Source organism: Schistocerca cancellata, chromosome 1 (genome assembly GCF_023864275.1).
Source record: "Schistocerca cancellata isolate TAMUIC-IGC-003103 chromosome 1, iqSchCanc2.1, whole genome shotgun sequence".
NCBI classification, from domain to species: Eukaryota; Metazoa; Arthropoda; class Insecta; order Orthoptera; family Acrididae; genus Schistocerca; species Schistocerca cancellata.
The window spans coordinates 592,214,025-592,358,203 of NC_064626.1; the positions used below are offsets into that span (position 1 = coordinate 592,214,025).

At 43.0% G+C, this 144,179-nt stretch overlaps 1 protein-coding gene across 3 annotated transcripts; it reads right to left on the bottom strand.

The window, feature by feature from the left end:
- Nucleotides 1-16,096: 16,096 nt before the first annotated feature.
- Nucleotides 16,097-120,323, bottom strand: LOC126181958 (uncharacterized). 3 transcript variants are annotated; one of them, XM_049924812.1, is made up of 3 exons: nt 119,965-120,323; nt 119,611-119,884; nt 16,097-17,033 (listed from the first exon to the last, which is right to left on the bottom strand). In XM_049924812.1, the coding sequence occupies exons 2-3, from the start codon at nt 119,763-119,765 to the stop codon at nt 16,610-16,612; spliced, it is 579 nt and encodes a 192-aa protein (XP_049780769.1). In that variant the 5' UTR covers nt 119,766-119,884; nt 119,965-120,323; the 3' UTR covers nt 16,097-16,609. The 3 variants fall into 3 exon arrangements, with proteins under 3 accessions (XP_049780769.1, XP_049780771.1, XP_049780770.1); XM_049924814.1 differs by lacking the exons at nt 119,611-119,884; nt 119,965-120,323 and adding an exon at nt 66,969-67,410; XM_049924813.1 differs by lacking the exons at nt 119,611-119,884; nt 119,965-120,323 and adding an exon at nt 67,296-67,397.
- Nucleotides 120,324-144,179: the final 23,856 nt, after the last annotated feature.

The following is a 144,179-nucleotide window of genomic DNA, read 5'->3' on the forward strand; positions in this document are numbered from 1 at the left end:
CCTGTAATACTGCAGTCGACTGTTATGTAGGTATAAGCAAAAGACATCACCTGCGTGTATAACCCGTGAAAGTGGTTAAGGAGTACGTCCGGATGCGTAAGAGAGGTGTTTTACAATTACGAAAACTCATCTAGGGAAAAGGCCACAACGTCAGCCTCCAGTACTTCAGCTTATCGCGCTATTTACGTTGGTGAGATGACAAGAGTAGTACACAAGACACTTTTGTTCGTCGTTGAAGACTTTCCTTTGGTACCCTCTGATGACTGATAGAAAAGTTTCTCTTATCACACTGTCTACATCTATATCTACATGCTTACTCTACAAATCGCAATTAAGTATCTGGCAGAGGGTTCATCGAAACGTCTTCAAACTGTTTCTTTATCGTTCCACTCTCGAACGGTGCACAGGAAAAACGAATAATTAAATCTTTCCGTGCGTGCTCTGATTTCTCTTATTTTATTACGATGATCATTTGTCCCTATTTAAGTGGGCGCCAACAAAATAGTTTTGGTTTCGGTTGGTCATTGAAGTGAGAAGATCCTGCTGCAACGAAAAACACTCTTGTTTTAACGATTGCCACTGCAATTCGTGTATCATATCTGCAGCACTCTCTCTCCCATTTCGCGATATTAAAAAAAAAAATCAAGCTGCTCTTCATTGGACATCCACGACGTCCTCCGTCAATCCTATCTGATGCGGATCGCACACCGCACAGCTATAGGCTAACCCCAAAGGAGGGGAGATAAGCATAGTGTAATCAGTTTTTATCAGTTTAGGTGAATCCACAAGTGGCCTATCGATTGTTCTGAGAATAAATTGCAATCTTTTGTTCGCTTTCCCACAACATTATCTATTTGATAGTTCCAATTTAAGTTATTCGTGATTGGAATCACTAAGTATTTAGTTGAACTTGCAGCCTTTAGATTTGTGTGATTTATCGTGTAACCAAAATGTATCTGATACCTTTTAGTACTCATCTGGATGACTTCACACTTTTCTCTATTTAGAGTCAATTGCCGCATTTCGCACCATACAGATATCTTATCTAAATCATTTTGCAATTGATTTTGATAATCTAATGACTTAAAGAGACGGCAAAAGAAAGAATCGTCTGAAAAATATCGAAGAGGGCTGTCTCCTAAATCGTTTATAAAGATCAAGCTTTGTACAACTTTCATGTGTGAAGAAATTATCTGGTCGCCTTGCAAGGGTCGAGACATAATTTGGCTCAGTCGCGCAGATACGTGCGAGCCAAAAACCTTTCTTCGTCGCTTTTTCCTACTTCTCGCTTTACGTAATTGATTTGGGTGTTAAATACCGTAATTCGTTCCGATTAATTATCCACAAGACCTTTAGTGACTCGAAACAGCCGGCGATGATTTCAGCTGAATACCCCTTCTGTATTCAGAACCCTTCATGTGGCTCATTTGCCATATTTCACTGCTGTATCATCTGGCAAGCACAACCGTAAAATGAGAGCGAAATATCCGGAAAGATACATAAAGGAAAAGAAAGAGGAAGACCAAAAACAACACAAACACATAAACACAAATTCTGTGTTGCTATGAAACCCCCTTTCCCAACTAAACCGTTAAACCGCTACCTACATCATGCATTTAGGAATGAGGTAGTTCAAATACATGTTTGACCGTTCGCATTTAGTTTGTCCATGACTTTTTTTTTAAAAAAAACGTAAAGGTATAGTTTCCTTGAAGCAGACACGGCCTTTCATCCAAATTGAGCACGAGCTCCATTTCTAATTACTTCATCGTCGAGTGTACGTCAAACTGCAGTTTTCCTGCGTTCGCATAGCTATGGAATGAATACCACCAAATGCACTTTGCTTCCCCCCCCCCCCCTCCTCCCTCTCCTCTTGTTTCTCTTTCACGCTTTTGACTTCATGGAGTGAAAGAATCTGTGTACTCTTCATGTTTTTTACATTCTCTCATGATCACAAGCTTTCATTTGGTTATTTTGGCCGGCAGGGATGGCCGAGCCGTTCTAGGCGCTACAGTCTGGAACCGCGCGACCGCTACGGTCGCAGGTTCGAATCCTGCCTCGGGCATGGACGTGTGTGATATCCTTAAGTTAGAGTGGTTTAAGTAGTTCTAAGTTCTAGGGGACTGATGACCTCCGAAGTCAAGTCCCATAGTGCTCAGAGCCATTTGAACCTTTTTTTTTGGTTACTTTGTTTTAACTTTGTAACCGAATCGTCTTCCTTTCGCCTTAGTCGGCAGCTGATTCCACTGAGGGAGATCGCATCATCTTCCTATGAATCGTGTAAATTGTGACGTCCTGTCAAAAGCCCGAATAACCACCATTTGGCCGGCCGGAGTGGTCGAGCGGTTCTAGGCGCTACAGTCTGGAACCGCGCGATCGCTACGGTCGCAGGTTCGAATCCTACCTTGGGCATGGATGTGTGTGATGTCCCTTAGGTTAGTTAGGTTTAAGTAGTTCTTAGTTCTAGGGGACTGATGACCACAGATGTTAAGTCCCATAGTGCTCAGAGCCATTTGAACAATTTTGAACATACGCAGCAACGTTCGCTGAACGGTCGTTGAGGAGACAGTGTTGGTAGCCCCTTGGTTAACCTGGGTGGACAGTTGCTCAAGAGCTGCACGTCTCTTCTCCCGCACACATCTCGGCAGCCGTCGTTCACCCCTGTCATCTACCGGCCATGGCGCCCCAAAGCTGCCTCGGCGCAGATTTTGGGTGATACCAATTTCCCATGTACGGTATACTTTAACCACGGCAGGCGGCACTCGAACAATTTACAAACTTAGCCGTTTCGGAAATGCTTCCACCCATGGGCCGAAAGCCAATCATAACGCCCATTTGGACGTCAGTTAAACATCTCCATTTCCGTGCTACTGCAAGGACTGCACTGTTTTCCGCGTCCCTCCGACATGCTTTATGTACCCTCCACTTCTAGTGCTGCCACCTGCCATCTATGGGTGGTTATTGCACGTTCACGTCTAACATAGGCATCAGCCACATTAATGTGACTGAACTGTGCGTTTTAATTGTGTTGTGTGTGTGTGTGTGTGTGTGTGTGTAGTGTATTCTGAGGCGGAGATTTGGGATTATTGGCCAAACAAGAGTGGGGAAACCGCCTAGAGAACACATTCAGGCTGGTCGTCAGTTTTGAGCACAGTTCGACCCGGGTCCACATCGCTTTCCCGTCTCGTTGGGTAGCGCACTGTGTGTGTGAAGCTCGAGCGGGTCGTCCCTTAAGAGACGAATATCATCAGCGTAAGAAAAGCGATACGGGGACCGTTAAACTTGTCAAATAAGGGCGGTTATTCTTAAGTGAGAACAGTTTTTCTTGTGGGAAACACAGTTACCTCATTTTTGACATTAATCCTATGCTTCTAGTGGGTATCTCTCACTCATAAGTTCCCAGGTGACTCAATATGTTTCTAAACTATCGACCAGTTGGGCAGTAGCCTGACGATTGACAGCTGCTTCGTTCTACGGATACGGTGTCATGGACGGTACCAATTCTTCTAAGAGTATCTCTTGAGTTATTCTTTGTAAACATTGGCCTAGTTTCCTCATCAAGTGAAGTTCTAAAACCACACATGGTTCACACGTTTCACATGCTGAAATGGAAATAGTATTTCTTTGAGAACCTGTTGATTCCGACGTATACTTTGTGTTTACATTATTTTTAAATTTTCTGCCTTGCAATGTTACTTCTAATTGTTGCTACCTACTCAGAAGACAGAGAGAGTGCAGTATTATCAGAGAGGTACGAGGTTCCAATTCACATCCTACAATTCTGACGTAGGGACCCTAAGGTTCTATTAAATCACACGCACCGAAAGCTGGTTGATTACTGACAGAATGGTACAAATCATTTCATTTGCTGTTTTTGTTCAACTACGGAATGAAAGTATGCACACGTCATGTTCATTATTTCCAAGTAACTCTTGAAGACTTTTCATCTTTAACAGTAGTTTTGGGATTGACGATCAGATATCTGTATCGCTCTAGAGAGTAGAAAAAGCATTTGGATACTAACTGTTTCTTTGCAAACTAGTTCCGTGGCACATTTCTTCTCATTCATTATCAGAGAACACACATGAATTTATTAGCACCCGACTCTTGATCTTAAGCTCTTGTTAAGCCCCAGTCTGAGTTGTTCAAGACACGACGCTTTCAACGGTTTTCTTCATATCATCAATCGATTCAGTTATGTAACATTTTCAGTAACCGCGTTTCAGCGAAGTTTCTTACAAAAATCTGTTCTTTTGCAGAATCTCCCTTTCCGATATTTTCCCCTAATAAGTACCTTAGAATATATATTTGCAGATTATTATTACAAAATTTCTTCTGTTATTTTATTGGATATCCATTTGGCAGCTGACTCCGCCTGGAAGACTCAGACCATGTTCAGGAGGGTCAAGACACTCCTCAATCGGGTCTCCTGATCAGGTTTTTAGTAACTTTTGCGTTCGAGATGGCAGTGATGCTTCTGATAACATTATAAAATGAAAATTGCGACAATTTTTCTCCGCAGTTTCGTCATCTCATTTCTGTCGTGAGTATTGTCACTCGCAACATCCAGATATTGGTATGCTTAAGTGTATTACGGTAATAACCATGCCGGAAAGCTTTCTGGACGTAACGCCTCCAGTATAACAGAAACTTCCGATCGCAAAAGAACCTGCGCAGTATTTGGCGAACTCTTCTCAATAGAATACCACGCGAAGTCTCATCCACACACGTTACTTGGTAGTGTGATCACACCACGTTTCTCACTCATTTCAAAAACATGTTCTTCATATCGAATACAAAAGTAAAATCTGGTAAAGAAATTGTCAGTATCCAATAGCTCTTTATACTCTCTCGAGCCATACTGACCTCAAATTGTCAGTCTTAAAATTGTGAAAAAACAACAGCGGAAAATAACGTTTCACCACTTTAGACAAGAAGTCTTCGAGGGGATCTGCGACCATATTGGCACTATATAAACATGTCTTGGTCGTAAAATTTTTATTATTTAGCTTCTCAGAGCGCGTTTCGATTTACCCCATAGGATTTGTGACATAAGAATGCATTGTAAGACAAAACTAAGAAATACAGATTGCAATAAATCGGTAGAGCCGAGTAACATACTTGTAACATAATACTTAGCAACTTGTCAATTCTATTAAATCGGCTACGTAACATCAGTACCCAGACTGGTTCAGGCAATACACCATACTATAAGATAAATAACTTCCTCCTAGTGACAGCATTAAAGTGTCTATGAAAACAAACATATCTATGATATGTCGGGGCTTATCAAAAGTACATGTATTATTTAACTTTCAGTTATTCAAAATTTAACAACTTGAACCACATTATATTAATAAGGTGGTAACTGTTACATTTCAAAGCTATTCGGATTTGAATTTAGGAAGTGGCCTTCACAGAGGATCGGTACTATTTTTAAGAACTAATATTAAAAACAAAAATATTCCACAGTCGCATACGTAATTCAGCATTCAAAAACATGCTAAGAAAACCCTAAAACATGTCCGAGAGCAGGTCTTAGATACTGCTCAAGTTAGTGCGATAACATTCTACTAAACACATACAGAGTTTCTCCCCGGACAAAAAATAAGTCACCCCAGCTGCAATCACTGCAAGCGTCATTTAATACCGCCCCCTGGACTTGATAACCAGAATGTGCAGGTTCGTCGCTTGCAGGTTAATCGATTTGATAGCCCAGTTCCACGAAACTGAAGGAATACTTATGTCTGTGCTTTACCCCGCTATTCCATCACGCGCCACAGATTTTCTGTAGGACTCAAGTCAGGTGATTTTGCAGGCCAGTCGAGATGTGTTCTTCCAACCCGATGAAATTTGCTGTTTTCGTTTTTATGTGCCTGTGTGAGCAATGGCATGGCGCGAGGCGACCGACTCCATATGTACATGGCATACAGTTCTCGTCTCAATGTTCTCTCGCTAACAGGTTTGGAAGGACCTTGATTCACTGCCTGCAGCAATTGCTGTCGGGTTTAGAAGCGATTTTGATTCACAAGCCGTGTAGTGCGTCCCCTGTCCCTCACAGCCGGAATCTTTTTTCGGTCACAGTTCTGACGTTGTGTTTCGTAGTAACGTGTGTTACATCTCTGCTTTGAACAATCTGCCGCGAAACACCATCAAATCCAGCAGTATCACACATCGTATGGCCATGGGCACGACCAAACACTATTGCCCCTTTTTGCCACTCTGTCACGTTCTTATATTTACCCCTCACATCATGGACCTAATAGCATTCAGAACATTTTACTCGATGTTGGTGTGAAAGCGGAAATCTAGGTTGTACAGAAAAAAATACAATAATCTACAGTGAAACGGCGGTGAAGTCTTTCAAAAAATTATAAAAATTTCGGTGGATATTATTGTCAGACAAATTGCGCTAAGTTGCAATGTTAGTGGCACACTGCTTAGAACCTAAATCTCCGAAGAAATAGTTCTCGAAATTGACTGGAAATAATTAATAACAAGCGCGAGTAGAGGGCAAGTGTAGAACCAGCAGACGAACGATATGCCGAATGACATCAGCTGTTTTATCTGCTACGCAGCTGGCCTACTCAGACCCACTCAGAGCGTGACGAGTTGCAAAATTGTCTACACGCTTCATGATAACTCGTAGCTAAGAAATGCTGAAGCTGTATTACACGTAAATCTCAAGACTTTCATAACATGTTCCACATGCCGTTTGTGCAAATCATGAAGATCCTCTTCAGGAAGGAGCAGGTGACTGGTTCCATTACGTTTTTTCGTTAATACATGTACTCGCGTTCGGGAACAATGCATTTTAAACCCACACCCAGCCATCTAAATATAGATTTTCCGTTAGCTTTTATTAAGGCAAACGCCGGTTTGGTTCAGTTGGAAAGGCCATACCCGATTTCCTAGTCCATGTTCAGGCATAGCTACTGTTCCGTCTCCAATAATCTAGCCGACAGGTTATTAAACGAATGATCTTTTCTAATTTTTCAAGTCACCTTCGTATCAATCTTTTAAAAATTTCGTCGTTTTGTTTAATTTAGCGGCCATTATTACTAGAAGCTATTACTGAAAGTAAACAGCACGATTTTAGAGACTGATCATTTACAGCAGCTGTTCTCTCCAACCTGTTTTGTGCAATAATCCGATTCCTGCTGCTAAAGAGGCTACTTTTTAAAGATACTTCCAGTTTCTTAAAACGCATCCATTTTTTCTTACTATTTAAATTTATCGTTACTAAATTTATAAACAGGACACTGGCACAAACGTATTGTTCCATAGTTGACTAATTAAAATTGTGACACCGACTATTTTTCCCAGCAGTATAGTTGTATAAAATTCTCTTGTTATTCAGGCCGCTTGACGTTTGAAAAGAAACTTGGGCCATGAAAGATGAATGATACTCATCATATTCATCGATACGAGATAACTAACTGCCGGAATCGACGTATGCCTCTTTCGCAGGGCGTTTGCTAGGCTGACAGAGCATTACTGCCGAATTCCGCCGAAAACTAAAGAAATACTGAATGAAGACGACCTTATATTGAGAGTACCTGAGGTACGCAATTTTCTGTAATTACATTGGAAGGCATCGGTTCAGTTTCATTTCAACAGAGAGAGATATGAAAACAGGAATTACTGTATAAATGTGTGCACCGCATTTCACCTATTTCAAACCAAACTGACCACACATCACTACAGGAAATCATCCAAATAAGAAACATAAAACTACCCTAGGAACTAAAATCTTGTTCCGGGAACCATTTAAACATAATGAAGTGTACCTAAACTTACAATGCTGCAAATGTAGCAAAATTTCCAAATAAGTTTTGATATACTATTTCTCCACGCATATTAAATTCAGTTACGGCAGAAATCCTTATTAACTATTCTCCAATTAATAAGTTCTATAATTAATCGTCCCCTATTTCTACTTCATATAAATCCACATACTGGCGCATAATTCGATGTGAGAAATCTGTTTTACTTCGTACACGTGACCTCTCGTCATTCCACTTTAAGTTTATTGCGTCAACATGCAGTTTAATGCAAATAATAACTGATGGCTTGGAACGTATCTTCTGTGTCATCGTTCGGGTTAATGCCATTTTATGAGATAATATTTTATGGCCCTTGCCCCCTAAAATAAAACAGCCTACCAAAGTTGAAGGTCAAAGTAATAACAGTCAGCCTTTTGGCAAAGGGGCTGACGTGCAATCACACCAGAGCTGTTGCCAGCACGATGTCTTGCACTACTCTCGTGTTTCATCAAACCCTTATAAGGCCAAAAGTTAGATACTACTCACTTTATTTTCAAACAGCTTTTCGACTGATTAACTTGCTTCTCCATGTCCTCCTGTTCCCGCTATCTCTTCTGCACACCACATGTACCACTCATGAAATACTCAATAATATGTGTTATTTCCCACAATTTCAATCTAATGCTAATTCTTCTGATGCCACACTATCCACACTGGCACTACACAGCCCTTTATCTGCCACCGAGCACTGCCTACTATTTTCTGAGCTCCATTATTCGGTCTAACACTTGGTTATGTGACGGATTTTTTTTGTTTCAAAGCTATTATTTACCATAATTAAATTCCAATAAATTAACAAATACAGCAAATCTAAATTAACTTAAAGTTATAAACAAAAGTACAAGTATGATTAAAGTTAATGGGAGTGACTGCCACAGCTGATTACTGTTTTCTATATGAAATTCTTTTTCTGGAAGTCTGTTTGAACATAGTTGGGAATCATATTGAGTGCCAGTCGGGCAGAGCCCAGTCAAGCGGGGGAGATAGCCAGCGTCCGGCCATTAAGAGGGACCACAGGCCTTTTCAAAGGACAAACTTCGCCATGAGAAGGAGGAGAGTAGACAGAAAGTTTGGAACAGTATGTTGTGTGTGGGCTCAACTCTGCCTCAGAGTCAGCATTTGATTTGTATCCTAAATGACGGAAAACCGTTGTATCATGTCTCTAATGTGGGCACCCCGCTGGCACGGAAAAGAGACACCGCGAGCATACAGTGAGATGAGATGATAGTATGGCATTGTTGGCCGGGAGGCCCCATGCGGGGAAGTTCGGCCGCCGTATTGCAAGTCCTTTCCAGTTGACGCCACTTCGGCGACTTGCGAGTCAATTATGATGAAAGACACACAAGACCCGTCATCGCGAGGCAGAGAGAATTCCTGACCCCGCCGGGATTCGAACCCGGGACCCCGCGCGCGAGCAGCGAGAACGCTACCGCAAGACTACGAGCTGCGGACGAGCATACGGCAAACGCAAGACATGAAGCAATACAAAGAAGAAAACCTATTAAGTAGAGTGAGATGGGAGGCCATCTGGCACTTTTGTGTCTAAGGACACTTGACGCACAGTCATCAGGCTGGCGCCTAGTTAATTGCCTTGTTGTTGACACTGTTAAGAAATTGTAAGAGCAGTTTTCATTCTACAATACGAATAAAGTTCAGGTCAGGAGGAAGGAACTGCTGTGTGTACGTGGAGAGGATCTGGTAGGCTAAGACGCGACATAGAACAGATACTGGGAGTCAGGAACTGTTACTTTCCAGAACTTAAAGTAACACGACTGGTTAGTTATATTTAAATTGAGCATGGAAAGGGAATCGTTGCATAATTAGAATGGAAGTGATTGGTCGGCACTAAGAAGAATCAGTGCCATTGCTGCTAAAAATCACACACAAAGCTCACATGCAAAAAGATGGAGTAAAAATTTTGCTTCTTGCTGGGAGCACTTTGTGAAGCTTACTTCCATCCTAGACTCACAAGGGGACGCTTGAGCCAAGATAGGAACTGGCCACTGAGTCCTCACAAGAAAGTTACAATTTACTAAGCAAGTCATTACAATTTAGTCTCGAAATTCAAAGAACTAATCCAGGAGAGGAGCATATTTAATTGCACAACACGCTGTCTGACATTACTGTGTTCACCCTGCTGTACAACTAACTTGAGTCTGACCATTTTCCACATACACTCCTGGAAATGGAAAAAAGAACACATTGACACCGGTGTGTCAGACCCACCATACTTGCTCCGGACACTGCGAGAGGGCTGTACAAGCAATGATCACACGCACGGCACAGCGGACACACCAGGAACCGCGGTGTTGGCCGTCGAATGGCGCTAGCTGCGCAGCATTTGTGCACCGCCGCCGTCAGTGTCAGCCAGTTTGCCGTGGCATACGGAGCTCCATCGCAGTCTTTAACACTGGTAGCATGCCGCGACAGCGTGGACGTGAACCGTATGTGCAGTTGACGGACTTTGAGCGAGGGCGTATAGTGGGCATGCGGGAGGCCGGGTGGACGTACCGCCGAATTGCTCAACACGTGGGGCGTGAGGTCTCCACAGTACATCGATGTTGTCGCCAGTGGTCGGCGGAAGGTGCACGTGCCCGTCGACCTGGGACCGGATCGCAGCGACGCACGGATGCACGCCAAGACCATATGATCCTACGCAGTGCCGTAGGGGACCGCACCGCCACTTCCCAGCAAATTAGGGACACTGTTGCTCCTGGGGTATCGGCGAGGACCATTCGCAACCGTCTCCATGAAGCTGGGCTACGGTCCCGCACACCGTTAGGCCGTCTTCCGCTCACGCCCCAACATCGTGCAGCCCGCCTCCAGTGGTGTCGCGACAGGCGTGAATGGAGGGACGGATGTAGACGTGTCGTCTTCAGCGATGAGAGTCGCTTCTGCCTTGGTGCCAATGATGGTCGTATGCGTGTTTGGCGCCGTGCAGGTGGGCGCCACAATCAGGACTGCATACGACCGAGGCACACAGGGCCAACACCCGGCATCATGGTGTGGGGAGCGATCTCCTACACTGGCCGTAAACCACTGGTGATCGTCGAGGGGACACTGAATAGTGCACGGTACATCCAAACCGTCATCGAACCCATCGTTCTACCATTCCTAGACCGGCAAGGGAACTTGCTGTTCCAACAGGAGAATGCACGTCCGCATGTATCCCGTGCCACCCAACGTGCTCTAGAAGGTGTAAGTCAACTACCCTGGCCAGCAAGATCTCCGGATCTGTCCCCCATTGAGCATGTTTGGGACTGGATGAAGCGTCGTCTCACGCGGTCTGCACGTCCAGCATGAACGCTGGTCCAACTGAGGCGCCAGGTGGAAATGGCATGGCAAGCCGTTCCACAGGACTACATCCAGCATCTCTACGATCGTCTCCAAGGGAGAATAGCAGCCTGCATTGCTGCGAAAGGTGGATATACACTGTACTAGTGCCGACATTGTGCATGCTCTGTTGCCTGTGTCTATGTGCCTGTGGTTCTGTCAGTGTGATCATGTGATGTATCTGACCCCAGGAATGTGTCAATAAAGTTTCCCCTTCCTGGGACAATGAATTCACGGTGTTCTTATTTCAATTTCCAGGAGTGTATAAGATTTCGTAAATCTTTAATTTTTTTATAGCCCTCCAAAATTAATCATTGGTGGGAGCCAAGGAGTGGATATTCTGGACAGATATGTTGTGTCTACGAATTCTGCATACTCGGCTCACTATACAAACAATCAAACAACTCATATTAATGAGTTTTATTATAACTAATAAAATACAATACTTAACTTTGGCAATTACACAGATGTGTCGCAAGCAAAGGGCGAATTACGAAATCATCAGTCTTTGCAGTGATTCCTGATCTCGAACTGACAAAAGTCTGTCCTGAACTGTTATCGAGGTGGCTAACATTGACGCTACTATCAAAGTGGGTTCCCACTAGTCGGCGCGGAACTTATGTCCTCTTCAGCTAGGGGCCGCTGCTGTTGCGTTGTCGTCCTGGAAGGGAGGTTGATCACCTTGCGATTGGCTGACTTCTTCTCACAGCCTTCTCTTCTCTTTTGTTGCCGACTGGCGCTTGACTTTATACCGTAACAAAATAAGTGCTGTGAGTACCAGAATAATTGTTGAATTTATTCAGTTCAGCAGAGACAAATTAATTACATTGCTGTTAAAAGTATTCTGTAAGTGGTAAGAAGGGAACAGTTGAAATCTACACAGTAAACTTGAAAATAGTTTCTGTGATGGCTAGCATCCTCCCTATCCAGACGTACTGCACGAAATTCTATTTGTATCTGTAGCCTATCGGAATAAATTACGTAAAGTGGCGATCACGAAAGATGCGAACTGCTAATCAAATTTCGCGATCTCTTTCGCTCTAGAAAGACGGAGCGAGGCGCCAGACGGAAAATTCAAGGCTGATCAGAGTACGCCGGTGCTGCGTATATATACCTTCAATAATTGCAGCTGTACCCCGTGTTGTCATCGACGGCGTGCCTTGCTCGATGGGTTGCTATGTAGATGACCCACGGAGCTGCAACTGCGATGATGCGCGATAGCAGTAAACAACGCGTTACTGTGCAGGCCACCGGATAGCTAAAACTACTACCTCCATACTTCGTAACGGATAATACAGAGTAACACGACTGCTGGCTGAAGCAATCAGGACACGAATCACCTTTTTCTCAGATCGAGCACAGCGCCAGTTTATCCTATTCTGCACCAGTGGCTGCCCAATTATCATCTCGCAAGAAAATTTCCCCCAGTCCCTTGTCTTCCCTGCAAACATTGTGTGAGCGGCAATCATCACCCGCGTCACACAATTTCAGCCAATGGCTGGCTTCTGGGAGATGTTTTAAGCCGAAACGTTCTCGAGACCTCCCCTCGCCAACGGCCCTGAGTGGCCGCAGAAAGCTGAGTCTGGCACAGCTTTCCATGTAGTGGAAAATCGCAGCTTCGAGTTTTACGGTGCGGCCCGACGACGCCACCCCCCCCCCCCCAATCCTATACAAAGCCTGCCGCCCGCCAGGGGCGTCCTGTCCCGACTCGGCCCTTCCCTTGTTTCAAAAAATGGTTCAAATGGCTCTGAGCACTATGGGACTTAACATCTATGGTCATCAGTCCCCTAGAACTTAGAACTACTTAAACCTAACTAACCTAAGGACATCACACAACACCCAGTCATCACGAGGCAGAGAAAATCCCTGACCCCGCCGGGAATCGAACCCGGGAACCCGGGCGCGGGAAGCAAGAACGCTACCGCACGACCACGAGCTGCGGACTTCCCTCGTTTCATCTCGCAGGGCGCGTTATGGCTCGCGCATAGAAACCGAATGTTGTGTTGGCTGAAGAGCCAACTAGAGGATGCCGAAATGCACGCGTTTTAGCTCACGCAGGCTGGCGTGAGGAGGGAAGAACTATACTGACGTGAGGTCTGGAACATGACGAGGAATTAGAATTCAGAAAGCGGACGTAATTAGTTTCATACTTAACTTTAATCCATTAGTGACGAACGTCGCTCTTGACGGTACATGATTCACAATATTGTCTGTTCAAAATTCATTCTAATTACTTAATATGACGTCTTGCTAGGTCGTAGCAAATGACGTAGCTGGAGGCTTTGCTAAACTGTCGTCTCGGCAAATGAGAGCGTATGTAGACAGTGAACCGTCGCTAGCAAAGTCGGTTGTCCAACTGGGGCGAGTGCTAGGGAGTCTCTCTAGACTAGACCTGCCGTGTGGCGGCGCTCGGTCTGCAATCACTGATAGTGGCGACACGCGGGTCCGACGTATGCTAACGGACCGCGGCCGATTTAAAGGCTACCACCTAGCAAGTGTGGTGTCTGGCAGTGTCACCACACGGAAGCTAGATGAATTACTTTCATCTGTTACAAAATTTGCTATCTGAGGGCGGAATCATGTGCGATGGACGCGGCCGCGCCTTGGCGGTCGCTGTTCGGCAGTTGTTTTGACGTACCGGAGAGCGGCGAAAGGGGGCCAGTGAGGTGCCTGTGTTCGGCTGGGAGTGAACCACGAGTGTTTGAGTTGTTACTGTGTTCGACTTCGCTCCACCAAATTTCAGAAGAGGAAAAAAAGTGGAACAGGATCAGATAACAACGCTAATGGGGCGCAAGTGATTGACCGTATGTTAGGAAGCCCTATTCAGTGGAGTGAACAACGTACTAGCACCGATAATGGCGTAAGGATAAGCAAAGCAAAGACGAAGATGATGAATAGTAGAAAACAGAATGACGACATCCTTAACATGCAAACTGGGAACGACGTAGCAGTGGAAGAAGCGTTAAAAAAACTCTTGTCTAAAAAAGAGGTTGCCAAAGCAAGGAAGATACGAGAGGTTGACTGATAGAAGCAAATAAAGCATTCTCCAGTAAAAGAGGTACCGGCGTCTGCTATTGATACAAAAATGAGGAAAGAGTCGCTGAAAGTCTACGGCTAGAGCGGATCATTGGAAGGAAGTTAAATATGGGCCATCGCAAATCCGCAGAACAAACTCGAAGCATTTGAAATTTGGTGAAAATAGTAACTCTTAATTTTTCCGGTGTAAAGAGTACTCCATGAAGTTGCGGGATTGCTGCCGGATGACGTTGACTTCTTGCCACGATGTTTCGGCTAACAACAATTCCGCTATCTTCAGGTGAGTGTTTAGCACTGGAGACTGCCAGTTCACGTCGCTAAATTTATACTAAAAATTGGCGCGCAGACTTATGTGCAAAGGCAGCCGCTGCATGAGCGGCATCTATCGAATCGAATCGACTTAGCCGAGCATTTTATCTCCATAGGACACTCCGCGAATTATTCTGCCACGAAAATCTTGGCATCGACGAGGTCCTTCTGGCATTCAATAATTAAGAATAATGTAACACGTATCCTAACCTAAAAAAAATGGCTCTGAGCACTATGGGACTCAACATCGTAGGTCATAAGTCCCCTAGAACTTAGAACTACTTAAACCTAACTAACCTAAGGACATCACACACACCCATGCCCGAGGCAGGATTCGAACCTGCGACCGTAGCAGTCCCGCGGTATCCTAACCTAAACCCATGACGCAGATAATAGCTTTAATACATTGGACCATAACCTAGACCTCGAGCTACTCAGCACACATCAGATGATCATTGAAGACACATTATTATACGAGACTCCCCACTCGCATGTAGTAAAGTTACACAACACCGTTTTCATACTTTTAATCTATATATATCAAGAACATATGACTGAAACGCTAATAGTTGCGTAAACTATGTGTCTGGTAACAATGACAATACCATTCATATAAGATATAACAAAAATATTTTTGTAATAATTTCTTTGACGTATACATTTGGAAAACCACATATATTATGCTGTTAAGGTGAGATACGTAGGCTTTCTGGGTGTGGGCTGGGTTCTCTGTCGAAGATGAGGGATCTTGGACACAAGCAAAGACGGACCCTTGTAAAGACTGTAAGAAGTCCATGACTGAGGAATATTTTGCTAGCGCACTCGGGCAGATGTAATTTCGATGGATTGCTCACGCGCTGCCTGCGATATGTAAGCTATAAGAGAATCTCAGACCAGAGAGCAGTGTTGTATGCAGTAAGATCTGTGTCAGTAGGAGTAAGTAGTAGCTAGCAGTCGTGTGTATCGAGTTGGCTGGACCGGTCGTGGGGAGCGATGGCGGTGGCGGTGCCTGAGCGATGTAGTATAAGGTAAAAGCAGCCTCGCGCATATGTACCATTGCTATATCAAGTCCCATGTAAATTTTTTTTAAAAAAAATCTCTTAATAATAATCTTTCTTATAAAAATTAACTTTTGACAATCATTCATCTCAATTTAAAGAATTTACTAATTTCTCCAATTCATGGCCATACCGATTATTGTAAAGAAAAGTCAGTTGTTTCTTTTTATACATGACAAATCTATCGGCCAGCATTGCACTGGGCTGAGCCAGAAAAATTTCTTATAGGAGCAGATACATACGCGTTATCTGGCGACCTTATTGAGGTAAGATTTTTCAATTTATTCAGTATGATCTTTCAGGGCCATGACGCAGCACTGCTGACGTCCAAATCTACCAGTTTATATTCACAGTCAGTTAATTATTGAAAGGTTATATAAGTGAACCACAATTTTATTGAGAGATTAGTCACATTATTGTGAGGTGCCGGCCGGTGTGGCCGCGCGGTTCTAGGCACTTCAGTCCGGAACCGCGTGACCGCTACGGTCGCAGGTTTGAATCCCGCCTCGGGCATGGATGTGTGTGATGTCCTTAGGTTAGTTAGGTTTAAGTAGTTCTAAGTTATAGGGGACTGATGACCTCAGAAGTTAAGTCCCATAGTCCTCAGAGCCATTTGAACCATATTGTGAGGTTACGGAATAATAAACTGTTGGGAGATTACGCTAAATGTGAATGTTATACGTATTTTTGCGGTTGGGAGGTTACACTGAATGTGAATTATATATTTTTTACTGTTGGTAGGTTATACTAAATGTAAATTATATACTTACATTTTTTCCTGTTGGGAGGTTAAAAAAATGGTTCAAATGGCTCTGAGCTCTATGGGACGTCTTAGGTCATCAGTCCCCTAGAACTTAGAACTACTTAAACCTAACTAACCTAAGGACATCACACACATCCACGCCCGAGGCAGGATTCGAACCTGCGACCGTAGCAGTCCTGCGGTTCCGGACTGCAGCGCCTAGAACCGCACGGCCACCGCGGCCGGCTGTTGGGAGGTTACAAGACACTACAAGTCTTTATTAGTTCTTTACTAAATCATACAGTTCAGACATTCTTCTGATTTTGCTCCATTCTCTGGCGCAGTCCGGAGTTCCCTCGTGATATTCCGGCGTCGTAGCTGCAGACGTTGCGACGGCGGGCGGTGTCCTCGCTCTGCTCGGGAGACAGAGGGCTGCGCTCGCGGTTCCGGTATCCGAGGCGAGCTGAGGGGGCAGGATGCGGCCGCGCTGCCGTCACGGGCGGCCACCAGGTCTTCTCTAATGCGGAAGGTCGCGTCGTTCGATGGCGGTGCCCGGAGTCAAAGTCTGGACCGACGCTGAGGAGCTGGGGCGGGAGGATGGCGCGGTGTTGCCTGCCCGGGCTGGGCAGACAGGCAGAGGTCCCTCCTTCGCGGTCCGGTGGCGGCTGAGTTAACAGCGAGGATTCCCAACTGACACATGGCAGGCGTTTGTGGGCCACTGCAAACCGTCTGGAACAGGGAAAACACAGGTGTCTGGCGTAATCGTCGAAGACGTGGAAGTCAATCGAGCGGGAGTGGCTTCTAGAAGGATGGCCCCAGGGCACTGACAACTGGGACGCAGTCACTGAAGTCTTGCTGCTGCTGAGGGGTGCCGATCAAGCAGGAGCGGCGGCCGGCTGTGACCGTTGTCTCGGCTTGTGGCCTGACTTCGTCGCTCGTAGTCCGACGGCACGGGAGCCGCTCACGCCGTTCGTTGACCACCATCTGCTGTGTGGCTGCGGCCTCGTTGCATTTCTGGGCTCTGACTTTCGTCCCATAACAGTGCTTTTTGTTTTATGGATTTTTATATTTGTAAAGGATATGAAAACATCAATGTGTTTGCATTCTATTTCGGAGATATAATCGTATGTTGTAAAAGACTGCTGCCATCTAGTGGCACCTCAAACCACAATGTATTCCGTTTATTTCCTCACAACTTTCCTATCAGACGTCAACACGGAAACAACATGAAGGGGCTTTATATACGTGTTATGTATTTTATTTTTGACTATTGTGCACTGTTCGCACAGCTTTTCTCTTGTCGTATGACGGTGCTTTCGAATATCTTCTCTATAAGGTACAGTTACTTTAAATTAGTATGCGTTTTATGTTGGTTTGTCGTTAGAATTTTCCATAATTGTTCCTTATGTACATTACAGTTGTGTCCAGTTAATGTGAAGAGCCGACGAAATCGATTGTCGCTGTAAAAATTTTGTTTATGTAAATGATCCGAAGGTGGCGATTTAAATTCGTTGAAACTAGTGAGCATTGTGTATTTTTATGCAGTAAATTTCTGTAATAAGAATGACAACCGAGTAGAACATTGTAGAAGGGAACAGTTTTACGATCCAGCGTAACCGTGTTCCTCCGATGACGCTGTATTTCAACCTCCCACAAAAAAGAAGCAGTCTCCAGTACTAAACAGTCATCTGAAGATGGCTGAATGGCTGACAGCCGAAATATCGTAGCAAGAAGTTGACGTCATCCTGTTGCAATCACGGAACTTCTTGGAATTGGCGAAAATTACTAGAAAATAAATGGACAGCTCAAGCGTGAAATGAAGAAATATTAGAAGCAATCAGCAAACTCCCGATTCTTTAAAGAATGGAACTCCCATGTATAAAACAGCTTCTGACGTCTGATTACTTTTCAGACGCGTTAATGCGTTAAGTATTTGACGTTGTGGATGCCGGGGCATCATCCCTATTGGAGCGAGTGAATTGGGCTGCTGGCAAGTCAGGGTATAATGCCGTTCTCCTGCCTGGATGTGGGTGCAGTGGTGATAGGCAGATGGAGTTGGACAGCAAACCGTCGGCAAAACTTCCGTGACAATTACAGAGATGGAGTCGCAGCTGGCGAGGAAGTCGGTGCCTTCTGCGACATAATCGCCCAAGGTTGCTGGCTAGTGCCGGTGTAAGCAGCAGTCGGACGACATTCATTCCATCAAAATCACGTGTGAAGTCATTATGATGTACACGCTGTTTCGAAGACGATAGTGGCCGCGTATAGACTTTTGTGATCGTTCGAGATTTTGTTCTGCGGTGAACTTTTCCTATAAATCACATTATATGCTACATTGGACAGATGGCCATGGGCGTGTAAGGCGTGAAGCGCCTGAAAGCAAACAGCCTGCAGCCAGAAGGGAGCGTTATGATCTGAATACGTTCCCAAGGCACTCAGTGCACGTCTAGTTGCAGCACTGGCGTGCAAATTCCAGCCCTCGTCGCCGTTGAACAGCAGTCAGAATGGGTGCATAAAGTAGACGCTTGCTGCGAAGGATTATACGCAGCAACGTTCGCCGAACGGTCATTGAGGAGACACTGTTGGCATCCCTTATTTTATCTGGGAGGTCAGCTGCTCAACAGCTGCTGGTCTACTCGCCCGTACACATCACCGCAGCCGTCGTTCACCCCTGTCAAATATGGAACGTAGTGCAGCACAGTTGCCCCTGCGCCGGTTTTGGATACTGCCATTTTAGCACGCACGGTATACTGTAACCACTGCGGTACGCGAACAAAAAAATGGTTCAAATGGCTCTGAGCACTATGGAACTTAAAATCTAAGGTCATCAGTCCCCTAGAACTTAGAACTACTTAAACATAACTAACCTAAGGACATCACAGACATCCATGCCCGAGGCAGGATTCGAACCTGCGACCGTAGGAGTCGCGCGGTTCCAGACTGAAGCTCCTAGAACCGCTCGGCCACACCGGCCGACGGTACGCGAACAGTTTACAAACTTAGCCGTTTCGTAAATATTTCCAACTTTGGCCCGAAAGCCAACATTTGTGCCTTTTAGACGTCGCATAAATCGCTCCTTTCTCGTATTACTCCCACGACTGTACTCGTTACCGCGTCCCCTGACACGCTTTATACACTTTATACACCCTCCACTTCTAGTGCTGCCACCTCCTGTCTGTGAGGGGGTTTTGCACCTTGACGTCGGTCACAGTAATGTGACTGGACCATATAGAAAGAACTGCTACAGTGTGATACAGAATGAAACAATGAAACAAGCAGAAATGACACTTTTATTCAAAGAGGTACACCCGTATGGCGGGAGATGGGAGCACGTAATGCACCCAGGATCACTGTCAGTCATCGTCGTTTTGGTGATCCAGGCATTATGGCGTGAGGGGTACATTGTTACAAGGACTTACTGGTCTAGGGGTAGCGTCTTTGACTCATAATCAAAACGTCTTCGGTCCCGGGTTCGATTCTCGCCACTGCCTAAATTTTGATAAATAACCAGCATTGGCGGCCGAAGACTTCCGGCATAAGAAGTCAGCCTCATTCTGCCAACGGCATTGTCAAAGATGGCGGAGGAGCGGATAGAGGTTCAGGGCACTCTTTTGTCCTAGGGGTGGGAAATAGCCCCTAAAGGCGGAAGAATCAGCAATGATCAACGACATGAGGATGCAGAAGGCAGTGGAAACCACTACATTAAAGACACGTAACGTGTATCCACAGGACATGTGGCCTGTATTTGAAGAAGTGTCATGATGATTTCTCCATTGGCAAAAGATTCCGGAATAGTCCCCCATTCGGATCTCCGGGAGGGGACTGCCAAGGGGGAGGTTACCATGAGAAAAGGATTGAATAATCAACGAAAGGATAACGTTCCACGAGTCGGGGCGTTGAATGTCAGAAGCTTGAACGTGGTAGGGAAACTAGAAAATCTGAAAAGGGAAATGCAAAGGCTCAATCTATATATAGTAGGGGTCAGTGAAGTGAAGTGGAAGGAAGACAAGGATTTCTGGTCAGATGAGTATCGGATAATATCAACAGCAGCAGAAAATGGTAAAACAGGTGTAGGATTCATTATGAATGGGAAGGTAGGGCAGAGGGTGTTTTACTGTGAACAGTTCAGTGACTGGGTTGTTCTAATCAGAATCGACAGCAGACCAACACCGACAACGATAGTTCAGGTATACATGCCGACGTCGCAAGCTGAAGATGAACAGATAGAGCAAGTGTATGAGGATATTGAAAGGGTAATGCAATATGTAAAGGGGGACGAAAATCTAATAGTCATGGGCGACTGGAATGCAGTTGTAGGGGAAGGAATAGAAGAAAAGGTTACAGGAGAATATGGGCTTGGGACAAGGAATGAAAGAGGAGAAAGACTAATTGAGTTCTGTAACAAGTTTCAGCTAGTAATAGCGAATACCCTGTTCAAGAATCACAAGAGGAGGAGGTATACTTGGAAAAGACCGGGAGATACGGGAAGATTTCAATTAGATTACATCATGATCAGACAGAGATTCCGAAATCAGATACTGGATTGTAAGGCGTACCCAGGAGCAGATATAGACTCAAATCACAATATAGTAGTGATGAAGAGTAGGCTGAAGTTAAAGACATTAGTCATGAAGAATCAATACGCAAAGAAGTGGGATACGGAATACTAAGGAATGACGAAATACGTTTGAAGTTCTCTAACGCTATGGATACAGCAATAAGGAATCGCGCAGTAGGCAGTACAGTTGAAGAGGAATGGACATCTCTAAAAAGGGCCATCACAGAAGTTGGCAAGGAAAACATAGGTACAAAGAAGGTAGCTGCGAAGAAACCATGGGTAACAGAAGAAATACTTCAGTTGATTGATGAAAGGAGGAAGTACAAACATGTTCCGGGAAAAATCAGGAATACAGAAATACAAGTCGCTGAGGAATCAAATAAATAGGAAGTACAGGGAAGCTAAGACGAAATGGCTGCAGGAAAAATGTGAAGACATCGAAAAAGATATGATTGTCGGAAGCACAGACTCAGCATACAGGAAAGTCAAAACAACCTTTGGTGACATTAAAAGCAACGGTGGTAACATTAAGAGTGCAACGGGAATTCCACTGTTAAATGCAGAGGAGAGAGCAGATAGGTGGAAAGAATACATTGAAAGCCTCTATGAGGGTGAAGATTTGTCTGATGTGATAGAAGAAGAAACAGGAGTCGATTTAGAAGAGATAGGGGATCCAGTATTAGAAGCGGAATTTAAAAGAGCTTTGGAGGACTTACGGTCAAATAAGGCAGAAAGGATAGATAAAATTCCATCAGAATTTCTAAAATCATTGGGGGAAGTGGCAACAAAACGACTATTCACGTTAGTGTGTAGAATATATGAGTCTGGCGATATACCATCTGACTTTCTTAAAAGCATCATCCACACAATTCCGAAGACGGCAAGAGCTGACAAGTGCGAGAATTATCGTACAATCAGCTTAACAGCTCATGCATCGAAGCTGCTTACAAGAATAATATACAGAAGAATGGAAAAGAAAATTGAGAATGCGCTAGGTGACGATCAGTTTGGCTTTAGGACAAGTAAAGGGACGAGAGAGGCAATTCTGACGTTACGGCTAGTAATGGAAGCAAGGCTAAAGAAAAATCAAGACACTTTCATAGGATTTGTCGACCTGGAAAAAGCGTTCGACAATATAAAATGGTGCAAGCTGTTCGAGATTCTGAAAAAAGTAGGGATAAGCTATAGGGAGAGACGGGTCATATACAATATGTACAACAACCAAGAGGGAATAATAAGAGTCGACGATCAAGAACGAAGTGCTCGTATTAAGAAGGGTGTAAGACAAGGCTGTAGCCTTTCGCCCCTACTCTTCAATCTGTACATCGAGGAAGCAATGATGGAAATAAAAGAAAGGGTCAGGAGTGGAATTAAAATACAAGGTGAAAGGATATCAATGATACGATTCGCTGATGACATTGCTATCCTGAGTGAAAGTGAAGAAGAATTAAATGACGTGCTGAACGGAATGAACAGTCTAAGGAGTACACAGTATGGTTTGAGAGTAAATCGGAGAAAGACGAAGGTAATGAGAAGTAGTTGAAATGAGAACAGCGAGAACCTTAACATCAGGATTGATGGTGACGAAGTCAATGAAGTTAAGGAATTCTGCTACCTAGGCAGTAAAATAACCAATGACGGACGGAGCAAGGAGGACATCAAAAGCAGACTCGCTATGGCAAAAAAGGCATTTCTGGCCAAGAGAAGTCTACTAATATCAAATACCGGCCTTAATTTGAGGAAGAAATTTCTGAGGATGTACGTCTGGAGTACAGCATTGTATGGTAGTGAAACATGGACTGTGGGAAAACCGGAACAGAAGAGAATCGAAGCATTTGAGATGTGGTGCTATAGACGAATGTTGAAAATTAGGTGGACTGATAAGGTAAGGAATGAGGAGGTTCTACGCAGAATCGGAGAGGAAAGGAATATGTGGAAAACACTGATAAGGAGAAGGGACAGGATGATAGGACATCTGCTAAGACATGAGGGAATGACTTCCATGGTACTGGAGGGAGCTGTGGAGGGCGAAAACTGTAGAGGAAGACAGAGATTGGAATACGTCAAGCAAATAATTGAGGACGTGGGTTGCAAGTGCTACTCTGAGATGAAGAGGTTAGCACAGGAAAGGAATTGATCTCCATATCTTTGAACACTGTACACTGGGAATGCGGGCAGGGCAAATGCCCAGTGAGCAGGACATTTCTAAATGGGCATTTGTCCGGGAATTTACCCAAAGCAATTATTATTTATTTATTGTTCAGCTAATTCAATCTATACAAGATGTAGCCTCTTTAAGTTATTAAATACATTTTTAAGAGGTTTTTCCTTGCATCTCTGTCCGTTGCTGTTTTCTGCCAGTTGAAGCCCGCAACTTTCCTGAGTTCCTTATCCCAGCGATCAGGTGGTCTCCCTGGTGGTCTTCGTTTTTCTCTGGGACTCCACTCTAAAACTGATTTTGTCCATCTTCCATCCTTCGTTCGTGCAATATGTCCTGCCCACTGCCATTTTAGAGTCTTAACCCGTTCTATAATATCTTTTACACCGGTTATTGCTCGAATGTCTCTAGTTTCCTGTCGTTCTTTCTTAGCGAGACGTAACAGCAGTTTTAAATACTCATACTCCAATTAATACACGGGTTGGGACGATATTCCGGATATGAAAAGTTAATAAATGTTTGCACTGGAACCTACGTTTACCTTTCATTGCCGTTATTACAAAGAACGAAGGAAATGAAGAGAAAAGCACGCTTTTTTTCTCTTTTTATTAGCATTCCATCTTGCTGTACCAAGGAAGGGCATGTGGTGCTGACAGCTGCTTATAATTTCGTTTATGATGTCCTTTTTGTTTTTAATAAATGTTTGCACTGGAACCTACGTTTACCTTTCATTGCCGTTATTACAAAGAACGAAGGAAATGAAGAGAAAAGCACGCTTTTTTTCTCTTTTTATTAGCATTCCATCTTGCTGTACCAAGGAAGGGCATGTGGTGCTGACAGCTACTTATAATTTCGTTTATGATGTCCTTTTTGTTTTTAATAAATGTTTGCACTGGAACCTACGTTTACCTTTCATTGCCGTTATTACAAAGAACGAAGGAAATGAAGAGAAAAGCACGCTTTTTTTCTCTTTTTATTAGCATTCCATCTTGCTGTACCAAGGAAGGGCATGTGGTGCTGACAGCTGCTTATAATTTCGTTTATGATGTCCTTTTTGTTTTTATCACTTTTATTCTTCAGCTGTGTAGCGATAAGCCAGTCATACCTGCAGCTTGAAATAAATAAGAGAGTTATGGATGACGATGTTTTCTGGGTGAGAGTTGAGAAAATAATAGAGCTCATGAACCAAATCGTTCATTTGATCACCACTTTAGAATTAAACGAGACTCAAGTTCACAAAGTAGCCACAAAGTTCAATAAGTTGGAACAGGTTCTGTTTGAGAAACTGTCACCTTCTCCTCTTCAAACCTGCAGAAGTAAAATCAGTCTTATATAAATTCCAAGCGAGGAAAGAATTCGGTGTGTCTTCTACCCGCCTTCTAGCTGATCTTCTTGACCCAGCAGTACAAGGTAGTTACCTGAAGCCTATCAAGATGCTTGATGCAACAATCTTTGTTTGTGGCAGAGCATAGAACACTAGACTAAACGTTATTCAGGTAAGAGAAAACTTTGCTCATTATAGGGACAAACAAGGAATATAGTCCAGACAGTTTGTGTGGGCAGGAGTGGGTCCTCGCCCTTAAGAAAAAAAAATATCCCTGTAAATCCTTTATTGTGATGACAAGGATTCAAAAATTACTTTTAAACTTAGGTGGTGTTTTCTTTTTTTATTATTAGCTACTCCAAAAAATGACCTCATTTATTATGTAAAAATTACGTTTTAATTCCAATTAATTTCCCCTTATAACTCTCCTATGCCTACGAGTCTGTGAGTTGCCCGATGTTGCCATAAACATTCTGGACGCACCAGTTACATCTGCGGCTAAAGAGAGTTCCTTCAGCACTTTTAGATGGATCCACAGTAAAAAAAGAAAGACTCACATCAGAAAGAGCTGCAAAACTAACCTCCCTCTCCTGTAACTTGAAGATGATAAATGCAACAGGAACACAACCCATACTGAACAGTCGAAGCAAAGAGAAAATGGAAAGGAACCCAGAATTCAGAAAGGATTCAGATTCAGGACAATTTATTAGAGTCGGAAGTTCGGGATTCTCCTTCAGTTTATGAAAAAAAACTTATTGAGAATTTTTTTTAATGAAAGTAAAAATACTGCCTACAGGTTAGCTACTTAATACAAACTATACTTCATTTCAAAAATTACTTTTAAACTTAGGTGGTGTTTTCTTTTTTTTATTATTAGCTACTCCAAGAAATGACCTCATTAATGATGTAAAAAATTACGTTTTAATTCCAATTAATTTCCGCTAATAACTCTCCCGTAACTCTCACGCTCCATTTAAAACTTGGTTACACGACCACTAAAGAAACAGTGTCGCAAAACTCTTCGTCCAAAACAAAATATCAGCTTACATTTTTTTACAAGCGTCGCTTGTCAGTTACTTTTTAAAGTGCATAAATGCCTGGGCATTCGGCCCTGACTTCGATTAAATCGATGACAACGCGCGACCGCATCGAACTGCGCAAGTGTCGGACCTCTGGAACGAAAGGATATTCGGCGATTGGACTGGCCTGGTCGTTCAACCCGACTTACACCTCATCAAACAATTATAGGTTACGGTGGCGAGACGTATTATTGCACGTACACGTGTACAAACGACAATCTAGTAGTTGTGAACCACTACTGTTAGATTACTGGGACGCCCCACTACAAGAAGTCTCTAAAAAACTTATGACAATCATGGGCGCACGTTGCAGAGCACTGGACTGTCGATGGTACATGTGGACGTGCAATAATACGTGGTGTTTACCTTCTGTAGTACACTGTACCAGTTCTTTCTACGTATGATTCAAATTTCATGGATATGTGTCACCTGACAGTGGAGCCGGCCGGAGTGGCCGAGCGGTTAAAGGCGCTACAGTCTGGAACCGCACGACCGCTACGGTCGCAGGTTCGAATCCTGCCTCGGCATTTTGAACCTGACAGTGACACATAATGTGATAGTTACTGTCGTCCTTCAGTTTTGTATACTTTGGTAGTTAAAAGTAAACGTCTCTCACATTGTTATTGATTCGACCATTTTATCCATTAGCACAGTCAAAAATTTCATTTTGTTGGGCCATGGACCTTTGTGTTCCGTGAGCATCATCAGGTTGAAATATCGGGTCTAATTTGGTGTGTAAAGGAATTTCCAGCAGTATTAGTGGAAGATAATGAAACTAATCAACTAAGTGTCGATCGAAATGGGCAACAAGTTTAAGGAAACCTGTGCCAAATGTACGAGTTGTTGATATGCGGTTCTGACTGTATAGCTCAATCAGATTCCAGTACGAATGTATTAATAGGCCATCATTCCATGAATGTCCAGTTATGTAACAATGCGTCCTTCATGGAAGTTTTATCAATACTAGGCTCATGACATTGTAATTCCGGGCCCTTTTTTTCCTTGAGCTGTGCCTGCTGCAATCTTCGTAAGTATTAGCCACTTTTCCTTCAACACGATGAAATACAATTATGCCTTCTCTTTCGTACAAATAGACTTTGGTATCAGCATTTTATACCCTTGCTTTGACGAATGTGATGTTTAACAAGCAATCATTTGCCACTGAATAAATGATAAGTTTTATGCCTAAATAATGACTTGGCGGTGGGCTACTGACAGAGGCACAAAACAGATGAACGCAGCGGCGGCAGTGGCTACGGTGGGCACCCACAACGTGAGCTGAGCCTCACCACGTGGCCTGCGTGCTCATCATCCAATCAGCGCTCGTTGCTGCTGCAGTCCTTCGCCAGCCCTACAGGTCTCCGGTGCAGCAGGCCGTCGTCCTCCAGCACATTCCTGCATTGCTCACGTGCTTTACATGTGTCTGGCGATGGTCCAACTTTCCAGCGACTGTTACTCTTTTAATGTAACTTGATTGACGCTGTGCGCGACGAAGCACCTACGTGCATAGTATTTTCTCCGTATATAGTCGTGTGGTATACTGTTTATAGGAAGTATGTAACTATATTGTACGATAATTCTGAAAGGTACCACCTGTTTTGTTTAGATGGACTGTATTTCGCATACGTTGTTTAAGAGTTTGTACGAATGTTATACTCATTCTGAACTATCTTTCTTCAAAGAACGTCGGTGTTCCCTAGTACATTAAACAAATCGGAAATAGTCAACAGCTTCTAACTATACTGATTCAGGGACGAGGTAACCATTCAGTCTTAGATGTCAACGGAGATAATTCTTTTAGGGGAATTTAATTAGATGGCTAACAATATTCTTAGCCCACAAGCGAGCCATCTGCGCCATATGTGGTGTTTATTCGCACACCATTTTTATAATTCTATTTACCACGCCAATCGTTTTCGTACTGCCCCAGAGAAGCGTGATAGGACTACATCTGACACTGTGTTCCACTGCAAACGAGCATATAGAATAGGTTCACAGATATGTAAGTGTGTCGATGACCTCCTCAGCTTAAGTCATAGAACGGCGAATGTTCACTATAAACAACAGTATCGTCAGGAGAGACCCAGGGAAGTGTGAGAGGACTTTTATTATATATATTTTCTACTTGACAGAGTCACGTCGACTGAATATCTAGGCGTAAAGTTCAAAAGCGACAGAAAATTGAACGAGCACGTACGGATTGTAATAAGTAAGGCGAATGGACGACTTCGATTTGTTGAGAGAATTATGGGGAAATAAGGAGACTGCGTACAAAACACTGGTACGACCCAGTCTTGAGTACTGCTCGAGTGTTTGAGATTTCTACCAGATCGGACTGAAGGAAGATATCGAAGCAATTCAGAGGCAGGCTGCTAGATATGTTACCTGCAGGGACTAAGAACTCCCAAGTATTACGGTGATGCATCGGGAACAACAATGGGAATCCGTGGCGGGAATGCAACTTTTTTTTCGAGGAATACTATCGAGAAAATTTAGAGAATCGTAATTTGAAGCCGACTGCATAATGATTTTACTGCCCCAACATACCGTTCGCGAAAAGACCACAAAGATAAGATAAAAGAAATTAGGGCCCGTACGGAGGCATACAGATTGTCGTTTTGCGTTGCTCTGTTTGCGAGTGGAACAAGAAAGGAAATGGCTAGTAGTGGCACAGGATACTCTCTGCCACGCAATATACTATAGCTTGCGCAGTGTGCCTGTAGATGGAGATACAGATGTCGCATTTGTGATCGAAAATATGAACTCGTTAAAAGAAACGACAACATTAATTGACCGAACAAAAGACATAGCAGTGACGTCTACATTGGAAGCAAATCACAGTATTATTGAAAAATGTGTGTAGTACTCTGCAATACAGATTTCCAGTAGGCTTTCACGAAAGTTTTAGCCTTCACATGTGTTCTAACTACTGATCCAGATGGCACTGTGCTAAGCACACTGGACTCTCTTTCGGGATTTTCCGGCGATTCAGATTTAGGTTCAAAATGGCTCTGAGCACTATGGGACTTAACATCTCTGGTCATCAGTCCCCTAGAACTTAGAACTACTTAAACCTAACTAACCTAAGGACAGCACACAACACCCAGTCATCACGAGGCAGAGAAAATCCCTGACCCCGCCGGGAATCGAACCCGGGAGATTTAGGTTCTCTAAAACCAAATTAATAAAATGCCCTGGTGGTTCCCTTGAGAAGGACATGGCCACTATCCTTCACCAATCTTTCCTAATTCGAGCATCACGTCTCTAATGACGCCAGCATCAATAGGCCTTTAAAAACCGTAATCTTTTCTCACCTACTTTCAAACCAAAAGTGAAGCCATTTCTCTAGTAGTCTCCATGCATGTCACTCAGGCATGTACCACATGCAAAAATATGGCAGACGTTACGTATGCACAGCTTTTACCCTTATTATTTACAGTGGATTCAACACCTTCGAGAAGGAGATGAAAGTAGACGGTTGGAATTTTGTCGTTGACTAATTGTAAATCGTTGAGTTAACCCATTAATACTGTGTACTGATGTGGCCACTTTTAGTCGTGACTGTGTGACTCACACCCGTAACTCACTTCGGCGGTTCGAAGAAAACCCTCATGCCCTTCTGTAGACACATTTTCAGACGCTTCTCTGTGAATGTGTGGTGTGCTATGACAGACAATCAATTGGTTGTACCTCTTGTGTTACCGCGTTATACAGGCTTTCTCCAAAACGAATTGGAAGCGGTTCTTCTCACTACAAGAATGGCTATGTTGTTGCAGCGTGACAGGGCTCATACGCTCTGTGTTCGTCATCGACACGTGATCTAAACTTAAAAATACCCGGGGAGATATATCGGCAAAAATGCTCAAGTTTCTTAACCACCAAAATCACAGACCTCACCCAGTCAGACTTCTACAGCTATGGCTGTAAGGCAAAGTCTATAAAGAAAAAGTCAACACAAGACACGAATTGATTTTTCAGACTATAAATGGTGCCGCCCTCATAAAATAATGCCAAGACAACCTCAGGCTAAACGCCGTGTTGTCAAAGAGAATTAGAAACTGCATTGAAGTAGGAAGTGAATTAATAAATAAAACAAACATTATTAAAATTCTACACTTTTGTTCTTCAAGTCCACATATTTACAGCCCTCTGCCGTTAGAGGTCTCCAAATGTGGCTGTGTGTAACGTAACTATGCCGGTGCACGAGAAACAGCGTGCTGTAATCGAGTTTCGAATTCGAAGAGTTCGTCCACACCTTGAGCATCCTCTCCTTCAGCATGGCAATCCCAGGTCACACAGGAGCGCTACATTTACAACAATCCGTCGTCAATCATCCTGCAGACAGTCCTGACTTAGCCTCATCCGATTTTCACCTCTTTTTCAAAACTAAGAACAACTTCGGGGACTTTATTCTGATGGCGATGAAGCGGTGCAAGCCGAAGTGAGGTTGCAGCTCCATCAACAAAGTCAAACGTTCTACAGTGACAGTAACAAACTGGTCTCTCGTTGGGAGAAATGTGTTCGTCGCCAGGTTGACTATGATGATAAACACATGTATAGACATGAAGGATAAGGATGTAGAATGATAATAACCTCGGTTTATTTAAAAACGCTGTAAGAGTTTTCACACAAAAACTTCGGAAGCATTAATTTTCAGCAAGTCCTCGTATGAAATTATTTTCGTGAAGATAAAATCTTATGGGTTGTCAGGCAGCGTCGTATGTCTTTTGTATGATCGACGTTTCGACCCCTCTACTGGGATCATCTTCGGGATTTTGTGGTGTCCACGGTTGACCGTAAGCTGTCAAAGACTAGTGTCGTGTTCTCTTGTAAAGGAGGAGTATTGCCGCGCTGATGTTCGACAAATCGGGTTACTGGATAAAATTCCTTGGCTACTATTGGTGGACCATCGTCACTGGATAGTTATTGAAATTTTCCTCGCTAAAGCTGAAGAAAGAGGATTACTGTCTAAAATTCATGTAGCTACCATTGGTGAGCCAACGTCATTGGATAGAAAGGGTTTTTTACCCCACTTAAGCCAAAGCAAAATCATTGGTTAAAATTATTCCTGCTGCATTGGATAGAAGCGAAACGGGCAGAGCAAAAGAGGGAGAATGTTTATCGAAAACGTTATTGTCCACACGGATGTCTTGGTGTTGGATAGACTACTTTTTACAACACGAAATGATGAGACGGATCACTGGCCGTAAAACGTGGTAGCCGCGTTTGTGGGAACCCGACCGCTTCATTTGGCAATCTCATTTCCCAGAATGAGGAGCGGGTCAGTAGCGCCGCGGAGGTCAGGCTGGGGCTCTGCATCGAGCCCGCAGGCGGCGCGCCTCAATAGGCCGGCCTTCGCTTCGTCAAGTGGCTGACGCAGCTCGCCGCTGTACAGCATCTGCCTGCCACAGGAGGCGGCCGCCGCACCGCCAGCTCACGTGTCTCTCGCGGCACGTCAGCCACACACTAGATGCTGAAACGAGGTCTATAAAAGCGGATTTACACTTGAAGAAACAACATACACCCGGGTGACAAAAGTAATGGGACAGCGATATGCACAGATATACAGGGTGGTCCACTGATAGTGAAATAAGCAACAAACGAAAAATCTGCAAAGAACGGAACTCGTCTAGCCGAAGAGGGAAACCAGGTGGCGCTATGGTTGGCCCGCTAGATGGCGCTGCCATAGGTCAAACGGATATCAACTGCGTTTTTTAAACAGGAACCCCCATTTTTTATTACTTATCGTGTAGTACGTAAAGAAATATGAATGTTTTAGTTGGACCACTTTTTTCACTTTGTGATAGATGGCGCTGTAATAGTCACAAACTTATAAGTACGTGGTATCAGGTAACATTCCGCCAGTGCGGACGGTATTTGCTTCGTGAGACATTACCCGTGTTAACATGGACCGTTTACCAATTGCGGAAAAGATTGATATCGTGTTGATGTATGGCTATTGTGATCAAAATGCCCAACGGGCGTGTGCTATGTATGCTGCTCGGTATCCTGGACGACATCATCCAAGTGTCCGGACCGTTCGCCGGATAATTACGTTATTTAACGAAACAGCAAGTGTTCAGCCACATATGAAACGTCAACCGCGACCTGCAACAAATGATGATGCCCAAGTAGGTGTTTTAGCTGCTGTCGCGGCTAATCCGCACATCAGTAGCAGACAAATTGCGCAATAATCGGGAATCTCAAAATCGTCGGTGTTCAGAATGCTACATCAACATCGGTTGCACCCGTACCATATTTCTATGCACCAGGAATTGCATGGCGACGACGTTGAACGTCGTGTACAGTTCTGCCACTGGGCACTAGAGAAACTACGCGACGATGACAGAGTTTTTGCACGCGTTCTATTTAGCGACGAAGTGTCATTCACCAACAGCGGTAACGTAAACCGGCATAATATGCACTATTGGGCAACGGAAAATCCACGACGGCTGCGACAAGTGGAACATCAGCGACCTTGGCGGGTTAATGTATGGTGTGGCATTATGGGAGGAAGGATAATTGGCCCCCATTTTATCGATGGCAATCTAAATGGTGCAATGTATGCTGATTTCCTATGTAACGTTCTACCGATGTTACTACAAGATGTTTCACCGCATGACAGAATAGCGATGTACTTTCAAAATGATGGATGTCCCGCACATAGCTCGCGTGCGGTTGAAGCGGTATTGAATAGCATATTTCATGACAGGTGGAATTGGTCGCCGAAGCACCATACCGTGGCCCGCACGTTCACCGGATCTGACGTCCCCGGATTTCTTTCTGTGGGGAAAGTTGAAGGATATTTGCTATCGTGATCCACCGACAACGCCTGACAACATGCGTCAACGCATTGTCAGTGCATGTGCGAACATTACGGAAGGCGAACTACTTGCTGTTGAGAGGAATGTCGTTACACATATTGCCAAATGCACTGAAATTGACGGACATCATTTTGAGCATTTATTGCATTAATGTGGTGTTTACAGGTAATCACGCTGTAACAGCATGCGTTCTCAGAAAGGTACATGTATGACTTTGGAACAGCCGAAATAAAATGTTCAAACGTACCTACGTTCTGTATTTTAATTTAAAAAACCTACCTGTTACCAACTGCTCGTCTAAAATTGTGAGCCATGTGTTTGTGACTATTACAGCGCCATCTATTACAAAACGAAAAAAGTGGTCCAACTAAAACATTCATATTTCTTTACGTACTACACGAATATGTAATAAAAATGGGGGTTCCTGTTTTTAAAAACGCAGTTGATATCCGTTTGACCTATGGCAGCACCATCTAGCGGGCCAACCATAGCGCCAACTGGTTTCCCCCTTCAAGCTAGACAAGTTTCGTTCCTTGTAGTTTTTTCGTTTGACGCTTATTTCGTGAGATATTTGGCCCGGTCAAGATCAATGGACCACCCTGTATACAAATGGCGGTAGTATCACGTGCACAAGGTGCAAAAGGTTAGTGCATTTGCGGAGCGGTCATTTTTTCTCAGGTGATTCGTGTGAAAAGGTTTCCATAGTGATTATGGCCGCACGACACGAATTAACAGACTTTGAACGCGGAATGCAAGTTGGAGCTAGATAGATGGGACATTCCGTTTCGGAAATCGCAGTATTCCGAGATATACAGTGTCAAAGTCTGCTCAGAATAACAAATTCCTGGCAGTACCTCTCACCATGAGCAACTGAGTGGCCGACGGCCTCCACTTCACGACCGAGAGCACCGACATTTGCGTAGAGTTGTCAGTGCTAACAGACAAGCAACACGGCATTAAACGCTTAAGAAATTCAATGTGGGACGTACGACGAACGTATCCGTTAGGACAGTGGGGCGAAGTATGGCGTCAATGGGCTATGGCAGCAGACGACCGACGCGAGTGCTTTTGCTAACAGCGGAAATCACCTGCAGCACCTATCCCGAACACGTGACCATATCGGTTGGACCCTACACGACTGGAAAACCGTGGCCTGGTCTGTTTCATTTGGTTGGTAAGAGCTGATGGTAGGGTTCGAGTGTGCTGCTGACCCCACAAAGCCACCGACCTACGTTGTGAACAAGGCACTGTACAAGTTGATGGTGGCTCTGTAGTGGTGTGGGCTGTCTTTACATGGAATGTACTGGGTCCTCTAGTCCAAACGAACAGATCATTGATTGGAAATGGTTATGTTCTGCTACTTGGAGAACATTTCCAGCTAATCATGGATTTTATTTTCGCAAACAACAATGCAGTTTTTATGGATGACAATGCGCCATGTCACCGGTGCCGCAATAGTTCGCGATTTGTTTCAAAATCATTCTGAACCATTAAAGCGAATGAATGGCTACCCATCGAGCATTTATGGTACATAATCTAGAGGTCAGTTCGTGCACAAAATCCTGCACCGGCAACACATTCGCAATTATGGACGGCTATAGAGTCAACAAGGCTCAATATTTCTACAGGGGATTTGTACCTTGTTGTTCAGTCCATGCCACGTCGAGTTGTTGGACTGCACTGGAGGTCCGATACGGCGTTAGGAGATATTTCAAGACTTAAGTGACCTCAGTGAAAAGTTATCGCTGCCAGAAACATGGCGTTTATTGTTTCATAGTGGGATAGCCACCGCTCGCCGTTAGTGCGTGCTCTAGCACCACTTTTAAATCACAAACGAAATTATGGGACAATTTTTTTTCTTCAGACAAGGTTTTAAAGTCAAAAGAATAAAAAAATTCAACCATAGGTATCTAAATACCATTGTATATTTTGTATAAGAGGAATCTGAGAGGCTAGCCACCTTCTACTTTATCTTGTTTTTGTCAAGCTGATGTTTCAGCTTCAACTGTATTTCTGTTTTTACTTATCTTTCTCAGTCTGATTGTGGCAGAAGCAACATGTAAGTTACGTGTACTGTCCGCTTATGGACTAATATGTTAAAACTTAAGTTTTAAACACGGCTGCTTAGTTCAGTGACCGTTTACAAATTAAAGTTAAAGCTATTACCGCCCTTGGTCACAAAATTTAGCTCTTTTGACCAGGTTTCAACACTTCAATGAGTGCCTGCATCAGAAATTAAATATTCAAAAAAATGTTCAAATGTGTGTGAAATCTTATGGGACGTAACTGCTAAGGCCATCAGTCCCTAAGCTTACACACTACTTAACCTAAATTATCCTAAGGACAAACACACACACACACACACACACACACACACATGCCCGAGGGAGGACTCGAACCTCCGCCGGGACCAGCCGCACAGTCCTTGACTGTAGCGCCTGAGACCGCTCGGCTAATCTCGTGAGGCATTAAATATTCAAATTGGCCTATAACATAAGTACAAATTTACGGGAAAATTTTTTTATATAAAAGTGTAAGTACTGACTAACAGTGCAAGAAAGAAACAATACACGAAAGCCCTTAGTGGACCGCCTTCCATGTATTCTTTTTAAATTTTTGTGACTTAAGCATTTCTCGCTTGGTATTTATCGTATACGTGACATCTCAGTACTGTTTCTTTCCTGTACTGTTAGTCAGTACTTGCACTTTTACGTAAAAAAAATTTTCCCATAAATTTGTACTTATAGGCCAATTTTAATATTTAATTTCTGATGAAGGCACTCATAGAAATTTTGAAACCTGCTCAAAAGACTTAAATTTTGTGGCCGAGGGCTATAACTGCCTTAACTTTAAAATTTAAGTATCTAACTGTGGTTCATTTAGTAGCATCAGAAGTAATACCTCACCTAAAATAATATTTTTGGACTACACGTATTATTTATGATTTTCAGAGGTCGTCTTCAAAACACTGGAGCTGGATTGTTCAATGACCAAACGTTCGAGCTTCTTGGATGCTCTTTCGTCAGTCATTCTAGAAAGAACCTATCTTCGTCAATATCAAAGCCCGATTATCTATATCACTACATTTTTCCAGGTTTGATTTAACTTTTACGATCGAGTGTCACTGAACGGTGACGGCAGATAACCAAAAATGCATTAGGATGAGAAATATTCTTTTTTTGCCATGAGAATTATCATAGTGCTCTCTTTATTTATTCAAATCATAAAAGGTTGCTTATAAGAGATATTAAGGCAATTTATAAGCCAAAAAGATAATCCCATCGCTGTTGGAATGTGCATGAAGACTCGACAAAATACGCATATACGCATATCTCATTGTCGTCCACTGGAACGCTTGTTCCATTGTAGAACTTTCTCTACCGTCAGCGCAAATTTCAGTGCCATTACTTATTCCAAAAAACCAATGATTCTATTTGATTACGGTAATTTTGTAACATAATGTATGACTTAACTAACGAATGATTTCAGAATGTCCTTACGTGTTCTTCAGTAAAACCTCGTGTCGGAATTTATGTGCGCAGATTTATGAGATATGGTAGCCGCCCTTTCTTAAGTCGAAGAAGAAAGCATTCCTTGTAACTTAGCAAATTTGTCCATTCGATGTCGTTATGGGCCCGATATTTCTTTGAAGCGACATTTCCTACCGGTGAGTTATATTACAACGTTAAAAGGCATAGAGATTAATAACAAACTAAAAATTGACCTCACACCATAGTATAAGTAATAAAGCTGAAAATATACATAAACTTACAAAGACTCCTAAATCAATGACAGTAATCTCAATCCCCGAAACAAAGACCAATTCTAGCAACAATATTAGCTATTGGTGTCCTGAAAAATAGGTTTAGCATCCATTTTACGTGCAAGAAACTAGTTCGTTTCCAAAATACTGTCAAAATACTTCTCTCACATTCACCAATAAATACCTTTATTTTCGTACTTCCACTAAATTAGTAATGTAAACTAAAATCTGTATGGATGATCTAAAACGACTGATATTAGTATCGGCCTCTTTCCGTTTCATATCCATAGATCCCTGATTTTGAGCTAATAATCTCCTTACATCACATGACGAACTTCTGTATATTGAACTTTGAGTGAATCGTGGAAATGCCTCCTTTCGTATGGTTTATTAATGTTAGATTTTAGTTGAAAAGGGGGCGACAGACGCGGTGCTATTAGCGGAACGCGTGCTTTTTTGAGCATTTTTTATCTAATGTCAACGTCAAGGAGACAGACCGAAAGTAGGAGAAGAATTCTCTTTGCCCAGATTAAAGATACAACCTTTTTATACTTGCAGGCGGATTTTTGTTACTTTCTGATCACTCGTTTCATCACTATAACGTCAAAAGCAAGACGCTGCTATGGAGCTTAGACTACCATTATAAATACTCCTGTGGAGAAAGCGCGGGAGTAAAGGTTTTGTTGCTTACGTTTTGTGTAATTGCTAATGAATACTCCCCGTATTTGTCAGTTAAGAGTTTGAAAAGCAGTTGCATTAGTAGCTGCAGCCTGTGCGAGGCTGTACTGTAGTATATTTATCATACCAGTGCGCCGCCACTGTTGCAATGCGTGATAAGCACCTATTCACCAACGAAGGATGGCAGCTTCGGATTCTCATTGGAATAAAGTTCTGCCGAATTGAATTTTTGTTGAAAAAAAAATGGCTCTGAGCACTACGGGACTTAACTTCTGAGATCATCAGTCCCCTAGAACTTAGAACTACTTAAACCTAACTAACCTAAGGACATCACACATGTCCATGCCCGAGGCAGGATTCGAACCTGCGACCGTAGCGGTCACGCGGTTCCAGACTGTAGCGCCTAGAGCCGCTCGGCCACTCGGACCGGCTTAGCAGAAAATAGCGGGCAATAAAATGGGGAACTGCAAGTCAACATTTAATATAGAAGCAACTCTCAATTAATGAATAACGAAATAATACAGTAAAATAGAAATCGATTAGTTCGAATAAATTATGCAAGAAGGAATGCTGAATGAAATAAGTTAATAAAATGTTCCGAGCTGTAATGTCGTGGTCGAAGGGATTTGCCGTAAGGATCCAACGTTTCCTCCCAGTGTGCGGAGGACATTTTCAACGGGAATCGTAGCTTCTTTGACTGAAGGATTCACAACCTGGCTCGCTACTGATCCCAGCAAAATTCCGCTTTCGTGCAGCGGCGTGACGTCACGTCCTGCGTGCTCCAGCGTAACTGGGCGTTGTCGACTGCCGTCCGCTGTTGCTATCATCCCATCGTGGAAGGCTGGTACACGTCTTCCTCACCACGGAATCACGATGTCATTCAGTTTCACGTCCTTCTCCTTCTTATTGAAATTCCTGGGGTGTTTTACAATCTCTATAGCCTCTCTGCACAACTTTACATGGTATCCGCTTGTGGCTACCAGTACTTGTGACCTGTCAAAATGAATGAGGTTGTCTCCTAGCTGCAAAGCATGTTTCGCAACATCTGATCTATCAGTCTCCCCTCTTCTGCAATTTCCCTCGTGCTCTTCTAGTCGTTTTCTGACCGTTCTTTTTGTAGTACCCACGCACGCTTCCCCACAACTACACCGAATCCTATAAATTCCAGATTTATCCAGCGGTTGGCGAGCAGCCTTGGCTGATTTTAGGTGACCTTGCGTCTTCTTGGTGGGTTTGTAGATTACCACGATGTTCCGCTTTTTCAAGATTTTTCTGTACGGTCAGTCACGTCAGGAAAACTTTCGATTCCACCGGTGCTTGAGCATTGTTATGATTTCTATGCGTTGGTTTTAATGCTCTTTTCAGCTCAGCGAATGAATAACCGTTCTTGACCAATGAACTGTTGGCACGTGAGCATTGTTATGATATCTACGCGTTGGTCTTAACGCTCTTTTCAGCTCAGCGGACGAATAACCCTTCTTGACCAATGCACTGGTGAGATGACTGAATTCTACGCCAAGCAGCTCTAGTTCCCAGATTTTCCTTGCCCTGTCTGCCAACGTTTTGATGATGACTCGCTTCTGCTGTGGGTGGTGGTGCGAATCCCGGTGTAGGTAAAGGTCTGTGTGCGTGGGTTTTCGGTAACCCGTGTGGCTCAAGTTACCATCTTCTTTCTTAAAAATTAGCACATCAAGAAAATTTAACCTTCCACCTGCCTCCTCCCCCACGGTAAAATTAATCTTCGGACTGATCCCAATGATGTTTGTGGAACGTACTGGAACCAAATATCCACTTTCTTGTTCTCAGATTCCAGTGCCTACTCCTCGAATTTTTCCATAAAGAAGTTGGCTAACGTCCGTTAGTAGAACTCATCGTTCCATTTGAAATACTTCGTTGAGAGGCAATATTTAAACAGTTCTGCAACATCGGGTGGAATGATCCGATTCAGCTGTTGCAGCACTTCATTGAGCGGGACCATAGTGAATAGCGATGCCAAATTAAAACTAACTAATATGTCCTTCTGCTGTACCACTATGCTGTTTAATTTAGTGATAAAATATTACGAATTTTTTTTATACGAATCAGATCGGCCCACATAACACGTTGTCAAGAATTTCACAATCGAATAGGTGGTGCAACCAGTAGCACTCCCTATAGGCCTTAGAGGAACATGTCCTGCCTCCTGTCGGATCTGGTTCTTTCTTTTGTGATACAGGTTTGTCAGTATGATCCTGAAAATCGCTTGAGTCAACTTTCACTAATACCATAACATTCAGAAGTTTTCTTTATTGACTGTGATACGGAACGGCTCGCGCCCCGTTATTTTTCCTCAAAGCGCTGGGTACCCGCGCAGTCTAGGGCGTCTAGTCACGGTTCGCACGGCTCCCCCCGTCGGAGGTTCGAGTCTTCCCTCGGGCATGGGTGTGTGTGTTGTCCTTAGCGTAAGTTAGTTAAAGCTACATTAGTTAGTGTGTAAGCCTAGTGAGCGATGACCTCAGCAGTTTGGTCCCTTAGAACCTTACCACAAATTTCCAAATTTCGGCCTTAAACTAAGCACGCGCAATGATCATCCTGGGCCATGGACTTTTCGCAGGTCCGTAAACGATGCATGGTTTAACACTAGTTTAAGGGACTTAATGATATCATGAGGGTGGTCTCACGCGAGTACACAACAAAGAATGACAGCACGATTGTTTGTCACCCGACGGGAAGTCAACGATGTTAACACGGCCACAATGATAAACGAAAGGGAAATACTGTTCAGAGGTCGAGCAACATAGCATACGAGTGTGCGGCGCATAGAGATGCAAAAGAAAATAAATTAAACACGTGATATTAGCGCTTTATCCAGATTTAAGTGTATTAAAAGCGTTATAGCTATGAAAGGCAAATAACACAGCTTGCAATTACACTTTTCGCCTTGTTCTTTCGTACCACCATTAGGCGAATTGTGGCGTTCTGCATCTGCCATTTTTGCGACAAAATGACTTATCGGAAAGCAACGAAAATTCGCCTATAAGTAAAGAATGTTGTTTCTTTAAACTATGCAAAGGAAATTGTGAATGTAATTAGGATCTAGCTTTTTTGGCTCCGTAAATGTGATACTCGCTGGAAAATACCCGAAAACGCAAACATTTTAGTTAAACATTACCGCATATGTAAGCCCATTTTCTATTAAAATGTAATGTACATACACCAAATAAATGTAAACATGTCCATAATTCCGGAAAGGTAAAACACATCGATGCTCGTCAAGCGATAAAACTATGATATGTGTTTAAAGTCAGGAGTCAGTCGTTATGAAATGAGCAGTACGGTGATTGATAAGAGCCTCTGAAAAATTTAAATGAATCGAACTCGCAGTCGGTGCAATGAACTAAACACGCAAGAAATAACTGTCATATATACTACTCTTTCCGAAACATCTCGTCTTTAAGACAGTGCAATCTGGAGCCTGTTGAGTACTATGGAGTGAATTTGAGACCTTCAGATTCTTCTCACCAACAACTTTATGTGGCTTTTCCAAGGCTGAATTCACCCCAGGCTTCAGCTCGTACAGCTGGCTGGGGGGGGGGAGGAGGGGGCGGGGGGTAGGGACCAATAACACAGTCTACAGTCATGTTTAGGGTCAAATTAATATTATAAGGAATTTGGAAGAGATATTACTTCTTAATTTCATTGCTGTACTTATACACACAGAAACGTGTAGGAATTATTATTTTATTAATTATACAAATAGAAGGAACTGCTCTATATTATCTTAGTGCCCACTCTAACCTGGTTAGTTATTCATCTCGTTCTCATATTAGATACGAAACGGATCCAATCTATTTATAATCACTGCCGTTGTGCAACACTTATGTGCAACAAAGCAGTGTTTGGGTGCCGCTAGAGTTCACAAGAGTCGGGGTGGCGGCTTTAAGACGACCGATTGTATCGTTCGTTTCAACGGCCGACCGTTCTGTGAGAGGCCTGAAGCACGTCAAATTACACTCGGAATTTGACCGGAATTTTGCTTACGTAACCCGTACTTCCCAACCGCGCCAACGAGTCTCTCTGGTCAGCGAAAGCAGCTCCGCCATTACGTCCGCAGGACCAAGCGACGCTGGTGGTCCCCGCGCCATCCTTTTTCAATGGAATTAGCATTATGTGGAGGGGCACGGGGTCAGAATATGACTCTCCCAGCCGTTGTCAATTTTCCGGACCTAGGAGCCGTAACCTCGCAATCAAGTGGCTCCTGAATTGGGCTCAGGAAACTGGGTGGACCCCGTTCCGGTCCCCCCACCTCTGAATAGAACCATTCCATGGCCACTGTTCGCTTTTCGTTTCATTGCCCCTCATATGATTCTATCACTTTGGAGGTGTACGTCTATGCAACGACAAGGAATTTTTTTTAATGACGTACCCGTTCGTTTCTTTTTATTTAAGAATCATGCTTAGTGCTACATTTGTTGTTTGTAGACAATAACTGCATTACGCGATGTTTCAGGATATGTTATTACAATGTGTTACAGTTTCAGTTCTTCTCTTGTTATTAGGTAAGATATCATCAGAAGATGAAAACGAATTGCAAAATGATTTAGATACGATATCCGTATGCTGCGAAAAGTGGCAGTTGTCTCCCTGTAATAAAATGTGAGGTCACACACATGAGTACGAAAAGATTTCGCTTAGACGATAAATCACACAAATTTAAAGGCTGTGAATTCAACTAAATACCCAGGAATTACAATTACAAACAACTTAAATAGGAGTGATCACATAGATGATGTTATAGGAAAAGCAAGCCAAAGATTGCTTTTTATTGGCAGAATACTTACAAGACGCAACAAGTCAGCTAAAGGAGATTGCCTACTAGAGCTCTGCATTTCGATGAAAACAACCGCTCGAGCATTTCCCATTTCGTGCCGCTGCTCGACGGCTGGGAAAGGCCCACGCTGCGATACGGCTGTGGCCGTCTAATGCACCCTGTGGCCGGTTGTCCTCCACCTCTCGGTTATCGGTTGGACTGTCGAGCACTGCCGGGCGCTCGAGCGTACTCACAATCTCGGCCGGTGGCAGTACAACCGCCGCGCGCTCTGCAGTGCCGAATCGCGTTAGAAACCGTGTGTAAACGCAGTTGACGACCTGGCTTTGAGCAGCGCACACAGTGTTATGGATAAACCAAGTATAGGTCGTAAACGTTACATTCATGAAACGAAGAGAAGTATTATGGAGAGAATTAGGAGCGGCTCATTAGTCCTGAAGAAGGAAGACATGTCGAAAGAGGAGGCGAAAAGTGAAGCTTGGAAATCGTTTGAACTTGTAGCGGATCCTGTCACGCAGGCTTCTGCTGGTTTCGTGCAATGTACCACATGTGATACCATACTTTCGTACCAGTCAAGCACAACAGGTATGATTCGGCACTGCAAAAGTAACTGCGGAGCAGAAGTCCACCGGCCACTTGCAGTACCAAGTAGCATAAAGAAAGTTGTTGTTGATAGGTTGGTCGATATGAGTGGAATAGATTTGCTACCGTTAAATACTTGTAAGATTGGCTTCAAGAATTATTCGCAGGAGCTCATCAATGTTGGCGCCACTTACGGCAAAGTCAGTATAGAAAATGTTCTTCCGCACTCTACCACTGTATCGCGGCATATTAAAGAAAAGGTAGACAAAATAGGGTGACAATGGTGCCCAAGCAAATATGTGCCTTAAATAACAAAATGTGCGCTTTAGATGCTGATCTGTGGTCTGATAACTGCAAGAAGAGAAATTTTTTCACTGTGACGTCGCATTATGTAAATGATGAGTGGCAGCTAGAAACGCTTGTTTTGATAACAACCGAGTTTCCGGACGTACATAAGAGAGGAGAGAACATATGGCACGAAATCGAAGAGCGGATGCTTGAGTTAGGAATTAACAAGAATGATCTTACGAAATGTTACTTTGTCACCGACCAAGGAGCTAATATGAAGAAGGCACTTGAATCTTACGATCGTTTGCCTTGCTTTGATCACTGCTTCATGACTGCGATTCGTCACACATTTCAAGAGACGTTTTTAGGAGACGAAGCCCCTGAAATCCTGTCGTGTCTACTATCAGCAAGAGCTATAGTAGGCTATTTGAAGAGATCGGGTCACTCGGAGCGTCTGCGGCACTCTGTGAAGCAAGAAGCTGTAACTCAGTGGAACAGTATACTGTTAATGCTCAATTCCGTCATAAGTCAAAATCAAATGGCTCTGAGCACTATGGGACTTAACTTCTAAGGTCATCAGTCCCCTAGAACTTAGAACTACTTAAACCTAACTAACCTAAGGACATCACACACATCCATGCCCAAGGCAGAATTCGAACCTGCGACCGTAGCGGCCGCGCGGTTCCAGACTGTAGCGCCTTTCACCGCTTGGCCACCACGGCCGGCGTCATAAGTCAAATCGACGATATTCGAGAACTACTAGAATCCCAGTGGCAATCGACACTCTTAGAAACCTTCCAAGAAGAGTGCGTACGAGACGTTGTCGCTTTTCTAACCCCCTTTAAAGAAGCGAGTTTGGATTTGTAAACCGCAAAGATAACAACGCTGGAACGTGTGCTGCCGTGGTACAAGAGTCTGTTACATCATTGTGAACCAATAGAGGTAAGAATACTTTCTATAGGTTACGATCCTTTATGCAACTGTTGAATTATCAGAGTGCAGTTATGTATATTGGGTTTCCTTTTCAGCTCATGGCGAAAATAAAAAGGAGAGCAGCATACTTCATCACAGAGAAGTGCAAAATTGAGGCTATCCATTACGTTGCCACGGTTCTATGGCCATCACGGCATCATTTGAAGAAACTCACAGCAGATGAAAAGCAAGCCGCGTATGCTAAAGTTCGACGATTGTACTCGGAACTGCCCGTAATTGGTAAGGTTCATTCACTGAAACCAATTAGTAAACGAATGTTTGTTTGTCTAATCTGCCATCTTTCGTTAGATCAACATTTATTACGTCTACAATGTGATATTTGGGAAAGGTTTCGCAGTTTAAACATTCCACAATGCGTTTTGATGTAATTTGTGCGATATATAAAAAATGTCACCGTAAATATAGTCGTTTAGTAACCAGTAATTCTAACTACGGTGTATACATATTTAAAGGTGACAGGAATATCTTAACGGATGTTTTCATTCATGTTTACAGTCCATTCAAGCAAACAGTGACCAAGTTCTTCTCATGAAAAAGTCCGGGATGAACTGGAGTTCGGATGAGGACAACGAAGATGAACACACAGTTACTACCAATGAACTCGACAGGTAGCTTTCGCTCTCCAAATCCGACTGTAGCTGTGCCGAAGGACAAATTTTGCAGTGGTGGAAAACGCACGCGGGGTTATCTCCAAGGCTGTCGGTAGTAGCCAGAAGAGTTCTCTGTATTCCTGCCACTAGTGCCGCCAGCGAGAGAAATTTCAGCGAGGCCGGTCACCTGCTGTCCAGCAAAAGATCGTGCCTGGAATCAGACGAGGTGGTTGGTCTCTTATTGATCCATCGCAATTACGTAAGTATTCACAACATACCACGTAATCACAAGGAAGGAAACATTCCTCAAACCCTATAAATGTATGATTCCACTTTCATTGACTTCACAGGAAGAAGTTCAAACCGCCAGCTGTAGTAATAGCTCCAGGAACACAAATGACGCCTGTGTATCAGGGAGCACCAATGACGAAAAACGAATTGTATAGTCATGATTCACTTGTAACGTTATTTACAGGTCATAATTTGTTCAGAAATTAACGTTTGTGCAACAAAATTTCGTGAGTATTACTTTTAACTCCGTCATTCCTTCCCGATCCTGCATTCAATATTAGTACAACGTATACGTGGCCGAGTTTGAAGATAGGCTACACATAGTCCATGATTAGACTACTGTGTTCCCGTTTGTCTACCGAACGGAACAAAATACTAAATACAGACATTACAGTTTTTAACGTTACAATTATTGGAATACATGATAACCTCAAAGGCGAAACTCCAGTAGTCTGCAACATATTAGCATCCATCAAATGTAACATATACAAGTGTATTACACTCCTGGAAATTGAAATAAGAACAACGTGAATTCATTGTCCCAGGAAGGGGAAACTTTATTGACACATTCCTAGGGTCAGATACATCACATGATCACACTGACAGAACCACAGGCACATAGACACAGGCAACAGAGTATGCACAATGTCGGCACTAGTACAGTGTATATCCACCTTTCGCAGCAATGCAGGCTGCTATTCTCCCATGGAGACGATCGTAGAGATGCTGGATGTAGTCCTGTGGAACGGCTTGCCATGCCATTTCCACCTGGCGCCTCAGTTGGACCAGCGTTCGTGCTGGACGTGCAGACCGCGTGAGACGACGCTTCATCCAGTCCCAAACATGCTCAATGGGGGACAGATCCGGAGATCTTGCTGGCCAGGGTAGTTGACTTACACCTTCTAGAGCACGTTGGGTGGCACGGGATACACGCGGACGTGCATTGTCCTGTTGGAACAGCAAGTTCCCTTGCCGGTCTAGGAATGGTAGAACGATGGGTTCGATGACGGTTTGGATGTACCGTGCACTATTCAGTGTCCCCTCGATGATCACCAGTGGTGTACGGCCAGTGTAGGAGATCGCTCCCCACACCATGATGCCGGGTGTTGGCCCTGTGTGCCTCGGTCGTATGCAGTCATGATTGTGGCGCTCACCTGCACGGCGCCAAACACGCATACGACCATCATTGGCACCAAGGCAGAAGCGACTCTCATCGCTGAAGACGACACGTCTCCATTCGTCCCTCCATTCACGCCTGTCGCGACACCACTGGAGGCGGGCTGCACGATGTGGGGGCGTGAGCGGAAGACGGCCTAACGGTGTGCGGGACCGTAGCCCAGCTTCATGGAGACGGTTGCGAATGGTCCTCGCCGATACCCCAGGAGCAACAGTGTCCCTAATTTGCTGGGAAGTGGCGGTGCGGTCCCCTACGGCACTGCGTAGGATCCTACGGTCTTGGCGTGCATCCGTGCGTCGCTGCGGTCCGGTCCCAGGTCGACGGGCACGTGCACCTTCCGCCGTCCACTGGCGACAACATCGATGTACTGTGGAGACCTCACGCCCCACGTGTTGAGCAATTCGGCGGTACGTCCACCCGGCCTCCCGCATGCCCACTATACGCCCTCGCTCAAAGTCCGTCAACTGCACATACGGTTCACGTCCACGCTGTCGCGGCATGCTACCAGTGTTAAAGACTGCGATGGAGCTCCGTATGCCACGGCAAACTGGCTGACACTGACGGCGGCGGTGCACAAATGCTGCGCAGCTAGCGCCATTCGACCTCCAACACCGCGGTTCCTGGTGTGTCCGCTGTGCCGTGCGTGTGATCATTGCTTGTACAGCCCTCTCGCAGTGTCCGGAGCAAGTATGGTGGGTCTGACACACCGGTGTCAATGTGTTCTTTTTTCCATTTCCAGGAGTGTATTTAGGTCGTAGAACTGGTAGTAAACAACGAAAGACATTTGTAAAAGAAATAAGTGAGTGGTAAACGTGAATCGGTGGCCTCTGATCTCAAGGAGTGTGACGGAGCGCCACTCGCTGGCACTGAGTCCACCGGTTACTGGCGACCGGCCGAGCGTTTGGCGCACTCGGCCGAGCGCTGGCGATCGGCTGCCCACAGCCGGCGGAAGAGGACGCTCGGCCGCGTACTCCCGAGAGCCAGATGAGCGAGTGGGACTTGCCGGTAAAACTCGCAGATAATGCAGACCTCTACTGCCTACACTACGCCTATTCGTCCTCTGGTAGAGTACTGATGTGCGGTATGGGATTCTTACCTGATAAGATTGGCGGAAGACATCGAAAAATTCCAAAGAAGGGCAATATTACTGCGAAATAGCGGGGAGGATGTCGTGGATATGATAAGCGAGTTGGGGTGGCAGCCATTAAAACATGGGATGTTTTCCGCTGCGGCGGGGTCTTTTCACGTAATTCCCATCACCACCTTTCTCTTCTAAATGTGAAAATATTTTATCGTCGCAAACCTACACAGGGAAAAATGAACATCGTAATAAAACAAGAGAAATCAGAGCTCATACAGAACGACTTAATTGTTCATTTGACCCACGCGCTGTTACAGAGAGGAACGGTGGAGGAATAGTCTGAAATTGATCAGAAAAACCATCTGCCAGGCAATTAAGAGTGAACAATTGGAGACACAAAGCCGGCAAATGAGTCCACGATCATGTTGTGACACTTAATTTGTAAAGGTCCGTCTTGATCACAAAAATTGTACATTTCACAGCTGTCGGTTTCGCCCACTGCCGTCTTGGCATATCTGTTACAAATAAAAAGCAGTGGCGTAACCAAATAACTATAATTAGCTAAAGTAAAATCTACACAGGTCTTGTGATGAATGAGAACAATAAAAATATTAACTTGATTAACAACCATGCATACCAGCCATACATACCATAAAACCATTCTGATGTAGATATCAACTTCAGTAGATATCAACGTCATTATCTACATATCTACGTACACAGTACGTGCTCTTGATGGCCCGGATACGTCGTAATGTATACGAATAACTAAGGCTAACAGAGGGCACTAATTCCCGGGTGCATGGGTAACCAGTGCTGCATCTTCAATAGTAAAAATACGGTATACGTAGACATTACTTAAAATGACTCCATATGGCAATAAGAGCGTCTGAAAATAGAATATCAATTGACATAAAATATGTGGGTACAAAATCGATACTTAAAATCCGCACAAAACGTGTAAAAAGTACACTATTGGCCATTAAAATTGCTACACCACGAAGATGACGTGCTACAGACGCGAAATTTAACCGACAGGAAGAAGATGCTGTGATATGCAAATGATTAGATTTCCAGAGCATTCACACAAGGTTGGCGCCGGTGGCGACACCTACAACGTGCTGACATGAGGAAAGTTTCCAACCTATTTCTCATACACAAATCGCAGTTGACCGGCGTTGCCTGGTGAAACGTTGTTGTGATGCCTCGTGTAAGGAAGAGAAATGCGTACCATCACGTTTCCGACTTTGATAAAGGTCGGATTGTAGCCTATCGCGATTGCAGTTTATCGTATCGCGACATTGCTGCTCGCGTTGGTCGAGATCCATTGACTGTTAGCAGAATGTAGAATCGGTGGGTTCAGGAATGTAATACGGAGTGTAATGCTGGATCCCAACGGCCTCGTATTACTAGCAGTCGGGACGACAGGCATCTTATCCGCATGGCTGTGACGGATCGTGCAGCCACGTCTCGATCCCTGAGTCAACTGATGGGGACGTTTGCAAGACAACAACCATCTGCACGAACAGTTCGACGACGTTTGCAGCAGCATGGACTATCAGCTCGGAGACCATGGCTGCGGTTACCCTTGACGCTGCATCACAGACAGGAGCGCCTGCGTTGGTGTAGTCAACGACGAACCTGGGTGCACGAATGGGAAACGTCATTTTTTCGGATGAATCCACGTTCTGTTTACAGCATCATGATGGTCGCATCCGTTTTTGGCGACATCGCGGTGAACGCACATTGGAAGCGTGTATTCGTCATCCCATACTGGCTTATCATCCGACGTGATGATATGGGGTGCCATTGTTTACACGTAGCAATTTTAATGACCGATAGTGTAATAATAGGTAATAGCCCGGCAAAGTAATTAGCACATGATTGTGTGAAAAACAGAATACAAAAATTCAAAAATAACATCACATCTACAAATCGGAAACTTCCAGCATGACAAACAACTGAACGTCAACGAACGTGAAAGATGTGGATTTTAAGCATGAATTTTATTGCCGCATATTTTGAGTAGTTGATGTCTTATTGCCAGTCGCTCTCATTGCTGTATGAAGTAGTTTAATCAATGACTACACATAGTGAATTTTTACTATCGAAGATACGATACCGGTTATCCATGTTCTCAGACATTAGTGCCCTCTATTGGCCTCATTTCTTTGTATAAATACGGGCGTATCCAGACCACCACCAGCACATAGTGTGTACCTCGTTATATAGATTTTGACGTTGAGAACTAAACACAATATTTTTATAGTAAGTATGGCTGGTATGCATGGCTGTTAATCATTTTAATATTTTTAATGTTGTTACGTATCACTAGACCTGTATAGATTTTACTTTATGTAAATGAAGTTAGTCGGTTGCACCACTGTTTTTCTATTTGTAACAAATTTGAAGATGGCAATGGCCGAAACCGGTAACTGTGAAATGTACAATTTTTGTGATGAAGATGGACCTTTACAAACAAATTTAAGCGTGAGTTCCAGACTAGTCAAGCAGACGTAGATGTAGATGCAGATGTAAATTAGAAAAGACAGTTTTTGGAGCACAAAGTCGTAAGGTGAAAACACTTGTTTGCTTCTACTTACTATTTACTTAAGGGCTTGTAGTCATAGGTAAACGAGGTACAATTCCAGCACGACACATGTGATAGCACGCTCTCAAAGAATTCTGAAGTGGAACCGAACAGTGATTTACGCTTGCGAGACTTACTCTCGAAAATTTTGTGTCTTGCCTAAAAGGCGGGTCCACACTGTGCGCGCCGCGGCGCGCTGCGCTGCGCAAAACGGCTGTGCGCGGCTCAGTGCGCTCAGTGTGAATGGCGAACCGCGCCGCGCAGTTTTCCGGCTGTTGTCGGTACATCAAAGGAAGTGGCGCGTTTGCTTTTTTTTTTATATATATATATGTGGTGGTGCTGAAGTCTGATCAACTTCGTTGATTTTTACTTCTGTAGGAAATGGAAGGGGTAAAAATTTTCTCTTTATTTATTTATTCTTCTTTCAGCTTTAGTTTGGGCACACAGAAGGGTCCTTTAACTCGCTGCTTTTGGTGTGTATTTGAAAACATGTGTGGAGAAGTGCTAAAGGACGATATGTCCTTAAATTATGGAGAAGTACGTAGGGATATCATTTACGGAGGCTCAAATACTATCGCCTTCGGTACTTTATATTTGTGGTTGCGTAAGGGTTCTACCGTACCTACAGTGGTGAGTTGTGGTGTACTGTCACGTATCATGTCCAACTTCCGAAATAAGGTTCGTGCCTTCTCCTTGACCTTGTCTGAGAGGTAAGATTCGCTTAAGGCTCGATGAACGTCATGATTTCGGATCCACCATTGGGCTCCTGTGATTCATCGTAGGCATCTGCTTTGTACAACCTGTAACTTCTTGTAGTTAGTGGCACACGTAGTACCCCAAGAGGTCGATCCATACAAAATAGATAGTTCGACTGTGGCATGGTACAACTGGAGTTTCGTGCGTTGGCTGAGGTATGAGCTCTTCAGAAATGGGAGGAGAGCTCCCAGCATTTTGAGGCCAGACGTCTTCTTCTCCATAATGTGATGACTATACAACAGTTTGGCGTCCAGATGCACTCCCAGGTATTTTACAGTTGTCGCCCAGGGGAGTGGCTGGTCTGATATCCGTAGGCGTTCATTGACGATTGGTCTCCGACGTGTGAAGACAATAATTTTGGTTTTCTCTGCGTTGACCGTTATTTTGTTCATGTGTGTCCAGTGGTCCACTAAATCTAGTTGGCGCTGCATCCGTGTGACGAGGTGGTCCATTCTGGTGCCTGCAGTCAGGAGCGCTGTGTCGTCGGCATAGAAACTGGCAGTAACATGTGGCACCGTCGGGAGGTCGTTAATATATAAATTAAACAGCAGTGGAGATATGACCGATCCTTGTGGAAATCCTTCAAGGACAGGCCGTGTTGTTGAATTCTTGTCATCAATGCGAACATATAATCTGCGATCCTGAAGAAAATTGTCGAGAAGTTCTAAATAGCAGTCTGGTAGGGGAGTGGTACGTCGGAGCTTGACGATCAAGTTGCGTCGCCATACTTTATCGTAAGCCTTCTCTATATCGAGAAAGACTCCAATAGTATGTCGTTTCTTGTTGAAATTGTCTTGGATAGATTCCGTGATGCGCAGTAGTTGTAACTCAGCCGATAGCTTCGCCTGGAAGCCAAACTGCTCCGGCCGGATGATGTTGTGTTCCACAAGGATATCCAGCATGCGTTTCAGTAGGACACGTTCCAGTACCTTTCCCAGCGTCGGCAGTAAACTTATGGGTCTGTAGCTGTCAGGGTGTGAGAGGCGCGTTTGCGCGCGCTCAGTTTAGACGGGGCTTCGGCTCGCTCCATCTTCAGACCGTGCGCGCGCACCAAGTGGAACACAGTGCGCGCCTCGGAGCGGCGCGGCGGTGCGCGGACGGCGCACTCCTCTGTTAGTTGTGCGCGGGGTGCAGCAGCGCGGAGCAGCACGGCGCGGGGCGCACAGTGTGGACCCGCCTTAACAGTTATTTATTTATTTATTTATTCATTCGCAGAAATGGGGCAGCCTGCATGCCGAGCAGCCCGCACCATAAAGATAAAATTAGAGACTGACGACAAACCTGTAGTATAGTAACTTATCTGGACACTTGTCGTAACACATTTGTTGCATAGATAATAGCATTATAAGCCACTAAGGACGCTTCATAAATAAAAAGGAACAAACGCGGATGGCATCACAACAAACAGGCTATCAACTATAATCCGTTCATCATAAGAATAAACCTGATGTAAACGAATACAAACGTCATGATCGGTCAGAAGCCGAAGCACACGTACACTTGTGTTTGTACGCTCTGGGAAGCAGGTCCTATTTATCTATTAGATATTCTATTACAATGTTACATTAAATGAAACCTTAAGGTATTCAAATGTATTAACAGCAATCACCATTCTTCTTAATCACGCTTTAGCTACGTTGTTTTTATTTCAAAAATCGTGTACAGTCACAGTCTCTGCAGCGTTGTGCTCTGACTGTCGCACAGTTAATGCCCAGTATGAAAGTGGCTGAGGCTGCTTTCTGTTCCGAAGCGAAACACGCGCATGGAACACGGTTAAAAAGTGCCAAAAAATAGGCTATTCTAAATGTTTTACATAAATTTACTGAATATTGACGTGTAGTGCAGTTGGTAGCGTAATGGACTGCGAAATAAATGGAGTTATTCTTGCTTTGGTTCAAATCTCCGTAGTACCTTATCTATTTCTCGTTCAATTTGAAATACATACATCTCGTAATTATAAATCTCATCATCATTTTTCATGAATATACACGTATTCTTGTTTCTAATTATATATTGGACGCGAAATTCCTGTTTCAATTTCAAATACAAATTCTTAATTATCGATGTTTATGAAAGACTATTCATAAAAGTTGTTTAAATTAAGGAAACATAAACAATTTAATTTTTAAGGGAAAAATGAAAAACCAGATCCTCTATGTTTGGACTACGTCCATCGTTTTATACCACAGAGGTAGATAAGTAAAGTACAAACATGAAAAACAATCATTTTCACAGAATCGAGAACATCACACAAATACTGCGTTTTTACATTTGCTACTGTACTAGTACAATATGAACGCAACAGAACTGTTCTGGAGCCAAGCTGTGGGATTTGGCCCGAGAAGTAACAAGAGTCTTAAGCTGCCAGACGTGCTGGAACTAACGCACGCAGCTTTTTCACACGACACTGCCGAACGCTGGCAGGTTATACAACAGCTCGTCATAAAAGAAGAAGAGAAAATGCTGCACCTGGTTGCCTTCGTGGATTCTGTTGTTGATAGGCTCGCTATCAACCTAGCAGATGACACTTCCAGAACTGAAATGTTTTTCTCGGATTGGGATAAGGAAGGTGCCAGCTTTAGTGGCTTCAATGTTTGACTGTACGGTGAAATCCTTCAATCATCTCGTACGGTACGTTACATACAGCTTATGCAGAAAACTACCCTGTGGTTAATTCAGAAATTTTCATCATTCTTGTTTCTAATTATAATAGTACGTTAGCTAAAAACGATAACGTGTTGCGGTTTTCGGCTACTCATCTAAGGAGCATATTGTGGGAGATTTACATTGTATTATTTCATTCTGCTTAAAATTTAAATGACATTCGCAGCTGTATTGGTCCTCTGCTCTTCTCTTTTTACGTGTGAACTGCAGCTGGCCACGTCACTGCAGGCTAGCTGTACCAGCTGACTGGCAACTGCTGTCCAAGCTAAACGCGCCGGTAAAGCTGTTGTCCCGTATTATCGCTAAGTGGATGTGCGCATAACGCAGAGCACAAAACGTACCCTTATTATCGTACCTGACAGTACTCGAGACAGCTTGGCTGCAGTCTCACGGAAATCCAATGAGGTTCCAGCAAACGCGGAAGAATACATAGTGCATTGTTTACATCAGGTTTAATCCTATGATGAACGGATTATAGTTGGGTATACGGACCCCACTCGCGAGAAGATACTAATAATAATAATAATAATAATAGGCATCATACAGAATATGTAATGTATTTCCTGAGCATACTTCAGTGTTAATAAATGTTAATCTGGACTTGATATTGTCTTCAGCTCATAGAAAGCAACTTCTGATTGGTTAGTAATAGAGGGGCGCCTCTGATATGCCCATACACGTTCTGCTCAAATTTTGTTGCGAATGGGGGCTGTACTCAGCCGCACGGCTTCGACACTAGAATGAAGGCAAGGAGCATGACCAACTGTTTGCCGAGCTGAAAACGTGGTTCGATGTCTCTTGTTTTTGTTTGGTAGTTTGTCAGTGAAACAGTACATAACGTTTCCTTTCTGGTCAGTCAGGGACTGGTGATAAGGATTAGGTAATAACGGCGAGGGCAGTGATACGAGAGTGCCTAGCCGATAGCTGCAGCTCGGTCACAGCAGGCGTCAGGGAGCGTTAAGATACGACGTCTGACTGCGACACGGTCACGGAGCTGGGGAAAAACCCGTGAATAGGCCAGCATTTGCGTGCAGGGTATTTTGGCTATTGGCTAAGGGGTCAGCACCACAAAAATAAAAACAAGACGGCCTATGTTTTAATAACGCGACGTGGAGTCTCTTATAACTGTAAAATACGTAGACGTAATTATTATGTGCTCTTTCGGGAGAATTTTGGGCATACAGCTTACCAGGTGTAGAAGTATGAAATCGAAATTTCCCTACAGATGGTGCCAGCCGTCAGTGTAGCGCCCGTGAAACCTCGTCTGCAGCGCCATCTGCTTCCTGGAACGGCTGACGACGAATGTGAACACACAGTAACCCAAGTTCCATACACCGGTATCTGTTACAAACCCGTAAACATATCGACTTTTGTACCTACAAACTACGATTTGCAGACAGAATTGGTTTTTTTTTGTTGTCATTTGAAGAAAACTGCAGCAGAATCGCATCGAATGCTTGTTGAAGCTTTCGGCGAACATGCTCTTTGGAAAACGGTGTTTCGCATAGTTCAAAAAATTCAGAAGTGGTGATTTTGATGTGAGAAACTGCAAGCTCGGGAAACCACCGAAAAAGTTCGAAGGCAACGCATTGCAGGTCTTATTGGACGAGGATGGTACTCAAACAGAAACTCGCTGAACAATTGAATGTGACGCATAAAGCCGTTTCTTTCTGTTTAAAACTATGGGAAAGGTGCAGAAGTGGGAAAATGAACTGAATGAAAGACAGCAAGCAAATCGGAAGACCACTTGTAAAACGCTGCTCACCAGACAAAAAAGAAAGTCGTTTCGCCATCGAATAGTGACAGGTGATGAAAAATTGATATATTTTGAGAATCCTAAGCGTCGCAGATCATGGGCGAATCGAGGAAAACCAACGACATCCACTGCAAGACCAGATCGCTTTTGAAAGAAGACAATGCTCTGTGTTTGGTGGGATAAGAAGGGTGTCGTCTATTATGAGCTGCTAAAACCTGATGAAACCGTTAACACTGATCGCTACCAACAGCAAATGATCGGTTTAACTCGAGCATTACGTGAAAAACGACCGGAATATGGGGAAAGGCAACACAAGGTCATATACTCCATGATAACGCTCCATCACACAAAGCAAAACGGCCCAGGGAAACGATCAAGGAGTTCAGTTGGGAAGTACTAGGGCATGCAGCTTATCCTCCAGACTTGGCTCCGTCCGATTTATCATCTGTTTGCATCACTGGAACACGCTCTCGCCTAAGAACGCTTCAATTCGTATAAAAATGTACGAAAATGGCTCGTTGACTGGTTCGCTTCAAAAGAAGACTTTTTTTGGCGTGCCATTCATAGCCTGCCGGCAAGGTGGGAGAAATCTATAAATAACAATGGAGATTATTTTGAATAAATTAGTGTTTATCAGTTTCAAAATACATACGTGTAATTGAATCACAGATCGGAAAAAGGAAGAAAGTCCAATCAGCTCTGTTTAGAGAAAACTTCCAATATTGTTCCTACAGTTTTGTGATTCATTACGAACTTGTAGAATTAGGTTATCTGTACACAGTGATGAATCGTTCCAGGGCCTTCGATAAATATTTTTGACGCTATCCTCTTTGGAAGTTGGTGGACATTCGTCCCTTTTCCAATAAATGATCCTCTCGTGGAGAGTTTGCAAAAAATGTCACTGTAACATAGTTTTACACAGCTATTTATTTTCATTTACGTTACTAACAATTTTAAAACATTAATATTTATTCAGTAAAACACCTTAAGAACAACAATGTACTGTGACATAACATAAAAAATTTAATTAACAATAGTCTTTAACAATTATTAATTTTTTATCAGATTGTATTATGTTATCTTTTGGAAGTCCTAATCTTCTCCATCAGACTGGAAATTATTATTTCCTGTGGGCTACTGAAGAATGTTGTTAAAAAAATCTCGATACTCTAATGGAATGTACTTCATTATTTCATTAAGATGTAGCAGCTTCTTCGTATTTATAGGAATCTTATTGTAGTATGCCATAGTTATGGGATAATCAGGTATTTGTTTTCCTTTAAAAAGCCTGTATGTATTGCGAAGCAGTCCATCTATCCATTCCGAACAAACGATATACCCTCGATTCAGATGCTTATAGGTCAAATGCCGAAATTTAGCAAGCGAAAATCTTTCCTTTGCTTGACAATTTACGGCAAAGGAAGATTTTTAAAGGGGTGTGACTATCATTTCTTAAATTCAATGATATATTTATGTTCAATAATCTTGATTTGAAACGAATTCAGTGCTTTTCTTCAAAAAAATGGTTCAAATGGCTCTGAGCACTATGGGACTTAACTGCTGTGGTCATCAGTCCCCTAGAACTTAGAACTACTTAAACCTAACTAACCTAAGAACATCACACACATCCATGCCCGAGGCAGGATTCGAACCTGCGAGCGTAGCGGTCGCGCGGTTCCAGACTGTAGCGCCTAGAACCGCTCGGCCACTCCGGGCGGCTGTTTTCCTTGAATTAACTTCAATTTCAATGTACTGCTTGACAGTGTAGAGCCTGTCTTGCTGTCGTGTGACTGTCTTAATTATGGCAAAATCCCTATCACATGGGAGGAAGGAGTGACCTCGAACAGAAAAATAATGCTGAATTATTTGAAATTTCCCAGGCATTGCAAGATACATCAGGTACCGTACAACAGTGTTGCTTTTATTTTGCCCGCTACAAGACTCACTGAACACATGTAGATCTTCCACTGTGCTGTATTGTCTTTCAGGTTATGGATTCTAAATGCAAAAAGCCACAGTTTTCGTAAGTAGAACATTTCCTGTACAAGAATACAAGGTAGGGGAACATTTTGCATATAATCAGACGCCAGACCGACTACATCATTCCTTTCAGCACACAGTTTTATCACTTCTTGTTGTTTTACATAAAACTTAGATGCTCGTCTCTAGTGAACAATCAATTCTGCGACAGCCACTCAATATCATTCAGGAACGGAGATTTAATATTGGCTAGAAGCTTCTCGCAGGCAGAACGTACATCTACTTGTGGGTGACCGAATCTATGATGAAAATTTTCATTGAAGTATTTGAGATAGTATTCAAACTTCACTGTCAATTCTGTGTTTTTATCACAAAACAATTTGTGCAACTTTTTCACATTTATGTTGGAATCCAAGGATGTAATACTTTTGCACTGTAGTGTGAGTGATGGGCTGGGAAATATCGAATATTAGTATCAATCTTAGCAATGACATCAGATCCAAGTATATTTCCCCGGTTAATATGCTTTCCTCTACGGTCATCTGGAGACTGGCCATTAACAAGGAGCGATGTTAAGCGTACAACAGATACAGATCTTTCAACCTCTTAGCTTTAACATCGTACAATCTCCTAATTACTTCCATTTGAACCTCATCTTTGAAATTTTCAAAATACATTTTGGAACAACTGCAATAAAACAGAATGTTGGAGAAAGATACAGTATACCTCACTTCAATATTTAGCAGTAAAATGAAGACAAATATCACATGAAAGCATTTATATAAAAGATACTTGCTTGGTGGAACAGACCATTTTGCTGGCACAACTAATCCTTTACAGGTTATGTATTTCTGTCATAGTGACAGCTCTCTTGCGTCTTTCTTTGACATAGTCATCTACATTTCTTACAGCTCTTCTTCTCCCGTGCACTTTTTCAATTTCGGAGTCACTTTCACTCATTATGCTACGAGTCTACAAACAGCAACTTACACTACTGGGCATTAAAATTGCTACACCACGAAGATGACGAGCTACAGACGCGAAGTTTAACCGACAGGCAGACGATGCTGTGAGATGCAAATGATTAGCTTTTCAGAGCATTCACACAAATTGTGCGACACCTACAACGTGCTGACATTTCTCATACACAAACAGCAGTTGACCGGCGTTGCCTGGTGAAACGTTATTGTGATGCTTCGTGTAAGGAGAAGAAATGCGTACCATCACGTTTCCAACTTTGATAAAGGTCGGATTGTAGCCTATCGCGATTGCGGTTTATCGTATCGCGACATTGCTGCTCTCGTTGGTCGAGATCCAATGACTGTTAGCAGAGTATGGAATCGGTGGGTACAGGAGGGTAATTCGGAACGCCGGCTGGATCCCAACGGCCTCGTATCACTAGCAGTCGAGATGACAGGCATCTTATCCGCATGGCTATAACGGATCGTGCAGCCACGTCTCGATCCCTGAGTCAACAGATGGGAACGTTTACAAGACAACAACCATCTGCACGAACAGTTCGACGACGTTTGCAGCAGTATGGACTATCAGCTCGGAGACCATGGCTGCCGTTACCCTTGACGCTGCATCACAGACAGGAGCACCTGCGATGGTGTACTCAACGACGAACCTGGGTGCACGAATGGCAAAACATCATTTCTTCGGATGTATCCAGGTTGTGTCTACAGCATCATGATCGTCGCAACCGTGTTTGGCGACATCGAGGTGAACGCACATTGGAAGCGTGTATTAGTCATCGCCATACTGGCGTATCACCCGGCGTCATGGTATGGGGTGCCATTGGTTACCCGTCTCGGACACCTCTAGTTCGCAGTGACGGTGCTGTGAACAGTGGACGTTACGTTTCAGATGTGTTACGACCCGTGGCTCTACCCTTCATTCGATCCCTGCGAAACCCTACATTTCAGCAGGATAATGTACGACCGCATGTTGTAGGTCCTGTACGGGTCTTTCTGGATACAGAAAATGTTTGACTGCTGCCCTGGTCAGCACATTCTCCAGATCTCTCACCAACTGAAAACATCTGGTCAATGGTGGCCGAGCAACTGGCTCGTCACAATACGCCAGTGACTAACTTTGATGAACTGTGGTATCGAGTAGAAGCTGCATGGGCAGCTGTACTTGTACACGCCATCCAAGCTCTGTTTGACTCAATGTCCAGGCGTATCAAGGCCGTTATTACGGCCAGAGGTGGTTGTTTTGGGTACTGATTTCTCAGGATCTATGTACCCAAATTGCGTGAAAATATAATCACATATCAGTTATAATGTATTATATTTGTCCAATGAATACCCGTTTATCATGTGAATTTCTTCTTGGTGTAGCAATTTTAATGGCTAGTAGTGTACGTAACAACACACTGACAGTAATATGGGACAGTAAAACTGAAACAGTATGTTTAAATGCCACTTAGTAGCATTGTTGTAACATTGTTTGCCTGACGTCTGGTGATACTGCTTACACTAGTGGGTGGAAAACATAAGAATGCCCGGACATTCTTCTCTTTTCCACTAATTAATAACTTTAAAAGTCTGTAATTTCCGTATTATTACTGGTTTTTTCTTCCTGTTTCCACTCATCGTTGAGTGGACAACTCCAAAATTAAATGTTATCTCAGCTTTTTTTTTTAATGGACTTTCTTCCATTTTTCAATCAGTGAGTCAGGTATTGCAACCAAATTCGGGTTTCATACTTCTAGACCTAGAATATGAAATGAGCCAATCTCCCCCTCCCTCGTGTCAAATATCCCGTATCAAATATGTAAGAGTTCTGAGGCATCTGGATTTGTAGAGTGTAGGTAACTGCAATGGATGCATTATGTTTGCATGGTATGGTGGTGGTGGTGGTGGTGGTGGTGGTGGTGGTGGTGTTGATCTCCTCTCGAAAAGCTGCAACGGGGTCCAGAAACTTAACGTCCTCATCTGTTGGACGGATCACGTTCAACAGTGTCACATGCACTGAATTCATGATAATTTAATCCAAGAACTTGGCGCTAAGGCTGGTGATCAGGAACTTTACGCTACAACACCCCCTCCTTTTGTTGACCAAATACTGGCAGTGAAAACTTCGTTGACCCCCCAGGATTGGAGCCGTTGTACCTGAGTCGAGCGTCACCGCACAAGGATATGTAACCGACTACGGAGGCAGGTAATTTTTTTTCATTTTTCGATGTCTTCAATTCATTAAATAGCAAATTGAATAGTAAAATTTCATATAGTTTAATAATAAAGACCCGGCTGGCAGCCGAGTGGTCAACTCGACAGACCCCCATACGGGGAACCCGTGTTCAAAAAAAATGGTTCAAATGGCTCTGAGCACTATGGGACTCAACTGCTGTGGTCATAAGTCCCCTAGAACTTAGAACTACTTAAACCTAACTAACCTAAGGACAGCACACAACACCCAGCCATCACGAGGCAGAGAAAATCCCTGACCCCACCGGGAATCGAACCCGGGAACCCGGGCGTGGGAAGCGAGAACGCTACCGCACGACCACGAGATGCGGGCTAACCCGTGTTCAATTTACAGTACTGCCAGGGATTATTCCTTTGTGGAAGGACAGGATCGCGGTACGATGATCATTGTGAGGCCAGCCGAGGAGCTACCTGACTGAGAGGCAGCAGCTGAATGGTCTGAACGTCGATGGCGGCCGGGAGTTCTGTGTATTGACCCCAAGCACCGCTATAGCACATCCGATGATGGGCGGGTAAGGGTGACACGGCGCCCGGACGACAATAGGTCGACTGGTTTTCAGAGCCGGATCTCGGAGTTACCGCTTATCCTTTTTCTTTTTAATTACAAATTTCAATTGCAGCTTTATAAGCCGAGAAGAAAGGGGGCATCCAGAGACATCGATTGGCTTATGTGTTTACTTTAGACATGACAACAAAAACGGAAAAGGAAAAGAAGTAATTGTATTCGATTTGAAAATAAGCAAGGAAAGCTAGCAGCAGCATTGTCGCTGGTGCGGCGTTTGCATAATTGTTGAGTTAGTTCATTTGGTGAACGGCTTTTAATGTCGATATTGTGGCTGCTGTATGGCTGTGTTTCCCATCGATTCGTGTACAATTCGACTTCTTTTTAAAAATAACCTATCCTACACGAAGAGTGGTTGATGATTTCACATTAAAATACATTTACTTCTTTTATTAGTGTAAATAAACCACATCGGTGTGATTCGTATCGCCGTTATTCTGAGATGAGAGTGATTATTGCAATTCCTTCCTACGTCACCCCTTCCTGTCCAAGGCACGACACGAGGTAAGACAAGCTCGTTTCTTCTCTCACACCAGTACAGCTTTTCTTCTCACAGGAGGAAGACAACAATAACCAGAAAGAGAACTTGGTTAAGCGCGGTGTCCATGGTATTCTTCTTTCCAAAGATTACAGTCTGGTTACATTCTTTTTAAAATGCTACACCTTAATTTTGTAGGCAAAGGAATTATTGTATGAAACCTAAAAACGTCGAAAGTCGAAAAAGAAACGATATCTGGAGGGGAAAGATGGGCGCGCCAAAATGGTTCAAATGGCTCTGAGCACTATGGGACTTAACATCTATGGTCATCAGTCCCCTAGAACTTAGAACTACTTAAACCTAACTAACCTAAGCACAGCACACAACACCCAGTGGCGCGCCAAAAAACTTCCGGGCTGTAGCGCCGCCGTTTTTTAATCGAGTCCTGAGTGTGACATACAGTTTTCACTCCATGCCTGTAGTCGTATAAAGTGTAACTATAATATATAGGTACACAAAAATCGATCTAGCTATTTTCATGTAATGTTTTGTCTTCATTCCGCTACAGTTCGGTATAGTTCTGAGCTTGTTGTAAGCGGAACGATGTACACGTCGCTGCCAGGCCAGAAGTAGTGGAGACTTTCTCGGAGTGACGTACTCTGCAAAGAAGTTACAATGCTTCCCTACAATAGGTCGAGATCAGTCTTTCTCTTGTACTTAACGTTGGTGATCAGATCTACCAAACTAAATTGTAAAGTGGGCATTATGCCTTAACAAAAAAGATATACTCTGGAAGATAGGCGTTTTTTATCTTTTTCAGCCACATGTGGAACTTGTAACAACCCTAGGCTGGTATTCTTTTTTCAAATCGAACCGACCGATGCCATTCTCTCTATTTTTGGTCGTATTTGAACGGTACGTAACTGCTGCAATGGAGCTGAGTCTTTTTTCATTACATCTATCCGTTATTTATACACTCCTGGAAATGGAAAAAAGAACACATTGACACCGGTGTGTCAGACCCACCATACTTGCTCCGGACACTGCGAGAGGGCTGTACAAGCAATGATCACACGCACGGCACAGCGGACACACCAGGAACCGCGGTGTTGGCCGTCGAATGGCGCTAGCTGCGCAGCATTTGTGCACCGCCGCCGTCAGTGTCAGCCAATTTGCCGTGGCATACGGAGCTCCATCGCAGTCTTTAACACTGGTAGCATGCCGCGACAGCGTGGACGTGAACCGTATGTGCAGTTGACGGACTTTGAGCGAGGGCGTATAGTGGGCATGCGGGAGGCCGGGTGGACGTACCGCCGAGTTGCTCAACACGTGGGGCGTGAGGTCTCCACAGTACATCGATGTTGTCGCCAGTGGTCGGCGGAAGGTGCACGTGCCCGTCGACCTGGGACCGGACCGCAGCGACGCACGGATGCACGCCAAGACCGTAGGATCCTACGCAGTGCCGTAGGGGACCGCACCGCCACTTCCCAGCAAATTAGGGACACTGTTGCTCCTGGGGTATCGGCGAGGACCATTCGCAACCGTCTCCATGAAGCTGGGCTACGGTCCCGCACACCGTTAGGCCGTCTTCCGCTCACGCCCCAACATCGTGCAGCCCGCCTCCAGTGGTGTCGCGACAGGCGTGAATGGAGGGACGAATGGAGACGTGTCGTCTTCAGCGATGAGAGTCGCTTCTGCCTTGGTGCCAATGATGGTCGTATGCGTGTTTAGCGCCGTGCAGGTGAGCGCCACAATCAGGACTGCATACGACCGAGGCACACAGGGCCAACACCCGGCATCATGGTGTGGGGAGCGATCTCCTACACTGGCCGTACACCACTGGTGATCGTCGAGAGGACACTGAATAGTGCACGGTACATCCAAACCGTCATCGAACCCATCGTTCTACCATTCCTAGACCGGCAAGGGAACTTGCTGTTCCAACAGGACAATGCACGTCCGCATGTATCCCGTGCCACCCAACGTGCTCTAGAAGGTGTAAGTCAACTACCCTGGCCAGCAAGATCTCCGGATCTGTCCCCCATTGAGCATGTTTGGGACTGGATGAAGCGTCGTCTCACGCGGTCTGCACGTCCAGCACGAACGCTGGTCCAACTGAGGCGCCAGGTGGAAATGGCATGGCAAGCCGTTCCACAGGACTACATACAGCATCTCTACGATCGTCTCCATGGGAGAATAGCAGCCTGCATTGCTGCGAAAGGTGGATATACACTGTACTAGTGCCGACATTGTGCATGCTCTGTTGCTTGTGTCTATGTGCCTATGGTTCTGTCAGTGTGATCATGTGATGTATCTGACCCCAGGAATGTGTCAATAAAGTTTCCCCTTCCTGGGACAATGAATTCACGGTGTTCTTATTTCAATTTCCAGGAGTGTATTTCTTTATCCAGCTCGATATTTACCCGCGTAAATATCGCTATGTTTTTATGCAAAATTACGTGCACTCCAAAAAGCTAGTCACCTTAGTATTTATTACGTTCAATTTCAATAAAAATGAATAAGCTGATAAACGATCTAAGGCAAAAAAATGAATTATCCGAATGGTATTGAAATCGGTAGATGTGATGTACATGTAGAGATAAACAAATGATTACTATTTCAAAAAAAAAACTGTATGATTTATTCAGGAGAAAACTTCACCTCTAGCCCTTCTGCAAATAGTTATTCGGCTTGGTATTGATTAATAGTGTTGTTAGATGCACTCCTGAGGAATATCGTACCAAATTCTGTCCAATTGCCGCGTTAGATCGTCGGAATCCCGAGAGGGTTGGAGGCCCCTGTCACAATGCTCCAAACGTTATCAACTGGACAGAGATCCGGGGACCTTTGTGGTCAAGGTAGGGCTTGGCATGCAGGGGGGCAAGCAGTAGAAACTCTCACCATGGGCGGGCGAGAATTGTCTTGCTGAAATGGAGCCTAGCCTGGCTTGCCACGACGGGCAACGAATCGGTGCGTAGAGTATCGTCGGAGTTCCCCTGTGCTGTAAGAGTGCCGCCGACGGCTATGAAAAGATACGTCATCACTGTTCATAGGGGCTCAATTCGAAGAGGGATTCGTCACTGAAAGCAGTGAGATTCCAGTCCGAAGTGTCTGGAGACGCCCCAGACAGCAGTGGGACACCAGCCTTATTGTCGCCTGCCATACGGCCCGACAACGAGAAATGGCGGTCTGGGGTGTCATTTTATTTCATACCAGAACCTCTTTGGTTGTCATCCACAGGATCCTTACAGCACAGCGTGACGTCGACGATATTCTCACAGTTTTGTTGCCCTTCATGGCAAGCCATCCTGGGCTTCCATTTCAGCAAGATAATGCCCGCCCACACACTATGGGAGTTTCTACTGCTTGTCGCCGCCCATACCAAACTCTACCTTGTACAGTATGATCTATGATCGCTAGACCTCTGCCCAGTTGAGAACGTTTGGAGCATTATGGCAGGACCGTCCAACCAGCTCCAGATTTTGACGATCTAACGCGCCAGTTGGACAGAATTTGGCACGACGTCCCTCAGGATTACATTCAGCAAGTCTAATGAAGGCCAAGCCAAATAACTGCTTTCATAAAGGCCAGACGTGGACCGACACGCTACTTACTTGCTCAATTTGTAAAACTCTTTCTCTTGAATAAATCATCCAATTTTTCTGAAATTGTAGTCATTTGTTTGTCTGTACATGTACAATACATCCACAGATTTCCGTTGCATTCCGATAATTCCTTCGTGGTGTGTCTTTTTTTTTTGTCTAAACAGTGAAAATATTCACTTTTGGTGAAATATTGTCTTTGAGATTGTTGGCGCCATGTGAAGCGAGTAGCCGAGGTTATGAGTCGGTTCTGTGAAGTCCTGGCTTATGTATACCGTTTGTACAAAGCAAGACCTAAAGAGACTTGCTGCAGTTCGTAACTCTCATTGAGATTCACGGAACGATATCAGTCGATTTATCAGATAGCTCTTCATCGAGCAGATCTATTGACACAGATATGAAGTACACTTATATGTATACTATCTAATCGAATTCAGTGTTTCTTCCCTTTTCTATATAATCAAAAGGCAGAATCTTTTATTGCATAATCGTATAGGAGTAAGAAGGGCCGTGACTGTAAACAGGAAAGTCAAGCCGACCAGAATATAAATGTCGTGTGGCAGCACGGCCCGGTGCAAGTCTTTTAATTGGACGCCTCTTTGCCCACTTGGGTGTCCTGAAAACCAACGGCACCCGGTTTCCCACGGATGGTCACCTATCCAAGTATTAGCCAGGCCCAAAATTGTTTAACTTCGGAGATCGGGCGGGAACCGATATTACCGACATGGCAAGGCAGTGTAACAAATTTAGGATCTCGAAAAATTTCACTGCGCATGTACGTCTGCGATATCATAAAAATCCTGTATTCTCGAAGCCTGTAGAGTTACACAGCAACCTATAAAAGATAATGGAAATTTTCAATACAGTTTGACCATACATGTATGACCCTGTCAGGACTACCATTCGCAGTGTGAAACTGGCACAGTACACTTACGGATCCAAACATTTTTACCACCATCTTGAGACTGTATGCTGACTGTTTGTGATACAGGCACTCGACACGGTAAGGAAAGTTTAAAAGCAGAGCCGACACTAATGGGAAATCTTTCTAGCGGTGATATTGGCCTCGAATGAGGAAATCGATTGACAAAAGCGACTCTGACAAAAGGCAGAGTGCTCTCACCCACCGGCTGGGAACGACCATCTTGGAAAGAGCGAAGCTGGTCGGCTGCTCTAATGCCACTTTGGTGAGCATCTACGGAACGTGGGTGATCGATGCTGAAACCGCGAGTAGGTGACAAGGTATTGGAATTATGAAATTTATTCGCAACTGCGGTAGATTTCTGACATTAGCTGCTGTAAGTATAAAAATATTACCTATTAGTGAAACATGAGAGTTTGTGCTGGATCAAGACTGGATGAGACGCCCTGCTAAACCCGCAGGACAGGACAAATAGTAGGAATTGTGGAAGGGGGCCAGAATGAGCGGCTGTCAGTTACACTCCAAACGTAACACTTTATATAGTTGTCCAAACATTACAGCGCAACTTCTGAGCTTGACTATCGACTGGAAACGTCGATAATTCTAAAAGGGCTGTAGGTCCATGAATTAAATTCAACTGCTATAATTCTTTTTCTTTGTTTTTCTTAGAGGCAGAAGGCTCTAGGCTTTAACCTAAAGTAGTATTTCAGCCCAAGCGATGTTAAGACTTGAGTAGTCACATAGATGAAGTTTTTAAAAGTGGCTGAAGGGCCATAAATTCAAAACAACATAACTACAATAACTTTTCAACAGACAGACGGCCAAACCTTTATGACCAATAAGAAACCTTACCTCGAAACGGTTGAAGGCCTTTGTTTTAAAAAACTGCAACCAATTTTCCAAGGCAGAAGGCCCAAAGCTTTTAAACTTAAGTAGTATTTAAGCCCAAGTGATTTAAGACTTGATAAGTAAGAATCCAAAATTTTAAAGCGGCTGAAGGCCCATCATTTTAAGAACAACACAAGTACAATAAATTTTCAACGTGCAGAAGGCCCACACCTTGTCTTGAAAGAATGTAATACTTTGATAAGTAAGATCCTTAAAACTTAAAGCGGCTGAAGGCCGATGCTTTAAAACAATACAATAAATTTTCAACAGGCAGAACGCCCAGGTTTTATCTTCAGACAATGTAAGACCTGTTCAGTTTAGAAAAACTTACTTTTAAAACGGCTTTGATTTTAAAAACACAATTACAAGCATACAAATTCCAACCATCGGCTATGAGCCATTAAAACCACACAATTAAACGCCAACAAGAAAGGCAATATAGGCAACGGCGCTCAGAAGTTTCTAGGGGGCTCGGTCTGCCCTTGAACTCTTAACGTTAGCCTAGGTGAGACAAGAAGTCGGCCCAACTATACTCGATCCGCCGACAACACAACCAAGAAACAGTCAGGGATCCATCGACAAGACGACTTGCTAACCACCGACAAGTATACGAGAATTCCAAAGCCAAAACATTACAGACACAGCCGCCCACAACCAAATATACATTAAGTTGTCAAAAACTACACCCCACGTTGGCCATACACAGCCGCCCACAACCAAATACACATTAAGCTGTCAAAAACTACATCCCCATGTTGGACAGCGACAACAGGCGAGGAAAAGACACTGCCTGAATTTACGTCAGCGACCAGGGCAGGTAACCGCGACACTAACGGCCACAAGGCAGAAAATTCCGCTGGTGCACTTGAATTTCAAATCGTCAAATATAGTTAATTCCACCACATGGCGGCTAAATCTTCACCAACTCGAACACTCACTGTTGCTTCCAGGAACACCGCCTACAGTGAACCACCAACCAAGGGGAAAACATGAACAGACGTGGCTTCGGTAATTAAATCACCACTCAACTTTCATGCCTGGGTCGGTGAGCCACGAACCTCTTAGCACTCGGAACAGGCCCCAACACGCTCCGACACTGCATAGAGACCGCCAGAGGGCCCGGCCGACTGCACCGCGCGGAGACTTGCTTGCTGATCCGCTCTAACCGATCGACTCATTGCCAGTACGCCGACAACATTTAAAACAAGTTTTCAATGGAAATGACACCAATTACACACACAGCTTGACAAACACTTGCGCGAGGACTTGAACGACACTCAGCAGTGGCTGTGCAATCACGAAGACAAATCGGGAGTCGATACACACACGCAGCCAACCATAAGCGATCGGCGAGACAATTTACGTCGTCCAGTAGGACGACCGACCGACGATCCACGAAGACGGTCAAGTGATGAGTGGCGGCAACGGTCGGGCGAGCCATGGACATCCAGGCGCCACTGCTGCTCCAACCCGACTGAACTAGTGCCGCGTCCCAACTCCACGACTGGCAGGTCCGAACTGTCCTCCTGGCATGTTCCAACTCACTCCGCGACAGACGACAACCGGGAAGTAATAGCAGTGCAGCAAAGATAACACGTGAGGGATATATCGATAGGCGCTATTGGTGCCGCTGATGGGCATACAAAGCAGCAACTCAGTGACAACAGAAATTGAAACTAAGATAACGAGGTGGCAATACGAAAAAAAGGATGTAAAATAAGAGATGGCACGAGCGCGAGCCACGCACTGCTCGCTGGAATCCGGAATACCCGCTAGTAGCGAGGGGTTTCCTTAATAATTTCGCTTCCGTTACTGCCTACGACACCATCGCTTACAACTTTACTTGGATTCCCACCGCAGGCTTTTGGGGAGACAAATGTATTCAACGTTGGTATTATTGCCCGTCGAGGCTTGTAGTACTTATTTTTAACAATGTCTGAAGAACCAGACATACGTGCAGCTTTACTAAATCTATGAAATAATTCGCAATTGAGGAATATTTCTGATATTAGCTGCACTATGTATGAAGATTTACGTATTGGTAAAACATGTAAATTTGTGCTGGACCAGGACTCGAAAACAGATTACCGGATTGTCGCGAGCAGTCGCCTTAACCGCTTCACCTACCTTAGCTTGCTTCCAGGACTGACGAATAAATTTCATAAATGGAGTAAAGCTGCAAGATCGTCACCTATGCCTGGTTCTTCTGACATTGTCGAAAATAATTATTATTTACTAACTTCTTGCGTCCTGGAGAAGCTGTGGGTTAGCAACTTCTGTTAATCAGTACAACGAAAAACCAGTCCGAAGTTGCAAATTTTACTTCTTTCATTCATTCGGTGACTATTTTCGGGCCAAGATCCATTTATAGATCAGTGTAACATAGTCGAAAATGGTATTTCCAAAGATGTGAAAACCTTGTCAAAATGTACAAAGAACAGTTACGGCGCATAAAGATAACTATGGAATTTATTTTTAATTGTCATTTGTTCTGCTGAAAGACGTACGGTAATATGTTACGTTGCATCGCTGGCAATAATAGAATTCTGGATGAGAACAGTAAGAAACATAAATTATTTACCCTTCCTATAAATCGAAAAGAAATCAGTTCTCAAGCATCTGACGGCGAGTTTTAAAATATTCTTTAACAATTCCTAACAACTACTCTGCAATGCTCCTGTACTCAGCAGACAACTTATCTCGTCTTGCCGCTGCAACTGCGTGATCAGCAACATGCTAAAAATAATTCAAAAGCAATCCTACGATCCATCCAGAGTGCAATACATGGTCATAATAATTGCAACAACTACTGCCACATTTTTGTTATAGAAATTGAATGACCAGGAGGGGTTTGGTCAAAAACAGTGTAAAAAAACGAAAGAAACCAATAAGGGCTTCAATTTACTATATTCGCAAAATAGGTTACTTAAACACTGACAATTTACATCGACCTTTATTATTCCACAATGTCTGTACTCAATAACACAACAAAGATATAAATACAGGGTGAGTCACTTAACATTAACACTGGAAACAGCTCCCAAACGACGACAAACACGGAAAAGCAATTCCGCAGACCGAAAGCAAGGAGGGGGCCTGTGATAATTGGTTAATACAAACCACTGATAAATGCACGGAAGTCTGATTTTCGACACATACTTATGTTTTTTAAATGGAAACCTGTTATTATTTTTAGCACAACTGAATATAGAAACAAGTACTTAATCGATGCCGTTCGTTACATTGCAAAATGTCAAGCACATCCAGAGTAATTTGTAACGTAAAGTCGACGTTTGAAACATCAGATGTTCAGTAGCGTGTTGTAACAAACAAGATACGTAGGCGTATGTTTACGAGGACTGCGATGTTTACGAGTTTGGCTGTCTCCGTATCTGCATGTAGCGCCGGCTGAATTGGTCCTTGTACTCAGAAAAACAGCAGTACAGCATGTCACCGGACACTGCGATAATGCACTGAAGACAAGTACGCACAGCAGGAACGTGAGCAGGTCGCAAGTACAGCAGAGAGTATAGTGTTGTAAGCACTGTGAAAATGATTTATTCTAACTCTGAAAAGGCAGAGATGACACTCATCTATGGTGAATCTAGGCGAAATGCAGCTACATGCTGCAGGTTGTATGCGGAAAGGTACCCGGACAGAGATCATCCAACGCGCCGCACATTTGAAAACATCTACAAACAAATGTATGCAACAGGTATGGTCGTAACACGCAAACGGGTCCGTAACAAACCCACCACAGGAGAAGCAGGTGCAGCTGGTGTGTTAGCTGCTGTTGCCTTGAACCCACACATGAGTTCACGTGACATCGCTAGAGGCAGTGCAGTGAGTCAAAGTAGCGTAATGCGGATACTTCATCGTCACAAATTTCACCCGTATCATGTGTCGCTGCACCAGCAATTACATGGAGATGACTTTAATAATCGAGTGAATTTCTGTCAGTGGGCATTAACAGGGAATGCGTTGCAGTTCTACCTGTTTACCGATGAAGCAGGTTTCACAAACCACGGTGCAGTGAATTTACGAAACATGCATTACTGGTCCGTGGACAATCCACGCTGGCTTCGACAGGTAGAGCGACAGGGACCGTGGTATGTAAGTGTATAGTGTGGCGAGCGATCATTTCATTGGTCCTTACTTCATTGAAGGCTCCCAGACAACTGCAAAATATATCGAGTTTCTACAAAATAATCTTCCAACATTGCTACAAAATGTTCCGCTGGAAACGCGTAGACGTACGTAGTATCAACGTGATGGTGCTCCTGCACACTCTGCTACGAACACCAACTGACCCTTGACAGAATGTTCGACGGGCGTTTCATAGGACGTAGCGCACGCTTAAATTGGCCAGCCTGTTCTCCTGATCTTACACGTTTAGACTTATTTCTGTGGAGTACGTTAAAGGAGAACGTCTACCATGGTGTGGCTACAACTCGAGAGGATGTGAAACATCGTATTGAGGCAGCCTGTGGCAACAATGCACCAGATGTACTGCGTCGTGTAAGACATCCATTACGCGGTAGATTGCAAATGTGTGCTGCAAATGATGGGCACCACTTTGAACATTTATTGGCCTGAAACGTCGTACACACTCTTTTACAGTCTGTAATTGAAAACAAAAAACAAATTTGTAAGTTTAACAGCATTCTCATGTTAATGTACATTTTCTTCTAACAAAAACAGTCCCGTACAGTATTCTTCAGATAAAAAGCATAATAAAAATATACTTGAAAAAAGAGACAGCATTGGTCGTATATTTTTTACTATCGCAAAATCGATTTTCTGTCACTGAGTGACCATCTTCAGTGCTATATTGTATAACTTAAATTAGAATGCACTGTTGTCACTAAGCTTACGGCAATCACATAGACTGTGATTGCCGTAAGCTTAGTGACAACAGTGCATCCTAATTTAAGTTATACAATATAGCACTGAAGATGGTCACTCAGTGACAGAAAATCGATTTTGCGATAGTAAAAAAAATATACGACCAATGCTGTCTCTTTTTTCAAGTATACCTGTTATCTGGTCGGAGTGCACAAGACAACATGGAGTCGCCAATCAACATAATAAAAATGTTAGCACGTGGACTTAACTTGCTGTTCAAGTCTCTTCTATACCTACGTTACATCACTGGACTTAAGGGGCTGTTCAAGTCTCTTCTGTACCTACGTTACATCACTGGACTTAACGTACTGTTCAAGTCTCTTATGTACCTACGTTACATCACTGTTGTTTTTGTATCCCAAATTAATTCGGTTCTTTCCGACACGCACGACTGAACTGCTGAGGAGTTACTGAAGCGTCAACTTTAAGTTACAAATTACTCTGGATGTAATTAATATTTTACAAAGTAAGAAATGGCATTGATTAAGTATTTGTTTCTATTTTCAGTTGTGCCAAAACTGATAACAGGTTTCCACTTAACAAAACATAAGTATGTGTTGAAAATCATACTTCAGTGCATTTCTCTATGGTTTGTATTAACCAGTTACACCAACCCCTCTCCTCACTTTCGATCTGCGGAATTGGTTATTACGTGTTTGTTGTGGTTTTGGAGGTGTTTCTGGTGGTAATGTTAGGTGACTCACCCTGCATTACCCACAATGTACGCAGACGTAAATCTGACAAAATCCCTCCAGAGCGCAAGCAAGCAACAACTACGTTCAGCAAAAAGGCAAATTACAAAAAAAACTTCAATTAATACCATTCTCCTACGGCGCCATAAGAACGACCACGGCAGGCTGCGATCCATGTCGCGCGGCTTCTCTCCACCGCAGGGTGCGTCCGACCACTTACGACTACTCTCGACAACTGTTCACTCGCTGCTACTCGCAATAACAATATCTCAGAGTCAAGAGAATCTGGAAGCGTACTTGGATAGCCGAGGTTGTTAAGGCGACCACTCGCGACTAGCAAGGGTTTGAGTCCTACTTCGGGACAAATTTTCATGTGTCACCGATAGGTAATATCCGCATTCATAATGCAGCTAATATCAGAAACATTCTGTAATTGCGAATACATCTCGCACGTTTAGTACAGCTGCAGGACCATCAGCTATGTCTCCTTCTTCAAACATTGTTACAAATAATGTATTGGAGATCCAGACAAAATTATAGAAAGTAGAGGTCAGTAGTCTACCTGCCCTGTAAACAGAACTGCCGGTGTTCTGTGGCAGATCTGACGCAGAGTACAACGATAATGGAAGCACACGTTCAGCGCACGTAGTTGAACATGGGACTTCAGAGCAGACGACCTCTAGCTCTTTCCATGTTGACCCAACGAGGCTGGATTGTGGATCAATGGAAATGTTTCGGCTGGGCGGCTGAATCACCCTACTTGTTTCAACACATCGATGGTCGTGTCCGCATACGCCGTCATACTAGCGAACTGCTGCTCGGAAAATGCACCGCGCGGAGGACTCAGGTACGTGGGGCAGTATTACCCTCTGGTTGACATTTACATGTGCATCCGTGGGACCTGTGGAACTAATACACTACTGGCCATTAAAATTGCTGCACCACGAAGATGACGTGCTACAGACGCGAAATTTAACCGACAGGATGAAGATGCTGTGATATGCAAATGATTAGCTTTTCAGAGCATTCACACAAGTTTGGCGCCGGTCGCGACACTTAACAACGTGCTGATATGAGGAAAGTTACCAACCGATTTCTCATACACAAAGAGCAGTTGACCGGCGTTGCTTGGCGAAACGTTGTTGTGATGCCTCATGTAAGGAGGAGAAATGCGTGCCATCGCGTTTCCGACTTTGATAAAGGGCGGATTGTAGCCTATCGCGATTGCGGATTATCGTATCGCGACATTGCTGCTCGCGTTGGTCGAGATCCAATGACTGTTGGCAGAATATGGAATCGGTGGGTTCAGGAGGGTAATACGGAACGCCGTACTGGATCCCAACGGCCTTGTATCACACTAACAGTCGAGATGACAGGCATCTTATTCGCATGGCTGTAACGGATCGTGCAGCCACGTCTCGATGCCTGAGTCAACAGATGGGGACGTTTGCAAGACAACAACCATCTGCACGAACAGTTCGACGACGTTTGCAGTAGCATGGACTATGAGCTCGGAGACCATGGCTGCGGTTACCCTTGACGCTGCATCACAGACAGGAGCGCCTGCGATGGTGTAGTCAACGACGAACCTGGGTGCACGAATGGGAAACGTCATTTTTTCGGATGAATACAGGTTCTGTTACAGCATCATGATGGTCGCATCCGTGTATGGCGACATCGCGGTGAACGCACATTGGAAGCATGTATTCATCATCCTATACTGGCGTATCACCCGGCGTGATGATATGGGGTGCCATTGGTTACACGTCTCGGTCACCTTTTGTTCGCACTGACGGCACTTTGAACATTGGGCGTTATAATTCAGATGTGTTACGACCCGTGGCTCTACCCTTTATTCGATCCCTGCGAAACCCTACATTTCAGCAGGATAATGCACGACCGCATGTTGCAGGTACTGTACGGGCCTTTCTGGATACAGAAAATGTTCGACTGCTGCCCTGGCCAGCACATTCTCCAGATCACTCACCAATTGAAAACGTCTGATCAATGGTGGTCGAGCAACTGGCAATTGGATTACGATGAGGAATAATTTTATTTATTGCATCAGAAGTACTATTCTTTGTTTCATTTTTCTGGGCATTTTTTAGATGAACTGTGGTATCGTGTTGAAGCTGCATTGGCAGCTGTACCTGTAAACGCCATCGAAGCTCTGTTTGAATCAATGCCGAGAAGTAACAAGGCCGTTATTACGGCCGAAGGTGGTTGTTCTGGGTACTGATTTCTCAGGCTCTATGCACCCAAACTGCGTGAAAATGTAATCACATGTCAGTTCTAGTATAATATATTTGTGCGATGAATACCCGTTTATCATGTGCATTTCTTCTTGGTGTAGCAATTTTAATAGTTAGTAATGTAGAAGACACCATCGAAGCTGTGGACTACGTGAACATTATTGACGGACCACCTGCATCCAGTCCGGAACCGCACGACTGCTACGGTCGCAGGTTCGAATCCTGCCTCGGGCATGGATGTGTGTGATGTCCTTAGGTTAGTTAGGTTTAAGTAGTTCTAAGTTCTAGGGGACTGATGACCACAGATGTTAAGTCCCATAGTGCTCAGAGCCATTTGAACCATTTTTGAACCACCTGCATCCATTCACGCTTCCCCGACGACCGTGGCAGCATGGAATAGAATAACTCGCCTCTTCATTAGGCCAGACTCGTTGTTCAGAGGCTTGAGGAGCACGTGAGTGAACGCACGTTAATCTCTGGATCATCAGTTTCGCCTGATCTGAACCCGGTGGAACACAGCTATCGCGTGCCAACTCTGCGCTCGGAAACCAAGGACCAGTAATTCACGGGAACTGCGTGGTCTATGGGTAGACGTCTGCTGTACATACCTCCAGAAACGTATTAAGGATTTGTATGACTCGTATTGCACTGCAGAGAAGGGGGGCGTACACGATATTTAGCAGATGGTGATAAAGTACTGGCTCACCAGTGTGTTTGAATAAAATTGTATTAATGTTTGATCATTGCTTCAGAAATACTTATTTGACAAAGAACGTGTATTTTTAACCGCGTACTTGAAGAGAGTGGAGTGACATGAGTCATGTTAGTGTGTGCAGTATCACTTTCCGAAAATGGATTCTGTGCCGTTTCCGTTCCGTTATGACATTTTGCGTTTTCAATAAATGTGAAACTGCGTGGTGCTGGCAGTCTATATATAATGTGTGGCGCATTTATTGCATCTGTCTTAAAACAGATTAACTGCCGATTTGATAATCGCCATATCTCTCTTCTCTTCTTTGTAATATCTTTCAAATGTTGTCATGATACTTTAATAAATCATTTTTAACAACAGTTTTTCTCTCAATAGTCCTCTAGGTAAAATTTTAACAATATTAACCATGCAGAAAAATACTAACTGCACGACCACATCTAGAAAGTAAGTTTCGATTTTTGCCTCTTATGGCTGACCATAGTACAACATAAATGTGGAGCCCTCTCGTCATTAGTTGTTTCATAGGATTGTAACCTTTATGCTAATATTTTATACTACTTATCTGAATTGATATAACGTGCGAAAAGCAGTGGAACACAGGAAATTATGTTCTAGATATTTGATACATAAAAAATACCTGTAAATGTGTGAAATCAGATTGCGCAGTAAGAAAATAAAGCAGCGTTCTCAGAGGAAAGTGAAAGTCAACATTTAAAATGCTTCTATTAAACTCTGACAAGGAATGTGATGAATACGAACGGAAATTCGTATTCCCAAACAAACCTGATCCTGTTGATAAGAATGTGAACCAACAGAATTATCATCTACACATCAAAAAAAGTTTTTCATTACCTCGGTTCCGAGAGTTCCGGAACCTGTACAGAAAATTGAAAAGGAGATCAACATAAACGTCATTTCCTCCCTTTTCATTGCTCATGGAAACCACACATTGCATGTTGTACCACCATACAGCTAGACCTTCAGAGGTGGTGGTCCAGATTGCTGTACACACCGGTACCTCTAATACCCAGTAGCACGTCCTCTTGCATTGATGCATGCCTGTATTCGTCGTGGCATTCTATCCACAAGTTCATCAAGGCACTGTTGTTCCAGATTATCCCACTCCTCAAACGCGATTCTGTGTAGATCCCTCACAGTGGTTGTTGGGTAACGTCGTCCATAAACAGCTCTTTTCGACCAGTCCCAGGCATGTTCGATATGGTTCATGTCTGGAGAACATGCTGGCCACTCTAGTCGGGCGGTGTCGTTATCCTGAAGGAAGTCATTCACAAGATGTGCACGATGGGGGCGCGAATTGTCGTCCAAGAAAATGAATGCCTCATCAATATGCTGCCGATATGGTTGCACTATCGGCCGGAGGATGGCATTCACGTATCGTACAGCCGTTACGTATCGTACAGCCGTTACGGCGCCTTCCATGACCACCAGCGACGTACGTCGGCCCCACATAACGCCACTCCAAAACGTCAGGGAACCTCCACCTTGCTACACTCGCTGGACAGTGTGTCTAAGGCGTCCAGCCTGACCGGGATGCCTCCAAACACGTCTCCGACGATTGTCTGGCTGAAGGCATATGCGACACATATCGGTGAAGAGAACGTGGTGCTAATCCTGAGCGGTCTATTCGGCATGTTGTTGGGGCCATCTGTACCGCGTTACATGATGACGTGGTTGCAAAGATGGACCTCGCCATGGACGTCGGGAGTGACGTTGCGCATCATGCAGAGTACTGCACACAGTTTGAGTCGTAACACGACGTTCTGTGACTGCACGAAAAGCCTTATTCAACATAGTGGCGTTGATGTCAGGGGTCGTCCGAGCCATAATCCGTAGGTAGCGGTCATCCACTTCTCCACCATGACCGATCAACATCGCTTTGGTTCATTTCGAGACGCCTTGACAGTTCCCTTGTTGAGAGCCCTTCCTGGCACAAAGTAACAACGCGGACGCGATCGAACCGCGGTATTGACTGTGTAGGCATGGTTGAACAACAGACAACAAGTGCCGTGTACCTCCTTCCTGATGGAATGATTGGAACTGATCGGCTATCGAACACCCCGCCTAATAGGCATGGTTCTTTACATATTTGGGTGGGTTTAGTGGCATCTCTGAAGAGTAAAATGGACTGTGTCTATGATATATTGTCCAAAGTCAACGTCTATCTTCAGGAGTTCTGGGAACCGAGGTAACGCAAAACTTTTTTTGATGTGTGTATATTCAAAGATTATTAGGAGATCAAATGCTACGAATGCTTAGAGATCAACGTTGTTTTCAACCTCAGTGTTCGCGCTTCAGATCCCCCAGCTGCAAAAAGAAACAAAATAAAAATAGAGGAGAAATGCTCCTGCAGAAGCACAAAACAGACGAATACGTTCCTCTTTAACACTGTCTGACAGGACAGAGGGGAACCAGCTGTCTCAACCTCATTCCGCCTTCCTCACCAAAAATTTTGGAATTCGAAGACATTCGCGTTTTTTTTGTGCTGATTGAAAGTATCAAAGAGACAGTGACGGTGGGAGAGAAGGGAAACAGCGCCAACGGGAAAGAAAGAGAGAGGAGACAGTCACGGTGTCTGTGAAAGAGAAAGAGAGATGGATGGAGATAGAAGCTGTGGGAACAAAAGAGGGAAGACACAATACAAACGTAACATACAGATTAGTGAAACCATACATGGGCTTGAGTGGGGCGGGGGGGGGGGGGGGGGAGGTTAGGGGGCCTGGACCCTTGCCGCCCGGTATGGCCGAGCGGTTCTAGGCGCTTCAGTCTGGAACCGCGCGACCACTACGGTCGCAGGTTCGAATCCTGCCTCGGGCATGGATGTGTGTGAGGTCCTTAGGTTAGTTAGGTTTAAGTAGTTCTAAGTTCTAGGGGACTGATGATCTCATATGTTAAGTCCCATAGTGCTCAGAGCCATTTGAACCATTTTGAACCTGGACCCTCCCACACCGGAGGGCGCATTTTGGATCGAAATTTTGACATGTGGTTGTAGGGTAAAAATTAAATTGGATACCTTGCTGGTGGAGGCCGAGACAGTGGGAAAGAAAGACAAAAGGAGACAGTGTAAGTAAGAGAGGAGACAGTGGGAGAGAGACATGTAGGCCTATAGGTGTGGCTGTGTGAGAGAGAGATGCCGTCTGTGAGGACCTAACTATGAAGACAGAATGAATTAAAGTTTTAGCATGTTCCATGTTAAAAGTGCGTGAATATGTTCGCACGCCAAAACTTTTGGTGAGGAAGGCGAAAAGAGGATTGAGGCAAATTTTTAACTACCTTTCTGTGAGAGACTTTTAAAGAGGAACATATTCGCCTTTTTGTGCTACAATTCGAGCATTTTTCCTCCTTTGCCTTGCTACACCGAATTCTGTTGTTCAGTATACTTTTGGCAACTACGCACTTTGAAACATTTATATACTCTGACGAATATAATCATTAAGTAAATACTTATAATATCAGGTTAACTCTAAATCGTTTCTTTACTTTTCTTATACACATTGCTCATCCATCGCAGTTCATTGAAAACCACGGCTTTGTTCTGTACCTTAAAGAAGTAAAAATGTGATTGAAATAAGTTTTAAATTTCCAAATTTATATAATGTTTGCCGGTTTTTTAAAAATTCTTTTCAGGCATAAGACTCTTACTAGCCAAATTTTGTCACTGCAGTATCACGTCGGACATATTTCTATAAGCGCGACGTGCTCATTATACAGAAATAGCGCATCATGAAGTTTTACTCGTAAAAAATATTAACTCAACAAATAGTTTGGCGACCTCAGAACCCTTGCGATGATCCACAGAAGTGGCTATCCCTACAGTTGGTACATTTGGTACCCAAAAGTCATGGTTTTCGGAGTTTTCTCAGGAAATGGCCATGAACGAATGGTGTTTTTATAATCCACCTAAGGTCCATCCTATACCACACCGAATGCTAAAGAATAAATCGATTCCAGAATGAAAGTTTCACTCTGCAGCAGAGTGTGCGCTGATATGAAACTTTCTGGCAGATTAAAAATGTGTGTCAGACCGGGACTCGAACTCGGGACCACATAGTTTTAATCAGCCAGGAAGTTTTAATTAACCGATTTGCGGAACTTTCCCGGGCTGGATGGAGTGTGTAATATTTTAATTTTGACCCTTTACTGTAGGATGGATACAGTAAACCCATTCCTCCGATAGGTATACAGATGGTCGCTAGGGCAAGGGCTATGCAAAGCCCATGGTCCCTTATTACTGTGATCCATGGGACCTTAGATATGACCCCCCAAAAAATCGCTTTTTGAAACACATTGGTACCGTACACTGTCGTGCATTGACCGACGATCGGAGCTCGTCATTAATTTCGTTTGTCCTTAACCTTGCATCTCTTGGAGAGTCAGTCGAGATGGGACTTAATGAACCAGATGTACAGAGTGGGGAAAATCAAACTGGCCCGAAGAATATTTACAATAACACCAGCCCTTGTAAACGAAGATCACAGAAGACACTGGAATTACCATCGTTGACGCCGAAGCACCGCTGTGCTTAATTTATAAAACTGTGAGACATGCGTAGGAGCTCTGACCGAGAGAAAGTACCAATACATTTATCATTGTTCTGCTGTAGCTTTTCCAGTGTGTAAGGATTACTTGAGCATGCCAACTCTACAATTTGCAACTCAGGTAAAATTCACAGGCAGATAGATCAGGCTATCAAAGTGGCCTGGCGACGGCACTGCCTCTGCTGATTGTGTAATCCTTACCAAACACCTCGTGAAGAGGTGAAATGATAATTAACTCAAAACCGGGATCTCCTGCTTACATGGCACACGCTCTATCCATTTTTTTTTTTTAATATCATTTAGTTCGTTTTCGTTCGTTGCATCTGCTCGGGGCGGATGTCGCAAGACACCCGTTTCAGTTCGTCGTTGATCCATTAACTCTATTTTTTTATTACATAATGCAGCTATCTCTCTGACGGAACACGCTGAGCTACCGTGACGGCTAGCTGAGGCACCGAGGGCACAGAGGATAGTGCGACTGCAGGGATTTATCTCTTGCACGCTCCCCGTGAGACCCACGTTCCCAGCTTAATGACCACACACTACATTCGTAGTGGCCCTGCCCACTACACTCATTACTCGTGGCAGACAATCTTACCGAGTCTCGTAAGAATTCGGACAATGCGTGCGCATCCAGCACAGAAGAAGAAGGTCAATGGCCGGTGAGCTTTAACTATATGAAGATGGTATCTGTTCTTTCGGACATGTCCGAAGATGGCATCTGTTCTTTCGGACATACCATCTTCAATTTGTCTCTGGAATCAAGTGGCAATTTTGCTTTAATATTATGAGAACGACCCATTTATATATAGGCTCATCCTAGTTCCTGCTTTGTTGATGTATTTTTCAAAATGCTTGCGGAGGCTATCCTGTTTGCTGTTGAAAGGCACTGGGTTTAAGATTTCCTTCCTGATACTTTCCTGAACACACCGAGACCAATACCTTCCTAGAAACGGCCACTTGAATTGTTCATGGTCTTGGCAATTCTCTGTGGTCTCTTTAGCCGAAAAGGTCGGCCTCCACTTGAATGAAGTCTGCAATGAAGTGAATACTTTGTTTATCAGTTTATGACCTTCGCAGTACACTCTTAAAAGACGTTATAAAAATAATCTGGTGTAGACATTTTTGTCTAGTTTAAAAACTTGAAACTGCCTTTGTGTTAGTTGACTTTCATCTATCCCAACAACAGAAGGTGACAAGCCAGTGACCTTCTATTTGGCCGTCATCATTTCTTGTTGCATACCCCAAATCTGCGAAGTGAAGTCCTCTGGTCTTTTAAGCTACAGAGACCATAGAGAACTGTCAGGATTCTGAACAATTCGAGTGAGTGCTTCTATCTGTTTTCATTTGATTTAACTCAGTGTTAATGTTCTCTCTAGAAGTGCTCCCTTATGACGACACTTCACTCACTGTTGTACATACCGTGGTAGACCTGAATTTAATCTTCCATTAATGTGTGTTACCCTGTTTGAAATACACTCATTATAATCTTTCTCGAGGTTTTCTCTCTGTATAAAAAAACTGTCGTTTAACTTTAAACTTATGTTCTGCAGCGAACCTTTTACCTTCAGGTTTAGTCATCAAAACGAATCATTAATCTGCAAGTGCTTGTTTGACAATTATTTCATAGTATTAGATAGGCCCTTATGTGCTTCTTTCAAAGCAGTTAGGTCTGTAGTAGCGCTATGAGGACAAGTGGGCCATGTCACTCTGCTGCGAAATTAAATTCGAAATGGTAGTGGTTATGTTTGTTATTTGGAAAGGGAATTCATCGAATTTAATTGACGTTTCAAGCTTAGTACATATTTCTGTACACAACGTGGTCATTTCATTTTTAGCACACATTTTATTAAGTAAAGTTGGTAGTTCATCATGTAAGGTCGCCATTTCCCAACGTATTTCAGATGATGATTATTTAAAAAAAAAAAACCATTTCATTTCTTATTATCTCCGCTAAACTGTGAAGCAACGTGATATTCAGATCTTGTACTTGGCTGGCAGTGGGACTGACAAAGTACTTATAGTTTTGCTTTCAGCTCGTGATTCAGTTTCATGCGCTGAAGAGTCTACATCACGTACAGCTGCACTACTATTTTTACTCTCAAACGGAAGCAGAAGTAAACTATGTATGAGTACATTTCTGAGAAGAGAAAGGGACACCATACGCTCAAGCAAGGGAAAAAATGAACAAAGCCCTCCTTACATGTTATTTTACAATGTAGTGTAGGCATCGAATTTTCATTTATTAATCAATTATCCAGTCTTCTCCTTTATTTTATACAAGGCTATTTTTTATAGTCTTTTTGAATTCATTCGCTTTATAATTTTTTGTTGCATTCCAAGCATTGCTTCCATGAAAAGAATAAAGAATGATTATAATAATATGACAAGACAAAGTTTGCTTTTTACAATTGATTTACAAAGAATTTAGGTGATCCTGTACGGTGTAGCCAGTGTCATGTGTCCGAAAAATAATTTACAATCTAGACTGAAATGAAGGCATCCTTCCGAAGCCTAATTCTTCGGAAATTGGGATGCTTCATAATGACCACCACGTGAACAAAGTATGAAAAGCATGATTAAAAATGGTAATATCAATGTACGAATAATATTACTTCTTCTGTGGATGGTCGACTGAAATTAATTGGATTACCTGTGTGGATTGTCGTTAGGCTCCAAATCATTGTTGGCGAGCAGATGAGTTTGGCGACAGCCGACCGTGTTTGTATGCAATATAATGCAGCAAAATGATTTGCATTATATTAAAAGACGTAAATCTGATTCCGTTGAAGAAATGTAGACTGCAAGGTACGACTTTTCCTGCATTTTGCAAATCTGCACAGAACGATGCTCCATCAAACTAATCTCCTCCCAACTTAATTGATACTGAAATATAACAAACTCTATACGTCATCAGTGAAAGACATTAACCTCATATTGCTTAAAATATTGGCTAAAACAGAATTTCAATTCATTCTAAAGTTCTTATGAACAACTACAAATAAAGATGCTTTCACTGTAAGACGCAGTAGCAGACAGACAAAAGAAATTATTGCCTCTCTTACTTTGAAAAATGAACGTCCAAAACTGCAGCAGTGATGATTTTAGAAATGTGGTAGTGGTAATATACAATTGTGACACTGTGGAAGCAGAAGAAAACAGTGTGACTGCTAGAGCTACACAAAGACATTAAATGCCTTTTTTGGCCGATGATCCTGACGCATAAAACCTCATTTCAGATTTGATGTATTGCAATTGTTTGACATGGTTAGTTCTTATTGTTACGAAGGTTCTATCATTTGCTGACATTGCCCCCCCCCTCTCCTTTTTCCTATACACCCCCCCCCCCCACCGCCAACTCCTTTTCCACACCCTTTCAAGTACCAGCATTACTTATTATTTCAAGTTAACCATTAATCTCTCATCCTTGACATCATATGCCAAGATCAGCCAATGGAAGGAGCAAGAAATTAGCTGTCATAATACTCTCAATACCAATAATCTTAAATGTAACTGAAATATTATGTAAAAAAAAAAAAAAAAAAATTAGTTTAATATACCTGTTAAAATTGCACAGTTAATTTATAAATAAATATTTTAATAGTTTAAGCTAATTTACATTTATTTTCTATGTAATAAAGACAAATCTCTTGTCAGTGTGTGCGATGACTAATAATGCCTCTGGTCAACTTGAAATCTTTGATACTGTAGTTATATTGCAATCTTTGGCTTGTTTATAATGTGTAAATCCTGTATTCGTATCTGTGGCTAAGTGTGTTCAGCGATGTTTACGAAAAACAAGATATATGTTTCCAACAGTGCCTCATAAAAGTAATATACATCTAGTGAAAGTTTTAACTTGTGTAATTGTGATAAACAAGACACAATGGTTTCAAAAATACGTCCTAAAAGAGATATATATACCTGCAGAAAGATTTATCTGTAAGTAACACCTCAAAACGTAAATTAAACTGTAAATATTTCATGTAACTGTACCACATGTAGTGATTATTTGCTCTTATACGTTAAACATAAATTATTCTGTAAATATTTCGTGTTACTGTACCACATGTAGCGATTATTTGTTCTCGTTTCTGTTTTAGCCACAGATACTCAATCACCCACACAATGGGTACAAAAAAGCACTAAATGTATATACCATCTGATGATGAGTTGCTAGGCAGCTCGAAACCGGTCATGGTTAAATAAAATACATCTACATAAAAGGCGACTGGTTGCAGTAATTTCTGAAAACCTTTTCACACCACAGTCGCAGTGTTCCACATCCACAATGGATAAAAGTCTTACTCTTAATCATCTGTGGTAACAGTTTTACGTTCTTCAGATGATTCATTTATAATTATCAATTTTTGAAGTCCAGTAGTATATGTGCTGCAACCGGATTTTCGCTGCTTTGCATCACCCTCGAGTGTTCAGCTTCTTATTTTAATCTCTATTCAAAGTAACTTCTGAATGTACAAATTCATTATAAGGATGGTACTGTATCTACGTTAGTGACGTACGTTCATACAAATAAGTCGAATTGTTGCCTTTGAAAAAAGGTAATGCGGCGAAATTTTCAAAATTTAAATCACTAAATCAATATAATTAGAAAAAATCTGAGGCAATGATTACCGCGCTACATGGACATGCTAAGTTTGATCGCTAATAATTGCAACTATTGAAGAAAAGTTTCCCATCGCATGCAGCTTTCGATGTACAGATCGTCAAATCACACTGCAACTAAACGATTCTCCCTGTTACCTTGCAGTTACTTAGGATCCTTAGTAAAGTACGTATTTTTTCTGCTGATCTCAAACAATACCTCTAAATCAGAGGTGTTAACATATAAAGAAGAAGTGAAATTAGGTTTCCACATTTTTTTTATTTTTTTTTTTATTTTGTTTTTGCTTTCAGGGAGAAAGATTCAGTCATTACTTTTATACAACCGCGCATGTGAATTATTCTGAATATTATTGAAGCTCGAGGCGCACTATTACATCCAAAGACATAATGCAATATCGTCTGCTCATATAGACTTACGCGCAATAAGATAAACAGGTAGGACAGACCAATTCGAATACGTGTGGTGCGTTAACCGTTTGTTTAGTACACCGATCTCATTGAGTGTGGTTTTTAGAGGGTTCTCTTTACTTTTCTAGCAATATATGGACTGGTTTCCGATCATCTCATCAGAAAAACGACACACAAACGGTTACAGTATGAAAATATACAAAAAAATCTTACGCGAATCATGGATTTTCGGCACACACAACTTTTCTCGCTTTGAGTAAACGTGTTTGCAATGATAGGGAAACAACCGGTCATATACTAAAAACGGAAGCCTGGGGAAACGTTTCTTCTTCCTTAGCGCAACTTACAACACGAAAACTGAAGAAAAGTAAAAGATTTACATAATGTACGCGACAGTGCATTTAGAAATTGTTCACTCAATCTCCAGTGACACACAGGACACTGGATTCGTTGTGAATTTTTCGCGAGTGATTTTTATCGAGCGGTAAAGAGCGGTTCGTTGTTAAAATAGGAGAGATAAGATATGTAGAATCATGATAGAATCATGATAGTAGGTTGTATACATGGAAGAACCCAGGAGACATTAAAAGGTATCAGACAGATTATATAATGGTAAGACAGAGATTTAGGAACCAGGTTTTAAATTGTAAGACATTTCCAGGGGCAGATGTGGACTCTGACCACAATCTATTGGTTATGACCTGTAGATTAAAACTGAAGAAACTGCAAAAAGGTGGGAACTTAAGGAGATGGGACCTGGATAAACTGAAAGAACCAGAGGTTGTACAGAGTTTCAGGGAGAGCATAAGGGAACAATTGACAGGAATGGGGGAAAGAAATACAGTAGAAGAAGAATGGGTAGCTTTGAGGGATGAAGTAGTGAAGGCAGCAGAGGATCAAGTAGGTAAAAAGACGAGGGCTAGTAGAAATCCTTGGGTAACAGAAGAAATATTGAATTTAATTGATGAAAGGAGAAAATATAAAAATGCAGTAAATGAAGCAGGCAGAAAGGAATACAAACGTCTCAAAAATGAGATCGACAGGAAGTGCAAAATGGCTAAGCAGGGATGGCTAGAGGACAAATGTAAGGATGTAGAGGCGTATCTCACTAGGGGTAAGATAGATACTGCCTACAAGAAAATTAAAGAGACCTTTGGAGATAAGAGAACCACTTGTATGAACATCAAGAGCTCAGATGGAAACCCAGTTCTAAGCAAAGAAGGGAAAGCAGAAAGGTGGAAGGAGTATATAGAGGGTCTATACAAGGGCGATGCACTTGAGGACAATATTATGGAAATGGAAGAGGATGTAGATGAAGATGAAATGGGAGATACGATACTGCGTGAAGAGTTTGACAGAGCACTGAAAGACCTGAGTCGAAACAAGGCCCCCGGAGTAGACAACATTCCATTGGAACTACTGACGGCCTTGGGAGAGCCAGTCCTGACAAAACTCTACCATCTGGTGAGCAAGATGTATGAAACAGGCGAAATACCCTCAGACTTCAAGAAGAATATAATAATTCCAATCCCAAAGAAAGCAGGTGTTGACAGATGTGAAAATTACCGAACAATCAGTTTAATAAGCCACAGCTGCAAAATACTAACACGAATTCTATACAGACGAATGGAAAAACTAGTAGAAGCCGACCTCGGGGAAGATCAGTTTGGATTCCGTAGAAATACTGGAACACGTGAGGCAATACTGACCTTACGACTTATCTTAGAAGAAAGATTAAGGAAAGGCAAACCTACGTTTCTAGCATTTGTAGACTTAGAGAAAGCTTTTGACAATGTTGACTGGAATACTCTCTTTCAAATTCTAAAGGTGGCAGGGGTAAAATACAGGGAGCGAAAGGCTATTTACAATTTGTACAGAAACCAGATGGCAGTTATAAGAGTCGAGGGACATGAAAGGGAAGCAGTGGTTGGGAAGGGAGTAAGACAGGGTTGTAGCCTCTCCCCGATGTTATTCAATCTGTATATTGAGCAAGCAGTAAAGGAAACAAAAGAAAAATTAGGGGTAGGTATTAAAATTCATGGAGAAGAAATAAAAACTTTGAGGTTCGCCGATGACATTGTAATTCTGTCAGAGACAGCAAAGGACTTGGAAGAGCAGTTGAACGGAATGGATGGTGTCTTGAAGGGAGGATATAAGATGAACATCAACAAAAACAAAACGAGAATAATGGAATGTAGTCGAATTAAGTCGGGTGATGTTGAGGGTATTAGATTAGGAAATGAGACACTTAAAGTAGTAAAGGAGTTTTGTTATTTGGGGAGCAAAATAACTGATGATGGTCGAAGTAGAGAGGATATAAAATGTAGACTGGCAATGGCAAGGAAAGCGTTTCTGAAGAAGAGAAATTTGTTAACATCGAGTATAGATTTAAGTGTCAGGAAGTCATTTCTGAAAGTATTTGTATGGAGTGTAGCCATGTATGGAAGTGAAACATGGACGGTAAATAGTTTGGACAAGAAGAGAATAGAAGCTTTCGAAATGTGGTGCTACAGAAGAATGCTGAAGATTAGATGGGTAGATCGCATAACTAATGAGGAAGTATTGAATAGGATTGGGGAGAATAGGAGTATGTGGCACAACTTGACCAGAAGAAGGGATCGGTTGGTAGGACATATTCTGAGGCATCAAGGGATCACCAATTTAGTATTGGAGGGCAGCGTGGAGGGTAAAAATCGTAGGGGGAGACCAAGAGATGAATACACTAAGCAGATTCAGAAGGATGTAGGTTGCAGTAGGTACTGGGAGATGAAGAAGCTTGCACAGGATAGAGTAGCATGGAGAGCTGCATCAAACCAGTCTCAGGACTGAAGACCACAACAACAACAACAAGATATGTAGAAAGACTAGCTCGTACCCGTTGACAGAGGTTCACAAATAAATTACAGAACGCTGTTTGAGCTCTCAGACTATCATTTGCGATTGCTTTGCTGTACTTAATCCAGCTTGAGAAAAAAAACGGCGCCTATACGCATACTTCCCGCGTAACGTTCGTGTTGTCAGTGGTGTATGCTACTGCCTTTCCGTCCAGTGTTTTTTGACTATTTGCGAATGTTAATCATTCAGAAATAAGGAGGAATGCCATTACAGTTAGCCTTTTTCTGACGTCGAGCTAAATATAGAGTTTGTTGTACTACAATAGAAAGTTTCTTTTAGTGAAAATTACTATTTAGGTTTTTAGTGATGGTCTCTTGGACTGTGTTTCAAACAGACTTCAGTTTTAAGCCAACTCAAAAGCCTCTCATTCCATAAAAAATCTCCTACTCGTCGGTCGGAAGTTCGTTTGCTTCTTTCGTTAGTAACAGAGCTACTGATCCTAACTTCTTCTTGGAAATATATATATATCATTTTCCTGCAGATACTTTTTGACCCGTTATTATATATAGGTAGTGTGTTTAAAAAAAAGCATTTCAAATTTCTAGATGTAGCACTATGGACCGAAGACGACAAAAATGTCCACTAAACATGGGATCTATAATGCCTACGTTAGGAGTTGTGAGCACTTCTGTATTTCCGCTGCTGTGAAACGTATCTGTTCTGTTGCAAGCTCTTTGCAATTACGAATTACCTACAATATGCAGTTTTAAGCTATATGTTGTCTTCGTGCCTCTTTCATTGAGTCAAAGATCGGTTTATATAACTTGGTATCATACGTTTTTGCCTGTTTTCAATTCTGTGGAGTAATACCGATGTCCAGAGGAAGTGTCCGCGCAAATCTGCGTTTTATATCAATTCTTAAGAACCCTTCCTGAGCAGTAGATTGCAGCACTGTGCCAGCTGTCTGTAGTGCATGAGAATCTACATTTAGCTGAGTGTTAGGATGGATTTCTGCTATGCCTTTGTGAGGGAGGACTGAGAGGTTCGGTTAGATTTATTATCTCAATACCTGGATAGACACGCTAAAAAAGTCTGTAGGAGCGCCCAACGGGACATTCCTGTGCGGCATACATGACTGCTAGGTTGTGCACCGAAAGGAAAACAGATGTTCTCGCCAAATTTTTGGAGAGGCGTTTCATTGACTCGTCGGAATCCTCGACAGAGGCTGCTAGAAACTTGTAGCAGCTTTCTTTCGGCAGCATAGCATCAAATAAGGGGTATTCCTATGCGTTCTGGTCGTAGTCTCAATCGTCTGTACTGTCGAGCAAACGATTGTTGGGAGAGGATTGCGAAAATAAAGTGGGCAAGATGCCGTCTTGATCTACATCTATCTACGTCTACATCGATATTCCGCAAGCCACCTTAACGGCGAGTGGCAGAGGGTACCCCGTACCACTACTAGTCCTTTCCTTTCCTTTTCCACTCGCAAACAGAACGAGGGGACGACTGTCTATATGCCTCCGTGTGTGCCCTAATTTCCCCCATCTTATAGTCGTGGCCCTTACGGGCAATGTATGTTGGAGCCAATAGAATCGTTCTGCAGTCAGCTTCAAATGCCAGTTCTCTAAATTTTCTCAATAGTGTTTCTCGAAAAGAATGTCGCCTTCCCTCCAGCGAATCCCCTTTTGAATTACTGAAGCATCTGCATAACATTTGGGTGTTGTTCGAACCTATCAGTAACAAATCTAGCGGCCCGCCTCTGTATTGCTTCGATGTCTTACTTTAACCCGATATGGAACGGATCCCAAACACTCGAGCAGGACTCAAGAACAGGTCGCACTAGCGTCCTCTATATAGTCTCCTTTACTGATGAACCACACTCGCCTTTCCCACTGCATTCCTCACATGGTCTTTCTATTCCAAATCGCTTTGTATAGTTGCCCTCAGATGTTTAAACGACGTCACTGTGACAAGCAGGACACTATTAATGCTGTATGTGAACATATGTTTTTTTTTCCTACTCATCCGCTTTAAATTACAATTTCTACATTTAGAGCTACTTGCCATTCATCACACCAACTATAAATTTTGTCTAAGTCATCTTCTATCCTCCTGTAATCATTGAATGATGATACGTTGTCGTATGTCACAGAATCATCAGCAAAGAACCACAGATTGTTGCCCATTCTGTCCGCAAGTCATTTATGTATATAGGGAACAACAACGGTCCTATCACACTTCCCTGGGGCGCTCCCGACGATACCTTTGTCTCTGATGATTATTCGCCGTCGAGGATAATAGATTTGGTTGTATAACTTACGAAGTTTTCGAGCCACTCACATATGTGTGAACCTATTCCATATTTTTGTACCTTCTTTAACAGCCCGCAGAGGGGCACCGTGTCATACGCTTCCAGAAGATCTAGAAATGTGGAATCTGCCTGTTCCCTTCACACACAGTTCGCATTATATCATGTGGAAAAAGGCAAACTGAGTTTTTATCGAGCAATGTTTCCTAAAACCAAGCTGATTCGTGGACTCAAGCATCTCGGTCTCAAGAAAAAATATTATATTCGAACTGAGAATATATTCAAGGATTCTGCAGCAAATCGATGTTAGGGATATTGGTCTTAAAGTATAGGTGGATAGATTTAGGGCGCGAGGAGGACAGTCGTGATAGCTTTGGAGGCGCTGAAAGGGCAGTCACATATTGTGTAACTGTATAGAGCTCTGTCACATTGCGTTGGGAAGTTATAGAGATCATCAAGAGTAATTTCGTTGCTGGATATGCTCTATGGCTTTCTTTACTAAAGAGTCAGTGTTCGCTTTCATTTCCCATAGATTCTTTTAACGGATTATGTCTCATGTTTTCACGATTAACATCCCTTCAAATGTATCCTCACTGCACATGGGCGCCCCACGCTGATCTCCCTCCCATTGAGTTTTCAATCAGCTGCGAATACGTACGGCACAATTAGATGAAGTAAGTCTCCATTCTTTTGTCGTCAAATTCCCCGCCAATGTTAAAAAAACTTGTAGTTTGTGATACATCTTTAAAATTACCAATTTGCCCGTCCCACGTAGTTGTAGTCGGTAGTACAAATCAGAAAGCTACCAATTGCTTGCAGAGATCTAGTAGCAATCATCGTAAGGCTGTACCATGTCACCGTTACTTTTCGTAGGGTTTGATTAAGATCTTTTTCTTAAATTCAGGGCTTAGATAATTCATTTTTCTTGGGATAGAACCCGGTGCGATCATTTCAATTATTGTTGATGAGCAATTCAAAATTATAACAAAAAAGATTGGGATATCTAATGAGGGAAGACACTGATATATTGGCCAGGAAAGCAAGTTATATCACTTATAATCTCCAGACATCACCAACGATTTGTACTACCATTAATCGTATTAAATCAACAAGTACTTTTCACAGCAACAAATGGGCAAACATTCCTCTGTTATTGCTCATGGATGCAGCAAGCAGTAAAATCTGTTATTGTTGTTATTCCAAATCGTATTCATAGTTCTAGATAAGTGCGGCGTATAGATTATTGCTAATTGAACCAGAATGTGTTGTGATAAGTTTGTGACATTCTTTTAGATTGTAGTTTTATCTCTGCACTTACCACAAGAATGGAAGATCGTTACTCCACATTATCTCCTGTTATGGCAAGCCCGGTAATAACGTACAAACATTACAGGAACGCTTCATCAATGCCTGCCACCGCATCCATCACCAACGTGGTGTTTTTGAGAGAGTGTGTGATTCTCTAAGACTTTGGACAGAAGAATGCCTTACAATGGATGGGCATCATATTGAGCAAGTCCTTCAGCGATGGCTCACAAGTGCAGGTCCCATGTAACGGCAAGTAGATTACACTGGAATCTCTGATGTTTCAAGATAACGTGTTTTCATCTGTATGCTTATTTTTTTACTGCATTCTGTAGGTTGTTCGCAATAGCAAACAACTTGCAGTACAAGACACTTGTTTCACAATAGTGAAGATGGTCAAGTGCTCATAGCTCTTAGGGTATGCATTTTGAAACCAATGTTTCCTGGATTTTTTTTTCTTCCAGCCCACATTATCACCTCTCAAAATCTGGAATACATTTTTAAACACCCTGGTCTCATTTATAGTGTTTGACGAAAAACAGATACTTTGAATCCCTTTATTGGGTTCTCAGTTGACTGCATTTTTACAGAAACGTGATGAATAAATATATGTAATCGAGCAGTCGCCAAGTCGAGTAGTCCCATACTCAGGGAAAGAGCGTAGAGGAGCCGATGCTGGGATTCTGCTGCATCGTCGTTGTATGTAAGGTCCTAGTGGAGTTGATATGCCACTGCTTTCCTCCAACCGGTCAAGGAGTGTCAGGTGTGTTTCTGTGACGTGCGGATGACTGACGCGTGGACGTTCAGTGCCATGTTGGCTTTGTGTTGTAATGGACGAAGGAAAGGCTGAGGGTGAAATCCAGTGCCGCCAAATAGCTGTCTCCGCTCAAATAGTTTCAAGGAGGCCGCAGAGCCTAACGTCTTTCTTTCTACGCACACATCGCCGTCAACAGTGTCACATCCCCTTATGTCATGAGACACTGTCGAGAGGTTTTGAATTTAATACTGAACGTTGGCGTAAAGACTGGTGATCAGGATTTTCATGCCACCACCTCCCCTCCCCTTGCCACACAAAAGCTGGCAGTGAAAATAGTCCATCACTAGCATTCAAAACCTGCGTACCTCCGAAACGACCACCACTGCACAAGCGTGAGTTATTGACGTCAGTATGGAGGTGAGGGGTGATTTTCCACTGGAAAACAGTGAAAGATTACTGGTGTTTTTGTTTTGGCGAGGCGAATCATTACAGTGGGTTCTGAAGTGAAGGGGCGGTGATTGTCGAGTTCCGACCACAATCCGGATTTTTCCAATCGTACAGGCCCTGTGTGAGTCCAAGTGTAGAAACTTCTGGGCCGACGAGCCGAATATCCCACGTATAGAATCCGAACAGCGTACTATCAGATTGTATTCGTAAGTTTTCGCTTTTTAGTCCTTCTTTATCCATGACATGCAGTAGATCCCTTGAACAAAAAAATTTACCCATTAGTAGAAGGAAGCACAGGTCACACCCGTCTACAAGAAGTTCAGCACAAGTGATCCAAAAAACTACTGTCCAGTGTCCTCAACATCTATATGCTGTAAAATGTTAGAGTATTTTCAGAGCTCAAACATCAATGGTATGTCGAATAGAACGACCTCTCACATGACAATGAAGACAAATTCCGAAAACATCGGTCACGTGAAACACACCTCCCATTTTCCTTATATGATATCCTGGAAGTCATGGATCAAGGTAACACTCATTACGTCTTGATTTCCGAAATCATTTGCGTCAGTATTACACTAACTTCCCTTAAATACAAACAAAATTTGTGACTGGGTGAGAATTTCTTGGTAGAAAGAAGAGTACATCTTATTTTCGATGGAAAGCGCAGTGAGGAACTCACCATTGCAATTAGATCTGTTCTGAATTTTTGTGGATCATTTCCTGATTATTTGTGGGACCATATTTGAGTAGGTTGACCATTTTTTCGAATTATTCTTTCGTTTTGGAGAAGGTAGGATTTTTAAATGTGTTAGTGCCTTCTGTGGTCGCCAGTGGTTTAATGTCGTGGAATAACTAGCGGTCAGGAGCAGTTGTGTTTTTATCTGATTAATAAAGTGAATTATTCAAGATAAACGTATTTCTGCAAACCTCATTGTTAACAAATATTCGTTGAGATTAACATTACGGCAAGGGTAAGACTAAAGAGTCTAGAAAATTTTCCACCAAATTTGGACATGGTACGACAAACTCCCCTTCGTAGCTGTCCGCGAACTTAATATTTACATCTGTGGAATTACTCTGCACTTCACGTTTGGAATTGTGGCAGAGTAAAAAGAACAACTTTCAGACTCCGTCTAGACCGTTCCCTTCTCGCATAGGACATGGGAAACATGAATAATTCCGCGCAAATTCTGACTTTTCTTATTTTATTACGATGGTAATTTCGCCCTATGTAGTTACGAATCGACAAAATGTTTTGCTTTCGGGGAAAGTAGTTGATGATTGAAATTCCGTGAAATGATCTTGCCGCAACGAAAATGTTTTAATGTTTGCCACAACAACGCATATTCGTGACATTCCCCTATTTCGCGATAATACGAAACGAGCTGACCTTCTTTCAACTTTTCCCGTGTCCTCCGTCAATCCTACATGATAAAGGCCCCATACTGCACGCAAATATTCCTCAACACGAAGGAGAAGTTTAGTGTAGGCAGTCTCTTCTATGTTTTCTATCACTTAAGTCAGTCTTTGTTTGGGATTCACCAGAACATTTTCTATGCAACAGTTTCAATTTACGTTGTTCCTAAGTGTAATCCCTTGCTGCTTAGTTGAACTGGCAACCTACAAATTTATGTGATCTGTCGTGTAACCAAAATTTTACGAAATCTTTTTTAGTATTCAGTTAGAGGGCCTGAGATTTTTTTAATTGTTTAAAGGCAATTGCCGCTTTTCGCACCATCCAGATATCTTGCCCAAATCGTTTGCTGTTCGTTTCGCTCTTCTGGTGACTTTACTAAGCGATAAACGACACCATGGCCTGAAAACAATCTAAGAGGGCTGCTCAGATTCTCTCCTATATGGTGTTAATAGATTAAGAATAGCAAAGGGCCAATCACATTTCATTGCGAAACCCCAGATATCACTTCTATTTCACTACATTACTTCTCGTCAATTACTACGAGCATCGAAACTTCCTGGCAGATTAAACTGTGTGCCGGACCGAGGCTCGAACTCGGGACCATTGCCTTTCGCGGGCAAGAGCTCTATCATCTGAGCTACCCAAGCACGACTCACGACCTGTCCTCACAGCTTCAATTCTGCCAGTACCTCGTCTCCTACCTTCCAAACTTCACAGAAGCTCTTCTGCGAACCTTGCAGAACTAGCACTCCTGGAAGAAAGGATATTGCGGAGACATGGCTTAGCCACAGCCTGGGGGATGTTTCCAGAATGAGATTTTCACTCTGCAGTTTCGTATCAGCGCACACTCCGCTGCAGAGTGAAAATCTCATTTTGAACTACAAACATTTCTGACAGAAAATCACGAATCCAGTCGCACAACTGAGACAATACTTAATAGGTATAGGATGTTACAAAACAACACCGACAAACTCCGAGGGGTTGCAGAGGGTGTCTTGAGGAACAAATTAAGGATAGGAATCCAACGACGCTACAGAGAGTCGAATTTATAGGCGCTGGCGCCTGCTGCTAGGCCACAACTTCAGCACGTAACTTTGCACCCTGGTCGACCTTTGGCGGAACGTCTTGCTATGTTGTTTGTTAATCAGTGATCGCAACTGATTGCCACGATCGCCAGTGGAGAAGATGGAGATAGTTGCTGTATAGGCAGCCTCTGTTGTCTGGGTGGATGAGCTTTTTGGACACTAGTCTCCAACCGCAATTCATTTTTCTCATGAATACCGATAACTATTGGAGCCTTTAGAGGTTCCATAATGAAAGTAAACTGTGGATGGAAACCTGTGTTCAAAACGGTCATCCACCAAGGCAACAAACCATTGCATTCATAGGAGACAAGGCCTATCTGTGCAGCAGTTAGCTTCATCTTCTTCACTGGGGATCGTGACAATTAGTCGTGATCGCTCAATAACAAACTTTGCGAGATGTTCCGTCTACGGTTCCTTAGCGTACGAGCTCTGCCAAAGGTGTGACCTAGTGGTAGGCGCTAGTGACTGTAACTTCAACACCGTGTAATATCGTTGAATGATGTTTCCAGACACGGATGCCATCGTCAATTTGTCCCTCAAGGCACCCTCCTCAGAATTCGTAGGTTTCGTTTTGTAACACTCTGTACATTACTACACTACTGGCCATTAAAACTGCTACACCAAGAAGAAATGCAGGTGATGAACGGCTATTCATTGGACAAATATATTATACTAGAACTGACATGTGATTACATTTTCACGCAATTTGGGAGCATAGATCCTGAGAAATCAGTACCCAGAACAACCACCTCTGGCCGTAATAACGGCCTTAATATGCCTGGACATTGAGTCAAACAGAGCTTGGATGGCGTGTACAGGTACAGCTGCCCATGCAGCTTCAACACGATACCACAGTTCATCAAGAGTAGTGACTGGCGTATTGTGATGAGCCATTTGCTCGGCCACCATTGACCAGACGTTTTCAGTTGGTGGGAGATCTGGAGAATGTGCTGGCCAGGGTAGCAGTCGAACATTTTCTGTATCCAGAAAGGCCCGTACAGGACCTGCAACATGCGGTCGCGCATTATCCTGCTGAAATGTAGGGTTTCGCAGGGATCGATTGAAGGGTAGAGCCACGGGTCGCAACACATCTGAAATGTAACGTCCACTGTTCAAAGTACCGTCAATGCGAACAAGAGGTGACCGAGACGTGTAACCAATGGCACCCCATACCATCACGCCAGGTGATTCGCCAGTATAGCGATGACGAATACACGCTTCCAATGTGAGTTCACCGCGATGTCGCCAAACACGGATGCGAACATCATGATGCTGTAAACAGAACCTGGATTCATCCGAGAAAATGGCGTTTGCCACTCGTGCACCCAGGTTCATCGTTGACTACACCATCGCAGGGGCTCCTGTCTGTGATGCAGCTTCAAGGGTAACCGCAGCCACGGTCTCCGAGCTGATAGTCCATGCTGCTGCAAACGTTGTCGAACTGTTCGTGCAGATGGTTCTTGTCTTGCAAACGTCCCCATCTGTTGACTCATAGATCGAGACATGGCTGCACGATCTGTTACAACCATGCGGATAAGATGCCTGTCATCTCGACTGCTAGTGACACGAGGCCGTTGGGATCCAGCACGGCGTTACGTATTACCCTCCTGAACCCACCGATTCCATATTCTGCTAACAGTCATTGGATCTCGACCAATGCGAGCAGCAATGTCGCGATACGATAAATCGCAATCGCGATAGGCTACAATCCGCCCTTTATCCTTACACGAGACGTCACAACAACGTTTCACCAGGCAACGCCTGTCAACTGCTGTTTGTATATGAGAAATCGGTTGGAAACTTTCCTAATGTCAGCACGTGGTAGGTGTCGCCACCGGCGCCAACCTTGTGTGTATGCTCTGAAAAGGTAATCATTTGCATATCACAGCATATTCTTCCTGTCGGTTAAATTTCGCGTCTGTAGCACGTCATCTTCGTGGTGTAGCAATTTTAATGGCCAGTAGTGTTAATAGCCATCCCGGAGTGCAGATCCAGTTTCAGGTTGCCTATCTAACGATTTCCAGGGACAACAAAAATTTGATTATCAGTATTTAAGGCAGTTATTGAGCGAATATAAAAATTTAGAATGCTGTCATAATTTATTCGCTAACAGCCATTATCTTATTTAGTAGATTAACACAATAAGGCAAGCATTATAGTTAGAAACTGTCTATATATACTGAGACTGCTTCACTTACAGTGTGCAAATTATCCGGACTATTTTTATGCAGTATTTGAGAATGAGAGCACTTAGCGACTTCCAACAAACTTTACACAAAATTTCAAACCTTTACCAAACTTTTTATCGCTGGCATTCTTCAGAAAATGAAGTCAGGAAAAAAAAGCTTGTTGTTTACCACATTTTCACTGTTCGTGCAGTAGAACTTTAGCATCAGACTAACGCTTTCCACAACATATTTTGAAGATAGTATCCACATGTATCATCACTGAATGGACCTGTACATCTCATAGTGCATGAGATAGATGTCTTATACAAGGAAGTTCGTCGCTTTAAATGAATCAGGGGTGGACTCGTAATGGTTTGATTAGAAGCTGCTTGTAAAAAACCGTGTCAAAATCCTAATGGAAATCTAGAAATATCGAATCAGCTTAAGAGCTCTTGCCGATAGCACTCTTCAATTTGTGTAAATAAAGAGCTTGTTGTATTTCACAAGAACGATGTATCTGAATCCATGCCGACTATGGGTCAGTAGATTGCTTTCTTAGAGGTATTTTATAATGCTCGAACGTAATACGTGTTACAAAACCCTACAGTAAATCGATGTCAGTGTGGATATACAATACAGCTGATAACGTCTATTTCCTTTGTTGTGTGCTGGTGTGACCTGAGCAACTTACCAGTCTTTAGAAGCTGGTGTTTCGTCGAGAATGCGGTTGTATATGATTGCTAGGCATCGAGCTATTTTATCCTCGTACTCCAGAAGGAACATTATTGATATATACTCTTAACCAAAAGACTTTTCTTTATCCAGTGACTTGAGTTGCTTCGCTAAACCGAGGATACTCATACTGTCGTCAGTTGTCCTTTATTCGAATTGTGGAATTTCAAGTGTATCTTCTTTGGTGACAATGTTTCGAAAAATCGTGTTTAGTAACTCAGTTTTAGTGTTGCTGCCGTCGATAACATTACCATTGCGATCATGCAATGAAAGAGTTGCAACTGGTATACATTACATACGACCAGAATCCTGTTCGACTTCATACCAGATTTCAAGGCACGGCTATTTCCGGAAACTATTAAAGGCATCTTGGACTGAAGTCCGCATGAAGTTTCGAGTCTCTGAAAACCATTGTGTATCTTTTAGATTATTATTGTTCTTCTAAATCTGGCACGATTTTTTCGTTGCCTCTGTTCATCAATTTACTTGGTACGAAACTCTCAGTCGCCGTAAGCACTGTTTCTGTGACTTTAAATCATATTTGCTTTACGCTGAAATATTACTATGGAAAGAATGGATAGCGTCTCATAGGAAGGTTCCTAGCGAATTTTCATTTACTTTTTTAAACAGTTATATTTTTCATTCGTTGTCGATGGATTTGGATGTTGCGGTCTTCAATCTCGCTACAACGACCTCGTGATTACTAATTCCTGTATCCGTCATGACGCTCTGAATTTGTTCAGGATTGTCTAGTATGTTATCGCAAACGTTTACACTTCGCGTGGGCTCGTGAAATAATTGTTTAATATAAGTTCCAGAGAAAGTATTTAGCTCAGTTTTGGACGATGTTTCATGCATGCCAGTGACTTCAAATATTTACAAATTAATATCAAACATGAGAGAGGGGGAGGCGTTATAAGTCCATGCCCCTAAAGAGTCAAGACCCTATCTGCGATCTAGCTCTGATTGGAGAATAAAATCGGACTATTCCTGTCAAAGGAACCCTCCTGGCATTTGATGATCTGTGAATACTACAGAACTAACCAACCGACAGTTAAATGTCGCAGAACATGTGCGTCTCGGTTCACGTGGTCAGCTGTAGGACGAGTCCTCTAGATGGGATGGATTCAGGTTTTCATAGTCATATTGTTGCCCAGTAGCCAGTGATCAGAAGAACAAAAGAGCGGAACCGTCTATAGAAGTGTAAGCATAGCTGACGGTCTATGGAGCAGTGAAAGGAACTTGCATGGAGCAATTTAGCCACGATACGTGAAGTAGCAATACAAAGGACCTCTGTGCTCTTGGCAGACGGCCTTCGAAAATTAATTGCCTGAATATATTGTGCCGACTCTAAATCTGGAGGAGACAGTGCGACAGATTGATGCCACCTGCTGTACGAAAATGATTAAACATTTTTTTCCCGAAGAAAGAGCCGCTGCATCGTTTACGAACAGATATAGGTGAATTTCCTGCATTTCACATTCAAAGACTGGACATAGACACGATCCTCGTTGTTTTAGGTAAACTGGAATTAGTCCACATTACATGTCATAATATACTAGTGAATCGAAGTCTGTCGATTCGCGACTTATTCTCAGCTTCAGTTCCGGTATTTCTGGGGCATCTCCACCTTTCTGAATACCTTTTATAAATATGAGAACTCCATAACGTTGCGTACACTTTTGGTTCCTTCTCCACAAAATCATTAATTACATTTTGATCAAGTCCAGTCATACATTACTTGACTTTTCATTCAGTTGTCTGGTTGCCGACTTTGCACGTGTTACACTTTGTGCCGAATATCCCCTATGCTTCTCGGAACTTTTCTTGTTTCCTTTTCCACGAAGTAATTCTGCGCCACTGCGTTGATCTGTAAGATTTCCTCTTCTCAGTTAATGCAGATACCTATCTCGGATCTTAAAATTATGAACAAAGTTCAAGCTTTATCTATAAAACTCTTTGTGAACTATTGAGCAGCCTCTACTTAATCTCATCTAAAGTAAGATGACAAGTGCATAAAAAAATAAGGCATGTTTACAGGCTAGAGATAAAATGATTAAAATCATATAGAATGCTACCAAAACAGTACTTAAAACCGCTTGTAGCGTTATACAACACACAAAATGCTTTCATGCCCTCCATTAAGATGTCTGTTCTTAATAGCACAGTGACTCGCTGTGCCATTGTACAGCCACATTATTTTACTTTCAAGTGTACAAGGTATAGTACATTTTACAAACCAAACTTGAGCAGTTAAAAATGTAGTCTCATAACAACATAATATGAACAGTTATAAACAATCAAACACCAAGTTTACAAAATGTGTACAGTTATAATCCAACATATCGCGCGTGAGTGATGTCATCAATGTAATGGACGAGTACTTTAGATAATCCTCCACCACTTTGAGGAGCAAGTTATCTATTAACAGAAATTTGTGATTTATTGTCTCAATATGAAATGTTCTTCTTTAGTATGGATTAGTTAATATTTACTTGGGCTTAAGTAAAGAGAGGCGTGTGTAGCACTTGTAGGTGAACACAAAATGGATGAGGTGCATCAATTGCAGGAGTGGAATGTAAAAGCAGTCCTTTATTTTATTTGTACAGTATAGTTTATTTGCGCCCAAGGTACATTTTGTCACTGTTACCTATTCCAGTATACTATAAATATGGATACATTACTTTCACACTTTCTGTATAACTCGAAACATAAAACACTAAAATTGTTAAACTTTCTACTCATTCTACTTCATGGTCTCTACCTCATTTAATCTGATTGCTAATTTTTATAGTTTTGGAACCACCTCGGACTACTACTAGGTGCACACTTACTTGCCGGCACCAATGAATGTTACAAGCAGGCAATTGGCAGTATATGATGAGAAGATTATTTGACAAGCTGGGATCAGTGGTGGCTGGTATGAGTTAGATGCTGCTGGACCATAACTTCTTATACAAAAGTCATCCGCTACATTTTGCGGATAGCCCATTGTTCAGTGCTCATGGCTACTGTCTTAAGCTAAACTTCAAGCATAAATGTTCAAACAGAAGTCTCGAACAAAAGTGCCATCATGGAAAACTTATTCATCAGTGTAACGAACCAAAAGTTTATCATAGAAGTACCTCCATGTCTCCCAATGTGTCTTTTGCAAATATGGGCGCTGGGCGTACGTTGGCCACATTGCGTTTTCATTCCTGCCAAACAAATTATCACTCTACACTCGATTTAAGAAATAGTTCCCTATAATACCACCCAGAAACGACATCCCCTATTACAATATTTAACACAGGATGCGAACATTTCAGCAAGGGCGTCAGCCTTGGGATCATAAAGCTAACAGTCCACTCCTATAGTGTACCGGTCACATACCTCAAAGAGGTAGTTGTCCTGTCCCTCAGCTAACACTGGGACTATTTAGATGTGCTGTCATCATTGCCTAGTGACGGCAGCCTTCATCGCTGCCCGAAGCTGCCAAGATTTACGAAAGAGCGATGTAATTGTGACAGTAAGTTGCAGCTATTTTGACGAGATCGACAGTGAATTTGTATTGCAGCTATATTGATGAGATCGACAGTGAATTTGTAAACCGGTCGCAGGTTCGAATCCTGCCTCGGGCATGGATGTGTGTGATGTCCTTAGTTTAGTTAGGTTTAATTAGTTCTAAATTCTAGGCGACTGACGACCTCAGAAGTTAAGTCGCATAGTGCTCAGAGCCATTTGAACCCATTTTGAAAAAAGTTCGAATCAGCCATCACCTATTAGTGACAATACTATATTGTGAGAGACGTTTAATGATATACCTCTCTAATCTCTAAATATATCGTATGGTACCATGGCCAGTGGACGTCAGTATTATTGATGATCACTTGTGTCCCGTTATGAACTATGTCTTTCACAACTGCCATAATAACTCCTGGAACAACAGTTGCGGGTAAACCTCAAGGAAGGTCGTGTTACAATCGTGTTGGTATCGAGCCCCCAAATTTAGCAGAATCGGTTCGCAGAACTGTGCGTTCCATTACCTCTGGATATCGAAGACTGTACTATTGAAAGGACCACCGTTACATGAGTATTGCAATGTTCCATCTGAGCGGTATTAAAAACGTCGTGACACGACAGCTTTTCGAATGTTGGTATCACAGTCATCTTCGCGTACCCGTTACGCAGTCCTGTAATGCGGATAGCATAATGCGTGGGAGGGTACTGTTGGTAGTAGTGTGCAGCAACTCGGAAACACAGCATATTTCCAAGTTGCTAGACACAGACCTGTTCGTTTCAAAGATGCCTGCCTTGTATCTACTAGCATGTAGTACTGCAATATTCCTCAAACTACTGTATCACGGTTCTGGCCGTGTGACACGGACGGTTATACTGGTAGGAGAAGCCATCGTCGTCGGAGAAGACATCAAGCATGAAGGGATGGAGGAAGACTGCAATAACGTTCATGTGGTTCACAGCTGGTATTGTGCTTTCGACTACAATCGCGGGTTCCACAAAAGCCCAGGTGCATTTCCGTCTTAGAATAATACTGCCGCCAGCGACCTGCGTCCGTGCCGCGAGGCATGTTTCGAGCAGCCATTCGCCTGAATGACGGCATGTCCGGGCGACAAAGTGAGATGCCGCGAGTAATAAGGCTAACGAACAGCGTCACTATATCAGCTGTGTATGGTGTAAATTTGTGTCCAACAGGAGGCGTGCTATGGAAGTCCGTGCGGTGGTCCTGACCACTGTGCAAGGATGCTGCAGCGGTCATCGCAACTGCCGACTAAACAGGAGACCTGGATTCGAATCCTGGTCCGGTATAGATTTTCAGCTTGCCCCATTGATACAAATCAATGCCCACTGGTACCTAATGTCTTTAATTACTTGTGTTATGATTCGTAGTGGCTGCAGGATCAAAATGGTTTCTGTTCTTTCGGACATGTCCGAAAGGACAGACACTACATATACTTCAATATAGTTTTTTCTCACGTCGAAGTGAGGGACGTTGTGTGTGATCTGAAACAACAGTTCGTTAATGTATCAGTCCCATCCGGACATTATTTAATCTGAAAGAGTTTTCGTCTTTCCTTCTCGGCTCAGATCGCCTGTAACGGACGCTTCAATGCTCACGGCAGTAGCATGCGGACAACCGACTAACATCGCCGTTCCCGAGATGCTTCTTCCCAGCCTCTGGCCCTTGATTAAGTCGCTTATGTCAGTTGATTTCCTCACTTGCAGCCCGTATTCTCTCTTGAATGACTCCGCATTTGTTTCTACTCCTCTTACATGTGCCTACTTTCCTTACCATGTCACTCGCCCGCAACTTCACAAGGCGGTACTCATCCTCGTGATGGACAGGCGTGATGAAGTTTTGGCCTTATCAATGTATGGCCGCCTTGGACCCAGTTGCATCAAGTCTCAGCCAGTTTTCGGCAACGGTTGATCAGTCACAGATAAGGTCCGTTCCACAATGGTTTCTGTGTCTCGTAAACACTTTTCCACGATGCGTACTAGAATTATCATGAACGAGAAGTTTTATACGTGATAGAATTAAGAAGAGTAATATAGTGATCTATTTTTTCCAGATTTGAATTCAGGTAAACGCCAACATTAATTGGTTTTGGTTCAAATGGCTCTGAGCACTATGGGATTCAACATCTTAGGTCATAAGTCCCCTAGAACTTAGAACTACTTAAACCTAACTAACCTAAGGACATCACACACACCCATGCCCGAGGCAGGATTCGAACCTGCGACCGTAGCAGTCCCGCGGTTCCGGACTGCAGCGCCAGAACCGCTAGACCACCGCGGCCGGCAATTGGTTTTGTTCAAATGACATCACAATTAGCTGATAAAACTGAAATGGAATAATATCTGTGGAAACTGAAGAAAATAAAATTTGTGATATGGCTAAAGATCAGATAGAGTTGAGTAATTATGACGAAAGACAAAAATAGTGAAAGGAAAAACAAGGCTGGAAAATAGTTACTGCAATAAAGGAACGAGAGCTGAAATTATCTGCCATTGTACGTGATATATTTCAACTGGTGATAACCAATGAGATCTTTCTAAATTACACGACGAGGGTCGAAGGAGGGAGGTACAGTGAAGAAAGACGGAGTGACAAAGAAGGTTATCTTATATTTAGGAAACAAATACTAGACTGGGATCTTGACTCTAATTTGTAAGTCAGTAGTAAAGGAGAGTTAACTGAAATTAAAAACAATAAAAAAGTGAATGAAATGCGATATGCCATATGTTGATTTTTAATCTTTCTGAGACTCTGACCATTGGACTATGAAAGAGTGTTGAGATTAATTAAATGGAAGAAATACTGGATCGCCAGGATAAAAGAAGAAAAGTGCAGGCCGCTCACGAATGAAATCTACAGGACTGCAAAGAAATTAATCCAGAACGGACTGGAAAGGAATTTAAGAAAGATCAAACAAATAACGAGGAAATAAGATGTGAAGATACGGAAGGAAGGAGGAGCACTGTTCGTGCAGTGGCTCCGTGAGGTTCAGCAGGGATGTGGGTTCGATCCTGTTTTCGCACATAGTTTTAAAGATTTTACGTACCTACTGCTTATAAGAAAGATTTAGTGTTACTTTGCGAGGGGAACTTCGTAACATACACTAACTGCAGTCGTAAGAGAGACGTATGTCAGAGGTGTAGTGAAGGTCTGTGGTCCGTCTACAGGTGCTGCAAGCGGGCTACATCTATCTGCTGTAAGGTTAACTCTGAAACTGAGGAGGCAATGTGTCCGATGGTAGGGGCACCTGTCTTGGACTCGTCTAGTCGTGGAAGCCTTCAGAAAAGTAAATCACAAGGAATCAACACTGAAGGGCAGTAGTTATGTACTTACTGTCTTGGAATATAGACAGCTGATACACAGTGACTACACGAAAAAGTGAAGTTCTACGATAGCTACCGTACCGTCCGTGCTAACTGTGGAGAGGCGAGATGTGAAGATGCAAAGTTCTACTTCACCGGTCTGAAAACAGCCGCTACAGGTTCGGCACACCTATGAGTGACGCCGAGGTAACTGCTTGTCCAGAAGAACAAGGGGTTTTATATGGTAGCATCTCTCGTCTCGACCTTCCCCTACGGTGAGCAAAGGTGGTCAATCCCAATCCGAAAGCATCGCGTAATTATTTGAAGCGTGCCTGTCTTCCTTCCTATCTTGTCATGAGAGAGGGTTGCTTCCATTTTTTAGCATAAATAATATTAACAATTGTCAACTGTAGGGAGTTTATTGCGGGCCACGATGACTGTCGTCACTTCTCTGCGGTGTGGGGACCCCCGTCTGAATGCGTTTGCTCAGCCATTCCTAAGCCTATAATAGTGCTCGGTTATGAATTCACACGAGTGGGACCTAGCAACTACGTGTTTGCAGCACGCCTCACAGAATTGTGTCTCAGAAACCTCGACGTGACCAACAGAGGCTCGTCGTTTAAGGTAGCAACTGCCTTTAACAGCTCCGGACAGGCGAGCCAGCAGAAGGTTTCTGGGATGGAGTTGTAGTCCGTAGCATCCACAGGAAGCGGGTACGAGTTTCTACTGTTTGTCCATCCGTACCAGTTTATGCTTCCGGTTTGCTGTCGGTGTCTCCCACATCAACACCAGCGGCAGCAGTCACAGATCACGACACTAGATCATAGATAATTTACACTACGATTTTTTTCGGAAATGAGATATCATATTATTGAGATGGAAGAGATTAGTGTGATAATCCTCAATTATCAGCTACTAGCTGGAAAAATAACTAAATAACCAATGTTCACAACTTTGCAGAAAGAGTTTAACTATCTAAATAAATATTCCTTTCACGTATTATTTCGTAAGGTACACAGAAAAACACATTATCTCAAACACTTTTTATATACTATGTGTGTGCACCGCAAGGGAATTGGTAAAAGTACAGAAACGCACGAATAATCTACATCCGCAGGAACAAACTTCAGATAAAAAGGAACTGAAACACTCCGAAAAACTTAAGGACGAAAGTAACTTTCGCATGATGTGTCACTGCCAAGTACCGGGTGGTTACAACTAAAGTGCAGCTACCCACGGGCATTCAGTGCGTGCTGTTATTATCGTACGCCAGTGAAACTTGGTAGATATGCTATTGCGTTATTGCATAACCGATTTAAAATTAGTTCCAGTTTTGATCATCATGTGCAAAACTGGCGCTGTACACTGTATGTTGGTATGACATACACGCTGTCATTTGACAGTGAGCAGTATAGTTATCGAGTAAAGAGACCGTGCGCTGATTGTGAAACTGTTTTACGTGAACGGCAGCAATTACAGTGCTGCATTGAGAGAGTAATTCCGCCTGAAAGGTCTGAGGAGAGGCCCGATGTTGTTATATGATTTAAACAAAATGAAATCGAAATTCGAAAACACGGGAGAGGTTAGGGTGGCATCTGGAATAGGAAGGCGTCCTACTCCGGTGGAAGCTACTGACGAGGTTGCTGTTGCTGTAACTGACCATGCAGCACGTGCCCCGGCAAGTGCTAGTGCTGTTGCAGTGTCACGAGAATTGCTCATCCCACGGTCAACACCACGGGAAGTTTTGCAGTCTATTTTACCATGGTACCCTGACAAGATCCGCACGGTGCAGCAACTGAAACTTCATTAGCCGCAGCAACGTTCTGATTTTGTTCTTTGGTTTCTGGCACCGATCGACGTTCGTGACGTATGGCCGGGAAATATTCTACTGGATGATGAATCATTTTAAACTACAGGCTGCAGTGAATATACGGAACTGCTGAATACAGGGTATTGTTAAACCACGTGTTTCTCACGAAGAGCCACTGCACTCGCAGCATTCCACTGTGCGGTGTGAATTCACATGCACCTTTATTCTCCGCCCACTCTTCTTTGAGAGAATGCGCCCAGAGGGCCTGTCAGGTGCACCATGACGTCTCCATTAATCGAGGCCTCCTTGTACAGTATATGATATCTGTTTTGGGAGAGCGCAACTGCGTGGAAACCATTGTTTTCACTTAAGATGGAGCAACACCTCACGTCGCTCACCCAGTGAACGTGTTATCTCCAGTATGGCCTGCAAGATCACCTGATCTGAATCCACGTCACTTTCCGCTCTGGCGATTTGTAAAAGAACGCTTTTAACAGGGACACGTTCAGTCTCTACCCGAACGGATGGCCAGTGTACGGAAACACCTTGCTCAGATTCCACCGGAACTGCTGCGAGCAACTGTTGATTACTTCATTTTACGGATACAGTATCTCATCGACTTCTCCGTTGCTCATATTGAACAAATTATGTAAGCTGCGGTTTATAATAAAATCGACATCATTCCTTTCTCTCTTCTCTGACGTTTTCTGACCACACCCCGTTCCTAATCCATTAGACGTAGAAACATTTTTATACATCTCTCTTGCATTCACAGAGCCAGATTTGCCAAAAATTGGAACTAATTTTTTTCCAGCGTCAGTCGGTCCGGCATTAATGTATTGGAACATACACCAAGTTTTGGTGCCATACGATGCTTAAAGCCTACACTGGACCTCCCTCAGTAGCTGCACTTTAATTATAAACATTTGGTGTAATAATATAGACGAATGAAACTTGGAGTACACAATAAATAGCTGTTACAATATAATACGTTAGGTGGATTACACAATAAACAGCTACTACAGTATAGTATTGTAGGTAACTGAAAAAAATACGCAACGAGGCGAATAGAAATGATTCTTTCATTCAAAGACACTACGATTCATGATGGTCACGTGGACGTTACAAAAGGCAGGACACGGTTCTTAATAAGGTACGTGAACACGACGAACGGTAATGCATGCTATGCAACGTGCTCGCATACTGGTCACAGGGTTACTAAGGTCTTCTAGTCGTAGATCGTTCCTTCCCCCCACCAGCGCGGTTCACATCTGCTGGGTGGTAGTTGGTGCAAATCTTCCAATCAATGCATCCCATGTGCTTGATGGCGTCTAAGCTGGGGTAACAGGCAATCCAGTCCCTTTCCCGAACATCCTTTCGTTTCAAGAGCTCCTCAACCCGCATAGTTCGATGTGTTCGTGCATGTCATCCATAAAAATGACGTCAGGGCCGAATGCCCCCCCCCCTCCCCCCTCCCTGAAAGGCGAACAGTGCCATAATAACGTTGCTGAAAGATTTGGACGTCAGTACGTTCGACTGACATTATGCCTCCCTATACCATAACACATAGACCACCAAAATGATTAGCCTCGACAATGTTCCTGGATAGATTACGTGCCCTAATATGATGAGGGATGGGAAAACGTAATGCAACCAGGAACATCGTCAAACTATTCTGTAGCAGTCTTTTCTATGTATGGCCGAATTTTAACAGAACTATATAACTTGGCAGTGATACATCATGTTATTTTCATCCTAAAGTTTTGCAAACCAGTGCATCAATAAGAGAAAGTTTCTGTTATAGTGTAAGTGTGTAAAGAAGAATTGCAACTTGTCACTGATGTTTTGCTTTATGTAGAAGACGAAATTTTAGAAAACTGTACACGAAAGAATGCATTGGAATAAAAATGAAGTTGTAAAAGTAACGTACATAAGTAATGATCACAGTGTACAGTCCTTTTCTACGATAAGGAAGTGATGCTGAATGAATTTGACACGCTATTTGACGCAGAATTTGAGCTGAAAATGGAAACCACGAATGAGATGGAAATAGTAAAACCAATGAATGAGTTCTGCTATCTATAAGGAGGAAGCAAGATTACACTAGACGGCCGAAACGAGGGAAACATCAAATGCTGAATGGCAGAGCCATACACTAATTTTATCAAAGGAAGAGCTTTCTCACTTACAGAGTTTTAGTGATATGTACGTATAGTCCGTGTCATTATGAGCAAGAGAAAATAATGACTGTAGGAAATGTGGACGAGTAGCATAGGTGGGCAGTCACAGTTTAGTACTATGGAAGAAATTTGAGAATGAGCTCAACTCATATCTATTATGTACTAAACCGATAAAACAGTGAGCAGCTCCCAGTTGCAGGTTGCCTGCCTAACGGCTTCAAGGGACAGCAAAATTTTCATTTTCTGTGTATCGTATAATTATTGCCCAAATTTAAAATGCTGACATCACATACTCATTAGGAGGTGTAATGCTACAAAGGTTTAGCACAACAGCTCAAATACAGAAAGCAGCATAATTCGCAGTGCACAAATTGTCCCGACTATATTCATCCAATATTTGAGAAAGAGAGCAGTTAGCGATTTCCAACATGCTTAACTTGAAATATTTAATATATTAACTCATTTGCAAAGTAATCAGACGTTTAAAGCTACTTCACACATGGAAGTTCGATTCTTTAAAGAAACGGGAATTTGGAAAAGCGGAGGGTCCTACCAGTTACCTGACACGTTCCACATCATTACGAAGTGTCGTACTCATGATCTATGGAACAAGTACTAATCTAATCTAAAGTATTAAATGAAGATATTGCAGAAAGAACAGGCGACGAAAGGAGTCTATGAAAACCTTTAACCGAAGACGAGATTAATGCGAACTTTTGTATCCACAGGTTTTTTTTTATATGCAATGGAAGAAATAACACATGATGAATTTTACCTGTAGTGAATGTTGTCAGCCCCATACAGATTTATCAGGATCTAAACGTTTAGCTCCTTCCGATTTAGTTACGAGTTAGAGCAACGATGTAAGTCGTTTCTAGGCACACCTCGCTATACTTCAAAACATTCTCGTCGTTCTTAAAATTTCCGAACATTCTACTTGCCTTGGAGAGTTAGTCTCATCTCATTACGCACCACAGCAATCACATGTTTATTGAAGCCACATTACGTAAGTTAGATGTTCCCTAGATCATTTGAACGATTCTTTTGCCTAAACGATGTCGGAAGAATCAGTGTACAGGACATGTACGTATAATTCGTGTTAACATTAATGAACAAATTATTAGTTATAGCTCAACTCAAGAAGTTGTCCAAGACAAATTATTTTAAATTAGATTTAAAACTTGCTTCGGTACCTGTCAGACGTTTTATGTCATTGGGCAGATAATCAAACATTTTTGTTGCTACATACTGAACTGCTCTCTGAGCTACTGATAACTTTAACGATGGATAATAAAGGTAATCTTTTCCCTCTAGTGTTGTACGTATGTACATTAGTGTCTTCTCAAATTGCAATGGAACGTGTATAAAGAATTTCATACGCGAATATATGTACTGTGGCGGCACAGTTGAAAAGCCTAGCTCCTTGAAGAGGTACCTACATGTCGTCTGTGGGTGAACACGACATATTATTCTTACAGCTCGCTTTAGTGCAATCAGTAATTTCTTTCTAAATGATGAGTTACCCCAGACAATTATTCTATACGACACTATTGAGTTTAAATATGCAAATACGTCGAGAGCCTGATACGTTTGTTTCCAAGATCAGCAATTATATGAAGATCAATAGAATATGAACTTAACTGTTTGAGAAGCTAGGTAATATGCGCCTTCCAGTTCTAGTTTTCATCAATATGTTCACCCAAAAATTCGGAGCATTTTACCCTGCTTACTGACTCCTACCCATGTGCTACGTCAATTGCTGGTATGACTGTTTGTTGTACAGAACTGAATGTAGTATATGTGTGTGTGTGTGTGTGTGTGTGTGTGTGTGTGTGTGTGTGTGTCAATTTTCAGGGAGCCAATTAATAACTCTTTGGAAAATATCATTTACCAGCTCTTCTGTTGCTTTCTCCCCAGTAGGATTTATTACAGCACCAGTATCGTCTGCAAAAGTACCAGCTTTGCTCGTTGAATGTTAAGTGGAAGATCATTAACATGGATAAAGAATATGAATGAACCCAAAATTGAACCCTGTGAGACTCTGTGTAATTTTTTTCCCCTGATCACTAAGGGCTTTCTACCTTTACGACTCTATCTAAATTATACAGCACAAACTTTTGCATTCTGTTTGTTAAGTATGATTCAGACCAGCTGTGCATAAAGCCATCAGATCCATAAAACTTGAGTTTTTCCAAGAGAGTATCATTATCTACACAATATTGGAAAGATCACAAAAAAGATACCAGTCGAGGACACATTATTATTCAAGACTTGTACTATTTTACGAGTGAGTGTATAAATAGCATTCTCATTCGATCAACCTTCTTGGAATCCAAACTGTGATACGCTAAGTAAATTGTTTCCACTTAAGTTTGCGACTACACTTGAGTGCATTACTTTTTCAAATACGAGGGTTGGAACTTAAATAGTGGCAACTATTTATTGACTACCGATACAAAAGTGTTACGTGTTAGTATCTGTTACTGTCCTTCAAAGTAGTCACCAGCGTTGTGTAGAGCCCGTTGCCAGCGATGTGGAAGCCGTAGTATACCGTTAGCAGAGCCTGTTCTGTTGATGGTGCGAATGGAGCAGTCTACTGCCTGGCGAATCTCTGGAACAGTTATGAAGCGAATGCCACCGCCAGTGCACAGTATTACTTTTCGTTTTTGGAGCATCACCTGCGACCAGCTTTGAGAAAGAAGCGGTGACACTTTCTGCGCAACGCCCCCATCATTTTGCACGACAATACACGGGCGCATACGGCGTTGCTCTGTGTGGCTGCTCTGTTCGGTCGATGGGACTGGGAAGTACTGTACCATCCACCATACTTCCCGGACTTAAGACCTTGTGAATGATTTGATTCCGAAATTGAAGGAACCACTTCGGGGCATTCGCTTCAGAACTGTTGCAGAGATTCGACAGGCAGTAGATCGCTTCATTCGCACCATCAACAGAACAGGCTCTGCTAACGGTATACTACGGCTTCCACATCGCTGGCAACGGGTTCTACACAACGACGGTGACTACTTTGAAGGACAGTAACAGGTGCAAACATGTAACTCTTTTGTATCGGTTGTGAATAAATAGTTGCCACTATTTAAGTTCCAACCCTCGTATTTTGCGAAAAGGTGTCAGTAAGGAAATTCGACGATAATTGTTTCAGTCTTATGAAGTAGTTTAATAACATTACATTTTAACCTGTCTGGAAAAATTCCTTGTGCCAGTGATGCAAAGGACATATCGCTAAGGACATTACTTTCTAAGCTGGAACAGCTTTTCAGAATTCTGTTTGAAATCCGTCTACCTCACAAGAGCTTTTGGTTTTTAGAATTTTTAGAATTGTATTAATTTCAGTGAAAGATGTTGATGCTACTTCTAGCTGCTTAAAGTTTTGTGGAATGACATTTTTAATGTATTATCTTCCTTCTTCAACTGAATCACTTTATCCTATATTCGTTGCTACGTTTAGAAAGTGACTGTTAAAAGTACTTGCGACTTATTAATTAGCAGTCACAACGCTGTCATTTAATTCAATTGTTATGGAATCTTGTAGCAAAATAGTAGTTAGACCCGTGACCGAATAAGTACTAAGTATCTTATCTGTCACTAGAAAGGATGACTCTCGTACATCAACACAGTCTTTGAAACCATATGTCCTGCTGGTTAGCTTAGAGCAAGGAAAGACTTTAATGTTAATTACACAAGTTAGCACTACCATGAGGTGCGCTTCAGTAGTAGATATTCAGCTCTCTTTTCAGTACAATAAAATGTTACGTAGCTACAAAATTACAGTTGGATACCCCGTAGCAAACATTTATAGAGCGTACTTCTTTCGAAGAGAGACTTTCTAAATGACGCATCTGCAGCATAAAGAAATGACCTTTAACGGGGACGACAGATCGAGAACGTGTAATATCAGCATTGCCATTAACTTATCTGATGTCAAGTTCACATGTTTCTCACATATTTCAGCTAGAAAAGAAAATAAACGGAATAGTTCTTGAAGTGTGTCTTCCCACCGACTGGAAGGTAACTGAAGACGTAGCAGTATATCAGCTGGAGAGGACTGTAGGGCGAAACTGTAAGGAGCTTGAACTCCGACCTTCCCAAACGTCAATTCCTTGTCTTAACTGCAGCGTGATTTTGCTCAGTCCTTTCAGAGTCCACAATCTTAACATTGCGTTGCTTCTCGCTGTTGAAGAGAAAGGAGGTGACGTACCTAAAATGTTGATTCGACACGCACAAAACACATCGATATCTCCGAACGGAGATTTGGGTCTTACATAATACATTACGTAATTTTATGTGACAAATTGAATTCGACTGGAAAGAAATGAGTAATTGCTGATTTCCTTTTTAATCCTCGCAGATTTCGATAAAGTCAAAGGCATGAAATTGCAACGGGGGAAACGTCGCAATAGACTAGAGAAACAAACAAAATAAAATAACTGAAATCATTGTGCAATCTGAAGTATAAAGTCGCCTATGCTACAAAGTGCCCAATTCCCTACATTTTAGATTATCTGCCTCTGAAAAAGGCTCCTTAAACGTAAAACATTCTGGGTTAAAAAGAAATTCACGTTCGCCAAATCATTCAGACGTATAGAATTTGTGTTACGTGTGATCTGTTGCATATTCTGTCTATAAAAACATTTAATTTCAAGTGCTACCAATTTATTGCAAATTTCGTTTTGCAGTCGGAGACGTAAGCATGTAATAGCCGCCAATTTTGTGTTACGAAAATTCCTAACATTTCCTAGTAATAGTTATATTGGTTATATTGAATAAGCTCTTGTTTCAACGCTATCAGTACTTGAATCATGAATTAGAAACGTAAATCCGACTCCTTCTACACAACTTAGTAGAAGTTCGAGGACTTTTTCAAATATTTAATACTACTCTACCGCATACTGATTTGTTCTTTATTTACATGAAACAGCTAAAATTAAACTGTTACTACGGTGGAAATTTTGAAACCTATTATCGAGCAGCAATTTCTATTTCAGTTTAATCCCGTACGCTGATAACATATAATGCAATTACGCGTCTAATCTTTTAAATCTTGTGATGTGTTATATAGCAGTCTCATCTGGTGGTAACGAATGATTTCTGCAATTCACAAAATCTCCAATAATTTCCTCGACTCGCTTTTATCAGCACTCCGTACCATTTTTGCATTGTGGTCTGTTTTACATTCATGTCTCCTTTATACAAAATATTTCATATTTTCACTTGAATTCAGCAAAGGCGTTTCTCATTTGAATTTTAAAACTCTGAAATTCTCTTATATCTTAATAGTGCGAAGTGCAACAACACCATTTCATCAGCTTCCGTACGAGCTACGAAGGGCAGCAAAATTTGTTGTCTATCGCCAAGGTATGGAAACTTTTGATAGCGTAGAACCTGTGGAAAGCGTTTATTTGTTTGTCCTTAGCGACAATAACGACAGTTGTTCAGCTCTGTGTCCTACCAGCATGTTCAACGGATAAAAAAAATTGTGTTTATCGTTCCAGCTGAAATATATCACCCCCCTTCCCCACCCCTCCCGGCCACACAAACAAGTACACACAGACACACACGCAAACACACTCGCACACGCTGTACATGGTATATGACCGGACTATTCCACAACTACAGCCAACGCGACACGAGATCCTTCTCGCTGTAACATTTGTTAATGCTTCTTTTCGTTTCATACTCATATGGAGAGCGACAAGATTGGCAGATTACTTACCTCTGTGCCACCTGTTATTTGTCTAAATTCATTTTCATTGTCTCTTTTGGAAGCAGTGTGTCAGTACCGAGTAATTCGTAAACGGACACTATTTCTTGGAAATTTTTAAATATATTTCCGCAAGAAATCTAGCGCCTATCAGTGACATTCTCCCGCGGGTATTCCTAACCTAAAACGATTCGTATTGACCTTCCTTGCATGAACAAGTCTTAGTGTGATCAGGAATGGCTACCATATTCTCGAGCAATATGACAGTATACATTAGACAATTGTTTTACAAGTAATGTAGCATGATCGCATTGTGTTCGACGTAAAAGTTAGTATTAACAATATTCAATAACACAGGGGAACCCCGTTTATGCTCTGCATAAGGAGTATTGCACTTGTATGGATAAACTCACCTCCAGGTTCTGGTGGCCGGTGTCGAATGTTCCAACACCGCGAGTCCTCTGATATCAAGAGTGCAGATCAACTAAACGTTAGGCAATATCTGCAGCACATTGATTAGTTAAATACTATCAAGATAGTGTTTCTAAAAAAATGCATCTCTCCCACTACCAGATGCGTAAGACGAAATAATTCTAGGTTTGAAGTGCTTACCTGCATATATCTGTTCATTACTGGTTTACTCCCAACGCACCATATTTCGTACCACTATATGCGACTGTGCTTAAAATAATTCCCTGGTAATGTTTTCTCACACATCTATCTCATATTGCCAGTACAAGCAATATATAAGAATAGACTGATTCGAATTCTGAAGTGCTTACCTCTGTGTATCAAACCGCTGCGGTTTGCTCCTGCAGTAGTCATTTTCCACGCAAGTAATTTCGCCTCTACTTACAGTAATTATCTGAGGATTTCTCTTGCTACACCGTTGGTTCTTCAGTGATTCAGTAAGGTTTGTAGAAAGAGTAAATAATTCAGCTTCAGGAAAGTATAGTTTTGTGTATCAGTTCGTTATTATTTTCTTCTCGTCAAAATTTTCCATGCAACTATTATGCGTCTTTAAATGTGAAAATACTGTATGCAATAAATGTGCTCTTCCTTTAATCATTCATGCTTGAGTATTTACGACTTTTTTTTAGACTTTTCATCCTTCAAGACTATTTATCAGTCATCTTCGCTGCTGCCGTTCTCAAGGTACATTACGAGTAAAACTGCCTATTATCTTAAAATCTTTTTTTTACTTAATTATCTCATGCTAACAGTCGTACAAAACAGCAAATAGCTTATAAATCAAGAGAAGTAATATTATGGTAAAAGAAACAACACACTCTGTAAAAGAAATCTATATTTCAAGAAATGCCAATAGCGAAAATTGTTTCAGTTGCGAGCAGTTTTGATATTGCTCAAGTTAGATGTGTGTTTACGTCCTCACTCACAGTTTCTGCAACATTACGATTTCTTTTGTAATATCGTGATAAATCATCCTATTTTTTAATGCAAAGTGTAGAGTAATATTTGAATCATCGCCTTTTTGCATGATGAAATTGATACTTACCGGAAACGTTATTAAATATGCACATTTACAAGCAAATCACCAGAAAAAATGATGAAATTCACTGATGAAAGTGTAAGCTGTCGTACGGCTTAGTCTAGTTTTTTTTTACGTTCTGGGGCGCTGGTTTGATGTGCTACACATCGGCGGACAAAGGTATCTTGCTGTTACTGTTCCTCTTAATCGTTTCATATAACAGCTTAGCAACTGAAAGGTCAACAGCTATCACGAGGTGTTGGCGTGACCAACGTGGGAAATAATCACTGATGTATTATTGGTCAGAGAGGTCTCTTCCTAGTGACGTGCACCAATCATTTGCCAGAACGCTTCTCGTTCTAATGGAAGACAATTTTTTGTATTTTTCTCTCTTTTTCTGCGTCCCCCACCCCTCGCCCATCCTCTTCCCATCCCCCCTCCTACGGCTACTATTTAGACCGACGTATTGCGTAAGTATTACTTCAGGCGTCCAGAAGAAAGGGGAAAGTGCTACTTTGTTTAGTCTCTGCTGCTCTGTAGGGATTTTTTAACATGAAATTCAAAGTTTCATAACAGATTTGTGAATACGTATTAGTACCAAATGCTACACGTTTTCCTTAACGACCTATAAGACATTTTTTGGAAGCACCTTCTGTTTAGTGTTATTATTAGCCTCGCGAGTTGTCGGCTGATTTTAATTTATGGTGTCAGAGTACACTCTACAAGGGATACCACAAACTGTCATTCAGAAATGGGTAAATGCAGAAACATACGGATATTCTCTCTCCCATGAAGCACTATTAGTATAAATGTAATTATCATTAACCCCAAAATAAGTAAAAATAAACTTACAGAAGTGTATATGAAATGCAATCTTTGAAAGGCGTCTAAATCTATAACACTAATCGCCAAATTATGTGCTCTTCTTGATTCCACTTGTATTAATTGAAATTGGTGAGCCGTTCATTGTTAAAAAAAAAAAAAAAAAAAAAATACTTAATTTTGTCTCCAATCCACTGTGTTCATAATCCTTTCTGTTGATATTCTTATACGTAGTAATTTATCCACTTCGTCTGATAGGCACTATTTATTAAATCTTCCTATGAATTGATGGCTGAAATATATAACTACAGTTTGCTCCTGGGAAAAACCATACAAAACGTAGGCACTGTGTCTGTTATTATCATCTATTAACCTTATTATATTCTCGTGGTGCGAATAAAAAATAGGCTGTGTAAGATTCTGTAAGATGAGTCACGAAAACTTTCTAAATTTATGTGAGAAACTCATACGCGAACTGTTTTCAAATTGATTATTTTAGAATTTCCCAGCTTAACGAAAGAAATTTTACTTCAGCACACAAACATAAATTTAGTCTATGCCCTAACATGTGTCACTAATAAGATCAAGAATTGTCACTCTCCTTCGCCAAAGAAATATTCAGGACAAAGAGTATGCTTGCCTGAAACACGAAGTGTGAGCTCTCAATTTCTACAGTGGTAACACTTATTTTCTGAAACTCGTTGGAGCGACATAAGTAAAACCAAGTTCTCTAGATGCTTTAGAGGTTAAACTCTGGACTTTGATTCAAATTCTTAGAAATTCCTCTGATATACGTTTTCCGTGACTCCTTCATTATGTAACATAAAAAGCATGCACTACTTAGACATAGTGTATCGATCTATAACAGAAAATATCATGAAAGTGAGATGCCTAAATTGGGTACCGAGAGGTGAACGCAAAATACATATTATGTGTGACTTCTGTTATTAGTGTGGTGCATACTTGAAAGTAAGGTAGTTATATTACATATTTAGCCTGTCTGAGAGCAAGTATTTTCAGTCATATGAAAGTTGAGGGAACAAACAAAGCACTTGGTACAAGTTACGGGTACCAAAAATTTCCATCTTTTCTTCAGCAGTACAATTTATACTGAAAACTATAACTAGTCGCCACTTGTGCCATAGTTAAGTACCGATTTTCTCCCGCTCGCATGTTTTCATTTAGAAGATTAGCAATAACAACATTTTTCAGCTGCTCAGATTATACATATAACCCAATTATGTTTCCTAGATGCTTCAGAGGTGAAAGCTGTGCTTTAATTCAAATTCCTGGAAATCCGTCTCATATACGTTTCTCGTAACTCCTTAATTATGTAACATGAAAAGCGCGTACATCTTATTCTTATTTATTCAGGTGGTGACAGGAGAAAGTACTAGACAACCATTTACAACAAATATATCCGTTTGTACATAGACACGTTCGTAACGGGTTCATAGAATGAAGTCCAGGTTTGAAATCTAGTCAGAAGTTCCTGCAGAGAAATTATAAGGTTCTTCCAGAGCCCCTTTTGAGCGCTCTGAGGGAGCATTGAAATGTATGTGACGCACAGCGTGAGGCGAGAGGGCTGCCATTCAGCCCGAATGCTCCACATCTGCACTAACGATTGAAGTTAAAATCAATCCAAGAAGTTGCGTGTGTGGTATTTTTAATGGGCAGCTCTTTGAACTCTGATATATTTGATATGAAGGGATTGTAAAGAATATCTAGCTCCTTATTTTCCCTGACAAAATGAATATCCACCCCTGTCTGAGGCGTCGTCAGTTATTTGCTCTGTGATCAAATGTGCAGCAGTTTTGTACATGAAGAGCACGAAGAGCAGTGTTGCGCGCAACTCTTTAATTGCAAACACCGGATTTTGTATTTCTGGAACATGATATTGTCCTTTCGAGCAGCCTTAAATAGTTTTAATATATTTTTCTTTTTCACTTAGCCAGAAGAATGTTTGTATGGTTGGTTACTGCTTCCATCCTCGGAAAAATACGTGGTGTACATTTCTATGAGGTTATACAAAACACTATTTTAGCGAAATATTTGGCTTAATCCATCACAGAAGAAGTCGTTTCCGCTAGAACATTCAACTTCAAACAAAAAAAGAAGTGATTCGAGTAGTTATACTTCACTATTTGCAAACTATAAATTGCTGCTGTGCCGTCACAGTCTCGTCAGTAGGAGACGATACATGTACTGCAATATTTGATTTTGTTGACTGTGAGTACATTAGCACAGTAGTCTAAGACCATACGTATAACAAGAAAGCTGTAAATGATTTTCCAGACAATAGGGGATTGAAGTAATAGCTCAAATATATCGAGCTTGTCTTTAAACTTACATTAGCCAGAAATATTACGTTCAAGTGACATTGATAAAAAGTAGCTTTCATAGTAAAAAGGTACGGGCAGAAAAATAGCAACGTAGGGAAAGGCTGTTAGCATTAATGAGAAACAGTACGGCAAAGTTTTATTAATTTACACCTGTCTTCAGAAATTATCATTTAGTTACAGATGACAGGCGGTCTGCGCACAATTAGTAAATGTTGTATACGCGAGAACAAATAGCGATTAGCTCTTTCGTGTTTGGTGGGATACTTATATCCCACTAAAGTAATACGCAGTTTTGACCATGGGAACATCCATATCTCGTAACTGCGTAGTGCTCTTATGTAGGGAGTTGCTTTCGTAACTTAGGAAAACATACTAAGGACCATAGAGTGGATGTATAGAAGGCAGTGAGCAGTCAAACGGTGCGGCGTGTGCACACAGTGTCTGTTTCACGAAAATCAGGTTCACATGAAAACGTGGAACTTGGTTCAAATGGCTCCGAGCACTATGGGACTTAAAATCTGAGGTCATCAGTCCCCTAGAACTTTGAACTACTTAAACCTAACTAACCTAAGGACATCACACATATCCATGTCCGAGGCAGGATTCGAACCTGCGACCGTAGCAGTCGCGCGGTTCCGGACTACAGCGCATAGAACCGCATGGCCACCTAGGCCGGCAAACGTAGAACTAGTCAGGTTTCTTGGGACACATGTGTCCCACTGCATCGGTTTCCAAAATCGGTCAGCTTAAATTTTTTTGTGAAAGTATATTATTTATCACAAACGAAAACTGTTTTCGATATTTTATTTTTCAAATATATACAAATGAAATTTGAATCATGGAAGGCTAAAGTATAATGCAAAGGCAACATGGACATGGGCTTGGTTTTCCGAACGCAACTGTTGTACTGTTGGAATTTGTGTTTAAATTTTCAGGCACTACATAATGTCAAATCTTATTAACAATGACGTAGACGAAGCAGTCATAGCAGGTAGAATACTATGGGTAAAGGCATAAGTAGGACTAACATATCTTATTTATTTACTGTACTGTACGTTTTATTTTCTGTGGTCGCGAGATCCATACATCTCACATTTGCGTGAGTAACATAGTACAATGTTATTTCGAACACCTGTAGCACAGAAAGGAAAGAACATGCCATGAATACGTCTATCAGCTTAGATGTATATATGTCCTATCTGCTGGAAGACAGATACTGAGTCTCCTCCATCCTCTATCAAGCCTACCATTGTTTTAAACAAGCGACACTAAAGAATATATTTTTAACTTAATACGAAGCGGACTTACCTAGTTGTGTAAGTAGGGAGATTGTATAACATACACAGAAAATTGACACCAAATGAGTACAAACCACCTATAACACTCGCGCACTTTTGTATGATGTTCTTTGTGCGTACGTTCGTCGTCCCCGCCACATTTGCTTCATTGATGTGTAAGATCATGGATCATTTATCTTCCATTTCGTAGTTCTGCCTCGCCTTACTATTGATTTAGATGATTTTGAAGATTGTCTTTCGTATAGCTTTTGTGTTGACTATACGGAGATGACGCTTTCCGTGCACTGTAGAAACATTCCACACAAGATTAAAAGTATATCAATAAGACCTGTTCATATGCGAGCACCATAACACGCACACTTACACTGATGGACAACAACTGTGTTGAGTAGACGTTCCATCCAATTATGCACACGAAACGGAGATGACCACAACCAACTCAGACACCTGACTGTCCACTGTCTGTTGTATCACGCCGTATCGCAACAGTAAGATGACACAAACAATTTTACGTTCCCTAACACAGTTAACAGAAATAAATTAATTACAGCAAAACTGTAAAAACTGTGTAAGCATATACTTTCGCGGTCATTGTTACAGCCAATAAAACTGTTTCATAGACCCAGAATAATTTTACTGACTGTAACAATGACCGCGGAAGTCTACGCTTATACAGTTTTTACAACGATGGCGATGCTGTGTAACAGAGCAACTGCTGACACAGTTCGTACTGCGTCTTCTCCAGAAATCGTGTGCCATATGTATAGAGCCCTCTATCCCTGAATCCCGCACATGGAGCGCATTACTGCTGCAGTCGGCCTTGTGCTGGTTGCACCAAGGATTCCAATAGCGCTCCACGTGCCGACGAGGCCACGTCGCTATTCTTCACTTTTGCACGAATTTGTAGGCCGTTCCTGCACCAAAATAAACACTTTTATCTATTATCTGTTCTACGTGAGCTGCTCGAAACTTTCGTGCGAATTTCCGTCCACGTTATCTTTGAGTGCTATCACCAATCGTAGAAGGGCAATGGTGTTCGAATTCAGGTCGACACCTTCCTTGTCCATCGGAGATTGTGACCCATCCCAAATTCTCTCGGCATCCACAGATTAAAACTGTGTGCCAAACAGGGACCCGAACACGTGGAAACTTTGCGACTAAGACCAATTTTCAGGAGTCCTTGCCCAAGTTTTCAGATCATAACCCTGCCATCATCGCGTCGCAATGGTTGAAACTAGGTCCAAAATTCAGCTGTAACATGATAAAATTTTGTATAAGCATCATATAGAAACGAAAATCGTGCAGATTAACAATGAATTCATAGAACTATATGATGAATTTGGATAGCTGAACACGAAGACAGGATGGATAGCAAGAGTGGGTTGGGTTGTTTGGGGAAGGAGACCAGACAGCGAGGTCATCGGTCTCATCGGATTAGGGAAGGATGGGGAAGGAAGTCGGCCGTGCCCTTTCAGAGGAACCATCCCGGCATTTGCCTAGAGTGATTTAGGGAAATCACGGGAAACCTAAATCAGGATGGCCGGACGCGGGATTGAACCGTCGTCCTCCCGAATCCGAGTCCAGTGTCTAACCACTGCGCCACCTCGCTCGGTGGATAGCAAGAAAATTAAGCATAGTTGTCATAACCTTGAAGATTTAATTCGTTATTTCTTCAAGAAAAATATGCCTCCCATCTGGTGAGGAATCTCTCTACGTCCCTTTGAGATTTTAGTTTATTGTCCCGTATTCTACCAAGTATTATTCGAAAGATAAAACTCCTTCCGTATATAATGCTTCTCTTCTTAATCCACATGTATCAAGCCAGCTGTATGCCTTAAAAATGTCATAGTAACTTTTAATTGCCTCTTGTATAATCTGTTTAACATTCAGTTTTCGCTGCTTTATGATACTCGGAGACAATCAACAGTTTATAAAACTTTACTTATGTTACTTTCTGAATTTGGTCTTCTAATGTCCTGGTAACTGTACCACACATCCGCAGAAATTTTTTAATCTCGATTCTGACGCAATTAACATACATTATATCTTCGTTAATTGAAATTGTGTCCTCGCTCTATAATTTTAGCTTTGAACTATTTTTCCATAACAGGATTTTCTTACAGGTATATTCAGATTAAAATCTTTGTCTATATTTGCAGAGATCATCCACTTTTAACTGCAGGTTGCTTCCTGAATAGCTAAAAATAACGCGATCGTCTGGAAATGAAAGAGTCTCTAAAATCTCATTCGCAATTTGAAAATATCTGTCAGATTATTTCAAAGCACTTTGTTACTCCTCTGTAACTTATTCTGTTAGGGGGGATTCAGAGTATTTGTTTTATTTCTGCTTCTATGTCTTTAAAATCTGGGCAAGCATTTCAGCATTGGTGAACGTTAACTCAGAAATATTGCAGGTCTTGGATCTATTTTTGCCGTTGAGTTCTGAGAATTACCATTTGTTGAGCCTAAAGTAAAAAGTAAATCATTCAAGATTAGTGCTAGTAGCACGATGTTGTCATCGCAAAAAAATTACTCGGAGACTTAATAAGTTTTCCTTTTGTTGACACCAGATCCGTTTCCCTACTGTGTACCAAAGTAAAGTTAGTGGTGTTATATTGAAAAATCATAACACAGCTAATTTAGTAATTCCAGTTGCTGAACTGGAAGAGGCTAACAGAAATACAGTTACGAATGTAAATGTTTATACTGTAGTAGCATTGAATTAAGAAGAATTGTAATGTAAATTGTACAGTTGAACACTCCCGGTGATGTTTCGATAGAAAAAAAAACAACAGAAACAAATCAGGTGACAAGTGATCAGAGTTAAATACTTACAAAAACTGTTCACAAAGAGTCTCTTAGAGAAATTATTCTTCTTTCTAACAGCAGTCCCACTGAATCATTTATTCAGATGATTTGATCTGCTGTGCAGTTTATATCCCTTTGACCTATGGCAGCGCCATCTAGCGGGCCAACCATAGCGCCATATGGCTTCCCCCTTCAATCTAGACAAGTTTCGTTCTTTGTAGTTTTTTTCGTTTGACGCTTATTTCGTGAGACATTAGGCCCGGTCACGATCATTGGACCACCATGTATAAAACTTTAAGATATCCTTATGCATTAACAGTCACCTACTTTTTTCTTAATCACGCTTTAGCTATGCAGTTTTCAATTTAAAAATCAATGTACAGTCACAGCCTCTATACTGCTGTGCTCTGTCGCGCGGTTAATACGCAGTATGAAAATGACTGAGGCCGCTTCCCGCTCCGCAGTGAAACACGCTTGTGGAACACGGTTAAAAATTGCCGACAAATAGGTTGTTCTAAATGTTTTTCAAGAATTTACAGAAAAATCGGCTTTGAAGTTTTCCGAGGCACTGTCTTTGATACATCTGAGATTCAGACACTGATTGGATTTATAGCAGAATCTTCAGTCTGCTTTCGGCAGGGCAGCGGCTCGAACGTCCTGTTTACGTCCGTGCCACATTAGCGCGCGCTGTTTTGTCGTGGTTCACAGCCGGCTCCGTGCAGCTTATTCGTACTTCCTTTGACGTTCCATGGTTCCATGAAATATTCACAACGAAAGTCGACATTGAAGTTCAGTTTTACGAACGAGCTTGCTGACCGAAATCATTAGAAATTGAACAGTTTTTACGAGATGACGTTCACATGTGGCTTCACCTCTCCATCATGAGCAGCGTGGTCAATGTGAAACTGGTGGACGACGCGGCTACTGAAGAGATTCTCAAAAGGACGAATGACCTCCAGTTCAGGCATTCGGATGGACACACTGGCCCTGTGAAAGTGGCACATGTAGATCTCGGCCAGAGGACGGTAAGTGTGTTCGAGTTGTCGTTTGAGGTGCCAGTAGAGATGGTGATCACAGCGTTGAGGCCATATGACACTGTGATAAGCCATATGGAAAAATGGGTACACTTTATCACGTACCCGGTTCTGAATGGGGTGCACCAGGTGCGCTTCGACTTTGCTAAACATGTTCCGTCCTATCTGAACATCGGTGGATGTCGTTCCATCGTAATTTACGATGGCCAGTCAAAGACCCGTTCAGGATGCGGGTAAGAGGGACATCTCAGATCAAGCTGTATGCAACGTCGCATCAAGCAACTGTCGACAGGAGAGGAGAAGATGTCGCCCAGTCTAACAGTGCACCCACTGACATGCGTGGGGACCTTTCAAACTAGTCCATCTGATCATCGAACATCGCCAGAAGCACCGCCTTCAGTCGACACTGAGCAGCCTCCGATGCGACGGCAGGGCACTACAGATCGGCATTCTGCACTGGCAGAGCAAGCCTCGGCATCAGCATGGCAATGTGAGGAGGGAACGGCTCTGTAGAGGATACTAGGTACCGCAGAGTTGGTGGTGAGAACCGACGCTTTTGTCCCCTCTCGTTGTCGAATACCGAAACTCATGTTCGAAAACAACGGATTCCAAAGCGACGAAAGAAATGCCGACTGGTTCTATCCGATACCGGCGGGACGAAGTCAACAGAAGACGAAGATCTTGACGGTGACGACCCGCCCCAGAAGGGAGATATTATTATCGGTTTCCCTCACAAGATTCGATCAGCGGCGCGGCGGTTTCGAATGTGGCCTGTCACAGTGCCGCGCTTCTGGATGAAAGGCAGCAGATGGATTCAGTATCTCAATCTGTCACACACGTACTGCAACCATCGGCCGCCCTGTTCATTCCGAAGGATGATGGCAACACAAGCATCCCTGCGTTTACCATCGATGTCGAGGACGTGACGTCTGGGGCAATAGCTAAAGCGGTTGCAGTTGCTTCACAACACGATAGTTACATGCCAGTGGACATAGGAGCGGACCCATTGTTAACAGCGGGACCTTCTTCCGGTCTCCCATCTCCACCTCTCCCAACAGGTGCCAAAAATACCGCCTCCCAATACCAGGCCTACCTGATTGGCACCGTCAGTCTCAGTACCATCAGTTCTGAGATCAAGCGGCAGATGTTTCGTGACTTCTTGGGTGCAGCAGATCTCGAAGTCGCACTTCTCCAGAAAATGTGCGTCGACCAGTTCCTATCTATTTATGGATAATACGTTTATAAGGCACCACGCACAGATAATGGCCGCATGGGATTAGCCGAGCGGTCTGAGGCCCTGCAGTCATGGACTGTGCGGCAGGTCCCGGTGGGGTTCGAGTCCTCCCTCGGGCATGGGTGTGTGTGCTTGTCCTTAGGATAATTTAGGTTAAGTAGTGTGCAAGCTTAGGGACTGATGGCCTTAGCAGTTAACTCCCATAAGATTTCACACACACACACAGATAATGGCAGTAGTATGGCCGTTCTTGTGATCGATTATGTGGCCTACCTAACTTCAGCACGGGAACTTGCTACCACATACCAGGGTTTCAGGATCGTGAATTTTTATTCCCCCTGTGGTACGGACAACAGAAGAGACCGTCCGAGATTTTACGCGGAAGAGGTCGCGCCCTTATTCGAGGGATGTTACGATCTTGTCATCCTAAGGGGCGACTTCTATTGTATCCTGTCACCAGAGAATCAAGTACTACAATTTCGCACTTGTACAGAACTGCAGCGCCTGGTGCAAGACTTTCGCCTAGTCGACACATGATGGAGTATCCACAGCAACGGACAGAGGTACACATTTGCTACCGGGCATTCAGCGACTCGCCTTGACCATGTCTCCAGAGAACTTAGGCAGCAACGCTTGATGCTGAGATATGGCTGGAAGCCTTTACAGATCATGATACCTACCTCTGTACCATCTCCCTCCCAAGACAGAGAGCGTGTGCAGCGCAGGGTAGCTGCGTGGTCTAGGGCGCCTTGTCACGGTTCGCGCGGCTCCCCCCGTGGAGGTTCGAGTCCTCCCTCTGGCATGGGTGTGTGTGTTGCCTTAGTGTAAGTTATTTTAAGTTAGATTAAGCAGTGGGTAAGCCTAGGGACCGATGACCTCAGCAGTTTGGTCCCGTAGGAACTTACCACAAATTTCCAAATTTACAAAGGGCATGGCGGAGCAGGAACACATGGAAGATGAACATAGCACTCCTCAAGAATCCAGAGTGTAAGCCGAGGATAATGGAGACCTGGAGGAACTGTAAGAGGCGGCATCTGACGTTTCCTTACACGATCCAGTGAGCAAAACCTGCACTGCGGCGTGTGATGGTGAACTAAAGTCGAGATGCTTAGTGTTGACTGCAGCACACCATAGAATATCATTTTATGCTACTGCCGGAGATATCTCCCCAGCCACCGTCGCTAGGGCGTCAGGCCGATGTGCAGAGATTGCAGGCAAAGATCACAACGCTTACACGACAGCCTCTGGAGAGCACGCTTGTACGCGCTCGTAATCAAGACCGGATCGGGGGTGAACCGCAGGCTATGTATCACATTATCCGCGAACGTCGCAGATGTCATAGGGCGTTGCTCTCCGTGCTGGATATGCTAGATGGCCTGCGCCTGACGGCCCAAAAGGATATGGCCAACGCCGTCGTGGATCATTACCGGCGGTTCTACGCCGCAGACCAGGAAGCTATGGCGATGGGTGAAGTACTCCGCTTGCTACCTCGAACCCTCGATGTCAACGCGGCAGCGACCCTCATGGATTCCGTAATGGCGGAGGACATCGCCGATGCACTTAGCAAAGCGGGCGAACAACAAACCGTCAGGCCCAGACGGTTCCCCGACAGAGTTCTATCGCACGTTCGGTGATTTTATAAAGCCCTGATGGGTTGTAATGTACCAAGAACTTATGGACCCTGCCGTGCACATGCGATCTGCATTTGTCGACTGCATCCTTATATCGGTCCCCAAGCCATCTGCTAGACGGGGAATTGACCATTACTGGCCTCTTACGCCGGTCAACAGCGATTTCAAGATATTTACGAGAGTTTTGGCTGCCCGAATTCGGAGTCTCCAGCATCAAGTCCTCTCTACCGACCAGACGTGTCTTGGCGGTAACAGCAACACAACAGACATCGATGCCACCGCACTGGCGGAGGCATGTCATGTGCGCAGGGCCTTTGTGTCAGCGGACTTTGACCACGCTTATGATAGGGTATGCCACGATTGAGAAGGTGCTGCGATAGCTGTCCTTTCCCTTCGTAAACATTGTCATGCGCCCTCAGTGTGGCGCGACTTTACAGCTTACAACCAATGGACGTAAAGCGGGCAAGATCACTATCACCTGCTCTGTGATGCAAGGTTGCCCCCTGTCAGTGATTATGAATGCCACTGTTACACAGACTAGGATGCCGGCTGTAGGGGCTTGTGTTGAGAGACCGCACCTTTTTCTGACGAGTGTATGTGGACAATCTGGTGTTTTTAGTGCGTTCGCCAGCTCAAGTTCAAAGATCACTGGATTGGATTGCCCATTACGGCGCTATAGCCGAAAGCCGCTTGAACCTGGAGAAGTCTGGATCAATGGCCATCGGCAGCGGATTCCCAGAAGGAAGCTTGGCCCCATACCCATTCTGGCCTACTATCAAATGTTTGGCAGTTGTCTTTACATGTGACAGTCGACGGACAACACACCTTAACTATATTCATCTCCTACACGCCATACGTACAGATGTCTATAACAATTTTCTGCATCTCGGAACATGGTACAGTGGATGGCTTATATCAACATCTATCTGGCACCCAGGATACCCCATCTGCCCACAGTCCTCCCGATGCGTTAGATAATAGCCCACATTTACAAGCAGTCTTTGGTTACTTTGCCAGTGCAACAATGATTATCAAAGTGCGATACGACTTGTAAAAATGCAGCATTTGTATAGTGTGCTCGATGCTGTAAAAATGATTGTTTTCATGTTTCTACGACACGTATCACTCTGGGCCGTGTCAGATCACATCTGTGGTATAAAACAATGGACATAGTTCAAAGAAAGAGTATTTGGTTTTTAATTTTTGCCCTAAAAAATAAATTGCGACGTTTTCTTAATTTAAGCAACCTTTATAACAATCTTTCATAAAATATCGATAATTAAGAGTTTATATTTGAAATGAAAACAGGAATTTCACGTGCAATATCTACTTAGAAGCAAGAAGACGTATATTATTCATAAAAAATTATGATGAATTTTGCATTTACGAAATGTAGATTTCAAATTGAACAAAAATAGAAAAGGATGACCAAAACGAGACTTGAACCAGCAATCCATGAGCTGCACCACATTATCAGTATCTTTATTCTTACATTGGTCCCCCCTATGGGTAAAGAAGGCAACTAACCAACAAAAAAAATAAAGCATCAATGAAAAGTAAAGGCCGTCATTCTGGCGGAACCAATATTAGACACGATACGCACTGCTAACATCGATCAACATGTCCATGGATCCTTCTGACCCATCATTCGATGGGGGCACGTCTTCACTAAGAAACAGTTCGTATGATTATTTCACTTGTTCTGGTCGGTTCCGTAAAATTAACATGCACATAAGGTTAACTTCTCATACCCAGGAGACCCGAAATTTGGGAGGATCCAAGAAGACACTACCACGTAATTAGCAAAGTATTGGCGGTAGCGTGGGTGGTGTCGTAGACGAGTGAATCGTTCCAATAGTAAGGTCCAAAAATTGAGAAAGTGTTAATCACCCCGGTAAAGATATAATATGGTCACGCTCTTGATCCATATCATTACATTCATCTTATGGTAAGCGGATAAAATGTGGTATCTGGGATAAGAAGGGATGTCGAAGTCACTTCTGTAAGAGTCGTTCCCTGAATGAGGGACAACATCCATCTCGCCGATCTCCACACCTCCATGGCAGTCCCACATTCCAAACGGTGTTCTTCTGTACCAGGCAGATGGCACTGGGGACATAAAAAAATGTTCAAATGTGTGTGAAATCTTATGAGACTTAACTGAAAAGGTCATCAGTCCCTAAGCTTACACACTACTTAACCTAAATTATCCTAAGGACAAACACACACACCCATGCCCGAGGGTGGACTCGAACCCCCGCCGGGACCAGCCGCCCTGTCCATGACGGCAGCGCCTTAGACCGCTCGGCTAATCCCGCGCGGCACTGGGGACATTACGGAGTATCAGTCATACATATGGAATGGAGTCCCTGGGGTTTCATATATTTGTGGTTGACCACCAAATACCATGCCGCTCTGTCATCGGAATCGAGAAGGGGGCCATGCACCGAGCGCCAGACCCCCGGCCAAGTAACCGAGGTTAGACAGCTTTCAATGGGATTTCGGCGACGGCCTCGCATCATATGGCAGTAAACATCATGGGCCCTTTGCAGTTGCTTACTCGGCGGGTCAGCGCTGACATTCCTGTAGTAGGCAAAAAACTCCTGTAGGTGAGATAGTAGTGGCGAAATATGCGCCACTGCAATTGGTTGTTCGTGAGAGGTGGGGGTCCAGTTCTTCAATCAGAGTTCGTGAAGCTGCGCTTGCGTTGGTTCCACATCTTTATCATCGTGGAGACATAAAAGCCAGCTGTGATAACCCACACACTGACAACTCCGAGACCACCCTTTATGGTAGGTAGGGTGCTGTTGATCGGCTCGTCACCAACGTAGCAGATGACAGTTCCAGAGCTGAAAAGTATTTCTCGGATTCGGATAAAGAAGGAACTAAGGGATTACCAGACGACTCACTGTAATTAATACCTTCAGTGGCATCAATATTCAACGATACGGTGAAATCCCTGCAGTATGCTTTTCCATCACACATAGCTCGCTCAGAAAAATTGCCCTGCGTTTAAGTTAGGAATTTTCATCGCTCTTGTTTGTAATTAGAGTACTATTTTAGATGAGAACGAGAGCATTTTATGCTTTCCGTCTGGTCACCTAAGAAGTGTGCGGTAGTGCTGGAGTTTTACCGAATATTATGTTATTTTCTTTCAAAATTAAGTAACATTAGATGCCATATTGTTTCTCTGCTCGTCTCTCTTTACGTCTGAACTGCAACTGCTCACATCAATGCAGGTTATTGGGACCAGCTGGCTGGCCAGTGCTGTCCAAGTTAAATGCGCCGGCAAAGCTGTTGTCCTGTATTACCGTTCAGTCTATGTGCGTGTATCACAGCATAATAAGTATCCATATGATCGTACTTGACTGTACTGGACACAGCTTGGCTTCCACATCACGTGAAAATAAATTCAACGAGTTTCAAGCAAACGTGGAAGAATACATGTAATGTTTACATCGGGTTTATTCTTATGATGAACACAGTACGGAAACCCATAGAAAATTTGACTTTCTTCTTTGGGTATTAAATTTCTAAATAATGTGCAAAATCAAAATTATTTTTCTAACGAGTACGACTTTGGAGTGGTGTCGAAAAACATCAGTTTTATATTTTATATTATCTACTTTTCTTATGTGAAGTTGCGGCTGTTACGCTCTCATCGTAAGATTGGTGACACTCGGTTTGTGGCTTACATTTCATAAAGTAAAAAACACTTTGAACTATGGGTCCTCGTCTTACATAAAATCGTCGTGTCCAAAGGTAGATGTGAGCAGCTATGCGCGAGGTATCACTGCGTGTCAGCAGCTTATGTTCGAATTTCCAAAGATGTTATTTGGCCAACCTCTCTCTCTCTCTTACTTTCATGGAATACTAAAAACTTATAATTATTCATCTGCATTAAAATACGTCAACAATTTTTTTGGGAGCATGACCTTCCACATGACCATCCATTAGCAACCGGGCTCGTGCGGTAGTTTCGAAGTTACTAAATAGAGAAAATCTTATGTTTTGGATAATAGATAAATACTTTTATCAACGGTATTTCCGAATCTCCTGCGAGTGGAGATCTACTATTATAGTGTGCACCGCGAGAGATGACGAGTATAAATAACGATTTCGCGTATCACATTTCTCTCGAGTTCCAGCGTCTGAGTAGATACATCAAAAAAAGTTTTGCATCACCCCGGTTCCATTAACTCCTGAAGACAGTCGTTGACTGTGGATATTGTATCACAGACACAGTCCCTTAGACTGTTCAGAGATGTCACTAAACCCCCCAAAGATGTAAACAACCATGCATGCTTCAAATGGTTCAAATGGCTCTGAGGTCATCAGTCCCCTAGAATTTTGAACTACTAACTAACCTAAGGACATCACACACATCCATGCCCAAGGCAGGATTCGAACCTGTGACCGTAGCGGTCGCGCGGTTCTAGACTGAAGCGCCTAAGAACCGCTAGGCCACACCGGCCGACAAACCATGCATGAGCAGCGCCTGCCTATTAGACGGAGGGGGTCCGACAGCCGAACAATTGCAATCATTCCGCCAGGAAGGAAATACACAGCTCGTGTTTTCTGTAGTTCAACCATGCCTAGTCGGTCAATACCGCGGTTCAATCGCGTCCGCATTGTTACTTTGTGCCAGGAAGGGCTCTCAACAAGGGAAGTGTCCAGGCGTCTCAGGAGTGAACCAGAGCGATGTTGTTCGGACATGGAGATACAGAGAGACAGGAACTGTCGATGACATGCCTCGCTCAGGCCACCTAAGGGCTACTACTGCAGTGGATGACCGCTACCTACGGATTATGGCTCGGAGGAACCCTGACAACAACGCCATCATGTTGAATAATGCTTTTCGTGCAGCCGCAGGGCATCGTGTTACGACTCAAACTGTGCGTAATAGGCTGCATGATGCGCATGTTCACTCCCGACGTCCTTGGCGAGGTCCATCTTTGCAACCACGACACCAAGCAGCGCCGTAAAAATGGGCCCGACAACATGCAGAATGGACCGCCCCGGATTGGCATCACGTTCTCTTCACCGACGAGTGTCGCATATGCCTTCAACCAGACAATCTTCGGAGACGTGTTTGAAGGCAACTCGGTCAGGTTGAACGCTTTAGACACACTGTCCAGCGAGTGCAGCAAGCTGGAGGTTCCCTGCTGTTTTGGAATGGTATTATGTGGAGCCGACGTACGCCGCTGGTGGTCATTGAAGGCGCCTTGACGGCTGTACGATACTTGAATGTCAACCTCCGACCGATAGTGCGACCATATCGGCAGCATATTGGAGTGGCACTCGTCATCATGGACGACAAGTCGCGCCCCCATCGTGCACATCTTGTGAATGACTTCCTTCAGGATAACGACATGTTCTCCAGACTTGAACCCTATCGAACACGCCTGGGATAGATTTAAAAGGGCTGTTTATGGATGACATGACCCACCAACCACTCTGAGGGATCTACGCCAAATCGCCGTTGAGGAGTGGGACAATCTGGACCAACAGTGCCTTGATGAACTTGTGGATAGTATGCAACGATGAGTACAGGCACGCATCAGTGCTAGAGGACGTGCTACTGGGTATTAGAGGTACCGGTGTGTACAGTAATCTGGACCACCACCTCTGAAGGTCTCGCTGTATGGTGGTACAACATTCAATGAATGGTTTTCATGAGCAACAAAAAGGCCGGAAATGATGTTTATGTTGATCTCTATTCCAGTTTTCTGTACAGGTTCCAGAACTCTCGGAATCGAGGTGATGCGAAACTTGTCTTGATGTGTGTAACTCTGTAAACAGTGTTAATAGGTGGAAAAGGAGTGCACGACTGTGAGTGAGCGTAATCTCGCAGTCGACATGGACACGGACTTTGGCGAACCTCTTGGCACTGATTTGTCTGTTATCCACTAGCAGACCAAACATCAGATCACGAAATGACGAAGATACGTCATCAAGATTCCACTTGTCCGGTGGCATCTATGAGCAACACCACTGCAAAACAACGCCAACGACCATTATCCTCTTTGACAGCAGATGTCCCAACAAGAGTCTAGAAACCCGCACAGAAATCCACTGAACTCAGCATGGTACAGGAAGCAAGACACCAATATATTCATGCCATCTCATCTCCCCAACATTAGACCGTAAGTAGTGAGCCAATCAACCCCCATCAGACTTATTAACACCCTTTAAGTTAGCTCTCACCGGCACACTTCGGAGATAAATGTTCCAAATCGGTATGAGAACTTTAGCATGGGGAATAAATATTCACAGACACCAGAAGGACCTTACTGTTTGTTTGTTGAAAGTTGTAACATTGGTCGAGACTTCACCCTACGCGCCTTATTCTACATTGTAAAAATATTTTTGTGAAGTAGGATATCACTGACATACGTAATGCAGGAAGAAACAGAATAAAGCAGAAAATGCGTTCGAGATTTGCTGCAAATAGTTCAGTGGATCTACCGCATTTCTCTGAAAATCACATGAAGGCTTACATTCCCCGTTAGTTACTACAACACAAGGAGTCATTAGGCAAGCTGACATCTCACTAATAAATGAAGAAATCAAGCAGGAAATTACATGTGAAAAATAAGTCTTAAATTATAAGCGGTAAACGAAAAAAGTTAATATTAATTGGTTACAACAGGTTTACAGACAATCAATTTGTGCTATAATCTTTAAATCGCGGAGATACCCAGAATATGTCTATTTATATGTTATCCGATGCTGAGTAGACCCCACGTACCCCCTCACATTCAGTGATCCAATTTTTTGCAATTCAATCAGAAGTTCAAAAGTTCGTGGTCAGGCCAAATTATCTAAGAGTTCCGACCAGTACTTATTGAGTTAGTGCAAGTCACAGAACCATTCGAGCTGCCTGGTGCGTCAAGGGAAGCACCTGTCAACGGCCAGAAAATGTCGCGAACATCAACGTCTTGCTTCATTCCAGCGAGAGCGATTTACCAAGGTCTTGCGCCCCAACCGCTTTGTGCATCAGACCACTCTTGCACCCGCGTCCTGTCGGTTTCGTCAGAGGCCAGAGGAACCCCAATGCAAAATTTTCTTAGAGACGAGCCCCTGTTGTTGGCATCAATCAAAAGTAGGATGAGAAGAGATATAAACACCAAATAACTAATGTGACACGGCCAAAGGGTATTGCAATCAGACATACACACCACTAACCAAATTTCCTAACCTGTAGCAATATATGTATAGCTACCAAGGCCCAAGCCAATGCATTTGTTCTAACGTACTGCTTAAGGCCAGCTCCAGCTTATCTAGCACTACGACAGGCAAGCCATACTGATCGAGGCCATCATCATGTTCGCAAACCACGTATAGTACACCAGGTAGGAACTGACGTCTCATGTAACAAAAATTCGTCAAATCACGACTCCATTTCGATTATCGAGAATTTTCTCAATATAATTATAGAAGTTGTCGAATAAACAGAAGTAAGAGCGCCAATCGAACTGTCATATAACCGGCATATGTTAGGTGACTCAACGAATCTTGACACTGATTATTAAAATCATTCATAGATCGATAGACTAGTCACAAAAAATAGGGAAAGTTAGGAAATAAGAAAACATAGCTAGTACTTCCATGAACAACTACAATAGCTTGTAAGATTCTCCAGTGGGATGCTAGTTTTGTTCTTGCTAATCGAGAACCTTCTCAGAGAGAACTTCCCCATAATAGTTATTTTGCCATTACTCTGACTGAATTGTGGCTAACTCAATATTGTCTACTTCTGAGGTTACGAATTAATAGGTACGAGATCGACAAAATGGTAAAGGTGGTGTCGCTCTTTTAATAAGCTCTGTGATTCATTTTCAGCGAGTACATATAGATGTCCCTTCGTCGGACTTCCACGCAATAGCGGTTGATGTCAACACTTCTACTACTGAATTCTGCATCGCCTCGGTGTACACGCCTCCCCGTTGTGCAGTCCGAAGCAGTAACTGGTACAACTTACTTAGACAGCTCCCATCTCCGTACGTAATTCGTGGAGATTTTAACGCTCACTGTCAAGCGTGTGGATGTATCTCTGCCAATGTGAGTGACATGAAATTATTGCAGGCCATGGATGATAAGAGCCTAATTATTCTAAATGATGGATCTCCTATAACGGTTTCGACACCACATCTGCTGCTGACATCACACTTTGTTCTGGTGGCTTCAGTTTTTTCGACAAATGTTCCTTCAAAACGGACTCGCTTGGGTCCGACCACTTACCAATTGAGATAACGATCACAAGTCATCTAAACCGCACTCGCGTACTGTTCCCTTCCACCTCATGAAACGTTGGGCGGACGTCCTGGTCACTTTATTGTCGATACTAGAAGATTCAGCCCGGGACATCAAATGCTCATAACCACCGGACATAGCCTACCTAGTGTCGCTAACGACGGAGCTAGTGTTTCCATTCCTCGGAAGAAAGACATTACTGTTGTCAGGCACCACCTCCTGTTTGGTGGAACGCCACGTGCTAGTGGCACGTCGCCGTCTTGCATTAAGTGCTTTTTGCAAGCAACCAACTCTCGATAATTTCCTGTAAGAGAACAAATTCACAGTTTAAGAGAGTCCTTAAGCGTGATAAGGAACTGCTGGATGAACTTGTGCTCTGCACTAACTAAGGAAAGAAGTATCACAGATTTGTGCGACAAAATCAGTAAATTCAGGAACAAGCAATGTGGCTACTGTCCTCCAATGGAAGCAGCTTGGTTAGAATAATTCGCCTATCGGGTTTCAGTCTTTCCTTCCTCTGTACGTCCTCGACCACTCACAGGTCCACCAGGTCACCTCCCCATTGGTGACTGCTTGGCTTTTCGTTTACCTTAGAGGCACTTCACTCAACCACAGCTGCCCAGGCATCGGTAATATCCACTACGCTTTGATACCTAACGAACCGTCCAATGCACTACTACTACTCCTGCGTAATAGGCTACAATCAGTTGTACAGTCTTCCTACGCAGAATGCCTTTCATCAAAGGAAAGAGGACTGTAACATAGCTCAGAACCTCAAAGGAAGACATGCCTATGTTTAGCTTTTTACCCCAGGTAGCCTCTGGTTTACAATGCTCGCTTACCCAGATAGCTGGTATCAACTGTACGCCGTAAGCGATTCGATCTTGAAAATTTTTCGATGCCCATAATGGAATTAATCCAGCCCCGTTCTGAGGATTGTACTAACACTACAAAAGTACGCCACATAAGTTTTGCCGGGAAGCAGTTAAACATCCACCGTACAATCCGGATCTCTCCCCGTTTGATTTCCATACTTTTGGATCCCTGAAGAAGATCAGCACGTCTGGATACAATCATGGTTCCGTAGGCAAAAGCAAACATTATTCAGTGTAGGTAGTGACCATCTTATTTCACAATGGGATAAATGTATTTACAGTTATGGCGACTGATTTTGAAATAACAGTTTACTTACTTTTATGCATCTGTGACGCTTCCATTTGACTGTCATTTATACCAAAACCTATTGTAAAATATCTTACATGCATTCCAATCAACAGCAGGGTTCTTTGTCGTACTTGTCTCACTACTATGCCACCAGTTAAAGGTTTGTACTATATGTCAATTGTTGCCTTTTAGCTGGCTAAATAATTGTTAGCTGCTGAAGCCTAAACAAATAAATAAATTAAATAAATCCGAAAATCTGTTAAAAACCACAATCTGTTGTCATTCGTTTGCAAACGAACGTCTCGATGAAACGGGTGAATGATTATTTATAATTCCTCCTTTTTTGTATGTGTGGGATTTCTACGTCGTTTTCAGTGCCGTTTTAAGGGCTAGTCCGTTACATACGCATGACTGACTACCACCGATTTTTCGTAATTCCTCAGTGTGAAAGCGGTTTTGCATTCTTTGTATCTGTCCAGAATAGTTATTCCATTCTGTACAGTATATTTTGCCTCACAGGTCTTGTTCTGTATTTTTACACTCCCGACCTTTCATATTTGTTCATCTCGTTAAAGGTATCATGTTTCAGGTTATTCCCCACTAAATTATTTGTCTGGGGCATTGTTTTGATGCCGTGAGGTTAAGAAATGTTCAAGTATACTATTAAAATGGTTGAATGCAAATAATTATTATTGATTTTTTTCGTTGCCTTTAACTGAGTGATTTCGGGTGAAACATAGTATTACGTTGTTCCTCGTAAGAAATAAGCCAGGGTAAAAAAGGATGCCGTGTTCGAAACCCGATTTTCTCCTTTTTAATTTACTATTCACCATGACAACCGGGCCAGCTGCTGTGGCCGAGCGGTTCTAGGCTCTTCCGTCCGGACCCGCGCTGCTGCTACGGTCGCAGGCTCGAATCCTGTTTCGGGCATGGATGTGTTTGACGTCCTTAGGTTAGTTAGGTTTAAGAAGCTCTAAGTCTATGGGACTGATGACCTACGATGTTAAGTCCCATAGTGCTTGGGGCCATTTGAACCATAAAAACCGGTTCAGTTCGGAATAGTGGAAAGAGCTGAAACTTCGTCGTATACGTTACGTGTTACGTGTCATGCTGGCCACACACTCATCCTGATAGCCAGTATATTTCCACCAATATTGCTACAAGGTCGCACGTGTCGACAATTAAAATTTTCTGTTTTTTACGACCTATGAAACAATGTGAGGTCATCGTCAGATTATCGCTCCAACGAGTCGCCGAAATTCTCAGATAAAAACACCTCAGCTTGGAGGAGGAGTATGGCGGCGAGGAGGCGTGGCTTGTTCCTTACGTCAAGCAACACCTGACACTTTCCTGCCAGGATATCACAGAGCCAAGATATCACAGACAACGTCTTTTCACTCAGACACAAGCGTTTGCTTCTCGACAATTGCCTACTTTCCATTTTCATAATTGTATGCACATTTATGCTGCCAATCAGTATATGTCGGAGAAATCAGTCAGTTTCTTCTCTCTCGAGAGTAAGGAAAAGCGAAGTATTTTACAAAATATCTGTGGGCCACAAACGTTTCAGCGCTACTAAATATTTTTCATATATTTCACTCGAGGGAAAGATTAGAACACACAATGTTCTTTGCAGAGTGAGCTCCAAAATTTGCTATAAGTTGTTGGTTACTTATTTGGTGGTGAGTTGGATATTTGCAATTGTGTTATGAATCATTTCGAGAAAATCATAAATTACTCATACAATAACTTTAATTTTTTGTCACGATTTTCAGATAGCATCAGACACTACCAAATGTAAAATATGGAGTTTCAGTCTTCGATCGCTATTCTTTATTTTCAATTACCGGTTTCGGGCTAGCTGCCCATCTTCAGATCATATGTTGTAGTTACAGAGTAACTTGTCCGTACAGAACACACAGTTCACTGTCATAAGTAAAGTAAATTTCAATCTGTTAAAACATTATATCGCAGTATTTAAGAGTAACCTGATTGGTAACAGTAAAAAGTGCCCTCTTTTTACTGTTACCAATCAGGTTACTCTTAAATACTGCGATATAATGTTTTAACAGATTGAAATTTACTTTACTTATGACAGTGAACTGTGTGTTCTGTACGGACAAGTTACTCTGTAACTACAACATATGATCTGAAGATGGGCAGCTAGCCCGAAACCGGTAATTGAAAATAAAGAATAGCGATCGAAGACTGAAACTCCATATTTTACTTAATGAACGATCGCGGAATTCCCAGTGAGACAACTATGTCTAGTTTTGATATACTACCAAATGTTCCAGTATTTTAGGTAACTGTAGTAAGTTCGACACGATTTTAAATGAACCAGGTCTTACTGCTGCAGCATCCGCTTTAATTTTGCATAAGTTTTTTTGCTGTTGTGGAGTATTCGTATTGAAGAGGATAGTAGCTCAACTCGAAATTCATAGCCTTATGGTATATGTTTTCTATTGTTTCCGTAAATTATTCGAGGAGAATAACGGGATTCTTCCTTGTCAGACACATCCAGTGCTTCGTTTCCGAGAAACTTTACGCTGATTGGCTAGTAAACCTAACCCACATTCCAATATTACATTTTCGTTTTCATTGGTATTGGAATCCGGAAAATTCATCTATTCTTAATCGATATGATTGTGCTTCTTGCCGGCCGTTGTGGCCAAACGGTTCTAGGCGCTTCAGTCCGGAACCGCGCTGCTGCTACGGTCGCAGGTTCCAATCCTGCCTCGGGCATGGATGTGTGTGATGTCCTTAGGTTAGTTAGTTCTACGTCTAGGGGAATGATGACCTCAGATGTTAAGTCCCATAGTGCTCAGAGCCATTTGAGCCCATTGTGTTTCTTCTTATGTGTGAAAATATTTTTAGTCACATCTGAAACCGCAGTTTTCAAGATCAGCCAGAACTGATTGAGCTCTGCAAGATGAGTCCCTATGCACGCCCTTCCGCATTTACTTTAGAGTAATTCTTAAGTATTTCAAAATGAACTCTCACGCGTAGCACAAGATGTAAATGTTTAAGAGCAATAATTTAAGATTTTTTAAAATCAGTTTAAACGTTCAGAGTTCCATTTCCAGTTTTCCATTTACGACTGACGAATATTTCTAGGACACAGTACCAAGTGTTAGTGGAGAGATTATCATAAGGTTATTAAAGGTTATTAATATGCTATGACGACTTACGTTTCCGCAAGATTACTTGCAATTTTCTATCAAACATACGATAAGTTAATTGAAATTTTAGTCTTTAATAGATTATGGTTTTAGGGCTCAACGGAATCTTTATTTCTCTGATATTTTCTTCGAGAAAGAAGAAGTAATAAATAGAAATGACCAGCATGAGGTGGTGGAGAAGTAGCATCTCGTTCCATCTCGTAAACTGTTACAGAATTTCATCCAGAAGTTGCTTTTCCTGGGTGTACGTCTCCACCCATATCTCTCTTATTAGTTAGCTCTAAAGTTTCCGCATGGTAACAGGTCTATTCAAGCGTCGCCTTCGAAAGTGGGACAGTTATTTACATTAACCGCAGCCTATATACATGAGGTAGGGTACGGGGATGGTAGTAGTCGGACAAACTACGCATTTTGTCGCAAACAAGTTCTGAAAACAACAGAGGACAGGAAACGCAAAGAAATATAATGTAATGTAACGAAAAGATATATAATCTGTTCATAGGGTGTCTGTTTTGCTTGTCATCCGTGGTATAACTTTAATTACCCCCCGCGGGACCCCCGGATTTTGCTAAGAAGGCAACAGTGACGAGATCGAACAGTCTGAAAAGATCTTTCGGTCAAGGACATACAAGAAGTCGGAAGGTCCTTTTCAGTGTCCACAAGCTCGTAGCATTTGACTGTCTTCCCACATTTGTCACTTCCATATCGAAGGCGTATATCGAGCAAAATGTTATATCTTTCCAAGCTCTCACAGAAATAGGCAGTCGATATTACCGTGCTACAGCGAACTCACACAGGAGACGAAGAACAGCTACAGAGCAGAGGGAGAAGGCCAGGCTTAAATTTAATAGCCGCTAACTACCACCCGAAGTACGGCCTTGGAGCATACATCAAGTATAGTGTAATAAATTATCAGCCAGTGTCTGGAAATAGAATTTTTTTTACTACAGCAACAATTGAAAATCTGACCCTAGTCAACGTGTACAAGCTCCCCGAGACTAAATAGCCACCCTCCTCAACAACCTCAAGGACGCCCAGCTTCATTCCTTGACTTCAAAACCATCATCATCTCTGGGACTACAACATGAACGACTTTAATAGTGAAGCACTCAAAGACTGGATGGAAACTCGAGAATCTGAAGACCTGCCTACTTTCCATTCATTTCGCTGTTCTGAAGCAGCAGATCTATGTTTTACAACTCAGTCTCAGAATTCTTTCAGTAGTCAGCGATTCCATACATAGCCAACACATCATCGTAGAGATAGGGATGTCTATACACACCTGTTGTACTATCACACCCTAATCTGAGATGGAACCTCAAGAAAGCCAACTGGACTGAATTTGCAAAAGTGAACAGACTCGAATATTACACGGGCCGGTCACATTAATGTGACTACCTATGTTCGTCGTCAACTCGCAGTAACGAGTCTGAGACGAAAGGTGGCAGCAATAGCAGTGGAGGGTATATAAAGCGCGTCGGGGGAACGTGGGAAACAGTGTCGCCGTTGTGGTAATGCATAAACGCAACGATGAATCTGACGTCCAAAAGGCACAATCATTTCCGAAACGGCTAAGTTTGTAATCTGTTCGCGTGCCGAAATGCTTAAAGTATACCGTGCAGGGAAAATTGTCGCTATCTAAAACCGGCAACTGGGGAGAAGGGGGGGGGGGGGGGACCATGGGTCGTAGACGACAGGGGTGAACGGTAGCTGCGGAGATCTATAGGGGCGATTAGGCGTGCAACTGTTGAGCAGCTTACGGCCCAGGTGAACCAAGGGGCTATCAAAAGTGCCTCCACAACGACCGTTCAGCGAAATTACCTGCGTAAGGAACTCTGCTGCAGGTGGTTGGTTCATCATCCATGCTGACTGCTGTTCATCGGAGGCGAAGAATGGAATTTGCACGCCAGTGCTGCACCTGGACGTCCATTAAATGGCACAGGTGGCCTTTTCAGATGACGAATAGCCGCTAGCGTGTACGCCGTGAAACGTCTGACAGCAGATATCCTGGAACAAGAGTCGGGAAGGTCCAGGACAGAGGAGGGAGAGTGATGGTCTGGGGAATGTTATCATGGCGTTCCCTGGGTGATTTCATCTTTCTGTAAGGCGCAATGGATCAACATAAGTAAGTATCTATCCTTGGGAACCTTGTCTACCCCTGCACTCAATTTGTTTTCCTCGCATACTTGCGTGGCTCGAAGATCGTGAGGGTGAGTTTAGCGTACGTCCCTGACCACTAGACTCCCAGAATTTAAACCCAATCGAGAATATGTGGGAGCACCCCGATCAGGCTGTTCACGCCTTGGTTTCTCAACCGAGAAACCCAGCGCAGCTGGCCACAGCACTGGAGTCAGCATGGCTCCACATCGCTTTCGGTACCTTCGAGGACCTCACTGACTCTATTCCTACACGTCTCGCAGGTGTCTGCGCTGCAAAAGGTGGTTATACAAGCTTTTGGCAGGTGTTCACATTAATGTGACTGGACAGAGTAAATGGATCAAACCAGCCTTCAACACCTACACTAGATTTGTTGGGGTTATTAAAGCTGCAGATAGACGATGCATTCCTAGTGGGTACCGTAAAGGGTGCATCCCCGACTGGAGTGAAGAGAGTGACAAATTACCAAGAGAATATAAGAAACATCCTAGCTCTCACACTGCAACAGGTCTCCAATCCTCGAATTAAGGTCGAAGGAAGATCTGGCATGAAACAGATTATACCAACTCTAGCAGGAAAGCCTAGTCTATCATTAGGAAACTAGATTATAAAATCCAGCAACTAAAAGAAAAAAATCAGCATCACTATCACTGACTTTGCTAAACATCTAATATATAGAACAAACGAAGACAAATGGGATGTCAAACTGCAACTGAATACGAAAAAAAGAGCTGCCGAAATGACTTCTGACTTCTCATTTCATTTCATGAAGAGGAAACCGAAGATACAATCAAAAGTATGAAAGTTGAAAAAGCTGCTGGATTTGACGGAATATACTCTGAATGTTATCTCATGTCGCAAACTTACGGACTTTCTTAATAACGTATTAACCAGCAGATACTTTCAGATCTATTCCGACAGTGACAGAACCGACTATTTTACTAAATGATGGTTCTATTTTGGCTTTCCTCCTTTTCAGTCTGTACAGCCACGACTTACCGCAAGTGTCTTCAAGAAAATTCATTTATGCCGATGACATTTGTTTGGTGATTCAGAGCTCCAATTCTTCTAGTGCCGAGTGTTCGGACTACCACTGACTGATTCAGCCATCAGAGCGATATCAGAGAATCTCAGATAGGTAGCCGCAAACAAATCAAAATGGTTCAAATGGCTCTAAGCATTATGGGACTTAACATCTGAGGTCATCAGTCCCCTAGACTTAGAACTAAGGACATCACACACATCCATGCCCGAGGCGGGATTTCAAACCTGCGGCAGTAGCAGCAGCACGGTTCTGGACTGAAGCGCCTAGAACCGCTCGGCCACAGCGGCCGGCTAGCCGCAAACGATGGATACAATGATTCTGTTGTACAAAAGCTTTATAATGCCAAATAATGAAAGCTTGTGAAAAATCTCTGCACAGATTGGCAAAGGTAGACACAAATTACATTAGTTTGCCATTTTTGGATAATTTTTCCTACAATACAAGCAAAATATTTCGTTATTTAAACGTACGGATAGTCTTCTCAGTCTGTAATAATGTGGGATGACTAACCGAACAAAGACAGGGTCATGAGTGTGAGGAATGCGACTCTACCTATATAGGCCAGACTGGCAGAACTTTTAAGGCCAGATTTCATGACGACCTTTTAAAAAAGAAAGGCCAGAGGAAAGACAATTCGGTTTTTGCCGAACACTTAAAAGCAGCTCCCCACCCATCATCCACGTCATTGAATTTGAAAGTCCTGCATCCTGAACAAAAATCGAAATAAGTATTCTTGAGGAAATGGAGATTGTAAAACACGCACGAGGATCAAATAAGCGCCTTGTAAATGATCAACTAGTTAGTAAAAATCAAGTAAGTTACGATGTAAGTTCCTTGTTGAGAAATGTGTAGCAAATTCCATAAAAGAGCTGACTTCGCACCGGCAGCAAAACGATGCTGCCCTAAATATTATGGTCCAGATACACTCTACGCTTGTCTTTCTGTATTTTCGGTTTCACAGTGATAATCACTTCATTTAGCTGAGTGGTGTTCATATCTAAAATCGCCGTTTCACAGTAAAATACACAATGCAGTCCATCTGAATAGTGCTCTTTCCATCACAGCACCTTGTGACACAGCTGTAATTCCTATGGTTACCATATGAGGAGCATCTGGCACATCTTGTGCCGTCAATGATGGATGCAGCTCTCAGTTTATGTGCCCCTGTTCCAGTCCAACAGTTCAGTCCGTGATACCATATTGCAATCTACGCACTCCTCCACCTATACTATCAATTTAAGCGTCTACCACCAAGAAGTAAGCATATAAACAAGTGTATGTACTCGCATTAGCGTTGTCAAAGCACTTATAGGCTATTTCCACGCTGTACAGCCTTCGGTATATAATAATACACTCCTGGAAATGGAAAAAAGAACACATTGACACCGGTGTGTCAGACCCACCATACTTGCTCCGGACACTGCGAGAGGGCTGTACAAGCAATGATCACACGCACGGCACAGCGGACACACCAGGAACCGCGGTGTTGGCCGTCGAATGGCGCTAGCTGCGCAGCATTTGTGCACCGCCGCCGTCAGTGTCAGCCAGTTTGCCGTGGCATACGGAGCTCCATCGCAGTCTTTAACACTGGTAGCATGCCGCGACAGCGTGGACGTGAACCGTATGTGCAGTTGACGGACTTTGAGCGAGGGCGTATAGTGGGCATGCGGGAGGCCGGGTGGACGTACCGCCGAATTGCTCAACACGTGGGGCGTGAGGTCTCCACAGTACATCGATGTTGTCGCCAGTGGTCGGCGGAAGGTGCACGTGCCCGTCGACCTGGGACCGGACCGCAGCGACGCACGGATGCACGCCAAGACCGTAGGATCCTACGCAGTGCCGTAGGGGACCGCACCGCCACTTCCCAGCAAATTAGGGACACTGTTGCTCCTGGGGAATCGGCGAGGACCATTCGCAACCGTCTCCATGAAGCTGGGCTACGGTCCCGCACACCGTTAGGCCGTCTTCCGCTCACGCCCCAACATCGTGCAGCCCGCCTCCAGTGGTGTCGCGACAGGCGTGAATGGAGGGACGAATGGAGACGTGTCGTCTTCAGCGATGAGACTCG

Excerpts from the sequence above, each read along its gene's own strand:
- LOC126181958 (XM_049924812.1), bottom strand. The coding sequence starts at position 119,765 with ATGATCTTACACATCAATGAAGCAAATGTGGCGGGGACGACGAACGTA. Across the intron at positions 17,034-119,610 it reads CTCCCTACTTACACAACTAG|ACGGTTTGCAGTGGCCCACA; the intron begins GTAAGTCCGCTT and ends TCCCTGTTCCAG.